At 40.8% G+C, this 121,896-nt stretch overlaps 1 protein-coding gene and 1 long non-coding RNA gene across 7 annotated transcripts; both read left to right on the top strand.

Annotated features, from left to right (window-relative positions):
* The first annotated feature begins 2,796 nt into the window (after positions 1 to 2,796).
* Positions 2,797 to 67,689, top strand: si:dkey-97m3.1 (fatty acyl-CoA reductase 1). Of its 6 annotated transcripts, none has more exons than XM_017683149.2 (13): positions 27,393 to 27,574; positions 28,145 to 28,237; positions 28,334 to 28,563; positions 42,510 to 42,685; positions 49,463 to 49,642; positions 51,744 to 51,921; positions 52,453 to 52,497; positions 53,132 to 53,250; positions 53,911 to 53,978; positions 56,260 to 56,431; positions 57,796 to 57,925; positions 61,732 to 61,859; positions 62,815 to 67,689. In XM_017683149.2, exons 3-13 carry the CDS (start codon positions 28,375 to 28,377, stop codon positions 62,975 to 62,977), a joined length of 1,548 nt encoding a protein of 515 aa, XP_017538638.1. In that variant the 5' UTR covers positions 27,393 to 27,574; positions 28,145 to 28,237; positions 28,334 to 28,374; the 3' UTR covers positions 62,978 to 67,689. The 6 variants fall into 6 exon arrangements, with proteins under 6 accessions (XP_017538635.1, XP_017538638.1, XP_017538637.1 ...); XM_017683148.2 differs by having other exon boundaries at positions 27,393 to 27,578; XM_017683146.2 differs by lacking the exons at positions 27,393 to 27,574; positions 28,145 to 28,237 and adding an exon at positions 2,797 to 2,931.
* Positions 67,690 to 91,075: 23,386 nt separating this feature from the next.
* On the top strand, positions 91,076 to 91,948 carry LOC119264347. Its single transcript, XR_005130985.1, has 2 exons — positions 91,076 to 91,107; positions 91,272 to 91,948. It is a non-coding gene; the product is annotated as an uncharacterized LOC119264347 (long non-coding RNA).
* The last annotated feature ends 29,948 nt before the right edge of the window (positions 91,949 to 121,896 follow it).

Below are 121,896 nucleotides of genomic sequence, written 5' to 3'. Positions count from 1 at the left end.
ATACCAATAAGAGTCCTTGGGCAAGACTCCTAACACTGCCTTCGCCTTGCTGTGTAAAAATGATCAAATTGTAAGTCGCTCTGGATAAGAGCGTCAGCCAAATGCTGTAAATGTAAATGACATTAGGTTCACTAGTGGCTGGACCTCTTAGTTGTAGGAACATGTTGAAAGTAGGGGTGGTGGTGGTAAGGTGTTAGGTCCTGCTTCATTAGTTAGGGCTGCACTATGGACCAAACATCAAAAATGGATTATATTGCCCCATACTGTGCGGCATATTAAAACACATTATAGAAAACTGATGGCTGACTTACATTATTTTGAGTATTCGGGGGGTTAAGTTATACAGTTCAGTTCATTTCTTTCATTTCTGAACTTCAGTATCTAAACATTTTGAAACGCAGTTGTCTTGTTGTTGAGTCCTTCTGTTCACTGTTTAAAGTTCATATTTAGAATAAAACTGCTTTCAATACAGAGGAACTGAAGCTGGGTGTGGCCGCTGTGGTCTTCCTCATAGTTTTAAGCGCGCTCACGAGTCTGGTCCAGTGCGCGTGCACGGTGCCGCTATGACTGTAGTGATGGGAAGATCCGAGTCGTTTAGCGAACCGATTCTTTCGAAGTGTCCGTTTCAATGAATCGAACTTCTGATTCAACCGAGTATTAGTTGAGCTATAAGACGGCTCCAGCCGTCGTGACCTCAATCGTTAAAGGCTCTGTGAACATGTTCAGTCACCCTGGTTACTGATTTGTCTAATGAGTCGTTTAATAAAAGAATTTTCTGTTGAAAGTGTTTTTTTCTCTTATCAGAGGGGCTTCATAAATAAAAAGCAAGTTAATGACTATAATAATAATAACAATAATAATAATAATAATCATTGTATTTGTAATAATCACAATAATACTAATAATAATAATAATGCTATCCATCCAACCATTTTCAAGCTGCTTCTCCTTCATGGTCTTCAGGGTGCTGGAGCCTATCTCAGCGGTCTTCGGGCGGAAGGCAGGATACACCCTGGACAGGTAGCCAGTCCATCGCAGAGCAGTAATAATAATACTAATAATACTACTACTAATATGTTTTAATTAATTATTAATTATTATTATTTCATCTACACACATCAGTTCTTAGTTACATTTATTTTTGTCTCCTTCAAGTTCGATTTGCTGAGTGAGTCTTTTGCCCACTACTTCTATTCGCTAAAACAATCTGACTCCAAACACCAGGCAGAAAAAGAAAGTAGTGATAATCTATCAATCTACTAGTGTTAGTGGTGTGTTTGATCATTCTATGTAGTTAAATTGTGAAAAAGAAGCCTAATCCATTAGTTCTTATGAAATAAAACCACAAAATATGAAAATCTATAACATCTTTTATATACAAATTATAAATACAGACACACACACACACACACACACACACACACACACATATATATATATATATTATGTGAAGTTTTCAGCAGGTCACATTGACGATGATATAGAAAGATGACAAGCTGCCTCACTGTCTAGTGTAGGAACTACACGGTCTCAGACTGCAGAACCTCATGACGCATTGTGAGGACAGCTGAGAAGTTCCTTGAGCTGGCCTTTTCAACACCCGCTTTTAAATGTCCGTGTCCACTTGGCCTTGTCATTTCTCTTCGGGGGAATCACCAGTGCCATCTTAGGGGCTGTTCTATTACATTATTAGCTCAAGTGAAGGATGTCAGATGAGCCCTCAGAGGGCAGAGGGATCGAGTGAACACAGGTGTCAGCTTTAGCAGCAGAACTTGCCCAGAAGCTGTTTACAAGCTACAGCAGAGCGGTACTTTAACATTTTAGAACCATAATTACATTTGCTGGGCTTTAGTTTGCTAACTGCTTCATCTTTTATACATGACTGCTGAAACAACATCACTTTCATCTGCTAGCTGGCTAGTTAGCATACTGAAGTCTACACAGCTAACAAAGAAACACACACTACACCACGGTTCTTCCCCAAGTTATAAGACCAAGCAATTATTCATAAAGGTTCTGCGTGTTATGCTCACACTTCTCCAGCAATTATTCATAAATGCAGTGTACACTATGCTCAAACTATTTTGCATAACAAAGTTTTGCCTGTCTAGCCAATTAGCTCACTGAAGCTAACCTGGCGAGGGCGAGCGTGTTCTCCTCACTGTCTCCTCTTCCCTTTTTACTATGAGTAGCCACTTATGTAACAACAGTGGGAGGCTCATCAGAGTGATTTCAAATGAGTGAGGGCAAGTTTAAAAAAGAAATTGGCCTGGGGTCTCTCTAAACCCCCCCCCCCCCGTCACCCTCCTGCCATCTGGCAAAAGGTACCAGATTGTCTTTTCTGACATCTACAGATTCTGCAAAACCTTCTTCCCAGTGGTGGTCAGAAAACTCGTCATACTGATGCCCACCCACATCCTCCTGGACCAATCTAGACCCTTTCCAACATCACACACCCCTCAATTATCACTGCACACATGCACTTTAAATTCTTTTAATTATTTAAATAGTGCTTGTATCCCAATTGTTCTATCCAGGTTTTCAGAAGTACCCCTATTACAGTAGTCACTAACCCTCCACCTGGAGCTCCACCTTCCTGTAGCATGAGGACTGGAGAACATTGTCTTCCAGTGCATATAAGTTAATAGGTATAATATATAAGGTAACGTGAAAGTGGACATATGACATGCTCAGCCTTTCTCGTTTCAATTCAAGTGAAAAATAAAATTAAGTTCCATTCACATGGATTTATGAGCCGGTACCATGGAAACAACCGATTCAGACGAGCCGATTCATTCAGGAATCGGACACCGCTGTTTGAACTGTTACTGAAGCAGTGAGCGGCTGGAGGGAGAGAGCGAGCGAGAGAGGTGGAGGAAAGGACCGGCGAGACAGAAACGTCGGAACGACGGGGACAGATTCATGATTAAGGTGCGAGAAATAACGATTTGTGGCTGTTTTAGGGAGGGTTTTTTGTCCTTTTCGCTGGGATTATTGATTCTTGAGGCGTGGTTTGGTGCAGCATCCTGTCGGCGTGGTAGCGGGAGAGAACCGCGTTAGCTGAGGCTGGTTAATGGGAACGGCGTGAGTCTTTAGCTCAGTATCAGGGGTAAGAAGGGCCTTTATGAAGGGATATACCCCGGGCCAGCTAACCTAAATCATTGTGGATATAAAATAATTCAGTTTGCTTCCACTCACCGAAGCTGAAAAATGGTGGTTTGGAGCCGCTATGTTGGAGACCGTGGCCGCGGCTGTCTGCTGTGCTGCTAACCGAGGAGCCGCATTACCGTGTTGTATTTTAAATTTGGAGCTCAGTAATCTTTCCTCGCTGTTGTGGCCCTTATGTGACCGTATCAGCCCACCCGGGAGAGTGAGTGTCGGGCTGTTGTGGTTAATGTGTCTAGCAGGGTGAATGAAGAGAAACCCGGAACACCAGTCCCCATCTCTCTCAGCGGGCTGCTGCTGCTCAGCATGCGGAGAAGGGGCGCTGTGGCCGGGCCACTGCAGGCCCGCGGGCCGCCCGGGGCTCCCTGGATCAGCAGCAGCGTGCTTACACACCGCGTTAGTCAACGAGAACTCAGGGAGCTGATAGGGTGGGCTTTAAGCCCGGGGCTCAGGGTGGTCTTTTTTGGTTTGAGGAACTTTTTTTTTTAAATCCAGAGTCAACGGAATAAGTTGTGAGCCAGTGAAGATGTTTTTAACTGATTATAAGTTGTTTTTGTTTACACCAGGGCTTTTATCACAGGGGCTGTGGGAGGTGGGCACGTTTTGCATTTTATCATCATTTTTAATCTTGTAGCCTTTATAATCACACACGAGCCCAGTCACAACATCATCTGCTCGTCTCAAAAATCCTTTTTGTTTTTGTTCATATTAGAATTAGGATCTGTTGGTTACTTTTTGTTTGCATCCCACAGGTCAGCTGACCTGGATTGGAAATGCTCTTTCTCGTGCCTCAGAAGTCGGACAGCGAGAGTTTCCCCCTTTCCTGCTTGTTGTTGGGAGCCTTGAGGGTCAGAGTTGGGCACAGTTTAGTAGTTTCCTTCTGTAACACACCTGACTGACCTCGCCTGCTTGTTCACAGAATTACTGCGCGTGTGTGTTCGTGTGTAGCTGCTGTCTGTGTTTGCTGATTGAAACCCTCCCATTTCAACACAGCTTTACAGGAATGGAATTATCTGTCCAAATCTGAACCGGATGGAGATGATGTACCTGAGGCGGCCAGCCAGTGAGCATCACTTGGCCGTGTGTACGCGCGGTGCCTGTTTGTTTAAAGTAATAGGGCTGCGCAAGTCTAAAAGAAAAGAAAGTCCTGTTGTATGTGAGTTTCTGGTTACTATTTTAAGCCAAAAGGTGCCAATTATAGCTTATGGTTGCTGATGAAAGCTGATCTTCACTGCTGTAAACTTTTGGTTGCTACCGTAAACTGATGATTCCTGATGTAAGCTTAAGTGTGCCAGTGCAAGGTAACAGTTGCTGGTGTACGCTTGTGGTTGCTAGTGTTAGTTTATGGTTGTTAATGTTCGCTCACGGTGGCAGATGTAAATCTGAAGTATGTGAGGGAGAGAAAGCAGGAGTGAAGGTCTTGAACAGCTTCAGTGAAGAGTTACCATGTGCTGATGTCATTCATATACTGGACATGCTACTGTGAGTGAGTGAGTGAGTGAGCGAGAGTGTGTGTGTGTGTGAGAGAGAGATCCAGTAGTCTGAAGGACCATGGAGCCAGCTGTGTGTGTGTGTGTGTGTGTGTGTGTGTGTGTAAGCACTAAGCATGTGTGTGGTGTTTTATTAGAGCCTTTTTCTTCTTATTTTGGCCCCTGACAGTCATTTCTGTGATTAAAGTCTCCTTTTCCTTTATTTTATGAGCAACATATATCTTTTAGGTTAAAAACCAGCCATTCTGTTAGAGGTCAGATTTAATGGAGAGTTGCTGAAAGGAGTGGGCTCAGTCTTGCACTGTCTTTTCCTCAGACAGAGACATTACTCGGCACACCCTTAGTTCTCATAGAGAGCCACTCTTCTCACGCAGCCTTAGGGAAGAGCTTTGGGCTTCAGAGTAAGCTCAGGAAAATGTAATACTACTTTCTACACAATAAATACGCAATGAATATCATAAATATGTAGTTTTTAAATTTTTGTCATCATGTTTCATCGCAGCGTTTAAGGAAAAAACATCCGCTTTAGTGATGGTGCTTTTACACTGCATAAGCAAGACCTGACCCAGTTGACAACCAAAAAAGCTCCAGTTCACGTTCCACCTTCCTGGGGTTCAACCAGAACCATTCACTTGTTGTTCTGGTCGTTTTATGCCCCCCCCAGAGCATCTCGTTTGATGAGATGGATGTGTGCTAGTTAGCTGAACTTGTTGGCTGCTGTGAAATGATATTGCACTATTTTGCATACACCAACACTAGAAATCAACACGTCAAACATGGCTTTCTGGTGCTTTTATTGGCGACGTAGCAGTGCTTGGTGACTGTGTTCTCCTGGAAGAGTAAAGGATGGTCTGTAAATTGTTTGCTAGGAGCCCTCAGTGGGATTAATAATACTTATAGCAGCTCCACCTGCTTTTTGGGAAATGAATAAAATGTGCTTGGGTACATTTTGACATTACAGCCTCAAACGGCACAAGGTTTTACCACGTTCCCAGTGTTTTGGTTCAGTCTGGTCTGTTTATATTTAGTGCGCTTGCACTGATTGGGTGCGAGTTATCCACTCGAAGTCTAGCCAGCCTTCATGTTTGCGATTTGGTCTGTATTCTGGTCGTCGCTCTGTGATTGGTCTAAATCCACGCGTTTGATTGTTGCTCTAGAAGTCGATTTGAGATTGCTTAACAGCTTGGCATGGTTTGAGACAGCTGTGTGATGATTGAGGCGTGCAGCTGGCACCATGCTAATTGGTGGCGTGTAAGCTTCCTTTACTTGTTGGCTACATTAGCTCTGAGCTGGAGCCACGAGGCTAAAGAAGCGAGCTGTTGAGCTACGTTTTGTTTAAGGGCAAGTGTGTTTATTTAATTGGCCCGTGTTTGCAGTTTGATTTGAATCTTCCCTCAGCTACGTTGCTTTGTTCCTTTTGCGATAATGAACGCTTCAGCCGTTTTATCAGTATTTCCCTCTGGACTGCTGTGTCTGATTAATGTGACTTACTTCAGTGACTATTTTTACTCTAGCTCTAATTAGACCAAACCAGCTTTACTGTCCTGTTCTCTCTCCATTACCACCCTCTGTGTCAGAAATATTCAGGGCAAAGGGCAGAAACGCACCATAACATCATCTCTTAGGAAAGCAGCAAACTTGCATGAATGAAATTACGAGCAAAGCGGCCTGCGCTCAATCTCATGAACGCGCTCATATGCAGATAAATACGGGCTACTTTGCCAATATGACGCTAGGTTTTACCATAAATTACAGTAAAATGGAAAGGAACTTAAATCTATGCACCAATGGGCCTGCTCATGTCCAATAGCTGAACTTGGTGTGATGAAGAAAAGTGCTTTGGTTTGGTCTAAAGTCATGAAATTTTGTATAGGCGTAGTTCACGTGAACATCTAATCTAGTTACATGTAATTTTCATACTTTTAATTTCAATTAATGTTATTAAAGAATGGCTATGGTGTTTATCTTTAGGCTTGTACTGTACTTTTAATAGGTGGAATAACATGAAGTGTATTACATTGTTATTCGATTTAATTTTTAAAAGGATTGCACTGCAAATCTTCGGGTCAAATCGGGAAAATGGTGAAAAATTTGGCCTTAAAAAGCCTCACAGAAGATTGAATAGACTTGGCAACAATTTTAATGTTAATGAAAATAGAAATAGTGATAAAAATGCTGTGTATTTCACTCACTTTCCTACCCTGTGTCTAGTATCCTGAGAGGGTATGGCACCCAAGCACTTCTCGACTACAGTTTTACGTCCGTGTATCCAGCTTATGACAGAAAATACAGTAAACAGGAAAGTCCCTGCAGGCATGATGACACCATCTCTAGCCATCCTTTTGCTATAATTTGGAAATGAAGGTGCCAAAGTGCAGCAAATCACTGGAAAATAATAGAATTCATCGCATTGGAGGACCAGCTGTTTTCTGTTGAGGATGGTGAATTTTATGGGTGCGTACTGTAAACACTGTAATAAGATCATGTTAGAAAACATGTTTCATGTTAAGTGTTTTTATTTATTGTTGCCTCAGTTTTGTCCTATTGAAAGGGCTGGTTATATTGATAAAACAGTTTTCTTTGTTAACTTGTAGCTTTTCTACGTATTTTTTTAAATTTTCTATGGCAATTAAGTGTCATCTAGTATTTCATGTGCATGACAGGCCTGTGGTCGTAAGTATGGGTGGAAAAACGACAGACATGAAGTGTTAGATAATGTGAAGTGTGACAGCAATAAACATGGAAAATGTGAAAGTCCAACACACACTTTCCACTCACAACACTGTATGCACCTGACAGCCATCCCTCATGTGAGGAGACAGACCACTGACTCAGCAGAGAGACATTAGGGGGGTTGGGGGGTCCCATATGTCACTTTCATCCATGAATAGTCAGCAGTGCTAATGCAGTGAATGTACATGACGCTGAACTCTACACTCAGTCTGTGTTTTGCTGTATGTATAAAATGCACTGTGCACAGTTGATTATGGAACCCAACCAGTGTGTCAGCTGGTGATTAATGTCGATACTGGCAGCTGGTGTTTTATTGTTTTTTGTAAAATCAGCGTGGATAATTAGACTTTTTGGTTGTGATATTATTAGGGGTTTGATCTTTTGATCTCCTGAATGACAACACAAACATTTAGACAGTTGTTCCACTGGAGAACCCAGTATGAGTCTTTGTCCATGTAAATATATGGCAGTAATTGTGATTGACCTGGACAGTCTAATCACACAACTGCATCATGTTTAAAGTCCCTGGGAACCTAATACTGATCAACACGGGTGACCAGTATCGGCCAGCCAGTAAATCTGTTGGGCTCTAGACTTTTCCACATTTTAGAACACTTTGAAGATGTCAAAACTGTGAAATGACACACACAATTACAAAGACCAAAGGAAGTGTTTATTTTAGGTTGTTTCAGAAAGCAGCCCACGTATTTACAAAGGCATCAGCTTCATTATTAATATTCATTTTTGGAGTACATTTCAAGCATTTACACACAAGCCTTGAGCCAAAATGTCTATGAATACCAGTGTCGTGCATTTCTTGTGTTTTATTTGTTCACTTATATTGTTTGTGTCGGTTTATGTATCAAAAAGAGTCATCATTCATTTTTACAATCTTCAGCCCTTAGAATTGAATTGATTTTGTTAGTTTCTTTGAGACTGGTTAATGTAAATAAGCTCTATTCTGATTGGCTGCCCTGTGTTGTGCCTCTTTCATGCACACCCAGCAGTAAAGTGAATGAAACCTTGCCTTCTTTAAGGGAGGATCTGTAAACCTGTAGGCCTGTGTTCTCCCCTCTTGTACTGCTCTGTTTAGTTCTGCTTCATTGGTGTAGCAGAGTAGAAGTGTTGGACTGATGGCTGTCAATCATGTGTTCATCAGAATATTAGGCCCACGCCTACACGGTTCTCAAATAAGTCCGATCAGCGGTTTTAAAGCTGTGTTTCATTATATATTCGTTTCATTCAGGTGTTGTTAGATGTTTCCATGACTGTGTTCCCTGTAGCTTTAAAATAATATGGATGTAACTCATCACTTTCCTGCTGTAGACGCTTTTCCTCAAAGCTGTTTTTCTTTCTTTCTTTCTTTCTTTCTTTCTTTCTTTCTTTCTTTCTTTCTTTCTTTTTCCCTTTCTCTCTCTCTCTCTCTCTCTCTCTCTCTCTCTCTCTCTCTCTCTCTCTCTCTCTTTCTTTTTCTCTTTCGCTCTTTCTTTCTTTTTCCCCTTTCTCTATCTCGTTCTCTTTCTCTCGTTCTCTTTCTCTCTCTCTCTCTCTCTCATTCTCGTGTTCTCTCTCTCTCGTTCTCTTTCTCATTCTCTCTCGTTCTCTTTCTTTCTCTCTCTTTCTCTCTCTCTCTCTCGTTCTCTTTCTCTCTCTCTCTCGTTCTCTCTTGTTCTCATTCTCTCTCTCTCTCTCTCTCTCTCTCTCTCTCTCTCGTTCTCTTTCTCTCGTTCTCTTTCTCTCTCTCTCTCGTTCTCTTTCTCTCTCTCTCGTTCTCGTGTTCTCTCTCTCTCTCTCGTTCTCTCTCTCTCGTTCTCGTGTTCTCTCTCTCTCTCTCTCGTTCTCGTGTTCTCTCTCTCTCGTTCTCTTTCTCTCTCTCTCGTTCTCTCTTGTTCTCATTCTCTCTCTCGTTCTCTTTCTTTCTCTCTCTCTCTCTCTCTCTCTTTCTTTCTTTTTCCCTTTCTCTTTCTCGTTCGCTCTTTCTTTCTTTTTCCCCTTTCTCTATCTTGTTCTCTTTCTCGTTCTCTCTCTCTCTCTCTCTCTCTCTCTCTCTCGTTCTCTCTCTCTCTCTCGTTCTCTCTCTCTCTCTCTCTCTCTCTTTCTTTCTTTTCCCCTTTCTCTTTCTCGTTCGCTCTTTCTTTCTTTTTCCCCTTTCTCTATCTTGTTCTCTTTCTCGTTCTCTCTCTCTCTCGTTCTCTCTCTCTCATTCTCTCTCTCTCTCTCGTTCTCTCTCTCTCGTTCTCTTTCTCTCTCTCTTTCTCTCTCTCTCTTTCTCTCTCTCTCTCTCTCTCTCTCTCTCTCTCTCTCTCTCTCTCTCTCTCTCTCTCTCTCTCTCTCTCTCGATCTCGATCTCGTTCTCTCTCTCGTTCTCTCTCTCGTTTTCTCTCTTGTTCTCGTTCTCTCTCTCTTGTTCTCGTTCTCTCTCTCTCGTTCTCGTTCTCTCTCTCTCGTTCTCTTTCGCTCTCTCGTTCTCTCTTGTTCTCGTTCTCTCTCTCGTTCTCTTTCTTTCTCTCTTGTTCTCGTTCTCTCTCTCGTTCTCTCTCTCTCTCTCTCGTTCTCTTTGTTCCTGCGTATCGGTGAAACATGGTGAGTTGTATACTGACGAGTAAGTTGTGCAATGGAACTGCTTTCGCTTTGAAATTGGTATTTTTACATGTTACAACTGCATCAAAGGGCCAAGGGCAGTAAATAATCTCTAACTGTCTGGTATTGAGATGGTTGCTGTCATCTGAGCAGAGCTAATGCTAATTATCTAGAGAGATATTCATCACAGATCCTAGTCTACCAGCAAAAGTATATAGAGGAAGATGTTTTCAGAGTCCACAGAGTAGAGCTGGCATGATAGTTTTGTCACACTGTAGTTTTTCATATGGTTCAATATTGAAAACCAGAAATCTGAGATTAACAGAACAATGACGCTTCCATAAAACCAAGTATTGTTAGCAGCAAGCTAGCCAGCTGACATCCATGACGTTCACTGTCTTTGAGTAGCCTGCGTTATGGTTAATGTTCTAGTCTAAATGACCGTGTCTGTGTATTGACTGATCTAAAGCAAATATCACTTAAAATCAGAGGTTTTTTTTAGCACTGTTGACTCATTCATTGAGCATCGTACACAGAGGTGAGAACACATTCCCGACCTTCCAAGTAGGAAATCTTAGTTTTGGCGGTGTTTATCTTGATTTTTCCTTGTCGCAGGTGGGAAATTTCAAGATACAAGCTTCAGTCCATGCAGCAATAGCTCACCCTAGCTAACAGTGCTAACTGGAAAAAGCTGGCACTAATTAATTCTGCTGACTGAAAACAGCTAACTGTGATCTGAGGATATCTAATGCTAGCTGGCTCTGATAACTTGGTTAACTGTTGTCTGTTCAATTACAACAGCATTCTTCTACCTCCATCTAGAGAGTAGCCTAAATGACACACAGCACCATCTAGCATCAAAGCTTCTGCTGCTTAACGCCAGACTGAGGAAAGGCCAAAATAATTTTATCATAAAACGCTTAAATGTGAATTATTCATGTTGGGGGTTGGGGAGGAAGTTTGGCTTTGATAACTGTTGGGTTATTGCCCAGGCCTGCCACAAAGCCTGTCTCTGATCTCTTGTTTTTAGGGAAAGTGAACAGACTACCTGCAGTGAGAGGTGTGTATGTGTATGTGTGTGTGTGTGTGTGTGTGTGTGTGTGTGTGTGTGTGTGTGTGTGTGTGACACCACAGTTTCCTGTTTGATACACATGTGGCCTGCCTCAGATTTGCTTCTTGTTCCCTAATGCAAACGGAAGTGCTGTACTGATTTTCCCTGTTTCTTAGTTTATTATTGCAGAATAAAAAATAACTCCACGCACATGCAGGGGAAGGTGTGTGGTTTATTTTGGAGATTTTGATGTAGGTTGTTTGCTTGAACGCTGACAGAAGCTGCTGTTGTCCCTAAACAGGACAGATTTAATAAACCTCACCAACTTGTTTTTGCCTTTAATAGCCTCAAGAAAGGCAAGCTTCAAAGTCCATGAATGATTATCACGTTTAACTGATGTCTTAAATGAAAGTCCAGGGACTTGGCACGTGAAATCGTCTCGTAGCTGTAGCCAATCGACGATACGGTTATGGCTGGGAAGAGGAGTGTAGCGGTAATAGGTTTGTGAGACACTTCTTCCCATGCCACTACCACACCATCATGTTTTTTCAGGATGATCCTCGTAACTGACATCCACAGCCCAATTCTGAAGGAACTTGTTTTAACAGGACAGGTGTTGCTGTAAAAGAACAGAGAAGAAATCAAACACACACATTTCTGTCCATCTCTGTTAACCATGATCTTGGTACGTTTTGTAGTTCTTGCTGTAGTTTTACAAAACTGTGTTTTTATAGCTTCTCAGTTGCTTTTTTATCAAAGGTGTAGTGTGAAAGATTTGGGGATCTGGACAGCTCCCTGGTGGAATTATATGCAGTGTGCAGGAGAACACTTTGACCTTCTAGCTGGATGAGAAGTCGGTGTGATGAGTGCGGCTGTACTGTAGGCATATGATCACTGTAAACTCGCTGTAATGTCATGTAATTTCACTCTTGGGCAGCGTCAGTGGAGATGATTCAATGCAGACTGAGTGGAGTGTGTTAGATGTGTTAGTCCCCAACGGTTAAGCAGGGTTTGTAAAGACCTCTGACAGTTGTGTGCTACATATGCGCTGATTTTAAAATAGTTAGTAAACAAGCACTAAAATGTTTCTTCATTTTTCAAACCGTCTAAAATTATTTTCATGTCAACGCAGAAGACACTTTTTGGCATTGTTGGTCTTGATAACAAATAGAGTAGGTGTTTTATGTTTGAAAGAGCGTCATGCAAATGGAGGAATGACCCCTGTCGTCTTCAATTGTTGAAAAACATTGTGTATGATGTAAAATTATTATTGACAAAATACATTTTCCCAATTAATCAAAGCCACAATCGACGGATTAATCAATTATGCAAATCATCATTAGTTCTAGCACTAATTGTGATGTAATTTATCATGATGACAATAAAATCTTGTCGCATTGCCCACCCATGGTAGAACAGCTAAAGCTGCAGGAACAATATTATTGATGTGTGATTAATCATAGATTTTATTATGGGATGTAGTCATATGGGAACTAAAGGCCGATATGGATTAAAATGCAGATATGCGGTAACCCAGGTGAATCTAAATGTTCTGCAATGTTTACATGTTCCACTCATCAAATCAAAACTGTAAATGGTCTGGTAATGGTCTGGTACTGTAAATGGTTTTTTTTAAGCAGTTATCTGCTGATACTTTCATATCATCTTAATATCATTGTTAACCGTTTAACAGGCTATATAAACAAATGTATCTGAATAGAATTGTAAATGATCAGTCATTAGCAATTTAGTCAGCTGTGTTATAAAATCTGACAGCTATGATTATTGCAAAGAGAAAATGTGTTTTGTATTATCATGTAATCGGCTTGCTTTCTTGGCGTTTAACTGTGACTACTCAATAAATGTTTAGCATCAGCAAGTCGTCAGCTTTATTGTCAATACTACGATATGTACAGGACATACAGTGTACTGAAACTGAGCTACTCTCAGACCTCATGGTGTAACAATAACATTAGACGGTAAACAGGAAAAGTGTGAATTAAAATAGACACTAAGAAACCCTAAACACTAATCGTAAAAATGAACATTAATTGTAGAAAAATAGAAGAAAAAAGTAAAATAAATATAAGAGGTCCTGAAATGAACACTAAAGTGACATAAGGCACATACAGATTAAGGTCTGTGGTTATAAATAGTGTAAATCTAAACAGTAGTTCAGTTAGGGTGAGTGTGATCACCTGCCATGCAGAGGGCTTTCTCTTGGAGAGAGGGGAGGGAGGTGAAACAATTGTTGGAGGTGGCAATAATTGATGAAAAATCCTTACATTTTACTAACTTACACTTAAAAAAATTAAAATCTTGTGTGTATGTGTATGTATATATATTATATTATGTATGTATGTATGTATGTATGCAAAACATTCAGAATTAAAATGGTTTTAAATCATTAGGACCGGGCTGTCTGAACCACTGTGGCCGTAGAGATGGGGCATGGTACAGCAGTGGGTGTGGGTCTAGCACAGTGTTGCCTTAAGTTATTTGCCTCTATATCTGTTCTGTCTATTCTGCCGATGTTTTTAAGTTCGCCGGAGGCAGTGGTTATGAATGAATGCCAGCTATTGTGGAATGTGGGTCGATGAGCTCAAAAGTGGCTTATCCCTCAAGGTGCTAGTGTTCTCTTAGAAACAGATCCTTCTAGATGGTTCTACATCTACATTATGTGAAAGCTTCTTTATGCTGCCGAAAGGTTCTTCACACTCCTACACCTCATTTACGATAATTTAAATTCACTGAAAGGTTATTTAGGAAACCAAAAGAGGTTCTATTATGGCATCGCTCCAAAGAACCCTTTCAGCAGCTTTATTTTGAGACTAGTGTACAGTATTAGTGCTGGCTCAGGCTTTGTGACTCTAGTATCAGAGATGGAACCAGCAGCAGTAAAATAAACAGCCGCCTTTAAGATACAGCAGTCTAGGCATTCTTAGATCCACCTGTAATCCGCCTCTCAACTGTCCCTTAAAACCATGGTTTTCAATTCCAGTCCTGGGGATCCACTACCCTGCATTTTCAACTCTTCCCTGCCTCCAACACACCTCATGCATCTCGTAAAGGACTTGATAACTAGCTGAAGAGCTGGATCGGGTGTATAGGGCAGGAAATAGTTAAAATTGTACAGAGTAGTGGTTCCCTGGAACTGGAATTCAGTACCACTGCTTTGGAATTAAACAGGCTGTTTTTATTACTGTGCCTTGGAGCACTCAGGTTTGATTGGCTGTCCTGTACTGTTCCTCATTTAAAATGCATTCTGGACTGGAACACTTAGCTTGAATGGGTGTGATGTAACTGCTGTAGGCTAAATAGGTGGGCCAAGAATGCTGTGAGGCTGAATGTATGATGTATGTATATATGTTGGATTTTGGGTCATCCGAAAGCATCAAATTCCACTGAATTCAGGCTTTTACAGCTTAGTTTTTGTATATGGACTAAAGTGTACATTTTGAAACATTGTTAAGTGTTTACGTACATCAAACTCTTAATTCAAATATTTTATATAAAAAAAAAAAAGTCGGAAGATGTGATTTTCCATGATATGGCCCCTTTAATGGTGTTACATAGTACGCAACCCTGTACTAGAAAGTAGAGACGTCACAGTCTGCAGCACCTTCTCTCCACACACACGCGCACGCACGAGATACTGGGCCAAACCATGCTTCCTGTGTGATCCGCTATCCAGTGCAGATCATTTCCTGTGAGCTGGTCATTACTCACTCCTGGGTGGAGGATGTTTGCTCACTGCTGGCAAACACAGAGATCAGAGTTCAGCTGCTAATATGACCATAGCTAAGGTTATAAAGCTAAAACACCTGAGCCTGAATCAGCCATTTAACATCTCAGCTCAAACCGTGGATCACTGTGTGAATGGATTTATCACATCAGAGTTCCTGGGCAACCTAAAGTCTTACAGGGCTGCTTTTCCAGAATGGGATTAAGCCTAGTGCTAGACTTATCTGCATTCTGAATGGAAGTTCTCTGTTGAAATGAAAATCTATTCTGAGACTCTCTCTCTTGGAAACCGACCCATAGGACCTTAAAACAGTTTTTAAGGGTCTTCATGCACGTCAGTTTCTGAATTTTGGAGGAAGGTAGCATCTATATCATCTCATATGTGGGTTGGTGCCTTCAACCATATCAGTCCTAGATCTAATTATCTCGTTCTTCCTTCTGGAATTTAGTACTTTTCATGCATGCGTTTATTTGTTCATCTATTAGGGAGGTAAACGATTAAGCAGTTCAGTGTCAAGTGAACGACTGTTTGACCAATGCTGTTGGTTTAAAGGAAGAAAAAAAACACAATTTCATTGCATTTCCAATAAACAGATTTATTTGGACGGGCAGGCTTATCATTCAGGTTGAACATTTTTGAGTTGTGTGCCTAAAAGCGCAGTTGGCAGTTGATTCCACTAGATAAGCCAACTACAGAATGAAGCTAGTATTGTTTGGAATGGCACAGTGATACAGTGATAAGCCATGCTGAAGGCTGTCATGAGGAAATTACACAGGTGTGAAAATTATAGCGAAGGATGTGGTAGAAGGCGATGGCTTTCGAGAGGTGTTGAACTAAAGCTAGAACCGGTCATGGCTTTTATATTCACTTCAGTTTGAGCTCTTAGTGAGTGCTATATATAAATATGACTTTAGAATCTAGAACTTTCAGCAGCTCATTACTGTATATTAACACAGATTCTGTCAGCTTTTAGTATTTGGTCATAAAATTGTGAGTGTATTATTGTAGTTAGGCCCTCATGTTTCATACAGTTTCAGGCAGTTTTACTTCATACACACACACACACACATATATACACACCTGGCCCCACCTGTCAGTGCTACATTCCACTGTTCACGCAACACTTACAGAGCAAGACGTCTACAGCCATTCTAAATGGAATACTTGCATCGCTCCTAATGGCAGAATCATGATCTCTAGGATAAGAATTCCAATGGGGGGAATGTCCTTATCAGTAGATTATAGGGAAGTCAGAAAAGTCAAAGGTACGTAAAATAAGATGCCTTGCGATAAGCCTTTTTGAGGGAAATTATACTAAACTATATATGTAAAACATTTTAATTGTTAAACGTCATTGAAATGCAAGTTTTATGCACTTTTTATTTTATTGCTTGAAGTTTGCCTGTAAAATTGATACATAGCTTTGTCCTTAACCCTTATAACAGTATTTTTCACGACAGTCATCTGGGCTTTGTAAATCAGGAAAAGTTTAACTTACAGACATGGCACACATCATAATGATCAGCAGGACTTCAGCTCATTTCCCACCAGATGCATGACCAACCACACTATTAATCAGTGTAGCCTTTCATGAGCTGCGTGACTCATGTGGCGCGGCAAGTGGTGACATGCGCAAAGTGCAAAATAGTATTTTTGACAGTGTCTTGTGCCTCTTGTGCAGGTTAATGTTGTGAAACCCTCCTCCTGTGTGTCCTCCTCCTGCTCAACAACAGATAAAGACCCACAACTCTCCGCTGCTCTGTCGTGGAAATAGTAAAATGATCATGTACGTCACATGGTGAGAAAGCTTGCAGCGGTCACGGTAGCAAGTCAGGTTTTTATAATTTATCTCTTTCAAACAGTTGGCCGCTAATTGAACATACATTTTCTAAGCCGCTTCTCCCTCAGGGTCCAGTCGGCCTGACTGCATGTCTTTGGACAGTGGGAGGAAACCCACACAGACACGGGGAGAACATGCAAACCCCATACAGAGAGGACCCTGTTCACCCGGCCGGTGAATCGAACCCAGGCCCTCCTCGCTGTGAGGCGACAGCGCTACCCACTGATTACTGATCCAGGATCTGTTCCGCTCAAGAAAGCAATGTAAATACAAAAAACGATTTTGGTCCTAATCGCGCTCCTCCTCTATAAAGCTTTGTAAGTATGGGCCAATAACTGGACAGCTGCTGAGTAACATGTCATTCATGCCAGTAGACGGATCTTTACGACACGTTTGCAGTGAGAGTCGACAAGGCAGCAGCGTAGTAATGTTTCCGAAGCAAATTCCTGGTATGTTTATCATATTTAGTGATAACACTAACTTTGCTAATGCTAATGTAACTCATTATATTTATAAAAGCATGATCATTAACCTTAATGCTTATTAACATATTAATTTATTAGTGCTAACCTATTAGCTCAATTAGTACCAGCTTATTAATTTTATTAATACTAACATTAGCCCGGTTCATGCCAGCTTAGAACTTTATTATTGCTAATTTATTGACCTTATAGAAGTCACCGTGTACAGCGCCACTATGAAGGCTACTAGACTCTGCTGACACTTGCTCTCCCGACCTGTCATAGCTGGCAGCTCCTTATGAATCTGAAAGTTTGCCTGACACTGGTGGAACTTTGGGGGAACTTTACGTTCTCCTGCTGAGAACAGATCATCTCTGTTTTCAGTTTACCATGTTAAGCTGCTTAGCACCCTGCTCATTGTCATAGCACTGAGCTGAACCGCCAGCGTGTAGTTTTCTGGGTCCGAGTGTTGGTGGCAGATGGCACTCAGGTGGGTATAATCTAGCAGAGCTGGACACACCTGGGAACTATTTGCTACTCTAACATTTGCATCTTTAAACGAATGCTGTTTAAATATCCGAATGAGAAGAATAATTTTTTTTTTTTTTTTTTTTTTTTTTTTTTTTTTTACAGTGGCACCTACAGCTATCATGGTATCATGCTATTCATCTTCTTATGGTGTTTTAGACACCTACATGATTAAACGTATTTAATGACCTGCTGAACAATGCCTCACAATTTTTGTTACTTTTGTTTGTTCTGTTAAAATTTGAATTTTGTTTGAATTATTAATTTACAGCCCTTCTAAGGTGTTGGCATTTTATTTAAAGATTAACTCCAGTGTTAAGCTTCATTTGTTTCTACTGTAATAATATTATGTTAGATGAATTGATTTAAAAACTACTTAAGGATCTAAATACATGCAGTTAATAGAAAATTTGAGTCCTTTTGTTGCACTCAGAGTTTGGTGGATGCTGTCACAGTATATTCCTCCACTTCCACACCAGCTCAATGCATGATAAAGCCTGTTATTACTACAATCCTCATCTATAAAATGCAACAGAATGAAAAACCTGCTCTAGACCAGGCCAGCAGGTAGCTGACGGGCTCTTTCCATGACGTTAAGGCACTACTGTGGCTGTTGCGTTGTTCATCTGTAAAGGTTGTGAGGTTTCTTCAGGTTTTAGGATGCTGTTCACTTCATGAGTTCTAGTGAGATTTCATGCCATAAAATGCATGATAACGGGTATTATTTCTAAAATGTTTTAAATTCTGAAAAGTGATGATCACAGACATAATTAAGAAGAAAACTTTCCACTCTGCAGCTCTTAGGACTGGAAAAAACAGCCTAGCTGGGATGGTTGATTAACCGATCTGGCCAAAATTTCTCAGTCGAGTACCATAGTGGGCAAAGAGTGGTAGATCAAATGGTGACAGACTGACAGCGCTGCTCACCCCGAGGATCAAATACTGCTAATACTTCAGATATGCTTACTCATTTGGGAAGACATCATCCAAATGTGTCAGTTACTGGAACGCTGTTCTGCCTTAGATGAAGCAGATACATTTTACTGCTGCTCCACTTAAGGTGGAGCAGGACATTTTAGAAAGAAGCTGGCAAATAGGAAGCCACGAGTCTCAGCAGCTACTTTTCCCCGCAGGATTCAAGCAGCTGCTGAGTGCAGATTTTCAACAGCTACAATAAATAACTTGCTCCATAGGGATGTTTATAGACACCGATTTATAGTTCAGTTGCAGAACCCACCTTTATTTGGTTGTGCGTTTTCCTTAGTATACTTTTCCAAGCCTGTCCTGGCTGTTGTCTGTACTTGAAGATAAGTACTGGAAATAGTTTAATTAAAACTTTTAATTACACGTAATTCGTCCTGATTAATTGTGTTTAGTGCAATGAAGTGTGCGAAACATTGAACAAAAATCACTGTGTTCATAGTTTTTGTTTGTTTATTTATTTATTTATTTATTTATTGTCACAACCCATCAACTCTGAGACAAAACAGATATGTACCATTATTGTGATATATACCGTACATCATGGAAATATTTTCAATGTCATGATGTTATTTTTGCCACATCGTCCACCCCTAATTCCAGTTTGACGGGATTGAGCCACGTTAGAAAATGAACTCGCACTCATTTTAGCCAGAAGGCAAGAGCTACACCTAAAATACAAACACAATATTAGACAGTAAATTAACCTCTAATGCTCAGTTCATTGAGTATTGTGATGTGGAATTTACAATATTCTTTGTATTATCTATCTGTAAAAGTTCTTTTGTTTAAATTCTTTTTTTTTATTATTTATTTTATGTCTTCTAAGAAAATCACTTGACAGTTATCCCTTCAGCAGGCAAAGTTGTCTTTTAGAGACAAGAATGGAAACTACAAAAATGCTTTTTGGAAGTAGTTACAAAAATAAATAAATAAATACAGCGGTAAATAGTTTTTTTTTTTTTTTTTTTAAAGTAAAAAGTTTTTTTTATCTAATTTTGTTTCAAAAGCGTATCTTGTCATTTTGAAATTTGTGTTATTGTTACGCCGTTATTGACTGTTGTGAAAAAGTTTTTTGCCATATCTCCAAACCCCTACTCCTTATCCAATAAAGAAACCATTCAGATAACTATACCCATCGATAGGCAGATCCACACTGTGTTTACCAACACCGTGTGAATTCCACTGAGCCGAACGGCTTCCGTTGCACATTTCTCAGAACAGATGCTGTTATGCGCTGTGCTGCTTGATGGATAGAGTTTCCGATCACTGTTTAATGTCATTTACCAGCAGTGCACCTGATGTGTGTGTTTAGGCCTATACACTCCCAGATGAGCATCTGTTAGCTTGCTTGTCATCACTTCTTGTACTCAAGGTGATACATGTGATCCTGACTGTTTAGGTTTGCTGTAATCATCATGTAACTGAAGTAGTGATGTGTTGATTTCATCTTTTCTTAATCAGTACAATGCGTGTTCTATTGGCTTTACAATCTTAATCCATTAGGTGTTTTTTTTTTTTTTTTCCTTCCCAAAATGTCTTTATAATTGTCATTAAGATGTAAACTAGGCCTGCAGCAAACGACTAATTTGATAGTCAAATAATCTGTTGATTTACTAAAATGAATAATCAGTTATTCGGATTATAAATCAATACAGTACAAAATGACTTATGTAGCTATTAGCTATTAAATTTCGCTTGAGGTTGTTTTATGCATTTGCTACTTGACAATGAAGACAATAAAAATGAATTCCTTATTCAAAAATTCACTGTTGTTATTATTGCTAATGCAAAAGATGAAAGAATAAAAGCCCAGTATCTTTTTCCTGTCAAAATTTAAAACCGAGGTTGTGCAAAGTAGCAGCAATAAAATAAAACAAAACTAATTCAGGTTTCCTTTAATAAAGTAAATAAAGAAATCAATCTAAATTTAAAACTAATTTTAAACAGTGCCGTCTGTGATCTGTGCATTCTGCTGTCTGTCTACGCTTTAGTGCAACTAAATTCTACAATAACAGATCTTTATTGAAACGGAGTGAAGTCAGTGAAGTTGTAATCGCTCTCCTGTGTTCGCAAAAATTTGAATGACGGTCTCGACGTGAAGGCAACGCTGAAATGTTTAAAAGTGTAAGCATTATCTGGAAAGTGAACAGGGTCGCAGTGAATTATAGTTACTTGCTTCTCTGTTTCAGCTCCATTAACGATACCAGAGAACATGCACTTCGAAATAGACGTTCCAGCTCAGAACACGAACTGGGGCGAAATTTAACACTAACATAGCTCACTAGCTCACTAGCACGACTATAGCTGCGTCCCAAACCACACACTTCTGCACTTCCCATATTACACTAATAAGTGCACTTCTAATGGTATATGTGCTGTTTTACACACTATTTAGTGAGCTAGTATGCGGTTTGGGACGAGGCGTATCTTTTTCTTTCAGTGGACCGACCAGTGTCTTCTTCAGAAGCTCCAGCATGGAGGATGTGCTCCGTGCCAGCTAAGGTCGGCTTATGAATAGCACAACTGACAACCTTTTTTCTGAGTTTAGCTCCAGTTATGAGGATTTTTAGGCAGCCATCATGCTGTTGTTAACTGTCGAGTAAGTGGTTAATGTCCAAACGTTCCTAGTGAGCGAGTGAAATATGCGTTATGACGTCTCCAACTAGTCGACTACTAAATTAGTTGCCAACTAATTTGGTCGGCAATTTTATTCGACTAAGTCAAATAATCCTTCCACCCCTAATGTAAACAGAGTAATACAGAATGATTTGATGTTTTGCTCAGTCGTAGTGCTTCGCTGTGGTGGTGATAGGAACCAGATGTCTGAAGGGATTAATGCCTCTAAAAGCTCCTTGACAGAAAGTTATCACATTAAATGGTCACAAATACATTGCATTATGCCTTTAGTAGTCCACATAGAAAATTTATTTTGTTCACATTTGCCATTATTTTAGCATTAGTAAACAATAGTAAATAATGATGAATTAATAGTAAAATAAAATGGTAAATAAATTATCTATAGTATTGTTCTCGCAATACTATAGACAGTATAGTATGTTCCATTCACCACCACTGTAAAGGACTCTGCCTTTTCTCTACAATGAACCATTTCGCATCAAATCACATCTCAGTCATTGAAATATGCAGAAATTCTGTTGAATTTGAAAGTTGAGGATAAGATGAGCTTTAAATGTAATGAGTGGAAAACCTCCCAGAAGTGGATTTTTGTGTGATTCTGGTGAAATATTGCTTGAGAGAAGTGGGAAAAAAGTAGTTTGCTTATACCACTGGTGTTCACTCTTGCCCACAAAGCGGCCAGTGTGACTGCAGCTTTTCATTTCAAACAAGCTGGAGAGCACCTGATTCTACTCCTTAAATCACTTGGTTTCAGTCCTCAAAAATCCCTTTGCGGATAAGACTGGACACAGATCTTTTTGATCTAATGAGAAAATGATGGACTGCGTTTTGTACATAAGTGAGAAATTAAGGAGCTGTTGGCTGTTCTTGCTTAGGGATGTTGCTTACTATTGAACTGGACTTTCATAGGCAAATACAAAAACTTGCAGAACTGCAAGTAAGAATGATACAAACCTTGAATGTTGTCTGTAAAGGTGATCCAGTAATGTACTTGGTTCTGAAAGGGAAAAGAACTTAACAGACCCACTACAATTCAGGAAGGGCTTGATGAGCTCATCAGTTGGATAATGTGTGTGGAAGCAGGGAAAACACCGAAATATATGTGACTGCAGTACTCCCAGCCTCAAGAGGCCAGGCATGATCTTTTATTAAGAACATCTGGGGACAACCATGATAAATATAGGTGGGAATAAAAATGTATTTAGGTAGGAACTGCGTGTGAAATTTCTAAACTGGTTGAGTACCTTGTGAAGATGGCGCTTAAAGTAGGGGTGATGTTGCACTGGTCAGCTAGACCAGTCTGAAACTTAAAAAAAAAAAAAAAAAAACAACAAGAAAACTAAAGACACATTACATGTGAAAAAAACCAAACCTCTTGAAAGAGAAACATGATTCCATAGCTGGTAACTAGCCTCTTGTGTTATTGATTGTACACTGGATTCGAGGAATTTTTGTAGGCCCTCTAGTTGTCTCCCAACATGTATTTCTTTTTTGTGAACAATTGTTTTATTGTTTCTTTTCCTTTTTTTTTTCCCCAACCCTCCTGGTTCCCACCTCCCCTACTGACAGACCCCCCCCCAAACAAATCAATATACAGTCACATATAAGAGAACATTGCTGCCATCAATCTCCAGAGTCTTGAGAGTTCACTTGTGCAAAAGAAGCAGTTTCACCTTCTCAAAGGCGTCATGCCATCTTCCCAGAGTCCTGGCCTTAGCCCCGTGTATACGAGCTGTAGAAAGTTCCATAGATATTATGTCCAATAAGGTTTGAATCCAAGCAGTTCTGTGTAGCTTACATGTAGGGTTCCAGCGTTTGGTCAGTAGAAGTTTTGCCGCGGTAAGAGCTGCAAGCAGTAGATTTCTCTGCCATAGTGACAAGTTGAGGCTTGAGATGTTGTTTAGAAAGAATAAGTCCGGAGTTAAAAGGAAGTCTTTCTCAATCAACTCTGATGTGTCAGATGTAAACTGATTCCAGAATGCTGATAGTGATGGACAGTACCAAAAATAGTGCATAAAAGTCCCTAGTTCCCCTAGGGAACATGAATCACACAGGGGAGAGCTGGTCAGGTGCATATGATATCGCTTTAAAGGAGTTAAGTATGCTCTATGTATAAATTTCCAATGAATTACTTGATGATTCGGGTTTTTAGAGGATATAAATGTTAGACCCCAGATATGTTCAGTCGGGGTGTCTTGTAAATCTGTGTCTAGGTCTTTTTCCCATATTGGGATAATACCCAGAGCAGTATAAGTAGATTTTAGTAGAAAGGAATAAATGTTGGATACTGAATTCGGGGTAAGGTCACTCTGCAAAATTAGTTTACGCAAAGGGTGTATGGGTAGATTGGCGTTAGCTAGAATCCCATTTGCGTGGAGTACTGATCTAATGCGTAAATACATAAAAAAAGAAGTAGCTGGTATGTTAAATTGAGATTGAAGGTCGTGAAAAGATTTTAGGCCTTCATCATTGTATAAATCACAAATTTTTTTAATGTGCTTCTGAGACCACTGCGGGCAGCATAAGGGAGCATTAGCGGAGAGAAGATTATAATTGCGGAAAAGCGGGGAATGCCGATGCCATTTAACAACTGATCCAGTCATTTTCTCGACGGCTCTCCATGTGGATATCAAATATGATATTATGGGGCCAAAGCGTAGCTTACATTGTCTAATAGATATGCCACTAAATAACAAGTCCTCAAGGGTGTGTGGTGCAACAAGCGTTTCTTCGATGGGTCGCCATGAGGTACAGAGATTTGAGTTAAACCACACTGCCAGTGGACGTAGAACAAAGGCTTGGGCGTATAGTTTAAAATTTGGTAGAGAGAGGCCTCCCTCCAGTTTACTACGCTGAAGAGTTGACTGTTTGATGCGTGGCCGTTTCCCATTCCAGATATAATGAGACAATTTAGATTTAAGTTTATCCCAGAACCCAACTGGCGGAGAAAGAGGGATACTGGCGGAGAAAGAGGGATCCAACATGTATTTCTGTTACGAGATCATGTCTGGGTATGCTAGGACCAGGGGTAGAAACCAGTGAAGGGTAACTCTTAGTGCGCAACTCACTACCCAAAGCCAGGCGTCCTGACAGTTGCTGCCAGAGCTCCTGGATCACCTACTCCTGGAGTAAGTGCCTCTCTGCCAAAAATATGGGGAATAAAATCTGCATACAGAAGTGGTGAGTCAGGTTTGGGTGTGTTTGCCACAGATTTCTGAGCGCTCTGGTTTTACTTTGTTTCCATAATTGGGGCTGATTCCACTGAACAAAAAAGCAAGTTCTGTCTTTTTTTTATCATTTATATTGGTGTCTGAACTGGCTGAAGAAGCAGTGGTTAGTGAAGATTTGGTTGCTGTCCAATGGTTTGCGACCCATTCCTTTGTGCAGGGACGTCGTACAGTTTCCATCCTCACTTGGATCTGGAACTTTGGCTTTGGCCTGTGCAAGGCTGACATACATAGAACATCGCTGCATTCAGAAGAGCCTGGTCTACTGTCATTTGCTGATGAATGGTGATGAATAGGAGTAGTTTGAGAAGTCGTGTCTATAAATGCCCCTTCATACTGGCTGCAGTGTGCATCTCATTCGATAAAAGGCCTCCATCAGTCAGACCAGCATCAGAAGTTGCAGTTACCAAAGTACCTCCAGAAGAAGTCTCCAGAGAGGAGACCATGTTTCATTCTGTGTTTTGGGCTTTGCTTTGACACATCACCATACAAGTGGCATGACTTCTGTGCTGTATCCCAAGCCACTCGCACTCCCATAGGGCACATCATCGGACCTCAACTCTCATTCGTATTTTCCTGTTGATCTCTTTTGTTAGGGTGCTCTCATTCAAGATGGTTCTTTTCTGAGCACTGCCTGTGGCTAAACTGGCTGGTGATGTTCCAGTACTGAAATCGTACTGTCTGTGGTGTCTGTGGTGTCTGTGGTTTTGTTTTTGACTGATCTGCATTGATGGCGCGCATCTTTAACATTAACCAAACACGGGCATTTTCATGTATGCATTTCATTCAATGCATGCTGCAGTTGTTTGTTTTCTCCACAATTACACAGAGGTGGAAAGCAACGAAATACATTTACTCTAGTTAGTATACTCAAATACACTTTTCAGTACTTTTCGGAGTAAAATTAAAATCGTACTACTTGTAGTCTTACTTGAATTACTTTTAAAAGAAATACTTTTGCTTCGCTACTTTAATCTTTTTATAACATTACAGAATAAAAATAAATCATAAATGTATCAGCTAATTAACCAATTAGGAGAAAGCGCTGTTAAATGTACTGCCTGTGTATAAATCTCTCATTTTTCTAATCTGTGTGTGATTGAACATGGAGGTTGTAGGGTGAGTCAGTGGGATGTTATCAGGTATCAGAATGTTGGTATACGGCTCTTGGCAGTGAGCACTGAAATAATAGAGGGTGTGTGTTTACTTTCTGAACTGTTGTCAAACGTTGGCCTTTATTTTAAGTCTAACTCTAATTCTAACTACACTACTACACTAACAAGCTGCTGCCATGGTGACATCAACTCACCATCTTTTTCACCACCACTGCTGTGCTGAGAATGATCCACCTCCCAAATAGGACCTGCTCTGTGAGGGTCCGGTCCATGGGGGTCCTGTCCACTGAAGAACAGGGTAACAGAGTATCAGAGAAACAGATGGACTACAGTCTGTAACTGTAGAACTACAGAGTGCAGCTATACAGTAAGTGGAGCTGATCAAATGGACAGTGAGCTTGGAAATAAGGAGGTGGATACTCTGTCTTCTCTCGTTTGTGACATTACAATATGGAATGTGCAAAGCCTGTGACCTGAGAGGAATTCAAGGGTGGGTGGGTGTAGTGCTGTTCCACTTTCAGCTGTGTGTTCGCTCTGAGGCTGTAATCCTCTCTTCTGTCCTTTTGTCCTCTCTCTTCCTTCTCTGTCTCCACTCCTATTTTTTCTCTCTCTCGCTCTCTCTCTCGCTCTCTCTCTCGCTCTCTCTCTCGCTCTCTCTCTCTCTCTCTCTCTCTCTCTCTCTCTCTCTCTCTCTCTCTCTCTCTCTCTCTCTCTCTCTCTCTCTCTCTCTCTCTCTCTCTCTCTCTCTCTCTCTTGCTGTCTCTCTCGCTGTGTCTCTCTCTCTCGCCCTCTAGCCGTCTCTCTCTCACTGTGTCTCTCATCCCTGTGGAGTGTTTAAGAGGGGTGGAGGGGTTTGAGGTGTTTTAACATTGTTTCTGAAAGTGACTTAACCAGTCACTCGGCAGCTAATCACATCATCCAGTTACACTGCAGAACACAGTGGATAATGGACAATAGTTTGTAACCAGAACCGCTTTCATTCTTTTCAGAGTACTTTTCAGTTTTTTTAAGAAATCCACAGGGACGTGTCTCCACACCTCCAAAGTTCAGTGTTAGAATTTGGTTGTATTTTCTGCTTCTGACAATCCAAGTAATCCCAAACACAGGTTGAGGTCTGTTGGGGCACTGAGACGATCGTTCTGAGAACATCAGCAGCTTCTGTGATTGAGTCTTGATGTGTCTGGATCTTCTCAGTCAGGTTCTGCTCAGGGTCGTCATCTTGCTGAAGAATAAATGTCTTCCCAATCAGACGTTTTCCAGATGGAATTAAAGGTGCAGTGCATTAAAATAGGTTTGCACTGTGCAAATTTATGATGATGGTTACCTTATATCAAAATACGTCCTTCAGCCGCTGTAAATGCACATAACCAAGACTTTTGAAAGCAGCGGAGGTGTGTTCGGCTAGTGAAAACTGTCATTGAGAGCTTTGTAAGCAGCTTTTGTTGGGAGGACACGGCTGTAACCGGATGGGTTTGAGACTGTAAGGCTGGGTGGACGTAGGGTGCGCAGAAGTAAAGAGAGGACAGATTGTATTTAGTTGTGAAGTGTTAATGTAATATTCTGTTAAATGTTCCTGCTGTTTTCCTGACTCTGACACATGGATAACTTGAGCCTAGTGGCCTTTTTGTCTGGGCGTTTAAAAACAGAAGGGTGGTCTCTGATTTATGCAGTGCTGTGTAGGTGAGGAGTGAGTGTCTCTCGAGCGTTTGTTCAGTATTGTTTTAGGTATCATCCAGTGCCTAGTTTGGCTGATCAGTCCTTCGTTAAGTGAAATCAGGTTCACTGCTGATAGAGGATATATTGTGACCTAGTAGCCCCTGATTGAGCCTGAGCTGAAGCTGAGGTTATCTGAGGGCCTGTGGTCCTGCAGGGTAGTGGAGGTGACCTGCGGTCAGTCAGCGTGTTCTCATTATCCTGCAGTGGCTCTGGGTTTAATACAGAGCTGATAATACCGTGTTTCCTCAGCGTGGATCTCTCTGACCCTCAGCGCTGTGTGCTTTCAGCCTCACGTCAGCCGTGTGGGTGTGTGGGTGTGTGTGGGGGGGGGGTCTAACTCTGCTAACTGGAACTAGCTAATGCTAGCTAACGCTGCTAATTGGAAATAGATCATTTTAGCTATCTCTGCCAGCTGGAAAAGCTAATGCGAGGTATCTCTGCTAACTGGAAATAGTTAATGCTAGCTAATTATTCTTAGGCGACCATAGCCGTTTTTTTTCTGTATGTTTTGTCTTTTACTTAGTGTTTATGTATTTATTTATTGTTTAATTGTGTAACTGTCTGCTTCTGTGTACAAATGACAAACTTTTGAATCTTAAATATGACTGGAAAATAGTTAATACCTCTGCTGACTAGCTAAATAGCTAATGCTAGCTAGTTCTGCTTACTAAAACAAGCTAATTCTGCTAGCTGAGAAAGCTACTGCTAGCTCACAGTGCTAACTAGAAAAGTTAATGCTAGCTAACACTGCTAGCCTGAAGGGCTAATGCTAGCGAATAACGCAAGGAAACGCTGTTACCTCAGAAAGCTAATGCTAGTTAACTGAAAATAACTGACTAGCTGGCTGTGCTAACTGTGCCCGGTGTGTGCAGCTGTGAGTGAACAGCTGGGCTACTTCTCCCTCCGCGACTCCGCTGCGTACTGAAACGCCAGCCGGTCAGAGTTCAGAGCTTTGCTGACCCCAGGTTTGGGAACAGAAAGGAATGATGCAGACGCGTTTATCAGCCAGGTCTACGTCGGCCACACACAACTCATCTCTTTACTTGCTCTGTCCGTTTCAGGTTGGGATCAGGTGGATCAGCGTGTGTGTCGCACTCTCGTCATGGCGTGTATTTCGGAATGGTACGCAGGGAAGAATGTGCTGATCACCGGGGCGACGGGTTTCATGGGGAAGGTTCTGGTGGAGAAGCTGCTGCGTTCCTGCCCAGAGGTTAAAGCCCTCTACCTGCTCGTCCGGCCGAAAGCAGGCCAGTCCATGCAGGAGCGCGTCCAGGACATGCTGAAGTGTAAAGTAAGTGGGATGTGTGTGTGTGTGTGTGTGTGTGTGTGTGTGTGTGTGTGTGTGTGTGTGTGTACGTGCACTGTTTTTACTCTCATTGCGAGGACTGCTTGTGTATTTGTGCTGTGGACATTTTATGTTGTGCTGTTTCTCCTTTCTGTGTGAGCAGTGTGTCTGTGTCTGTGTGTGTGTGTGTGTGTTTTTGTGTGTGTGTGTGTGTGTGTGTGTGTGTGTGTGTTTTTGTGTCATATCCAGGGCTGTGTTAAAAAAATATCGACATGGCAGTATATGATGGATGAGTTTATGGTGATGTGCGTATTGATACAGTGAGGCTTGTATCAGTATTTGTACATTTACTTTAGACAGCATGTATGCCAAGCGGAGCAGATTGCCTAGAAGAGTGTGACATCTTACACCGTTTAGCATGTAGATATGTTTCCTAATATTTATGTTTTTCTCTTTATTATTATTATTATTATTATTTGTCTAAAAAGCAAAAGTGGTTTCACTCTGGTCCCTTGTGCGTGTCTCGTGTTCAGGAGGAGCGAAGTTGATTAAAGACTGTCGTGTGCTGCTGTGTGCGTGAGTGAAGCGAGGATAGGTGAGTTTGTGGTTGTGGAGAGTTACGGGTTTCTAGCTGGTGTGGTTAGCTGTTGGCGCTGAGGTTACAGCCATGTTAAAAAGTAACCAGATGGTGCTGTGTGTGATCTGTGATTCTCACACACACATACAGTATGCGTCAAGTTCTGTGTGCTGTGCTGCTGTCTTTGTGATTAAAAGTGCAGAAATTTCACTCCCCTGCCTTTCTATGGTCTGACCAGCCGCTCAGAGTGAAGCGCGACTATAGTATGGTTTGTAGATGCTCCCCCAGATCGAAGGGGGAGATTAGTTTTTATCTCCAAAAGTACATACCAGCACCAAGAACGCTGAGGACATATAAACAGTGATAACCTCCGCCTGCTGTTCCTCATCCACTAGTTTTGCCTTGTGTAATTGACCTATGTGTATTCATGTTTGCATTATTCTTGTAGTTACCTTAAAAATGTAATAATAACAGCAGTATATAAGATTTAATACTAGAAATGTCATTATCATTCTCTCCAAACCTTTTTTTTTATTTATTCTTTATTATTGTAGCTTTTTTACATGAACATTGATCTAAAATGTCTGTTGTACATCTGGTGTGGAATATCATTGTATTATACCGTGAATTTGCTGACAGTTGTTTTTTTCTGTGATATACATCGTTCAGAGTGGGCTTTACACACGTTAAAACAAAACATTGATTAAAACTGATTTTGTCTGAAACATAGTGTGTTGTATGTCAGCTGCTATACTTTCCACCCCGCATTACAAATGGATAAACAGTTCTACTGTACACAAGTCAAAAAACAACGTTTTGCCAGTTTCTCAAGTGCACGTTTTTCAGGAATAATCGAGAAACACACATTTCACAGAATATTACACACAAATGTCTGAACTTGCTAAGTAATGCTTCAGTGCTGAAACTCACTGTTAGTGCACAACCGTCTTTTAATTTGAGTTTTACTTTTACATCTCTAATAGCTGCTTTTGTAGAAACTGGTTTTACTGTACAGCCTTTATAGGGAAAGTGTGGTTTTATTTTTTTACGCTGACTTTATGTTGTGTGTGTCTGTGTGAGATTATCTTTAGGACCTGATTTGACTAAAGGGGAGTGTTTGAGAATGAGACCTGATATTTTCTTATGACAATATTGCAAAATGTCTTTACAGGGGTTGCTATAGCGACATGCCTCAATTTGAATGTGTGTTGGCGCACTGTATTTTCATATGTGCTGCCCACACACACACACACACCTGAGTTTGGGTGCTGACAGTAATGTCTTCCCATGTAGTGAAAATTCAGACTGCAGGAGTGAATTGGGGATACTAAGGCTACGTTTACACAGCAGGTAAAAGTAGCCGGAATCTGATTTTCTCCCCAAGTCCGATTTAAAAATTTTTTTTTATTTTTCTTTGTTTGGCTGTTCACATTATCTTTTAACTGTGATCTGTGTGCAACATCAGTCTGAACAGATCAGCTCTTAAACCGACCGCATGTGCAAAATAACAATATTTCACGTGGCGTGCTCGTCCAGAGGTAAACAGTCATGATGACGCTTTCAGTTTCGTCTTCGTCAGCATCACGGGAGCGATTATAAAGCTCCAGTGGTTGACAGCTGGACCACTCACCCAGAATGTGTTCGAGTTCACAAACACGGCACGTTATTTGGGAACTTTGGTTTGTGGCCTCATCTTCTTTTAAACGCTTCAGCCATGGTCTCCTCCGGACCGCGTTCAGTCATTTCGTTAGAAATCTCTTCAAACCCAGAGCGGCTGTGATGAGTTTCCTCTAATTTTTTGGTACAGACTGCGTCGCATTGCTGCAGATCGGATTTCAGTACCACATATGAAAGCATCTTTAATCGTAGTTGGAAATGTCATTCAGTGCGTGTTCTTTCTTTCTTTCTTTCTTTCTTTCGTTCTTTCTTTCTTGCTTTCTTTCGTTCTTTCTTTCTTGCTTTCTTTCTTTCTTTCTTTCTTTCTTTCTTTCTTGTGTCACATATGAGGAAAAATATCAGATTTGGACCTTTTACCTGCTGTGTAAACGTAGCCTAACATTGGGGACATAACTGCCCTCTCCAGGCTCCGCTCACAAATACAAATCTTTTGTTGCTGCTTTAGTGTGATGGGATACGTTTTACAGAATGCTGGTAAAAATCCAAGTCAACCGAATGAGAAACCTTTGTTTACAGTCACTACATAACTATTGGGCTACACTTCTAGTTGTTATTGAAGCCACTCCAACATGCTAATGTTAGCTTGGTTACACAATACAAAAAGTACAAAGCTAGGAGTTTTACAGGTGCTCACTGTGGCTGTAAGGTGGATTGACGTTGCACTGTGAACGTAGGCGTTGTGACATACTGCGCTGTAAAAAGTGGAGCAGGGCAGAAGTTTTTTTTTGGAGATTGAACTGAAATAAAATATTGCTGCTGTTCATCTAACCTATTCATTTTGCTTTGCATTGTTTTATTCAAAGTACTTGAGTTTAGGCTGATATTATTGATTAAATTGGTAGATAAAATGAAGAACCTGGTGATTATTTTGACGATTACATTTTTTTTGAGGGCAGGGTTCTTTAACCTTTTAGATCTTGAATAATGTGCGTCTCAATTCTAAATTTATAAAATGAGAGACTTAACTATAGAATTAGAGGCTTATTGATCACTGTTTTAAACACAACATCGTAATATATAACCAGGGAAACAATGACAGTTACAAGCTGATTGTGTGAGAGGGGAGTGCCACCTTGTTAATATGAAAGCAGAACCAAACTTTGTATTGAGAGAAATCAACGCAGAGCTGTGAGCCGATTACTGAAGGGATATTGTAATAGGCATTGTATTCACTAAAAGCACGTCTGAACACTCTTGAGTGCTGTAAAAAAGCGACTTGAGTGCCAATAAAGCACCCTTGTGGCAAATGTTCACACTGCTAAGCATGACTTTCTAGTGACCTCAGGATACTCTGCTTATCAATTGTGAATTGATCACTAAGTGATTCAATGGGAATCTACATTTTACAGTTTTATTAAATCAAGTATAATTGATTCATATAATTCAGTCCTATTTGAATACAGACAATTAAATTGCTTGTACCACACAAGTGATTTTTCTAGGTTGTGTTTACGAACTATTTGTTACAGATGTCAGTCACAAGCAGTTTCTCATTAGGCTGAAAGAGTATCTCACTCTAAATGTAGGTGTTGTGATATAAACAGAATTGTAAGCTACAGTTTCTCATTACATTGAAATAAAATTTTTACCAGCACTCTGTAAAGATTGTTTAACCTCCGAACAGGAGCTACAAAACACAGTTATCTCTCCAGTGTTAGTGTTCCCAGTTCACACCTGCATAACATCAGTGTTGGGACAAAGGCCTGACTATATCTCTCTCTCTCTCTCTCTCTCTCTCTCTCTCTCTCTCTCTCTCTCTCTCTCTCTCTCTCTCTCTCTCTCTCTCTCTCTCTCTCTCTCTCTCGCTCTCTCGCGCTCTCTCTCTCTCTCTCTCTCTCTCTCTCGCTCTCTCGCGCTCTCTCTCTCTCTCTCTCTCTCTCTCTCTCTCTCGCTCTCTCGCGCTCTCTCGCTCTCTCTCTCTCTCGCTCTCGCTCTCTCTCTCGCTCGCTCTCTCGCTCTCTCGCTCTCTCTCTCGCTCTCTCGCTCTCTCTCTCTCGCTCTCTCGCGCTCTCTCTCTCGCTCTCTCGCTCTCTCTCTCTCGCTCTCTCTCTCGCGCTCTCTCTCGCTCTCGCTCTCTCTCTCTCTCTCTCTCTCTCTCTCTCTCTCTCTCTCTCTCTCTCTCTCTCTCTCTCTCTCTCTGATATATGGAAGTAAATTTTTGCATAGGTGTTTGAGGAATGTTATCTGGTATGCAGGTATAAAGATATTATCTGTGTGTGTTTTTTACAGGATGTTATGTGGTAGATATATCTGGTGTTTGTGTGTGTTTTTAAGGGAGGTCAAGGTTTTTTGTCTTTTGGGTTTTTTTTTCCCCTTCCTTTCTTTCTTTTGTTTAAACAAAGTTGGCTGGTTTTCTCCATCAGCTCTTTTTCACAATGCAGTATTGTTCTCTTTCTTTTACAGCCTGTTCTCTTGTTCCTCTGCTCTCCTCCATCTTTTTTTCTTCTTTCATCGCCTCAAGGACACAACAAGCTCTCTAAGCTTCTGGATGGACGTTAGTGTTTATTCATGAAATGAATTTAACTAGAACTGGATGTGTGTTTTATTAGAATTTCTTTCTGGGTGTCAATTTTATAGTTTATTTATTACATGCTTTTTGTTCATTCTTGATGTTCTATAGTTTTCTCAGTTATTGTTATTTTAGTCATCTACAGCTCTGTTCACCATTCTGGACACATCTATCATTGTTGAAAATCAACAAAACCTTGAAATAGAATAAAACAATCCTTTCTGTATGTCTTCAGTTCCCAACCTGGTTCTCAGGGCCCCCCAAACTTTCCCCAAAAATCTCTTTTTGTTGCAAGCTGGGTTGAATCAAAAATGTGGATCATCTGGGGCCCCTGAGAACTGGGTTGGGAACCACTGCTCTATATGTATATCTGGACTAAAATGCTAGTTTGTGGTACGTCTTTAATGAACAGAGAGATATGCCTGATAATGAGAGCTAAATAATTGAGAGAGAGGGGGGGGGGGGGGAGAAAGGGATATTGATCCTCTGTGATAAAGCTGTTCTCTTGTTTCTCGGAGTGTAGGATGAGTCTCATCTGTCCAGGATCATTAGATCAGGTTCATCGTGATTACAGACTCACTCTTCCTAACACACACCGCAACATTCTCTTGTAGACGCCAGCCTCTTTTCAGCTTCTGTTTCTTTACTAACTTCGTCACATTTGTTTCCAGATTCTGCTGATATTTTAGTGGAATCCATTTTTTTGTTTACCTGTGCAGTTACCAGTGGCACTGTCTGCAACACAACCCCAAAACATAATAGATCCACATCCATGCTTAACCGTTGACAAGGTGTTTTTTTTTTTTTTTTTTTTTTTTTTTTTTTTCTCATCGTTCTATGCTGCTTTTATTATCCAAACATCTCTTCGGTGATGTTTGGTTTTACTTCATCAGTCCACAGCACTTGTTTCCAAAACGTCTCTGGCTTCTCTCGGTATTTGTTTTGCATACTTCAGACATTGACTTTTGTAACAAGGTTTCGGGTGAAGTTTTATTCTTACGGCTTTTCTGTGCAGATTATGTTTGTGCAGGCAACTCTGTATAACAGAACGGTGCACCACCACTCTTGTGTGAGGTAAACCTTCCTGCAGGTCCTCTGCTGTCATATAGAGGTTTTGCTTTACCTTTCCAACCAACATATAAGCAGTTCTATCTGAGCGTTTTCTTGGTCCTCCAGATATGGAACCTTGACCTTGACCTCAGGTTTTTCTTATCTTCCATTTCTTAGTCATTTTGGCCTGAGGAAATTGCAAGCTGGATCTTATGGTCTTCACTGCTTTGTAGGCAATAATTAGCTTCATTTTCAGATCCTCAAACAGCTGCTTAGAGCAGCCCAGACGTGTTGGCACAAAGTTTGAAGAGTCAGAGAATTGATGTGCTCTAGTTATCAGCCAGCAATTCCTAATGACAGTCTGCAGCCTCTCCAACTAGTCCTCATGAATAAATTAAGGCTTAAAGAGTGATTAAGTTCTGAGTCTTTAGAACTGAAAGGTTGTCAAAGCTCTTGCACATGTCTCAATAACTATTTTGTTTTCTTTCAATTTTTTCAGTTTATCACGTCTGAAGTACTACATTCATAATTCATTAAGATTTTTTTAAAGAATTATTTGAAGTTAGTAAGTAAATGTACTGTAATTATATGTTTATAATGACAAGGTTTCTGAGTTGAGATCGAAAATATTATGAATTCTGTTACATATGCACATATGAGAGCTTGATTGGTGTTGGGCCAGAATCTTTATTTGATATGTGTGGCACAAATAACCATGTGTATGTGCGCTCACACGAGGGAGAGGGAGGGAGAAAAAAGACATCAGACTAAGCAGTCAAAGCCTTTCTTCCTGAAGAGAAAGCATTGTCTTCAGGAACACACATTCTCTGAGCTGGAGTGTTTGTGCCGTAGGATTGGCTGGCACGGTGACTACTGTCCCACAATGCTCTCTGCCTCATTCTGCACACAGACAAAGCTCAAATTTACAATATCTGACCTCACTGACCCTCTGGCCTCACTGCAGTGTAGTTGTTTTATAACTACTGAATGTTTTATCCACAGGTTTCTAACATACTTTAAACTGCCATAACAAAACCCATCAATCAATAGCTTTATAACAGAAGGAGATGTTCTTAATTTTAATGTAGGTTAATGAATAAATTATATTCTGGGTAACTTTTGATTATTTCTATTGGTGCATTCATCATGAAATGTTGACGCAGAATAAAGGACAGCTGGAGTTTTCAAATATAGTTTACGCACAAACACACAGTTGTATGCAAAAGTTGAATTCAGAGGCAGAATTGCCTATTTTTTATTTGTAAAACCATAGGTAATGATTATTTACGCTTACAATATAGAAAGGGGTATTAAAGGTAATAGAGAAATGGATCGGACAGCCTCTTCCAGACTCTCCCCAGCTGTGCCTCTATGGAGAGAAGGATTTGGTGCTAGGAAAATTCATAAAAGCAGAGTTTGGACCAGCTCTGGCAGGTTTTATTGCTGGAGTCAGACTAATTTTGCATAAATGGAAGAGCTTATATAAACCAGAGGTTTTAGAGTTGCTCACATTTATGACTGAAACAGCTTCAATTTCCTAACTTCAAACTATTGTATAAGGTCTATCAAGGTAAATGCTGAGAACAATGCTGGATGTCATTAAATGCAAGGAAATCTTAGACAGTGATCCAAAACATGCCTCAGAATCCACCCTGAACCACTTCAGGAAAATGCAAACTGAAGCTTCACAGTTCCTGACTTTTAACCTCGTTGAAAATCTGTGGGTGGATCCTACGCGTACTGTGCGTGCAGTACGGCTCAAGAATATCACAAAGTCTTCTGCAAGGTGGTGTTTCTAAATACTCATTTGGTACTTGGTAACACAACCATCTGAAATCAGTTCCTAATGTGTCCCCAGGTCATATTTTGTAAGTCTGGTAATTTGTTTCTTTTTTCAGTTGAAAGCTTCCACACTTGTGATCTGATGCACAGTCACTTCCCACCTATGTCTTTGCAATTAAAATGAAACTGTTTAATCTTGTTTTGGAAAGATTGTAGTCTGTTTGGTTTCTGTGAACTCTGTAGATATGTGCACTTGTATGGATTTCGTTTTAGTTGTTTGATGAATTTCATTACTAATACAGTCATTGTACTTGCAGAAGTTCATTTGTCATTCTCCTGCTTCATTTCTTCATTTTCTCCTGGACATGTTATTTGTCTGCATTTCCCATGTTTCCAGCCTTAGCTCCACTTTTCAGTCATCAGCAGCATGCCCTGATTGCAAGTCAGTTGTCAATTTTAACCGCAGCTTCATTATAAGATTTTTCAGTGTCTTCTTCAGTCGCATCTGAAGTCGCTTAAATCTGGATGACACCAAGGTTACATGGTTATGCATGAAATCGGGTCAACATCAGTCATTCATTCATAGTGTTATCCACTAACAACCTCATTGGCAGGGAAAGCCATGCCATTTCGTGTTGTTCATGTCCTGAGTAGTACATGTTTTCCTCACTGAAAGTGTCCTAATTCAGTCTATTTGAGTTCACTGATTTCTAGAAGGTCGGTGAGAAAACCAGTGGTTCTCACACCGATCCTCAGGGGGTCTCCAGACGGTCCACGTTTTTTGCTCTTATTCCTGTGTGTTGCAGGTTAGGTTGGAGCAAAAGTCTGGACCACCTTGTGTAGCCACTGGTGTAAATGATCCATTTCCATTGTCACTATTTCCAGCTTACTATGGTTCATAATCTTTATATTCCTGGTTCCCACTGTGATTATCTTTTTGCAGTTTTTCCTTCTTATCTCTCTTGCCACCATCAGTGACTGAACTCCCAGAATGTTTCAATGTAGCCACATCATAAGCACACACTGTCCTCTGAGGAATCCCTAGTTCTTCTGTCATAAGAGGAGTGGCTTCTGACCTGAGGATCCCATCTTCTGGCGATCATTAGGTTGTGCCATTTTATTTATTTATTTGTAAGGTGCAGACATTGATTTGATTGATTTTATTTTATGTATTTATTTATTCCCTGCGCAGTTGAATTGATAATTGTCTTTGCTATTGTCTCATCTGTGATCATCCGCTGCAGACGCTGACCTATATTGCTGCTGCCTAGTATAGATAGTAAGTTTAGTCTGACACCTCTGCTAAGATCTTTCTGTCATTGGAGACTCTGGCAGGAGTTAAAACTACATACAGTATAGCATTTCCCCAGTGCATTCAACCCACAGTATTAAACCCAAACCCCCTGTCATCTGACTTGGCTGATATAAAACACAGTTGTAGAAAAGAGCCTGGAAACTCTACCCACTCCCACAGCTAGAACTAGAGAAGATTATCTCTTCTGCAAATTGCACAACCTGCATACTCGATGCAATTCCCTCAAAATTACTCAAAGAAGTACTGCCAGTTATTATAAACCCTATTTTAACTGTAGTAAACACGTCCCTTAGTCTAGGCCATGTACCCAAAACTTTTAAACTAGCAGTTATCAAACCCATCCATCCATCCATTATCTTCCGCTTCTCCGGGGTTCAGGTCGCGGAGGCAGCTTCCTAAGCAATGAGCTCTCCAAGGGGGATTCCGAGGCGCTCACAGGCCAGCTGGGCGATATAGTCACGTCAGCGTGTCCTGGGTCTTCCCCGGGGTCTCCTCCCAGGTGGACTTGCCTGTGACACCTCCCGAGGGAGGCGTCCAGGAGGCATCCTAACCAGATGCCCGAACCACCTCAGCTGGCTCCTCTCGACGTGAAGAAGCAGCGGCTCTACTCAGAGTCCCTCCCGGATGACTGAACTTCTCACCCTATCTCTAAGGGAGAGTCCAGACACCCTGCGGAGGAAACTCATTTCGGCCGCTTGTATTCGTGATCTTATTCTTTCGGTCATTACCCAAAGCTCATGACCATAGCTAAGGGTGGGAACTTGGATCGACTGGTAAATCGAGAGCCTTGCCTTATGGCTCAGCTCTTTCTTTACCACAACAGACCGGTAAAGAGCCCGCATCACTGCTGACCCAGCACCAATCCGCCTGTCAATCTCCCGCTCCCTTGTACCATCACTCGTGAACAAGACCCCAAGATACTTGAACTCCTCCACTTGAGGCAAGAGCTCATCCCCGACCCAGAGAGGGCTCTCCGCCCTTTTCCGCCTGAGAACCATGGTCTCGGATTTAATAGGACCACATCATCTGCAAACAGCAGCGATGTGACCCTGAGGTCACCAAACCGGACACCCTCCATCCCCTGACTGCGCCTAGAAATTCTATCCATAAAAATTATGGATATGGTTATTAAACCCCTGATCAAGAAACCAAATCTTGATGTTGGCGTACTGTCAAATTACAGGCCTATTTCTAATTTACCATTTATATCAAAGATCTTTGAAAAAGCTGTGGCCCAACAAGTTCATATCTACATAAGAACCATATATATGAAAAATTTCAATCTGGATTCAGGCCACATCACAGCACTGAGATGGCTCTAGTTAAGATAACTAATGATCTTCTTCTTGCCTCTGATCAAGGCTACGTATCCCTGTTAGTGCTACTTCCTACCTCAGCGCAGCTTTTGATACAATAGACCACAATATTCTCCTAGAAAGGTTAGAAAACATAGTTGCAGTCACAGGGACAGCTCTATCATGGTTCAAATCTTACCTAACAGAATGTTATCAGTTCGTTAGGGTAAACAATTTATCTTCCAGTTATTCAAAAGTAAGATTTGGAGTTCTGCAGGGCTCTATTTTAGGACCTATATTATTTACTCTATACATGTTACCGTTAGGCACAGTTATAAGTAACCATGGTATTAACTTTCATTGTTACACAACTGTACATATAAGCCAAGCCTGATTACAAATACAGATTTAAGAAAATGGAGGACTGTGTAAAAGATGTGAAATGCTGGATGTTACAGAACTTCCTCCTACTAAACAGTAACAAAACAGAGGTTCTCCTTCTGGGTCCAAAATTAGCAAGAAATAAACTACCAGATTTAATTTTAAATCTCACCGACTTTCCAGTTACATCTAGCTCAGCAGCAAAAAATCTTGGCGTCATAATAGATTCAGATTTATCATTCGATCAACACATAGGCAGCATCACTAGGACAGCTTTTCTGCATCTTCGTAACATAGACAAGATAAGAAATGCCCTGTCCCTGTGTGATGCGGAAACACTAGTACATGCCTTTATTACTTCCAGGCTAGACTACTAATTTAAGCAAACTTCAGCTAGTTCAAAACGTGGCAGCCAGGGTCCTCACTAAAACTAGAAAATTTTATCATATCAGTCCAGCGCTATCATCATTTCATTGGCTTCCTGTTAAATTCCGTATTGATTATAAAATTCTTTTATTGACATATAAAGCCCTACATGGGCTCGCTCCTGAGTACTTACAAGACCTTATTTCCCATTATGAGCCATCACGACTACTCAGATCACAGAGTGCTGGCTTATTAATAGTTCCTAGAATTCAGAAGGTTTCAGCTGGGGGAAGAGCTTTTTCTTATAAAGCCCCTAAACTCTGGAATGATCTTCCAGAGAATGTTCGGGACTCAGACACAGTCTCAATCTTTAAAACTAGGCTGAAAACTCACTTGTTCAGTTTAGCTTTTGGTAGGTAATGTTCCCCCTTAGATAAATGCAGCAGATCCAGGGGTCCATGGACACAGGGAATTATAGTAAACTGAGACGCTGGTGCTGTCGTCCCGCTGCTCGCACACGATCACTCAAGTTTGAGTGGAGCAGAGGGATGCCAAACTGTTTGAGTGCTATCGTGTCTGTGTCTCCTTCTGGTTCTCTCCTTTTAGTTAAGCTGTCATAGTCAGATCTGCTGGAGTCATTAGCCACACTCTGTAAATGTTTACATTCTGTTTTACGTACAAACAGACAGAATAAAACTCATTCCCTCTCCCTGCTTTTTTTCCGAGAATACAATCGCCCACATGTCCGGCCGGACACTGAAGGACGACTGATTGTCGAGCCCTCCTGCTACCCACTTCAGACCAGCTGCCCACGCCCCAGCTACCACCACCTACCTTGGACTAGCTGCTCACCCTACCCTGATGTTCTCATAGTTATTCCTACTACCAATATTACTGCTATTAATATTAGTAGTATAATCACTTGTAGGTAGTTTGACCAGAGGAGGATGGGTCCCCCCTGGTGAGCCTGTTTCCTCCCAAGGTTTCTTCCTCAGTTCTGACGGAGTTTTTCCTTGCCACTGTTGCCCCTGGCTTGCCCACCAGGGGTTTTTTACATTTTATTAGATTCTTGTTAAAACTCTGTCTTTTCTGAAATTCTGTGAAGCTGCTTTGTGACAACATCTGTTGTAAAAAGTGCTATAGAATAAATTTGAATTGATGATTTGATGGAACATCCCCTGCCCCAGCAAGACCATATCATGAGAAGGAAGCATACATACTTAAGGTTTATTTTGAAAAATAAATATTTTTATGATGTTTATAGGGGTGATATTGAGAGTTTAAGTGCTAGTTTGTACCTGTCTTTAGAGACTTGCTGTCTGTGTGTGTGCTGCTATGTCTCACACATTTCTTATTTGCTCTCTCGCTCTCAGGAGTGTTCCTGAATTAAAGCAGGGATGAAGTTTCACAGTACATCATTTGCAGCCACAGGATCTTTGTCCATGCTTGTTAAAGCAGCACATTGTAAAATATGGGGTTTTGATTGTGTAGTGAAGAGCAACATTTTGTAAAAAAGTGTAATGTGCTTCAGACGCCAGCGAGCAGATGAATCTGATGATTGCGAGTGCGTTGAAAGCATGCTCAAAAAAAAAAACTGTCAAAACTTGTTGAAGGACACGTTTTCTGAGGATGTCAATGAACGATCTACTGTCATCATCTCATCATACAATCATCAGTGTACCATTGATTTTGGATTTGAGACGTAAATATCAAGCCAGGCCTGTTTTTTTTTTTGAGCGTGTGATGTTAAAGATGTCTGACATGGTCTGAAAAGCCTCCACAAAATCTGACCCAACCCCTCTGACTATTATATTATTCTAATTTTAGGCTTTACAGGGTGACTCGCAGCAGCACATTCACACCATATTTAACATGTTTTTTTCTTTTGACTCAGTAATGCTACTTCAATTTTAACAAAACTTTAGTAGTTTTGAAGAATATTATGCATTTCTATAGCAGCAGCAGTAGCATGAGGAATTTTAGCTCACAGTTGATCTGAGGAGGGTTGGATCTTCTCTAACACCAAAACGATGATGAATTTTAGTGCTTTACTGAGGTGTACCAATGCCAGTTTATCCCAGCATGACACTGCCTGTCAATCAACTCATGTGCTTAGTAACAAAGCAAAGCTCTGTAAAACCATGTCTGTTATAATCCATCTCTGTCAGTGTGTGCCAGTAGGTTCAGGTTGGGTTCGGGTTTCAGATTTGGCAGTAGCAGTTGGGGTGGGTCAGGTTGGGTTCGGGTTTCAGCTTCATATCCCTTCAGACGTGTGTGAGAGTGTGTTAGTATGTGCATGAGAGATAGAGATAGAGATAGAGATAGAGAGAGAGAGAGAGAGAGAGAGAGAGAGAGAGAGAGAGAGAGAGAGAGAGAGAGAGAGAGAGAGAGAGAGAGGTGTGATCCATTCATTTCTCATGCCTGCAGGCAAGCAGCTTTTATCCTGTGCCAGTGTGAGGGCTGTGTGTGTATGTGTAACCATTCAGTGATGCAGCAGTGAGTGGGAGGAGAGATCAGATCTCTGCACTCCTAGTGTTTAAGTGTGTCAGATTCAGTGCTGCAACAGTTAGTCATCAGCCAACTATGTAAATTATGGAAAAACTCGTGGAAAAGCTCTGTAATGCTCTATAATGTCACATGTTCTACAGTCGTTCTGACAGATTGTAATACTCTACAGGAAGTGTAGGGGGCGATATGGCTTCTGTTTCATTTAAAAAGCGCTCTGTAATGTTCACATGACCCATATAGTCATCCTGACAGAATACACTACACAAGTTAGGGTAGAAGACAGTTTGAGAGAGAGTTGTAGAGAGTTGTAGAGATTTTCTGAGTTTGAGTGTAAGTCATGCAGCCCTACTGGATAGAAATATAGAGTTATTGGCTGGGGTGATGAGGTCATAATCTCTTGCTTTGTTTAAATTCAGAATAATACTTGAAAAATTTTGCCTGAAACGCACATCCCCTCATCTCAATATTTTTGTGTGTATGTGTGTCCCGCAGCTGTTTGACCGTGTGCGGGAGGATAACCCTGAGTTCCATCAGAAGATCGTTCCGATTAGCAGTGAGCTAACGCAGCCTGGCCTGGCTCTCAGTTCTGACGACGTTAAAAAACTCACCGACTGCATCAACATCGTCTTCCACTGTGCTGCCACTATCCGCTTCGACGAACCGCTGAAGTAAGAGACAATACTGCCCAGCACCACACTAGGCCTTGATAATAGAGCTCTAAATATACTTGGCAAAATTCTGACCTTCGTGCCTACGATATCAGTCATGTGCATTTGAGGTTATTTTATGTTATGCTCATGGGTTCTGCTCTATGCTGATTTATGCTGGCCTGGTGTTGATCTAGTTGATCACTCTGCATGGTCAGTCTGGGTGACCAGCATACTGGCATTCAAAAAACAAATGCTGGTTTTGCTGGTAACCAGCTATGCTGGTCTCTGCTGTTTTCTTTGTAGTATGGAGATCACAGAAGTTTAGAGATAGCTATCATAAGGTATTTCAGTTAGAAGAGTTTGATAGCATTGTTTGATTATAATTAGGTACTGAAAACTGTTTTCAGTTATCAAAGAATTTCTGATGAGAAGATTTGCCAATTACCAGGGCACTTCTGAGCAAGTCCAACATGAATGGATTCATATGCAAATTTATAGTTTGTTAACGCTTAAAGCTTTTTTTAAATACAGAACAAAACACAACACAGAACAGCAGAACTTATTTTAATGCTGTTGTACTTTTGAATGCTTTAAACTCCAGGTGTAGGGCTATAGAACAGTGCCTTATGTATGAACCACTTCACTCAGCCAACGAGCTGATCAACTCGACAACCAGCGCACAGTAGCAGTAATGCTGGCTAACCAGTCTGCACTCAGTAGCAGCAAAGCTAGCCAGCCAGTCAGCATTCAGTAGAAGTAGTGTTAGGCAGCCAGTCAGTGTTCAGTAGCAGCAAAGCTAGGCAGCCAGTCAGTGTTCAGTAGCAGCAAAGCTAGGCAGCCAGTCAGTGTTCAGTAGCAGTAGTGCTAAGCAGCCAGTCAGCGTTCAGTAGCTGTAGTGCTAGCCAGCCAGCCAGCCAGCCAGCCAGCATTCAGTAGCAGTAGTTCTAGGCAGCCAGTCAGCGTTCAGTAGCAGTAGTTCTAGGCAGCCAGTCAGCGTTCAGTAGCAGTAGTTCTAGGCGGCCAGTCAGCGTTCAGTAGCAGTAGTTCTAGGCGGCCAGTCAGCGTTCAGTAGCAGTAGTGCTAGGCGGCCAGCCAGCCTTCAGTAGCAGTAGTGCTAGGCGGCCAGCCAGCCTTCAGTAGCAGTAGTGCTAGGCGGCCAGCCAGCCTTCAGTAGCAGTAGTGCTAGGCGGCCAGCCAGCCTTCAGTAGCAGTAGTGCTAGGCGGCCAGCCAGCCTTCAGTAGCAGTAGTGCTAGGCGGCCAGCCAGCCTTCAGTAGCAGTAGTGCTAGGCGGCCAGCCAGCCTTCAGTAGCAGTAGTGCTAGGCGGCCAGCCAGCCTTCAGTAGCAGTAGTGCTAGGCGGCCAGCCAGCCTTCAGTAGCAGTAGTGCTAGGCGGCCAGCCAGCCTTCAGTAGCAGTAGTGCTAGGCGGCCAGCCAGCCTTCAGTAGCAGTAGTGCTAGGCGGCCAGCCAGCCTTCAGTAGCAGTAGTGCTAGGCGGCCAGCCAGCCTTCAGTAGCAGTAGTGCTAGGCGGCCAGCCAGCCTTCAGTAGCAGTAGTGCTAGGCGGCCAGCCAGCCTTCAGTAGCAGTAGTGCTAGGCGGCCAGCCAGCCTTCAGTAGCAGTAGTGCTAGGCGGCCAGCCAGCCTTCAGTAGCAGTAGTGCTAGGCGGCCAGCCAGCCTTCAGTAGCAGTAGTGCTAGGCGGCCAGCCAGCCTTCAGTAGCAGTGGTGCCAGGCAGCCAGCCTTCAGTAGCAGTAGTGCTAGCCAGCCAGTCAGTGTTGTAATGCTAGCCAAACAAACAGCGTTCGTTAGCAGTAATGATGCTGGTAGGTTCTTTGTGTGTTTTTATTTATTTATTTATTTAATGGAATATATCCATTGGAAGTGTCAAGATTCACCAAGACCTGGCTTTAGCATTAGCTATGTTCATTAAGCAGAGTTAATTGCCTTTAGCTATGTACAGTCACCTGAGTTGGCCAGTGTTTATTGCAGTTTATTAATAAATAAAATGTAATAATTATATAATTTTCTTGCAACCACAATTCCAATGAAGTTGGGACATTGTGTAAAACATAAATAAAAACAGAATACGATGATTTGCAAATCCTTTTCAACCTATGTTCAATTGAATACACTACAAAGACAAGATATTTAATGTTCAAACAGATAAACTTTTGTTTTTTGCAAATATTCACTCATTTTGAATTTGATGCCTGCAACACATTTCAAAGAAGTTGGGACAGGGCCAACAATAGACTGGGAAAGTTGAGGAATGCTCAAAAGACACCTGTTTGGAACATTCCACAGGTGAACAGTTGGTGAAACAGGTGAGTGTCATGATTGGGTATAAAGGGAGCATCCCTGAAAGGCTCAGTCGTTCACAAGCAAGGATGGGGTGAGGTTCACCACTCTGCGATAGCAAATAGTCCAACAGTTTAAGAACAATGTTTCTCAACGTGCAATTGGAAGGAATTTATGGATTTCATCATCTACAGTCCATAATATCATCAAAAGATTCAGAGAATCTGTAGAAATCTCTGCAAGTAAGCGGCAAGGCAGAAAACCAACATTGAATGCCTGTGACCTTCGATCCCTCAGGCGGTGCTGCATTAAGAACCGATATCATTCTGTAACGGATATTACCACATGGGCTCAGGAACACTTCAGAAAACCACTGTCAGTGAACACAGTTAGTTGCTCCATCTACAAGTGCAAGATAAAACTCTGCCATGCAAAGCGAAAGTGATATATCAACAACACCCAGAAACACCGCTGGCTTCTCTGGCCCGAGCTCATCTGAGATGGACTGACGCAAAGTGGAAAAGTGTCCTGTGGTCTGACGAGTCCACATTTCAAATTGTTTTTGGAAATCATGGATGTCGTGTCCTCCGGGCCAAAGAGGAAATGGACTGTCCGGATTGTTAAAGTTCAAAAGCCAGCATCTCTGATGGTGTGGGGGTGTGTTAGTGCCCATGGCATGGGTAACTTGCACATCTGTGAAGGCACCATTAATGCTGAAAGGTACATACAGGTTTTGGAGCAACACATGCTGCCATCCAAGCAACGTCTTTTTCAGGGACGTCCTGCTTATTTCAGCAAGACAATGCCAAGCCACATTCTGCACGTGTTACAACAGTATGGCTTCATAGTAAAAGAGTGCGGGTACTAGACTGGCCTGCCTGCAGTTCAGACCTGTCTCCCATTGAAAATGTGTGGCACATTAAGAAGTGCAAAATACAACAGAGACCCCGGACTGTTGAGCAACTGAAGTTGTACATCAAGCAAGAATGGGAAAGAATTCCACCTACAAAGCTTCAACAATTAGTGCCCTTAGTTCCCAAACGCTTATTGAGTGTTGTTAAAAGGAAAGGTGATGTAACACAGTGGTAAACATGCCCCTGTCCCAACTTCTTTGGAACGTGTTGCAGGCATCAAATTCAAAATGAGTGAATATTTGCAAAAAACAATAAAGTTTATACATTTGAACTTTAAATATCTTGTCTTTGTAGTGTATTCAATTGAATATAGGTTGAAAAGGATTTGCAAATCATCGTATTCTGTTTTTATTTATGTTTTACACAATGTCCCAACTTCATGGAATTGGGGTTGTAATTATCTCAAACAACATGGGAAAAATATTTGTGTTAGTTTAAGAAAACATCTCAAGAAAGAAAAGAAGAAAAAAAAATGTTGATTTTTATTTCTGTTTCTTATTTCTAAACAAAATAGCACAGTTATATAATAATTTGTGGTAATTATCTATACGGAAAACTAAGATTTTTGGCATGCACTTTTTGCTGTAAGCCACTCAAAAGAGATGTGACTGTCCCAGCGCTCTCTCTCTCTCTCTCTCTCTCTCTCTCTCTCTCTCTCTCTCTCTCTCTCTCTCTCTCTCTCTCTCTCTCTCTCTCTCTCTCTCTCTCTCTCTCTCTCTCTCTCTCTCTCTCTCTCTCTCCCCTCCCCCTACGCACACTTAAAGTTCTGGTTAGAGGGCCAATCTGTCAACACCTCTGAGTCCTCATTGGGGCAGTCGATACCAACTTGTGCTTTTAGCAAGAGGAGATACAAGGACATAACTGTTAAAATGATAGTTCAGCAAAAATCATAGATGAGCAGTTGCATATGAAGCTCAGGTGTTTGAGGAGCACGCTAAAATTCTGTTAATTGTTAGCTTCATTTGGGTGAAGGAGAAAAGGTGTTTTGAGATTTTTTTTTTTTTTTCTTTCTTTCTTTCAAACTGTTTCCTCAATTTATTATTAAAGGGGACAGAAATGGAACAGTGCTAATGACAGTGGCATTAGTCACCTAGCGCGTGTGTGTGTGTGAGAGAAAGTCTGATGGTTTCTCTGTAATGTTGGCTTCAAGTGTGCGTGTTAGCAAAGAGAATTTCTAGGGGAAGCCAGAAAGAGAGCAAACTCAAATAAACTAAGTGCTCACCACTGCCCTCTGAAGGTGCTACCAGCAGATAAACTGTGCACATTGCTGCCCTCTGGAGGTGCTGTTAACGGACATCACATAAACAGTGTTTTTGCAGCTGTTAGAACTTTTACACGTTAGCCATGATGTATCTTAATGAATGTGCTGTCTTGTATTTCTTATTCTTCAGGGAAATGAAATCGCGTCATTTATTAGATTGTGCCTCTAGAGGGGCAGGAGTACAGTAGCTGTGTTTTGAGTGTTTTTGCTGTGCAAAAAAGTGTTGTGCTGTTATTCTGCCTGTGGACCAGGTGTGCAAACAGCTGCACGTAGAACAGTACAAATAAGTTAAAATGTAAGTCATTCTTCTATTTTTTTCCATACCTGCTGTTCTGTTTTTGGAGTGCTCCTCTGTCACAGTCTCCAGAGACACATTAACCCCTGAAAATGACACATGATCCATCACAGAGGCTGTAAAAGTAATGTTACAACAAATTTTTTTCTGTGAAGTGTATAAAAGCTACAGCAGTGAAACAACACTGTTACTTATACTGATACATAAATGAAGTTATTGAAGGGAAAAAAATCTGGATTTTCTTTTTCCTAGAAATGTTTAACACTGCTACAGGGTGGATGGATGGATCACATCAGATTCTAATGTGGGAATTAAGTGTGTGTGTGTGTGTGTGTGTGTGTGTGTGTGTGTGTGTGTGTGTGTGTGTGTGTGTGTGTACGTACATACGCAAGCACCAACTGGCCACATCATTGATTATACCTCCTTGTACTGGTCTTATATGGGCTCCACTCATCTGTCGCTGCAGTTTGTGTTCATCCTCTAGTCCTACATCAGTGGTCACAGGACACCGTTGGCTGGATATGTTTGGTTGGTGGACTATTCTCAGTCCAGCATCGACACTGATGTGTTTATAAACTCCAGCAGCACTGCTGTGTCTGATCCACTCAGGCCAGCGCAACACACACTAAAATGCCAACGCCCCATCAGTGCCACTGCAGTGCTGAGAACAACCCCCCACCCAAATAATACCTGCTATGTGGTGCTCCTTTGGGGGTCCTAACTATTGAAGAACAGGGAAAATTTGGGCTACTAAATCTAAATCATACAGAGAAACAGATGGACTGCAGTTTATAACTGAAGAGCTACAGAGTGCATCTTTATGATAAATGGGGCTGATGATAAAATGAACAAAGAGTGTAGATTCAAAGAGGTGCACTTCATGAAGTGGTCAGTCAGTCTATGAGTATATAAGTTCAACACTTTTGGTTTTGGCTCCATTTTGAGGTTTAATTGAAGAAGAAGAAAAAAATGCCGGACACACTGCTACAGGCGAATGGTGGTCACACACCAGGTTCTAATGTGGGAATTTTGTTTTATGACTTCTTGACACACAGTTCTGCTTACACCACATGTAGTCCATCCCAACAACACATGCTTGATGGCCAAATTTAGCTTCTTTATTTGAGCACTCATGTGACGAGGCTAACGTTTCTAACAAATGTAATCTAACAAGCTGATAGTCACCCAGATCTTCTACGGAAATCCCCAGTACGTTTTCAGTGCACATTCCCAAAACGTCCCTCAACCCACTCAAACTGCCTCTGAGTCTTCATCAGGACCACGTTTGTCAAAGTAGTGTAGAGGAAGGTATGAGTCATTGTAAATTATGAAATGGAGAACTGTAGGTGAATGCTATGTGCATTCATTTTTCACCATAAATGTTACAGGTACACAGGAATATGGACACGACACTAACGCTTAAAATTTATGTTTCTGTTTGAACATATTCAAGATAAACATTTAAGTAATTTGTAGAGCAAAACAACTGAAATAAAATTTGTTCATTTTCATAGTTGGAATGAGTGGATTGAGAGAAGTTTTGGGGAGGTATATATGAAAAGAATTTAGATCATTAGTCTAGTGTTTGGTGGCAACATTAACCTCATAGCTCCAGGTTTGGATACCATGTCTTGGCTGACGACTTCATCTGGTGTAAGTGGAATATTGTGTGAATTAGATTTATTATTATTATTATTTTTTTGATCCAGGCTTTTCTTTTGATGAAGGATTGTTTAGAATAAACTACGTATTGGGTGGTTAAGCTAGTATTTGGAAATGGTTAAGCTTGCACGATCCCATACAGAGCAGTCACAATGGATTGTTTCTTTGTTTATTCATATTTTTTGTAATGTTAATGTTTTGTACTTTACCTACTTTTTTGTTTACTGCACAGATAAGTAGCTGTACAGATGCATTTCTCAGGTGCTAAAGATTTATGCTCTGGTCTGTATGTAGGTGTGTGTGTTTTTGTTGAATGATGTATATTAATTAGAGAAATGTCTTTCATTTTGTGTGCATATGTGTTAGGCATGCCCTGCAGCTGAACGTGATTGCGACGCAGCAGCTCCTGACATTGGCGCTGCAGATGCAGCACCTGCACGCCTTCATCCACATCTCCACGGCCTACGCTAACTGCAACCGCCGCCACATTGATGAGGTCATCTACCCCCCTCCCGTCGAGCCAAAGAAACTCATCGACTCGCTCGAGTGAGTGTGCAAGGTGTTTAAAGCAGGGTATGAAGTACAGGGTGGTCCATTAGTCGACTTACACCAGATGTACATTCAACAAGTTATAAAGACCTAACAGAGATGCAAAAAAGCATCTCACATGTGAGAATTTCCGCAGAGCGGCACGGTGCGTAGCCAGGGCCTGGGTTCAATTCCCCGGCTAGGTGACTAGGGTCCTCTATGTGTGGAATTTGCATGTTCTCCTCGTGTCTGCGTGGGTTTCTGAGGAAACCGGAGAACCCGGAGAAATGCAGTCAGGCCAGTTGGAAGAGCTAAATTGCCCCTGGGTGTGAATGTGTGAGTGACTGTGTCTGTCTGCCCTGCGGACTGGCGACCTGTCCAGGGTGTATCCTTCCTTCCGTCCGATGACTGCTGGGATAGGCTCCAGCACCCCGCCCCCCCCCCCACGACCCTGAAGGAGAAGCGGCTGAGAAAATGGATGGATGGATGGAAGCTTTGTGCAATTGTATGGGGATGTGACATTGTGATGTACTGCAATTTGTTCCTCTCAAAGAAAACCTTTTTCAGTCTATTGATTGACTAAAGTGGCAGGTTAAAATAATGTCAGGTGTCTCCGAATTAATCTTATTGGTCTTAACAGAAAGTAACAGCCCCATCCTGTGGATTAAGACAGAACTTCACTGTAATAATCTGCAAATCTAATCTTGGGTACGAGTTTAAAAATGTTAAAATTAAATATTGCTGTGTTGTCGGGTCCACTGTTGTACCTATACTATTTAAAAACCCAAAATAACTTGTGATATGCTGTAACCTTTTTTTTTTTCTCCCAGGTGACTGTTAACCAAGTTACTGTAATGATGTCCCCCACTGATAGTAAAAACTCTTTTTCTGCCACTTTAGGAAAAAACATATTCTATAAATCTGTGCTGGTTTAACATGCTCTGTTCTGCAGGCAGATATCGTGCCTGTACAAAAAGATAATGTATAGAGCTAAGAAAGCTCATCTATAGATCAGTGTCAGGCTTCAGACTCCAACCAACTGGTTTTGGTCTCTGAAAAAATCACGAGTAATGTGAAAAGTGTGCCAGCTGTCAAAAACAGGCTGTTTCAAATGTCCTCAGGCGAAACAGCTTTAGAGAAGATGATAAAGGGCTAAGCTGCACAGCGTCAGATGCTGAAGTGTGACATTGTAATGTGACATTTGCAGTTCTGCATTACTACATTACAGGTTTGTGGTCAAACTAGTGGTAATATACTGTGACTACGATTTTTTAATCATCACTGTTTTACCCCAAATCTGCTTCAGTGTTTGGTGTCTTTTAATGTTATCTACTTAAGTCTATGTATTTTTCTGTTGAATTCTTCATTTTAGGTTGTTATTATTGTTGCTATGTATACAAGATAATCTCTAGGACACACAAGAAAGCAGAAAAAAATTGCCCACAAATCTTTGTCAAATCAACCCCACCAGACCCAGTTTAACCATTTCCAAGCGTACAAGAACAAGATGACTCTTGGCGGCACAGGTTTTTTTTATTTTATTTTTTTTTATACACAATCTACATTCAATTCCGAACCTGCTCCGAACGTGGAAATTCACTTCAGTTAAGCAGTTAGCTTAATGTTGCAATGGGACAGTTGGTAAATTTAATGTTTCACTCTTCCGGTTCCTCATCTACTCATTCTGACCCTCTTCAAGCTCTCCCCCAGGCTTGTTTGTATATTACTGTGACTCGTCTCTGAGTCATCCTGCATGATGTCTACAGGGTTTGCTTGTTTTGTGCTTGGCTCTAGCTGCAATCAGGAAAAGACACAATGTTCATCATAGGCACAATTTAGTTACAATGCTCATATCACTGATTGTGCAAAAGAGATAATTGCACTCATATATGGTTAGGTTTCAGTTACAGTGCCCATATAATGGGAAGCAACTGTTTTGGGCACATGAAACCACACAAATATTATAAGTGAACAAGAAAAATCTAAGATACAGGACTTTCAATAAATACTGCTGCACCATAATAGGAGTTTGTGCAAAATACCATACAAAACCAGACAATGGTACCATGCAGAATACGCAGAAAAGATTAGGCTATATTGTGTTTTGCTGCGCTTACAGGTGGATGGATGACGGCATCGTCCGGGACATCACACCGCGGCTGATTGGGGATCGGCCGAATACCTACACCTACACCAAAGCGCTGGCGGAGTGTGTGGTGCAGCAAGAGAGCGGGAAACTCAATGTTGGCATCATCCGTCCCTCCATTGTCGGTGCCAGCTGGCAGGAACCGTTCCCTGTGAGTCCAAATTTGAACCGCCATATGTACATTATAGAGCAGAGGTCCTCAAATCTGAACCTTGATTCCAGTGTACTTGTAGTCACTGGTAGGTAAAACACTACGTGACCAATCATTTATATCGACAGTTTAGTTGACTATCAGTGAAAATCCAGGAAACTGAATTCAGTGTCCTCGGTTATAGCATATTAGTATTTCATTTACCAACACTATTACTTTTAGTTATCATGCCTTCTGCCCAGTGACAGCTGGGATGGGCTTGGCACATGGTTTAGATGGGGTGAGTGTGAGTGTGTGTGAGTGTGTGTGAGTGTGTGTGAGTGTGTGTGAGTGTGTGTGAGTGTGTGTGAGTGTGTGGGAGTGTGTGTGCGAGTGTGTGGGAGTGTGTGCGAGTGTGTGTGGGGGTGTACTTCTTTTAGTACAAAAAAAGCAAGCTAAACAAGAGTGTACACTGTATATTTCATGCTCAAAGTGCTCTATCTTTGCCTCTCTCTCTCTCTCTCTGTCTCTCTGTCTCTCTGTCTCTCACAGGGCTGGATCGACAACTTTAACGGACCAAGTGGCGTCTTCATTGCGGTAATTTTAACTGTGCTCCTACTGAATGCATGAAAGTAGTGATTGATCAGGCTGCTAATTTATACGCTAAAGAAAGCAACTCTCAACAAATAAGTCAATAAATAGACACGGTGGAGCTCCAGAGTTAATTCTTACTCAGTGAGATCAGGACAGGTGTGTCTGTGTGTGGTTCAAGTGTATATTCAGTTGTTCACACATAAAGCAGTTGGAAGTACAATGCAGTGTATGAATGTGTGTTTTACCATGGCTGGGTCTACCATATGGGCAGCTGGGACAACCAGGGTGACTGCCCAAGTACACCTAGTAGCTGGGGGCACAATACAGCTGCTGTAACAAAGATATTTATTTTATACACATCATCTTAATATGTGTACTTTACATGTGGTAGGTATTGGTGCTTGCATAGTAAAGACAGACAAAATAAGTGATCATTTTGGCATCTTATTTGCCATGACAGATTTTCCTGGACAAGGTCTGTATGCTAATGTTAGTTCATTTTAGATAGTTTGTGAAGTACAAACAGGACTAAAACCTTTGAAATTTGTCCTTAAAAAAAAAAAAAAAGAGGACTCGAGGTAGCAATTCCATACCCAGACCTAGATAAGTGTGTGTGTGTGCGTGTGTGTGGTTTTAGGCAGGTAAGGGTATCCTGAGGACCATGAGGGCCAGCAACGACGCAGTGGCCGACCTGATCCCTGTGGATGTTGTCATCAACCTCACGCTGGCAGCAGGATGGTACACAGCAGTACACAGGTCAGAAACACAACCATCCACACATGCACATGCATACACACAGTAAACTTAAAGACACTTTAATTTAAAGATTTATGCTTAAATGTTTGAAATGTACACTGACTGACCGCTTCATTCAGCATGCTTCATTCAGCATGTACATGCTTGTTTTCACACTCATTGTTCAATTCATCAGCTCCACTTACCATATAGATGGGCTTTGTATGTCTTGTATATCTGTAGTTACAGATCTGTTTCTCTGCATACTTTGTTAGCCCCCTTTTACCCTGCTCAATGGATTACAGTCTGGAATTGTAGAACTACAGAGCACGTGTATATATATATATATATATATATATATATATATATATATATATATGTGTGTGTGTGTGTGTGTGTGTGTGTGTGTGTGTGTGTGTGTGTGTGTGTGTGTGTATATACATATATGGTAAATGGAGCTGATAAAATGGATAATAAGATGTACTTAACATTTGGCCGGGCTAGTATAAATATTAAAGTTTACATGTGGATATTCTGTACTGTGGAAAATAGTAAAATTAGATGTGTCCAAACATTTGTCTGTTGCTGTATATTCAGTTACGCATGCTTTGTGTCGTTATTTTGCCCTCCTGCAGTGTTTGTTGTTTATATATAGGTGCACTTTTTTTTTCTCTGTTTCAGCCCGAAATCAGCACTGGTCTACAACTGCACAACTGGAGGCATCAACCCTTTCCACTGGGGTGAGATTGGTACGTACAAATGTTTAACAAGAATCACACATATGTATGCACACATGGTTGTGAGAGTGCTTCAGGGGGTGTGTGTGTGTGTGTGTGTGTGTGTGTGTGTGTGTGTATATATATATATATATATATATATATATAAACAATTTAAATGACAACAGTAAAACAGATAAAATGAATGAAGTCTTTCTAAAGAGTTGATAAGCAGCCGATCACGAGAACAACGTGCACGTTGTTCCTCCCAGTCTAAACCAGCCCAGAACATCAAGGGCAAGACAGATATTAACGTTGCCCAGTTAGCAAAGAGTTAACAGTGATTGTGATAACAACAGTAACAAAGCCAATGTCAAGAGCCATCAGTACAGTATAGTTGAGAGCTAATGGATCAAACAAAGTAGTTGGTGTTTGTGGAGAAGGGGGCGTGGCCGAGCGTCGAATGCAGGAAGGAGAGGCCGGTCCGGTTGAAGCAGCGGGTTAAGTAGCTGACGATGCTCACCTGTGCCTTGTTTCTTATACTTATAGTCATCTCTCCCTTCAGTAGGCGGCAGAGATTTGAGAGAGGAGATCCCGGCAAGGCAAGGGGGAGCCAAACGGAATGAGTGCTCGAGACGTTAATGTGACGGGCTGAAAAGCCATTTAAGTTGTGTTTAAAAGAATAAATCTGCTCTCTGCCTTCACCCCTGCCCCCGGCGTTTTTCCTCCCCACCCGTTCAAAACGTGACACTTCCCGAAATTACCGCTTCTCATATCATTATTGTGATATCCAACAGCTACATTTGAACATCACACTTTGTCATGCACCCTCACTATGTATGACATTTGTGTGTGTATGCATGAATTGTGTGTTGGGGTGTGTGTGTGGGGGTGTTTGTTTGACTCTTGGTCTGGGCCAATCAGTGGGTGGAGGAGTCAAAGCCTGGCATCACCATGGCAACAGAGGGGTGAGAGGGTCATTCTTATCAGCATCACCGTGGCAACCAGCACTGGTCCATGAGTTACATAACCTGAGGTCCCACGTGCAGCCAGCTGATCACACACGTGTGATGATTGAATAAAGTTAACAATTATCAGAGTTCTTTTTATATCAGTAACACACATTTGAGGTACTTTTGATGAAGATGCCATGTTCTGTTCCTTAAACCAGAATGAACAGCAAAGGCTCAAAGTTTGAACAGTTGCTATTCAGTACGCTAGATGGAGTGTCTTGTACTCTCTAGATGGGGAGGGAAAAGTCTTAACTATTCACTCACAACAGCACAGACTAGCAGGACTGTTAGCAGAGTTGGCTGTATGTAGTTATTTTCAGATAGTAGAGTTAGTTACCATCAGTTATTTCCAGTTACCGGAGTTAGCTGGTGTTAACTATTTTCAGTTAGCGACCTCAGCTATCATTAGCTATTTTCGCTTTGCAGAGTTAGCTGGTGTTAGGAATTTTCAGTGCTGAAATCATAGAGTAAAGAAGGCATGGGTTTGAGGAACACACCTCAAAAGAAGAGAAGACTGGAGAAAAAGTTTACACAGCTTAAGCAGGGTTCAGTTTCTTTAAATCGGATGTAAAGCAAAGCAAATCAAGGTTATAAGTATTAAAATTGTAGCATTTGAAAATTGCTCTTATTGGACAAGATCTATTAAACATATATTAAAATTTGACTATTGAGGAATCAAACCTGTGGAACTAATGCCCTGTGAAAATGCGTACAATAAGTTAAGTGATACTTTTTTAAATCCCACAAACGGGGAATTTCCACCTCCGCATTTAACCCATCCGTGAAGTGAAACACCACATACACACACACTAGGGGGCAGTGAGCACACTTGCCCAGAGCGTCGGGCAGCCCTATCCACGGCGCCTGGGGAGCAGTTGGGGGTTAGGTGTCTTGCTCAAGGACACCTCAGTCATGGACTGTCTGTGCTGGGGATCGAACAAGCAACCTTCCGGTCACAGGGCCAGTTCCCTAACCTCCAGCCCATGACTGCCCCCAATAAATCATTGTAATGCAATAATTCATTCTAATTACTATGAGATATATATGTGTGTGTGTGTGTGTGTGTGTGTGTGTGTGTGTGTGTGTGTGTGTATATATATATATATATATATATATATATATATATATATATATATATATATATATATATATATATATATATTTTTTTTTTTTTTTTTTTTTTAGGTATTTTCACTATATTTATTTGCCGTTTGTTGGGTGCTATATGATATGACTTTTGACTGTATTTATATTTATTTAAAATGTCCATTCATAATAAAGATTGTTTCTTTCTTCTTCAGAGCACCATGTGATGTCCACGTTTAAGCGGAACCCTCTGGAGCAGGCGTTCCGTCGGCCAAATGCTAACATCACCTCCAACTACTTGATCAACCAATACTGGATCCTGGTCAGCCACAAGTTCCCTGCACTCCTCTACGACCTCTTTCTGCGACTGTCTGGCCAGAAACCTCAGTGAGAATGCTAGCATGCCATCTGTGGTCATTTTCACCAATGCTTAAAGAGAGAGTTGATCAGCCAAGACATTTTTCCTGTCTGTATTCTACTTCTTTAGTTTTACACTAGAGCCAGTGTAGGAATAATAGATGTTTAAACTCTACCATTCAGCGCCAGACAAAAGTACTGTACATTCTTTTGTACATACTTAAGTCCTTGTTTACAGATGACATTATTATAAGTTTACTAAACAACTTGAAGCACAGGGATGCAGGAAGTGGGGGAGCTGAGGGGGCTGAAGCACCCCCTTATTTCAGAACTGCAACTGCTAAAAACAATAATACAGAAATCTGAATTTTTAATTCATTTGAGTGTGGCTAAAAATGTGTATGTGCTTGTTCTGGAGAGGAGTTTGTCATTTTCAGAGGCCAGTTCTGAACCCCAATACAGCCTGTTTTTACACTTTTAAAAAAAATTACATTGTAATATTTCATCAAATGTTTTATCTCTCGCTTGTTGTGTGTCCACATTAATGTAGATGTGACAAAATCAGTTACCATGCCACATATCAACAATCTTATTGGTCACCACTTAAATAATTTGCCTGAAGTTCATCCAAAATGAGAAAGCACAGATAGGATGAGCATCAGTGGTCTGGTGTCAACTGTATGTATATCTTGTGATCTCTTGCCACACTTTAGTCCAATATGATATGTTTTATTTCATGTAAATTTTCCAAATAATTCTGGGTGAAAGGCAAATCATTTACAATGACATCATTGCTCATGTCACATATATGCTGCTTAAAATTTCAACACTCCCAGCTTTGGGGGCAGTCGTGGGCTGGAGGTTAGGGGACCAGCCCTGTGACTGGAAGGTTGCCGGTTCGATCCCCTCAGCTGACAGTCCATGACTGAGGTGCCCTTGAGCAAGACACCTAACCCCCATTTGCTCCCCGGGTGCCGTGGATAGGGCTGCCCACCGCTCCGAGCAAGTGTGCTCACTGCCCCCTAGTGTGTGTGTTCACTAGCGTGCATGTATATGGGTGTTTCACTGCACGGATGGGTTAAATGCAGAGGTGTAATTTCACAGCGTGCAAACACAGAGACAAATAGTTGTACATTCAATTCAGTTTCAACACCTTTCCCACGTTCTTGGGCAAGTGTGTGATTTTAGGCTTGATGCTAATTAGAATGCTAATAAGCTTCCATTACTTTGCCTCATAGCTCTAGTTCTAAACTAAAGAAAGCACATTTCAGCCACCAAACATGTTTTGGCTGATTTTCTACATTTGGGGAAAGGGGGGAGAACTAGGGAAATTTGACCCTCTGACTAAACTGTTCTTTCTCTCTCTCTCACTCTCCCTGTGTCTGTGTGTGTAGGATGATGCGGATCTTTAATCGGCTGCACAAAGCCATCGGCCTGCTGGAGTACTTCAGCAGTCAGGACTGGGACTGGAATTCAGACAACATGAACATGCTGCTGAACCAGCTCAGCCCGGAGGATCGGAAGGTACACAAACACACAGGGAGTATGTCAGCCTGTTTTGAATGAAATATTCCAACCTGTCACATTCCTCTCCATCACAAGATGGCTATGATGGGGTTGGACTTCATAATGTTATTTGATATAAAAAATTCAATAATATCTGAGCTGGGAAAATCTCATTTTGGTAAAGGCAATATGTAATTGAAGCCGCAGAGTATGATCGTGGCAGTATCCATTTGTTTCAGATATCACAGTGGTATATAGTGTAATAGCGTAAGTGACAATCATTTGTTGCTTTTGTGCAATCTCATCCTTGGTTATTTAAAAATAAAAGGTTTATTTAGTTTGCATGATCATCAAATAAGTGAAAATAATACACAAGTTTCAAACTATTATTCAAAAATGTCAAACCATCTATCTGAATGTTGCTAAATCTGAAACAGTAGTGCTAATTGGTAGAAAGGACAGGAGCTGGTCAGCATAAACAAAAGCACTGACACCAGTTTTATTATTATTAATATTAATAGACCCTTATTAGTCCCACAACGGGGAAATTTCACCTCCGCATTTAACCCATCCGTGAAGTGAAACACCACATACACACACTAGGGGGCAGTGAGCATACTTGCCCGGGGCGGTGGGCAGCCCAATCCGCAGCGCCTGGGGAGCTGTTAAGGGTTAGGTGTCTTGCTCAAGGGTTAGGTGTCTTGCTGTCGGCTCTGGGGATTGAACCGGCAACCTTCCGGTCACGAGGCTGGTTCCCTAACCACCAGCCCATGACTGCCCCCAGTTTATTTGATGGTGAGTAAAGGTGAGCAAATGGGGTTGAATTGATAGACTAATTAACGTTAGTTTAGCGAGCAGGCTAGTGTCACACACCACAGTATAGGTTTGATTCTTACTAAATGATGTACTGCTGACACAAGTGACCCAAGTGGCAGACACTGGTTATAGAAAGTCAAAATCAAACCTTTTGTGGTGTTTGGGAGGCTAAGCTGGTTTAGTTAGCAGGCCAGACATGCAATACACAGCACAGGCTTGGTTCTGCTAAATTGACACCTGTTTAGAGGGTACCTAAGAGAGCAAATTGAGTGACTGGTGTTTATTTGGCTGTATATATGTGGAATAAAAATTTGACAGTCATTGTTTTGAAATACAGGCCTGATAGTTTTCAGGCGCCACGCCGGAATTCCGGCGTACCGACGTGTCTGCGAGAAAGAAAAAAAAAAAGGTTTGCCTAGTGCAGGGGTCGGCAACCTTTTTGACTCAGAGAGCCATAAAAGCAAAATAATTGGAAATTTATTTCAGTGAGAGCCACATAATATATTAAAACGTTGGTACCTATCTGCTGAATCGGGAGTCCTTCGGGCCAACCAGTCCCTAAAGGCCTCTTTCTTCAGCTTGACGGCCTCCCCCACCACCGGTGTCCACCAGGAGGTTCTTGGGTTACCGCCCCGACAGGCACCCACAAGCTTTTGGCCACAGCTACGCCTGGCAGCTTCCACAATGGAGGTTTTGAACAGGGTCCATTCAGACTCCATGTCCCCTACCTCCTCCGGGACGTGAGAAAAGCTCTCCCGGAGGTGGGAGTTGAAATCATTCCGAACAGGGGCCTCTGAAAGTCGTTCCCAGCACACCCTCACTATTCGCTTGGGCCTACCGGGTCTGACCATCAGTCTTCCCTGCCATCTGATCCAACTCACCACCAGATGGTGATCAGTTGACAGCTCAGCACCTCTCTCTTCACCCTAGTGTCTAGAACATATGGTCCCAAGTCAGATGAAACGACAACAAAGTCGATCATTGACCTTTGACCCAAGGAGCTCTGGTACCATGTACACTTATGAACATCCTTGTGTTCGAACTTGGTGTTCGTTATGGACAATCCATGCCTGGCACAGAAGTCCAATAACAATTCACCATTCGGGTTTAGATCGGGCAGGCCGTTCTTCCCAATCACGCCTCTTCAGGTCTCCCAGTCATTGCCAACGTGAGCATTGAAGTCTCCCAGTAGGACTATGGAGTCTAGGCGGAACCCTTTCCAGAACCCCGCCCACTCGCTCCAGGAAGGCCGAATACTCTGACCTGTTGTTTGGTGCATACGCACAGACAACAGTCAAAGTTTTCCTCTCTGCAATTTTAATTCGCATTGAGGCGACCCTCTCGTCCACCGGGACAAACTCCAACTGCCTGGTCACCAGCCGGGGACTTGTGAGTATCCCCACACCCGCCCGGCGCCTCTCACCCTGTGCAACCCCTGAGTAGGAGAGAGACCAACCCCTATCCAGGAGTTTGGTTCCAGAGCCGACACTGTGGGTGGAGGTGAGCCCAACTATATCTAGTTGGTACCTCTCAACCTCCTGCACAAGTTCCGGCTCCTTCCCCCCCAGTGAGGTTACGTTCCATGTACCAAGAGCTAGTTTCTGCTGCAGGGGCCTAGGCCAACTAGGGCCTCCCCGCCATCTCCCACTGCCAATATGGCACTGCACCGCTCCCCCATGCTGGACCTTGCGGGTGGTGGGCCCACATGGCCTTGTAACTGTGTTTCAAAATATTTAAAATAAAGGTGCATAGTTTGCTATTATATTTTTAAAAGAAATTAATGTGTCCTTGTTCATGTCATTTAGTCAATGGTTAGGCTACTAATCAATTCCTAGTTTACTTTGGAGTATTGTTATTGCCACCTGCTGACCGTTCTTGGTATGGCTGTAGTATCTGTAGTCTCCTGTGCTATAGAAGCAATAAGGTATGTGACTAGTTAAAAACAGGTATGGATTCCTGAGCAGGCCTGCTAGTCCCAAGAGTTCTGGTAATCTGCACAAGCTTCTGAAATATAGGCTTATGTTGGGTTTGTTTCTCATGTCTGAATGTTGTTCATGTATTTCAACAAAATTCAACACGATCTATCATTGAAGGGACTAATTCAAAAGAAAAAATTCATTGACAGTAATGAAGATCAGGGTTATACATAGACACATATCTGCGCCCAGGGGCCAACAAGTTATGTGTTAAGTGTGTCGCATACATAGCACCCCCACCCTGCTCACCTCCCGAGCAGAGAAAAAAAGTTCAGGCTCAGGAATTTTTCCCACTATCACCCCTGGAAATATTGGCCTCATTTTTAAATACTGCATTAAACCAGAGGCATTATAAAGGAGGAAACGGGTCACTGGTTGGAATATGAATGGAACAGTTTGTAACGCTCAGTGTGGCATCTGTTTATGAGGAAAGTCTTGCCCTTTAATAAAATTAGCTTTCTGTTTAAGCCACAAGTGAGAAAAGCCTATCTCTTTGTGGAGTTTTGTGCATGTGCAGTAGTCTGGACAAGCTGAAAAATCGTTTTTCTGTATTATTTAAGCCAAATGCAACAAACTAAATATGCTATTTTTGTCAAATGCTTTTAAAATATTAATGTGGCTTTTAGTTTTTTTAGTTTTTTTTATATCTCTCCTCATTGAATAAGATAAAGTATGTTTTTGTATGACTGAGAATAACAGCTTGGGGCTGTTGCCATCATGGCCATCAAGTGGACAGATTTTTCTTAGAGTACTCTTACATTACATTATTTTTATTATATTATTACATTATACCAGCCTTCCCCTACCAAATGGAACAAAAAGTGTGTTTAGTATAACTGTTTTGTGCTGATCTTGTGAAACTGAAGAGAGAACTTTAGTTTTCGTATTTGTCAAAGCCTGTAAAACCATAAATACACTAGAGATGGTGCTGTCTTGAAGCTTGAAACCTAGCTGAGCATAGATTAAGCATTATGTAAAGCTGCTTAATTCATCAGTAGGAAACTACGCTCTCTCTCTCTTGCTCTCTCACAGACGTTTAACTTTGATGTCCGTCAGCTAAACTGGCCTGAGTACATAGAGAACTACTGCATCGGAACTAAGAAGTATGTTCTGAATGAGGACATGTCTGACATCCCTGCAGCCCGACAGCACCTACGCAAGTAAGATACATACACACACTTTCAGGTATATCCTGACTGACCATGTTGGGTGTCCTTTTCACGAAATAATATTAGCTCTTATTTTCATTAGTTTCTAAGATGTGATGCGTAGTTGTTTTTTTTTTTTTTTTTTTAACCTAAAAACAGAAAAAAGTCTGAATCTTTAAACTATTGATACTAGTGGATGACGTTTTCAGGAGTTATTCTGAGGTTTAAGGTGTGCTTAACTATCAAGCCATCAAAAGGCAAATATGCATCACTTCTCTTGTCATGAAAACATCTTAAACAAAACAAAAAAAAAAGGAAAAAATAATTTCATAGATCTAGTACCAGTTAAGGGGACGGGAGTCTCTAGGTGCCTCACGATTTCAGTTTCAGTTCAGGCTGTCAGTGTGCGATTATTGTTCTTCATACATCTTTATTTTTGATTTATGTACACTGTTATGATTTTTAGATTATTCAGCATTTGAATATACCTTACACTCTGCACACTTCTATGTTTGCAGCCCTACATCCATGTTTCAGATCATTTTCACATTTAAACTTAAAATGAACTACATTTTTATGTGTTCTTTTAGTTTTTACAGCACATTACTTGGTTTTTACAGCACATTGTATGCAGAGTAGCTTATTTACACAAAAGTGTAAATATTAAAGCCATGGCCACATTTTAAAGCCTCTATATGGTAGAACCCAAACAAGATACTAATGTCTAAAATTTCACACATTATCTATTCAGTACAAGTACCTGATTTCCAATCAGGTCAATTGAATTCTATTATATTTTAGTATATTATAGTATACTTCAATTATAAGCATAACTTAGGTATATTGTGGAAAAATTAGTTGCAGTCATTGTGCCTATTAGTTTGTTTCTTCTTCATTTTCTGATTTTTTTTTTTTCTTTGTTTTTGTTTCTCTTTCTCTCTTTGACCCCTCAATCTGTCTTTCTCAGGCTAAGGAATATCCGTTACACCTTTAACACCCTCTTGCTGGTCTTTATCTGGCGTGTCTTCATCGCTCGCTCTCAGATGGCCCGGAATATTTGGTATTTCGTAGTGAGCTTGTGCTTCAAGTTCCTGTCGTATTTCAGAGCCTCCAGCACACTGACCAACTGACCGCAGATCTGCCATTAAACTCGCGGCCCTTCGACACGCACACAGCTCTCTTTAGCTAATCTCACCGTCCATTCATCAGTGCTCATCCTAAAAGCCCAGCAGTGAGGCGCTGTTTTTAGAGCTTTTCCCCCTTTTATAATGAGTGTCCTTTCAAATAAAAAACAGTTATATATGCAACACCCTGTTTTATAGCCTTTCATGTGCGTTTGTTTTCTGTCCTGAGACTTCTGTCTGACAGAAGTGTTCTGTCTAATATTCGTGAAATTTGTCCTGAAACAAGGCCTTGACTTTTTTTTTTTTTTTTTTTTGGGATGACAACGATGTCTATTAGTCTACTTGAATTATGACAGTGTTCACGTTTAAGATTTGAAGCTTATTGACCCGAATCTCTAAGCCTTTGAATTTAAAGGTGTCGTCCACAGCTACTGTTCAACATTTTGATCATTTTCATTTTCATCAATGTCCATGTGTGAGTGTTTCTTACATCATGTAGGTCATACAGTTCTGATGTTAATGTGTATGTAATGTCTCTAATCCTCCGGCTTAATTTTTGGGGGTTCACCGTGTTGTTTTGCTGTCGAGGGTTCCGCTCTGTATCTCCAGAGAAGGAAGAACGTTCTAAACTTTAGCAAAAGTTGATTTTTAATATAACTGATGGTTTAACCATTCCAGTCAGATTTTGGTAGAAATTGAAATCTTCCAAAACTACAATCATTTTATGTGAACATGCTTTTTTTCTCCTTTTCTTTTTCTAAGCTTTAAAGAAGTCTAGTTTTTGACAAAATTATTCTGTAACCTGCAGATGTCGCTGTTGGACGAATACTCTGCTAGGTTTGTGGGGCCACACGTGATCTCATAATGGAAATACATGCCTGGGGACTATTTGTTAACCTTTGGTGCTGGCTTGCTGGATTTGCCTCTAAATACCTCCATGCTCTTTTAATATCTGGTGTTTAATATCATGGACTGATAACAGGCTCAACAGATAATGTTAATGTACCATCACCCCCTCCTTTGAGCTCCACCTGAGACACTATGTAGAAGGGAACAGTTAATTGCCTAGAAAATGAATGGCACAGCTTATAACGCTTAACATGGTCTCCCCATTCAAAGAGATGAAGAGAGGAGCCTGGTCTTGTGTGACTGGAAATAACTGCCCGGATGTTTTGCCAAGATGGGCGCTGTGTGGACTTTAGCCCTGCCTACACTTAGTTTAGACGTTTCACAATCACTTTGTTCCCACCCTAATAAGTCTATGCTCCCACCCACATTTAGCCCAAAATTTCTCATGGTGGTCCACATGTGTCTCATGACAAGATCACGTCTGTCCCCACATGACCACTGTTTAATGCAAACTGCTTGGTGTGATTTCAGAAACAACCAAACCTTTCTCCATTAGAAGCATTTTCACAGTTTAATAGAGCTAATAAAATAATGAATTTGGCTAAAGATGAAAAAATAATGTACATTTTTAAAATGATTTATAGGACTGGTTTGCATTTTAATCTTAAGGGTTTTCGGTGGTAAATCAGCATTTAACGTCAGTTTACCACAATTTAAAGATGTTCTTACTCTGGGTCTTATCTTTATCCAGGAAGCCAGCTCTATCAAAAAGGGAGACATTTCTATTTGATTCAGTCATGATTTTAAAATGAATGGAGATCTATGTGAGCTTCTGTATGTATCTCGAGCTTGACTGCTTGTTTTGCCTGCACTTACTTTTTTATCTGAAATAAGGAGTGGACTCTAAGCTGCAGGACGTACTTCTGTATCCTTCTGTACGTTTTCATCTCCACCTTGTTTTTGCCTGTTTGTAAAGTCGTTTATACAGAGTTCACCAACTTTTACATATTTCTAAAGACTGGGGCTAGGCTAAGCGCCACATCCTAGCACTAGATTAATGTGGTCTGTATCAAAATTAGCATAAAATACTAGTTTGAGTGACATGTAAATATCCAGAGTATATATATTATTGTTCAGATTACACATATACCAAAAAATGTACAAATGTAAATGTATGTATTTGTTCAGGGGTCATTAGCATAGATGGTGGATGGACAATAGCTAGTGTAGCTGAAGGGCTTCCCAGATTTTTTTTTTTTTTTTTTTTTTTTTAGGGGAAAAAGGGAAAAGTGTTGTCACTTGGTTTTTCTTTTTACATTGCTTTTCATTTGGATGCACCAGTGGAGCTCACTTCTGCTTCTGGTTAACACACCTTAAATGTGCAAGCACTTTTTAACTGCCTGTCAAAAGTGTGGGGACACGTTTGCCGTAATTAAACATGTTGAAGACTGAGCAGATTTACTTGGAGGGAAAAGAAATCAAACTACTAATTTTTTCAGTTATCAGAAATATTAACTATGTTCGTCAAAATGGTCAGGAATACCAGACTATAGTTACTGTCCATCATTTAATTTTTGTTGCTAAAAAGGTGTGTGTTCCCTCATTTTTGAAGGCAGTGTCTATGGTGGAATGGAGGTTACCAGGACTGTTAGTGAGGCCCACTGGAATGGACACATCAGGGTCAGGAACTCTCCCCATGTTAGAACTACCAAAACCTTGCAATTTTTACCTGTTTAGCATGTTACTGCCCACATTTGACCTGCCATTATAACCACTAAAGCTTCTGAGAGACTTTTCAGCTATTAATGCTGAAAACTCTGCAGACAAAATGACCCTAGTGGGAGTCAGCAATCTACTGAAATCATGGCGGCTTATAGTGTAACTTGTTTGCTCATTCTGCTTTCAGAGCAACTTCTAATTCTTCCTCCTTTCTTTAGAGTTTATTGCGGTTTCCTTACAAGTTTATAGTGAGTTGTGACAAAAATGTTGCAAAGTCTGACCATCCGCAATGAAACATGATGGCCTGGAACTTTAATGCAGCTTGTTGTTATTTTGTACCAACACAACTTGCATGACTTCAGGCTCGATTTGTGCTTCATCAGCTGTAGAGTCATATTTCACAGGTCACTTTTATCCCGACCACTAGTCCTTAAGAGTGTGATGTCCCTTTATAATATACAGTAAACAGCAGCAGAGTGTTGTTACCCCAGTGATGGGCTGTGTACTATCGCTGCCAGACTGCCCTCTGGTGGTCAATTGCCAAAAAGTATATTTTTAGATTTTTGATAAGAGGAGTTGAACTAAACGAGTGTTTACTGTCATCACGTATTCAGTGTTTCTCTACTAATAGGAGACATGAAATATATACACGCAGATGCCATAAGCAGTACAGAGTGGCTGTCTGTTGCCTTCCTTAATAATGTAAATGTTTTAATTATGATCTGATGCCTTGATGGTGTCATATTAAAATACAGATGTAATTCAGATTATGATTTGGAGAAAGGGACATTGGTGACATTGCTTAAATTAGTTTATACATAAAATGTATTCTCCTTTCTAAATCAAAATCATTCCATAAGAGACGCAGTCATTTTATATCACTTTAATGCCTTTATGTCTTAAAGAACAACAAAAATCACTACAATCTTATGAGATTATTGATGAGTCTCTTGTACTGCCACACAGGCCTGCATGACCAATATAATCATTGCCATGACCAGTGTTACTGGAGTCATACAGTTATTGATCATTGGTCATTGATTGACAGCACTAAGACACCTACACACAGAGCACAATGCGATTCTTCAAAACTGAGCTTTGACGGCTGTTTACATTTAAGGTCAGAATCGAAGCAGTTTTTATTGTAATCGTTCATGATCAACCGATTCACTCATGAGTCTTTAAAAGTGTTTGTGAAATCCTGCTGCCATGAAGCGTTAAAGCGATAGTTTGGACAAATTGAGTCCTTCAAGGCTAATGCAGCTAACAAGTAATAAAAGCTTACCCCACCAACTAGCATCGCACTCACTTTGCCGAACTGTCTCTTTAATGGAGTGAACAGGAGTGATCTGGAGTAGACGGAGTCTTGCAGTGTTGTAATGTTCTACATCAAACAGCATCACTGATTTGAAGCAATGGAGCGTCTGCAGTGTGAAAAACGGTTCGTCAGTTCAGCCTTAAAAGATTCCTTTGACAATAAGCATCGCAAGTTTCATTCATCTCAAAAATGACTGAATTTAAATTCAAAGTACTTTAGTTGGAATAAAACTGGTTCATTTACTTCTTAACACATGGCGTCATTGTGTTTTCAGGTTGAACTGAAACCATTTTTTACAGGGTGTGCAAAAATATTAACATTAGAAAAACAGTGTAGACGGTACTGATGGCTATTTCTGTGTATTTGGGCATTTATTCCTCTCCCCGTTGAAATCATGGCTGAACTGGATTTTTTTTTTAAGTGACTTCACCCCACATTTTTTTTTTTCCATCTTTCCCCAAAACTATAGAATCACCCCCCACCCCCTTTTTTTTTTTTTTAAAGTATGGATTGTTCCCCCCACTCTTTTTTTCAGTTATAGGTCCCCCTGTTGTTCCCTTTCAGTCCATGTGTTCTGTGTTCTGTGTGGAGGATTTTGCTCATCCACCCTCTGTCTGTCTGTCTGTCTGTCTGTCTGTCTGTCTGTCTGTCTGTCTGTCTGTCTTTGTCTGTCTGTCTGTCTGTCTTTGTCTGTCCTCTCCTCTCTGTGCCGTCACTTTGCTGTCGGGTCCATGTCCAGGAACGAAAACTGTAATTGTTGATATCAACTGTGTGCTTGAGCATCTGTTGAGAGGAGTTAAAGAGAAAATAAAGGAAAACGACTTTACCAACATCCTGCTCAGCTGTGTTTCTCTCCTCTCTGCTGAAGACTCGCTTGTGCTGCCTCACTGCTGTCAAACCTCAAAAAAGAGACAGGAAATTTGGAGCAGGGATGTGATTTGGAAATGAAAACATCATTAACTAAAGTTTTCACATTGTGTTGATAAACATTAATCTAAGTGCTAACATTAGAAACCTGAGACATGATGATGCTGCATTTATAATAGATCATATTTTAGGGCTTAATTTCATTCTGTTGTGTTGGTTCAGCTCATGGACTACTTTACTGATGCTCACATCTCTCCTCTGCTGACACCTCTGGACTAAAAAGTTCCACAGTTACTCGGTACTTAATATACCTGATGTAAAGTGAAAACTGATGAAAAGGCATGTTAGTAATGAATTAATGTGTTATTTGTTTACCTGATATCAGCCAACGGTTGTTCACATTGTATCTTGTTTTTAATGTTAACAACTCAGTCAACACAATATGAAAACTCCCTTAACTGAGTTGTTACCTGTTTACCTTAAATTAGCTCAGTCGTTAATGTGGTATCGCATGTGCAGTTCATGTTAACTTAGCTCGTGAAAACTTATTGTAAAGTGCATCCATTATATATAAAAGCACTCAAACTGCTGCAGCCCCTCACCAAAAGCAGCTGACCTGTTACTACACTCAGGAACAGTAGAGGCAGCTGCAGTACTTGTCTTGAGTTCTGCAGAGCATACAGTGGAACAAAGTCATGCTCCAGCACAAGATAACATGTGAGGCATTTACCATAATACACACAGTGTGAAAACATTATGACCACTGACTGATGAAGCGAATAGCGTTGATCTCCAGCGCATGTACAGGTCAGTGGCCCTGGTCATCAGCTGTGTCCAAGTTCAAACATATCCTATTTGTAACATACGTGTTTACTAAGTTCAGGTTCATGCATTACTAAATCAGGCTGATCCACACAAACATGTGTTAACGTATCTGGTTTTCTCATGAACATATTAAAGAAAGAAATACACAGTGACTATAGATAATTACTTTTATTCAGTTTAACTTGTATTGATCCTTTTTATTTTTTGTCCCATTTAAAAAGTCAGAACAGGTGGCTGCTGCATTTCCATGGGAGCAGGTTTGGTTGGATCTGAACGTGTTATCATGTTGAAGCAACATACACATTAGTTGTTTAAGCAATAGATCACAGAGCGGGTTGGTGTTATTGGCCATAACACACGACCTCGAGTGTTCTATTCCTTCTATACAGCAGTTAAATAAGAAATAGATTAACTGGGCCGTGAACATGGCATTTAATATATTTGGATTTGAGGTGCAACCGAACCGGAAGGCGGGTTAGAAGGCAGCAAGAGAGAAGGAATAGCAGGAGTGTGGAGGTTAGAGTAGGGACTCTGAACATAGGGACAATGACTGGTAAAGGCAGAGAGCTTGCAGACATGATGGAGAGAAGGAAGGTAGATATTCTGTGTGTTCAGGAGACCAGATGGAAAGGAAGCAAGGCCAGGAACATTGGAGCTGGATTCAAACTGTTCTATCATGGTGTAGAGAGGAAGAGAAATGGAGTAGGGATAATCCAAAAGGAACAGCTTGGGAAAAGTTTTCTGGATGTAAAGAGAGTGTCAGACAGGATCATGAGCCTGACGTTGGAGGTTGAGGGTGTAATTTTGAATGTGGTCAGTTCATATGCACCAGAGGTTAGTTGTCAGTTAGAGGAGAAAGAGGAATTGTGGAGTAAGATGGATGAAGTAGTAGATGGTGTCCCTAGAGAGGAGAGGTTGGTGATTGGTGCAGACTTCAATGGACATGTTGGTGAAGGGAACAGAGGGGATGAAGAGGTGCTGGGTATGTATGGTGTGAAAGACAGAAATGCGGAAGGTCAGATGGTTGTAGATTTTGCAAAGAGAATGGAAATGGCTGTGGTGAACACATTTTCAGAAGAGGGAAGAACACAGGGTGACATACAAGAGTGGAGGGAGGTGCACACAGGTGGATTATATCCTTAGCAGGAGATGCCACCTAAAGGAGATTGGAGATTGTAAAGTGGTGCCAGGGGAAAGTGTAGCAAGGCAGCATAGGGTGGTTGTCTGTAGAATGAGATTAGAAACAAAGAAGAGGAAGAGAGTGAAGACAGAGCCAAAGATCAGATGGTGGAAGCTGAAGGAGGAGGATGTTGCAGGCAGTTCAGGAAAAAATGCACCAGGCCCTTGGGGGCAGTGAGGAGCTACCTGAGAACTGGGAAAATACAGCTAAGGTGGTGAGAGAAACTGGCAAGAATGTGTTGGGTGTTTCCTCTGGTCAGAGGAAAGAAGACAAGGAAAGTTGGTGGTGGAATGAGGAAGTCCAGGAGAGTATTTAGAAGAAGAAGGCAGCTAAGAAAAAGTGGGATAACCAGAGAGATGAAGGAAGTAGGCAGGAGTACTGTGAGGCTAGTCGCATAGTGAAAAGAATGGTGGCAAAGGCAAAGGCTTTGATGAGGCCTATGATGAGCTGTATGAGAGGCTGGACAGTAAAGAAGGAGTAAAAGACTTGTATCGTTTGGCTAAACAGAGAGATAGAGCTGGAAAGGATGTACAGCAGGTTAGGCTGATAAAGGATAGAGAGGGAAATGTACTAGTGAGTGAACAGAGAGTGTTGAGTAGATGGAAGGAGTACTTTGAAGAACTAATGAATGAGGAAAATGAGAGAGAGAGAGAGAGAGAGAGAGAGAGGACAACGGGGGAGAGATAGTGGATCAGGAAGTGCAGAGAATTAGTAAGGTGGAAGTGAGGGCAGCTTTAAAAAGGATGAATGGAAAGGCAGTTGGTCCAGATGACATACCTGTGGAGGTATGGAGATGTTTAGGAGAGAAGGCAGTGGACTTTTTAACCTGGTTGTTTAACAAAATCCTGGAGAGTGACAGGATGCCTGATGAGTGGAGAAGCAGTGTACTGGTCCCCATTTTTAAGAACAAGGGTGATGTGCAGAGCTGCAGTAACTACAGAGGTATAAAGTTGATGAGCCACACCATGAAGGTATGGGAAAGAGTTGTTGAAGCAAGGCTAAGGCGAGAGGTTCAGATCAGTGAGCAGCAGTTTGGTTTCATGCCCAGAAAGAGTACCACAGATGCAATTTTTGCATTGAGAGTGTTGGTAGAGAAGTACAGAGAAGGAAGGAGCTACATTGTGTCTTTGTGGATCTAGAGAAGGCATATGATAGGGTGCCAAGAGAGGAACTGTGGTACTGTATGAGGAAGTCAGGTGTAGCTGAAAAGTATGTTATGGTGGTAGAGGACATGTATGAGGATAGTGAGACAGTGGTGAGGTGTGCAGTTGGAGTGACAGATGGTTTCAAGGTGAAGGTGGGGTTACATCAGGGATCAGCTTTGAGCCCCTTCTTGTTTGCAATGGTGATGGAAAGGTTGACAGATGAGGTCAGGCAGGAGGCTCCATGGACCATGATGTTTGCAGATGACATTGTAATATGTGGTGAGAGTAGAGAGCAGGTGGAAGAGAATCTGGAGAGGTGGAAGTTTGCACTGGAGAGGAGAGGAATGAAGGTCAGTAGAGATAAGACGAAATACATGTGTGTGAATGAGAGGGAGGCAGGTGGAAAGGTGAAGATGCAAGGAGTAGAGGTCGTAAAGGTGGATGACTTCAAATATCTTGGGTCAACCATCCAGAGCAATGGGCAGTGTAGAAAAGAGTTGAAGAAGTGGAGACAGGTGTCAGGGCTGATGTGTGACAGAAGGATAGCAGCAAGAGTGAAAGGGAAGGTTTACAAGACAGTAGTGCGTCCTGCTATGATGTATGGTTTGGAGACTGTGGCTCTGTCTAAAAGACAGGAGGCTGAGCTGGAGGTGGCAGAGATGAAGATGCTGAGATTTTCGTTGGGAGTGACAAGGATGGACAAGATTAGAAATGAGCAGATCAGAGGGACAGTGAAGGTGGAGCAGTTTGGAGATGAAGCCAGAGAGGCCAGGTTGAGATGGTTTGGACATGTGTTGAGGAGGAATAGTGGATATATTGGGCAAAGAATGTTGGAGATGGAGCTGCCGGTTAGAAGGAGAAGAGGTAGACCTCAGAGAAGGTTTATTTACAGGTTTTGTACAGATTGCCTGGTGGAGTTAGAAATGGCCCTGAGGGAGAAACCCAGTGGTAATTATTCCATCCTTAACACCAGAAGTATTATATAGGTGTCAAACTATTATATAGTGTTCCTGTAAAGTAGAGATGACCATCTTTTTCACATTTGTAAACGTTTTATTTTTGTATATGGTTCGAGGTGTATGAGATCATATTCAGCTGCCTCTCCCATTCCAGCAGAGATCTTCAGTGTTCTTGAGGACATTTGTAATAACATTCTGTAACATTAAAACCGTGTAAATCTCTTGTGTTGAATATAGAGCTACGTGTACGCAGTTGAGAGCAGTTCGACTGTGAAAAGGGAGTCTCGAACGTACCTGAGATGTGTTTCCGTTTGTTCTCATTCCGTTTCATTTATTAGTGGCTCTACTTTTGTGATTTTGTTCTTCTCACTATTTTTGTACTTCTTTGTTTTACAGTCGTAAAGCACTGCCGTATTTATTTGGTCTTATTTATATTGCACTCTAGTTCAAGATAAAGTGCGCCCCCATGAGGTTGAAATCTATATGAAGCTTTACAAAAACTGAATACAAATTTTGGAAAGAAAATAAGCAAAACAAGAACAGTACTTTCCCAAACACAGTAACAGGCAAATAAACGAGCCCCCAAAAATAATTTATTGTGTCCTGTGTGGTACCTTTCCCCCCCGGGCTACATACAGTAAAAATACAGTAAACGGGCTACATACAGTAAAAATACATTTACTTACTGTCCAGCATTGAAGTTTGATTGTAAAATTTCCTATAGGCAGAAAACAAGCTAGCTTTTGGTGAGGAAACAGAAAAACTGCGAGCAGGACTGGGTCGTAACTCTTAAAGAATTAAGAAGATGCCCAGCTCGGAGTTGAGAAAGCCATTATGGAAAGTTGTAAAAATGGTCCTTGTCAGACGGAGCATAAAGGTGAAGTAAATTTTACATAGCAAATATAACGATAGCCAATGGGAACACTAGGATGGTCAGAGAGGAGGAGGAGTGAAGAGAGTGCCCCGGGGAGGAGCACTGACCATATTCGTAAAGCATTATAAAAACTGACGTAATGTGTTGAATCTTTGCATTTTGGCCATCCGGGAGCCGACTTGTCACCCGAAACTTAATAAATGAAGAGGGCCTTCTCCTTCCTCAACAGAACCATCAGCTGAAGTTTGGTTTTTAATTTTTCTTTAACCTTCTGCAAGAATGCTTTTTAATCTTTTTGACTATTATCTTTTTTGCATTTTGCAAGAATCCTTTGATTTTAATGATCCTTTTTTGCATTAGAGGACAGTCTCTCCTACTCGGGGTAGGAGGGTGAGTCCTGACCGTTTCCTCCTGCAGTCCAAAGACATGCAGTCAGGCCAACTGCACATTCTAAATTGCCCCAGTGTGTGTGTGTGAACGTGTATGTCTGCCCTGCGATGTCCTGGTGACCTGTCCAGGGTGTTTCCTGCCTTCCACCCAATGACCTATGGGATAGCCACATGTAACCGCACAGTAAACAAACAGTGCACAACAAGGCAGAAATGTGCTGGTGTGTAAAGTGTCTTTCACTTGCAGCAGCATATTAAAATAGTGTCTAAGCAGCATAGCGGACTCCTAGAGTGTAAAGAGGGTGAATAAAACAAGTGTCCATAATTAACATGAAATATTATAATCACACAAATATTCAAAACTCTTTAATACCACAATTTCAGCTCATCCATTACTTATATTTTTCTATCCATTATCATTATTTTTGTGTTTAAATGGATAACTAAATGTGTAGGGAAATGTGTAAACAATAGCTATTGTTTATGTACTTGGACTTACACATAATGAAATACTTATATAATAATGATAAAAATCCAGAATCATTAAAATCTATTTTGTTTTGGAGTGAGACTTGTGTAGTAAGCTACTCTTTTTACTCATTTTTGCATCATGCTTTGTTCTGGCAGTGGTGTTGGGTCATGTTTTGGCATCCTGTCAATCATAGTAATACTTTATTTGATCCCATTTTGTTTTTGTCTGGTGATTTAAGGCTATACTGTATGACAGCTGACTGTGCATTTTATCCACTTTAGCCCACCCACACTCACCAATCAAAATAATCAACCGTGGTTTTGAAGAGATAAAGGAGAGAAGAGAACTCCGGCTCAGGTGTTATTTCTGTTTTCTATGAGATACATGAAAAACAACCAGTCTTCGTTTTTCTCATTTTTAATTCATTAAAATCTAGATTTAGGACATGTCCGAGATAAGTGAAGCACTTAAAGTGCAAAACTAAAGAGCCCTGCTGAAAGAAATCACAGAAACCATTAAAACTTTCTCTTGGTTCCTGGTGGTGTCCAATAGTCTCTAATGGTATTGAGGGGAGTATGAGGGAAGACTGATTGAAAGAGAGGGGGAGAACTCTGAGAGCTTCAGCTGGAGTTCTGGGCAGCTTCAGCCTGAAACGGAAAGGCCAGACCCCCTCATAGCTGTAGTAGGACTGATATAGGACTGAGGAACAGGGAGGAGATGGGGTGGCGGTGGGGATTATGAACTCTTTATCACAGGAACGTAAGGTGTGGATGTGAATTTATAGAGTGATAGATTAGAAGAAAGAGGGGTAATATAACTACATTTAGTGTTTTCCTGAGGGGTTTTTATCACAAGGGTTTAACAGGTGTTTAGGGACTGACTCCAGATGGATGTAAAGGTGTCTTACAGAAAACTTGTGGTCTCTAATGGTAATCAATAAGTTAATTCCTATTAGAAAGCAAAATCTTCAGGTTTTAATCCTAATGTTTTTAACATTTCTTTCATCAGCGAAGAGACAGATGCAGAAAAGATAACATCTGGTATCTTAAATTTCAAAAGCATAACTTTGTTTAGAATCTATTAAAATATTCTTAAAAAGAGAGAAACTCCCCTTATCTGCTAGAGGTCATCTCAGAAGACGGTGAGTGTGTCAGTCTTTATATATATATATATATATATAATGTGAAAAGTCTTGAGGCATTTTGGCACTATTGGCTTTTCATAGCCAATGCTTAGACGGTTGCGCCACTCGGGAGCCCCTGTCACCCTACTTTACTGACCCTCAAATCTCCACATAATATATTGAGTCGTTAAATGCCCCCTACTTTACTGACCCTCAAATCTCCACATAATATATTGAGTCGTTAAATGCCCCCTACTTTACTGACCCTCAAATCTCCACATAATACACTGCTCAAAAAAATAAAGGGAACACTCAAATAACACATCCTAGATCTGAATGAATGAAATATTCTCATTGAATACTTTGTTATGTACAAAGTTGAATGTGCTGACAACAAAATTACACAAAAATCATCAATGGAAATCAAATTTATTAACCAATGGAGGCCTGGATTTGGAGTCACACACAAAATTAAAGTGGAAAACACACTACAGGCTGATCCAACTTTGATGTAATGTCCTTAAAACAAGTCAAAATGAGGCTCAGTATTGTGTGTGGCCTCCATGTGCCTGTATGACCTCCCTACAACGCCTGGGCATGCTCCTGATGAGGTGGCGGTTGGTCTCCTATGGGATCTCCTCCCAGACCTGGACTAAAGCATCCGCCAACTCCTGGACAGTCTGTGGTGCAACGGATTGTTGGTGGATGGAGCGAGACATGATGTCCCAGATGTGCTCAATCGGATTCAGGTCTGGGGGACGGGCGGGCCAGTCCATAGCTTCAATGCCTTTATCTTGCAAGAACTGCTGACACACTCCAGCCACATGAGGTTTAGCATTGTCCTGCATTAGGAGGAACCCAGGGCCAGTGGCGAATTTGCCAATCCTGGTGTTCTCTGGCAAATGCCAAGCGTCCTGCACGGTGTTGGGCTGTGAGCACAACTCCCATCTGTGGACGTCGGGCCCTCATACCATCCTCATGGAGTCCGTTTCTAACCGTTTGTGCAGACACATGCACATTTGTGGCCTGCTGGAGGTCATTTTGCAGGGCTCTGGCAGTGCTCCTCCTGTTCCTCCTTGCACAAAGGCAGGAGTAGCAGTCCTGCTGCTGGGTTGTTGCCCTCCTACGGCCTCCTCCACATCTCCTGGTGTACTGGCCTGTCTCCTGGTAGCACCTCCAGCCTCTGGACACTACGCTGACAGACACAGCAAACCTTCTTGCCACAGCTCGCATTGATGTGCCATACTGGACGAGCTGCACTACCTGAGCCACTTGTGTGGGTTGTAGAGTCCGTCTCCTGCTACCACGAGTGTGAAAGCACCACCAACATTCAAAAGTGACCAAAACATCAGCCAGAAAGCAGAAAGGTACTGAGAAGTGGTCTGTGGTCCCCGCCTGCAGAACCACTCCTTTATTGAGTGTGTCTTGCTAATTGCCAGTAATTTCCACCTGTTGTCTGTTCCATTTGCACAACAGCTGTGAAATTGATTGTCAATCAGTGTTGATTCCTAAGTGGACAGTTTGATTTCACAGAAGTTTGATTTACTTGGAGTTATATTGTGTTGTTTAAGTGTTCCCTTTATTTTTTTGAGCAGTGTATATTGACTTGTTAAATCCCCCCTACTTTACTGACCCTCAAATCTCCACATAATATATTGACTTGTTAAATCCCCCCTACTTTACTGACCCTCAAATCTCCACATAATGTATTGACTTGTTAAATCCCCCCTACTTTACTGACCCTCAAATCTCCACATAATATATTGACTCGTTAAACCCCCCCTACTTTACTGACCCTCAAATCTCCACATAATATATTGACTTGTTAAATCCCCCCTACTTTACTGACCCCTTCCTTTTCTCTCTATCCCTACATTTCTAAATCTTCACTGAAAACAAAAAACAAGACACAAATAAGGGTTTAACGAAGCCGATGAAGGGGCAATATATTAAAATTTCCTTAACTCTTGTTTTAGAATGATTAACTCATTAATAACAAGCTGTTCATTTGCACCACTTAAACACTGGAAGGCAGGAGTAACAATGATAAAATTAAACATCAAAAACCCCACAGCCTACAGCTGCACAAAACAGCTTTCCTCTCCCTCAATGCAGCATCAACTTTCTCCCCACTTCAGCCTCTGTAATGTGTTCCTTTGTCCTTGTTTAAGGAACAAAACGAAAGAAAAAAGGTGCTTCTACCAACTACAAGTGAGGTGCTGCTAAAATTAAAATAAAGCTTGTCAGGAAAAAAGTACAATACTCACTCTATACACAGCTACAAAGTAACTTTATAACACAAATAAAATAACACAAACTTAAAAAAATATCAAACTAACTACACTATGAAAAAGTATGGTTCTTCAAGAGTTCTTTAGTAACAGTTCTATGTAGAACCATGAATATTCAAAGAACCCTTTGCAGGAGTATATCACAAAAGGGCTCTTCAGACTGCTCCAGAATGTGCTGTAGATGGTTTTATATAGAACCTGTTAGAAAATGTAAATATAAAAAGGGTTCTTCTATTATCATGATGCCAAACCTGTGACAATAGAGGATCCCTTCTTGGTGTTATATAGACCCCTTTTCAAAAAAGGTTCTATATAAAATTATATACAACACATTCTCCATCAATCTGAAAAACCATTTCACCTGGCAAAGAACCCATTAATTATCCAACGGTTTTCAAGTGTTCATGGTTATAGAACCATTTTCTTTACTAAAGAACCTTTGAAGTACCATCAGTTTGAAGTGTGTACATAATGTTCTGTGGTAGTTTCTGGGCAACTATCTTTAGCTTATAATGCCTCTGAAGGGACGCACACCTCCACACTTTTATTCCCTGTGGGTTCACATATAAATGTGTAGGGGGTGTACAGTGTGCAGTCATTGAAAATTTAAATGTTCTTCACAGAAAATGAGGCAAGGAATCTTTGGACTAAATAATAATAAATCGCATAATTTTCTCTTTTGGTAAACATTGAAAATGGGTCCCGCAGACCACTACACCACACAAGGGTTATATTAATGCTTGTTTTACACAACTATTTATTCTCCATCGCCCTTTACCTCTTACCTCAACTGTATTTTATGTCAAGTTCATTAATGGTAGGGGGATGACGCCGGCCCATTGTTGTTTGGCATCTAATAAGTGTCTCCACCTTTCAACGTGTCTTTATGTGGAACTTTGATGAGAAAACATTGATGGAGTTTGACTGGATTTTCATGTCACCAACAGTGATCATTTTGGTGTTCCATTCAGTCCCCAGGGATTCCCTTCAGTTCAGCATGTACACCTCACCAACACCCCCACACCACACCAATGTAACAATTGGTAATCAAAATAGTTTTTTATTGGGGGGGGGTATATAATTACCTGGGGGAACCTCCAGCGGGGACTAAGGTCAAAGGCGGCATTAGGTGTGTGACCTCAGGTGACCTCTGAGGGGGGAAAGGTCAAAGGTCACCTGTCAAAATTTTTGATTGATAAAAGTGCCTTATATATTCTTCTCTGAGAGTTTATGAGAGAGGGTGATGGTCACCTTTTCTGATTGGCCAAGAGAGTTTCTGATTTGCTTATAGTCAAATATTCCTGTCCCCCATGTGTGATCCATTTCCTATGAAGTAGTACAACCTTAAAAACAATGATTCTTCAAAGGCTCTTTAGTAAATACAATGGTTCTATATAGAAGTAGGAACTCTCAAAGAATCATTTGCATTATTAAAGAACTCTTTGCATGGTGAACGTGTTCTTGAGATTGATTGATAATGTTATGAAGATGGTTCTGCATAGAACCCTTTTGAAAAGGGTTCTGTGTAGCACCAAAAAGACTTCTGCTGTTGTTTTGATGTCAAGCTTTTAATAATTGAAGAACCCTTTTTGGTGTTCATGGCTCTATGACTATGAGTATGACTTTGTGAGAGTATGATAGTGTGTGTGAGAGTAAGATAGTGTGTGTGCAAGAGTATGACTGTGTATGTGTGAGAGTATGACTGTATGTGAGTTATTATGATAGTGTATGTGAGAGTAAGATGGTGTGTGTGTGTGTGAGAGTAAAATGGTGTGTGTGTGTGTGTGAGAGTATGATAGTGTGTGAGAGAGTATGAATGAATGTGAGAGATTATTGTATGTGAGAGATTATAATGTGAGAGAGTAAAACTGTATGTGAGAGAATGGTAGTGTGTGTGAGTGACAGTGTGTGAGAGTATGGTAGTGTGTGTGAGATCATGATTGTGTGTGTGTGTGAGAGTATGAGAGTGTATGTGAGAGTATGACTGTGTGAGAGACTATGACTGTACGTGACAGTATTATTGTATGTGAGAGATTATGATAGTGTATGTGAGAGTATGACTGTATGTGAAAGAGTGTGATAGTGTGTGTGAGAGTATGACTATGTGAAAGAGTATGATAGTGTCTGTGAGAGTAAGATAGTGTGTGTGTGTGTGTGAGAGTATGAAAGTGTGTGTGTGAGAGTATGACTGTATGTGAGTTATTATGATAGTGTATGTGAGAGTATGACTGTATGTGAAAGAGTATGATAGTGTCTGTGAGAGTAAGATAGTGTTTGTGTGTGTGTGTGTGAGAGAGTATGTGTGTGTGTGTGTGTGTGTGTGTGTGTGTGTGTGAGTATGACTGTATGTGTAAGAGTATGATAGTGTCTGTGAGAGTATGATAGTGTATGTGCGAGTATGACTGTGTGTGTCAGAGAGTATGATAGTGTGTATGAGAGTATGATGGTGTGTGAGAATGATAATGTGTGTAAGAGAGTATGACCTTGTATGTGAGAGCACGACAGTTTGTGTGAGATTGAAGTTTGCATGTTGGCCTAAATGGCCTCTCATAGTCCAAAGTGGAACATACACACACTGACTCCAATTGGAGCTGAAAAAGAAAAATCAAAATAGGAAACATACATACACACAGGGAGTTAAGTAGGTGTGGTCAGGTCACTGTGTCAGTAGTGGGTACAGAAGCTTAAACTTCTACTCATAAAAATATATGTATAATATCCATTAATAAATTGTTAGAAATTTGACAGAAAAGGTTCAGAGAAATGAACTAGATTGAAGTTTTGATCTATACATTTGTCCCATTGTCGAATGATGATGTGGGTCGATTGTTGTTTGGGTCTCTAGTTAGTGTCTCCACCTTTCTAAAAACTAGTTGTCAGTGTCTTTATTTGGAACTTTGATGAGAAAATATAGATGGAGTTCAGTTGGATTCCCTTGTCACCAAAGAAGATGATTTCGGTGTTGCATTCAGTCCCCTATACATGATATATGCTTCAAAAATGAAGTTTTCTAAATATTCTTTTACTTGTTGGAGATGTCATGTTTATGGTCTTTACTATGGTTACAAATCAATTGTGAGATAATGAGATTTGTAAGACACAAAGGTGAACCAAAACAGGTTCTTCAAGTGAACTGTGTAAAACATCGCAACATCCTATCATATTACCTCATCAGAATGCTTGTCTGAATACTAGAAATGTTTAAGTGTAAACTGAGGTGGGTGAAAAAGATTTCCACTGAACTTGCAGGTGCGTCTTAGATCTTGAGCAATGAACAACACTGTTGAAAAATTGCACTTTAAGAGCCATGATAAGACAATACAAAACTTCTAAAAGCACACTGTGCCATTTTAATGCTAAATGTGTAAATGTATAAACTTGCTTGATTTTAACAAAGTTGATTTTGGATAATGCTATAAATAAATGCTATTGTAAATATATGCTATTTATGCTATGGCATAAATGCTATAAATTTGTCACAGTTTTTTTTTTTTTTAAAGTTTTTTTTTAAAAACAAAAGGAGATTTTGTAGAGAACACAATGTCTGCTTCCGCCCGAAGACTGCTGGGATAGGCTCCAGCTCCCCCCCGCGACCCTGACGGAGAAGCGGCTTAGAAAATGGATGGATGGATGGGACAATGTCTCCATAGCTATGAGTCCTCTCTGATTTCAACAAATCAACAGAAGACAGATTATGGATGGTCATGGTGTGATGTACTGTAAATGTTTCAACCTGGAAATTCAACCTGGAATACCTGTGGAGTCTATTCAGGAGGCTTTCTGCATGAGCTACAAAGAAAAGAAAATAGTACGATAGACAGTGAAACATATAAACCTTGTGTGTTTCCTCACTTTCAGCTGTGTTTGTTAATCACATCACATATACAGTAATGATTTATGTTGAACTGTCCTCTCTGTATCTAATGTGACAGATGCCACATTAAACTTGGGTGCTTCCATCACGTATAAACATATGCAGCTTAGTTTCTGTCAGATTTGTCATTTGGCATTTTCCTTGAAAATAGCCATAAATAGATCAACTGTAGACTATAAGCAGACTCTGTTTCAAATGCTAAAAATTGATGAAGAAGAAGAACTACATGATATACTTTTTGAGCATTTCTGTTTGTCTGTTCATTATTAAACATTTGCACAATGTCAAAAACAGCTGCTATTTAAAAAAAATGTTAAATCACAAAATTGGAGATATGTTTTTTCTTTGAAAAGCAGTGAAACTGTACTTTGATGGTGGTGCACTAACTTTCCTGACAGGTATAGCTACATATTTTTTCCATACTGTTAAAAATATATTCCTTGTTAAACTTGCCAAAAACATATCATACACAGATACGGCTGACAGACAGAGAACACTCAGCAAATAACAGGAAATGTTGGCAATACTAGTTTAGTGGTAAACTAAAGCCATGGCTCATATACTAACTGATTACAAGTAAAAACAGCTGTATAGGTCGATGGCAATGATGGAGGACTCATATGATCTCTCAATGAATCATGGGAAAGTTTTCCAGAAGGTCCTTAACTACAGTGAGACAGCAGGAGAAATGGAACAAGTAGAGGATGTGTCCTTGGCAGGAGATGTGAAATATTTTACACATTTATATTAGTTACTTTCCCCAGTGCTATTGCCACAGAGAGGCACATTAGATCTAAAAGAAACTGTCCAGTTCAATCACTCCAGGCTTAGCCCATCGAGCCCTATAGTATAGCCCTTTTCTGTATTTTCAGTTTGTTATTTTATTATTATAATGTAACTTTGTAATAACTGCTTTTTGGTGTAATGAATTACAGTTATGTTTACTTTATATCGTGTATTAATAGGTTTGAGTTGGCTCTTATGATGTTTTCCTGGATGTGTTGATGTCAAGAAATTGTAAAAAAGCATGCTTTAATTGTCTTCAAAGTACAACAACCTTTCCCCAAATTCAAATTATAGTAAAATATCTCCTTATTTACTTCACTGTTTAAATATTAACTCACAGAACACTGAAGGTGCAAATTTAAAATGATCACAGGCTGAAAAAGTTCAGTCTTAGAAGATTGTTACATTTTCTGCTTTTCACAATCTCGAATCCCAAACACCTTCAGTGATGTTGAGGTCTGGGCTCTGAGGCAGACAGAGACCATTAAGAGAAGTAATAAAAATAATGAGAAGGAGTGTACTAAATTTGTATCAGATATGAATTTCCACATCCTTAGTGACAACAGAATAATATTTCTGTTATGCCAATGATAGCTGCTACTTCTTAGGGATTAAAGAAAAATACAGCACAAAAGGAATGGACTTATAAGCACCCAACAGCTTCATTATGTTTGGCATAGTGAGGTTGTTGTGAGGAGATGACAGAGGATTATGTGACTAAACAGCAGGGCCTAAATCCTGCTTACTGTAAAGTGAATGCCGGGAGGAGAGACAAGATGATGTGGGGCAGAATTTCCTCAAGCATTCATCCCACAGTAATATCTAACCTCACTAATGTTTATGATGCTGAACACCACCAAATTCTCACAGCAATGTTCCAAGAACTAGTGTAAAGTCTCCACAGAAGACCGGATTATTTGAGAAGAAATGCTGGATGGACTTTTGGAGTTTTGAGGGCTGGTGGCTGGTGTGGTGATTCTGCATGGTGGAGTCATGGTTTCTTCGTCTTGTTCACTGGGTGTGTCGACAATGGAGTGAGTGTGTGGGGTGGAAAACGCACTCACTGCCTCAAGTAAAGATAAATGTAATTCAGTATAAAAATCTGGTCCTCCTGAGTGAGTGTTTTGTGGTCAATGGAACGTTTCAGAACATCCAACATTGTGTATTTGACCTCATTGCTTGTTTATATCGACTCTGCCTTTTGGATCTGCCCTTTTGTACTTTTGCCTGATTTTTTGTATTCTTGTTTGTGACTTATCGCTTGTTTTGTTGACTTTGTTTTGGATTTGCCTTTGTCTGTTATGTTTCCTACTGTTACTCTGCTGTGCTTATTGGCTCTGACCCACGCCTGATCTCTTACTCTGCTGTATCGCTAGAATCACTAGCCCACCAGCAAGTAAAACAGCCATCTCAGTTGGCCCAGCTGGTCGCCAGTGTTAAGAGGATGAGTAGTCTGATTTCTCATGACATGTTACAATAAGACAAAAAAAGGATAAATGAAAATATATTTAATGAAATAAATACAAAAATAAGAGATGGAAAACAATAGCTTGTAAATATAATGAAATAAACAAAAAATAGAACAATAAAAATGAAACAATAATTAAAATATACCAAAAATCATACAAAGGAAAAAGGAACTAAAATCAAATAAAATGGATGCAAGCTGAGTGAAGCTGGTTAGAGACTAAAACTAAAATGTTCATGTGACATCAGCGAGCGCTTTAGAGATTCCTGTGATACATTCCAGCTTACTGGTGCACTGTACTTAAAAGCAGCACCTGTTGGCACCTGAAGGCTGATCCAGTCACTGGAACGAGTCTGATAAAATGCTTCAGGTGAACTGTGTGTAACATTGCAACATCCTATCATGTTACCTCACCTGATGCTCTCTAAAAATGTTTAAGTGGAAACTGACGTGGGTGAAAAACAGTTACACTGAACTGAGACGTGGGATGCCTCACACTGTAATGCAACCAAACTGGTCTTGAAATGTGTTATGAAAATCAAACTTTGAGGCTTTAATTGTAATAAGGCTGTCAAAATTTGAACTAAATAGACAGGGCCAATGTCAAAACCAAAAACAAACGCTGACAAGAAAGGATTTAAAAAGAGTATTCAGCAAGGTCAAAGAACCAGGAAGCACAAAAACAGTAGACAAATCCAAAAGGGTAAAGTCCAGTACATGTTATAAGAGACATTACAAAAACACTCTGTATGCTCAGGAATACTGTGGCAATACTCGCAAAGACAGCATGATAACAAATAATTTAAATAGCTTATTGAACAGGTGAAACACATACTGTAAGTAGTCGGGTGATGTGGATCGGAAAAGAGGTCAGTGCATTGTTTATGGTGGTGATGTAGGGAGCGTGATCTCCTGAGGAATTCTGGGAGTTAAAGTTAGGGAATTGGCAAAGGGAAGTATCTAGGACTACGCAGTTGAAGGGAGGCATGACAGTAGACCCCCACCCCACCCCCAAGGAGTCCAGGATTGCTGAGGCATGAGGACAACCATGATGGCCACCATCCATTCTACTCTAGGCATCAGCTGGCAGGACCCTGGAGGTACCATGGCACTCGTTTCCCAAATGAGTGGTCTCCCAAAAAGAGCACTGGAATGATCAACTGTGTCAATCAACCTTTATTCAAACTTGCAGTACATTGAAGGAGACCCTCATTTGCAATGTAGCTAAGCCAATACAGAAATCAGGATTTGAGAGGTCAAAGAGTAAAACCATATCAAATGCTAAAAAAGAAACAATAATCACCATATTAAATTAAGAAAATTAAATCAACAAACCAATATAGTACAATAATATAGTCGATTAATAAAAATATATTTAATTAAATAAATAAAAAAAGATTGAACACAATAGCTTGTTAATATTATAAAATAAAAAAAAATAGAACAATAAAAAAGAAACAAACGAAACAAAAACATACCAAAATCATACTAAAAGTGAACTAAAATCAAATAAAACAGGTGCAGGCTGAGTGAAGCTGGTTAGAGACTAAAACTTTAAAATGTTCATGTGACATCAACGAGCACTTTAGAGATTCCTGTGATAAATTCCAGCTCACACTGGTGCACTGTACCTAAAAGCAGATTTTCCCAGTTCAGTAAAAGCTGTTGATACCTGAAGGCTGATCCAGTCATTGGAACGAGTCTGGTAAAATGCATTATTTACGTAAGTATTTCTGCAATATGCAATGGCATATAGCCAGTAGGCACTTTATAGCCAATGTGTCCCTCAGCACACAGACAGACATGACCAGCCAGCCTTTTCATACAGTACACAGAGATGGGTCAGCAGTAATGAATCATGAATTCGAGTTGTTTATAGAGTCTAAAGATTTTAGAGTAGCTGCAGAAGTATTTCTGTATAGCGCCATGATCCAGGGTAGACAATAGTGTTGCTTTACCAATATTTTGGTAATAACATCCTGAAGGAATGTTGCAGGTAGTTACAGTCCACTGGGCCAGAGATAACCTAATATACACTGGAAAGGGGTCATCCCAGTGGGTGAACGCACAAGACAGTTTTTGCAATTTCTGTCCATACAAGACACTCTGACCTGTTACAAGGGTTATTAGGACAAAATATTCTCAAGAACTTTCTTAGCTCTTAGCCTAGAAGCCTTTTTGTAGTTCCTTGACTGGGTGTTGGCCAGTTTACCACTGCTTCTATCTTATGATCATCCGTAAAAATACCATATACCCTGGCAATGTAACCTGAACACTTCGTGTTCTGGAGATGAAATTCACAAATTTCCCCCTTCACATATAATTGATTCTCTATATGAGACATTGGGGAACTTGTGTACATATTGAACGTGTGTAGTGTGGTCAGGGAAATAAACTGTCACCAATATAGGCATATATCTATAAAAACTTCTCAAAAAAATAAAGGGAACACTTAAACAACACAATATAACTCCAAGTAAATCAAACTTCTGTGAAATCAAACTGTCCACTTAGGAAGCAACACTGATTGACAATCAATTTCACTTGCTGTTATGCAAATGGAATAGACAACAGGTGGAAATTACTGGCAATTAGCAAGACACACTCAATAAAGGAGTGGTTCTGCAGGTGGGACCACAGACCACTTCTCAGTACCTTTCTGCTTTCTGGCTGATGTTTTGGTCACTTTTGAATGTTGGTGGTGCTTTCACACTCGTGGTAGCATGAGACGGACTCTACAACCCACACAAGTGGCTCAGGTAGTGCAGCTCCTCCAGGATGGCACATCAATGCGAGCTGTGGCAAGAAGGTTTGCTGTGTCTGTCAGTGTAGTGTCCAGAGGCTGGAGGTGCTACCAGGAGACAGGCCAGTATACCAGGAGACGTGGAGGAGGCCGTAGGAGGGCAACAACCCAGCAGCAGGACCGCTACCTCTGCCTTTGTGCAAGGAGGAACAGGAGGAGCACTGCCAGAGCCCTGCAAAATGACCTCCAGCAGGCCCCAAATGTGCATGTGTCTGCACAAACGGTTAGAAACCGACTCCATGAGGATGGTATGACGGCCCGACGTCCACAGATGGGAGTTGTGCTCACAGCCCAACACCGTGCATGACGCTTGGCATTTGCCAGAGAACACCACGATCGGCAAATTCGCCACTGGCGACCTGTGCTCTTCACAGATGAAAGCAGGTTCACACTGAGCACATGTGACAGACGTGACAGAGTCTGGACCCCTTGTGAGACCATATGCTGGTGCGGTTGGCCCTGGGTTCCTCCTAATGCAGGACAATGCTAGACCTAATGTGGCTGGAGTGTGTCAGCAGTTCCTGCAAGATAAAGGCATTGAAGCTATGGACTGGCCCGCCCGTCCCCCAGACCTGAATTCGATTGAGCACATCTGGGACATCATGTCTCGCTCCATCCACCAACACCACGTTGCACCACAGACTGTCCAGGAGTTGCCGGATGCTTTTGTCCAGGTCTGGGAGGAGATCCCTCAGGAGACCATCCGCCACCTCATCAGGAGCTGCCCAGGCATTGTAGGGAGGTCATACAGGCACATGGAGGCCACACACAATACTGAGCCTCATTTTGACTTGTTTTAAGGACATCACATCAAAGTTGGATCAGCCTGTCGTGTGTTTTTCCACTTTAATTTTGTGTGTGACTCCAAATCCAGGCCTCCATTGGTTAATAAATTTGATTTCCATTGATGATTTTTGTGTGATTTTGTTGTCAGCACATTCAACTTTGTACAGAACAAAGTATTCAATGAGAATATTTCATTCATTCAGATCTAGGAGTAGATCTTGAGTGTTCCCTTTATTTTTTTGAGCAGTGTATGATGAACTGACCAATCATATCTCTGAGGACACCATTGCTGAACGCTTGAAAGACAAAAAGGGTGTTAGAGAGCCTGAATGGATTTATCAGTTATTTGTAGTGCCCTCTATCTGTGACCATAAGGCCATTTTCCACTCATTGCTTTCTCTAAAATGAACCAAGCTGTAAGCACTCCTGAAGTCTAATTTTGGGAAAATTCTTGCTCTCCTAATGCTACAAGGTATATGCTGTAAATATAAAGTTAAAGTTTGTAACTTTAAAATATAAGCATCTTTTGTTTTATAACACAATTGTAAGAGTGTTGCTGAGTTACAATGTTAAGAGTGTTAATTGAGTAGTTATCAGTGTAAAAACAAAGACCATTTTTAATACATTTTTCCTGCTCTGTGTGTGTTCATTACAAATACACTATATTGTTTTTTTAATGCACTATAAAACCTAGTCCTGTAAAGTTACTTCCAATATTCTGTAGTAGTAAATCTAACTGCCTATAATGAGTGTTCACAGTGTGATGTGGTGCGATTTTGGTTCAGTGAACAATGTTACACTTTCCCGTAAGCTGACAGTGCGTTCCTGTTTCTACAGTAATTCAATGAGGTTTCTACTTTTCTGCAGGACTATTAACTAATTATCTATGACTTGGCTGAAGACACACAAATGTGCAAAATTACACAGAAGGAGATTATGTGGTGCTTGAACATAATGTCTGCAGGCTTTTTTAAACCTCATTCTTTTCATTGACAGCCATGATACTGAGAACAGAGATGGCTATAAGTAGGCTGGCAGAAATGAGGTACATGTTTCAGCTACACAGCCCACTGGTTTGAAAGGACTGGTTCGCTGTCCTGCATATGACGCTTAGCCATGCCCCCTCTTCCACAAGCCCCCACTGCCCGACAAAAGTTGGGCCAACAGCCCACTCACGCCCCTTGTTTCTAGCACAGATGAACTGCGTTCGGGTTGGCTGTGAGCCCGGCCAGTCTCAGTGACTTTAGGACAGTCCTCAAATGTTGCATATGCCGCTGCCAATCATTGTTATAAATAAACGGTGTGGAGAAGGCTGGTTTTTCCTGGGATTCCTGGGAGGAGTGAAGGGGATCTGCAAATAACTCTTGGTTATATCCAGTATTGAGTAAAAACAAACAGCACCTAACCAGTCAAGTGGTTCATACGCAGTATTGGGTAGGCATCGAATTTACACATTGATACGCATTGATTTTTCTGTAGTCCACATAGAACCAAACAATCCCACCAGGCTTGATGACAAGCACCACGGGGGTGCTCAATTACCCCCATATTGAGCATGACCTTGAGTTTATCCTAAACCACATTCTTTCTGTGTTCAGGTACGTGATAAGGGTGGCTATACACAACCAGACCGGGAGGAGTTTCAATGTGGTGCTCTATGAGGTCATGCATTTGCTATGACTTTTCAGTCATTTCTACTCAGGTTACTGTTTGCTAGCTCAGCTCTGCTCTGCTCTCACATCTCCATTGGTCTCCTTCTGTCTGGGCTCTGCCACCTACTGAGAAAAGAGATGGCTATAAGTAGGCTGGCAGAAACGAGGCACAGGTGCACATTATCAGCTACTTATCTTGCTGGTTCGACATCACTGGGGCTCCGTCCTGCATGTGACGCTCGACCATGCCCCCTGCTCTGCAGTTATACTTCATCTTAAGCTGAGAGTGTGTTTACCTCTTTCTACAAGAATTTAGTGAGGTATCGACTTTTCTGAACGACTGCGAGGGTGGACTGTCTCACCCTCAATCTGCAATATGAACATTCATAAAAACTTTTTACATTTTATCACTTTCAGCTGTATTTGGTAATCATATCACACATACATTGATGCTTTATTTTGCTGTGTGCTCTGACTCTAATGTGAAGTGAAAATGTCTTTAAAAATAGATCTGCTATTTCTCGATCACATTAAACTTGATGCTTTCCATCACTTATAATCACATGCAGCTCAGTTTCTCTGTCAGCTTTAGATTCATGAAAATTGCTGTTTACGGATCAAGTCTGTGCTATAAGCAGACTCTGCTTAAATATAAAGAAGAAGAACCCTATGGTATACACTGCTGCTTTTGATGTGTTAATGATATTGTTTGAAATAAAGAATTATAACACTTTGTGGATTCCCATTGTAAAATTAAGGTAGTAGATTTTCTTTCATATGACATCAGTTGAATGCGCAGAAATGTTATCTTGCTGTTCACTATAGCATATTCTTATTTAGGCCTCATAAATTAGAGGACAAGGCAGTACTCAGAAGATGAATGTCTAAAATATTTGTTTCTTATTGGACTGATTTAAATCAGTGTACAGAAACATAATGCCATGTCATTTTTTATTTTATTTATGTTTTGAGTGATTGTTAAATAATTAGACTTACAAAAACAACAACAATAACAAAGTAATTAAAGTAAGTAAAGTAAGTTTCTAGATCAGATAGATAGATAGATAGATAGATAGATAGATAGATAGATAGATAGATAGATAGATAGATACCTCATTGATCCCAAAGGACATTTAGCAAGGTCAGTGATAAAGAAAACGGTTATATAATGCTGTAGTAATATTAAGAACATGTTATGATTCACAAAGTTGAGATCACCTCAAGCAAAAAGTGGATATGGCAATGGGAAGCACAAAACCAAAATGCACATATTAGGCACATAAATGAAAGCATAGACATCAAAGAAATAAACCATTTCTTCAATATTACCAATGCTGACAACCACATTTCGAGAAATGCATAGTGTCTCTCATGAATATCCAGGGTGATGTATGCATCATCCACTGAGACCAGTGACCTGGAATTTTTTTCACACAGGTTCGCTTCCAACCTCAATCTTTGTCCGTCTTAGCTGAGCTGATTATGATGATGACTGAGACGCACGTAAGCGGTCTCCCTGAAATTTTAAGATAAGATATATTCTCACAGTTTAATGGCATTAATATAATTATGAATTTGGCTAAATATGAACCAAAACAGGAAAGTGATATAAAATGTATCTGAAGCTTTTTTTTTTTTTAAATTGAAAAAGTTTTGACTCTCACTTTAATTGTGACGCAGCCATGGTTCTGGTTAAAGATCTTGCTGGTTTAAAGGGGCCTTGTCATGCTGTCAAATAGCCTTGTTAAATTTTTCAGACCTCTAAATAAAAGCATGACATTTTGCTTTATACGTCTACAGATATTGAGCCTTTTATTCAAGCACCTATCAACTTTGATTCCTACATTTCCCTGAGTTCACTTGGACTTTTGGACAGATGGTGGGGGTGTGGCTGCATTTTTACTGAGAAACACTTTTGTGTGTTCAAAACATGTCAAGCCAGAAAGATTTCAGCAATTATTTAAAGTTTGAATTAAAGTGGATCTTCAACAGTAAGGAAAGGTCGACTGTAACTGAGCTAACACACTTTAGCTGCTGGAGATTAGCTCACTTGAAAACACTATAAAATGTTTGGCTCAGCTCAGCAGAACTAAAATATTTTGAGGTAAGTTGTTTTTTATTTAGGTTTATTTAATTTCAGACTCCAGTGTGTGAGCTAGTGAATACTTGACAGAATGAAAGCTCTTAACAAAGAATGAAATGGTGTCCTGCACCCAACAAGTGTCAGTCTTCATGGACCATCACAGTAGAGAGTGAATGGACCTTACGTCTTGCTTTCCTCTAGTCCTATCCGAGGGGAACAGACAAGAAAAGCAGAAAAACACCAGGGTGAACGAGAAAATAGATAGTTGAACCACGTGAGAGATCCTAGTTGTTGCATTATGTGTCCTCACCAAATGTTTTCTTGGATTGTTTAAAAAAAACATTGTTGAAATTTTTCAGAAAAAGTTCAGAGAAATAATGAGACTGAGGTTTTGTTAGATACATTTGTCCCAAGCTAGGAGGAAGACATTGGCTGATTGTTTTTTTTTGCCTGCTGCAGATGGTCTTGTTCATGGTCTTTACTGCAGTTTAAAGTCAATTGTGAAATCATGAGATTGTGTTACCTCACCTGAACTCTCTCAAGAAATGTTTACATGGAAACTGAGATGGGGTGAAAAAATTTCCACTGAACTTGGAGGTGGAACGTCTCATACCTATATAAAGCTTGTTCTGCAAGAACCTGTCAGGAACAACAACTTGCTGGATGATCCTTGGTAAGAAAATGCCAAACTTCTAAATCATGATCTGCAACTTTTCAGCGTAAATACTACAATTTTATGGCAATGTGTTGTGATTTTGAAGGGAATTCAGTGATTGAGTGCACAGACAGTGCTACATTTTAATCTTAAACTGAGAGTGTGTTTATGTATTTTTACAGGAATTTAGTGAGGTGTCCACTTTTCTAAAGGACTGTGAAGGAGCACTGTCTCACCTGCAAAATGGCTACTTTCACAGAACAAGATGCAAAGTTTGATGACAAGTTAACAAACAAAGAAGAAGAAGAGGTGGAAAAACTCATTGATGAATGTACCTTTGCTTTGGAAGACAAACCAAAAACACTGATATCAAAAGGGAAATTCCGAATAGACCAGCAACAAAGCAGCAAAACACACCACAACTTGCAGATTCAGCGCAATGGAAAAAGAGGCACCAGTACTGTGGCTGCAGTTCTGGTTAAATTTGACCCTAACCCTAACCGTGAACAACATGAGATTATAATGAAGGCAATAAGGGATGGTTTACGCAAAAGCTGCAAAAACAGGAAACTAGTGACCGTGGAAATCCGAAAACAATAATTTTCAGCCTCTTTTTAGTAAACATATCACATATGCATTGATGATTTTATTTTTGCTCTATCCCCTCTTTCTCTGATGTCAAATGAAAATGTCTGCTGTTTCTGTGCTGCATTAAACTTGTTGCTAGCTCAGTTTCTCTGTCAACTCTGTACAAGCAGACCCTGCTCAAATATGCTAATAGGATGTAGAAAAAGAACAGAATGTAATATTTTGATATTCTGATGATATTCTGTATGAAATAAAGAATTATTAAACTTTCTTTACCAAGTGTGAAATTAAGGTAGAAGACAGAGGCATTTCCTTGTTTATTAATACCATTACACTGTAACTTATTCTTATTTAGGCCTCATAATTCATAATTCAGGATCCTGCAGCAAAATATCAGGCACAAAAAATAAAGCATAGACATCACACACATGAATCATATCTTCTCCAGTATTTCCAATACCTATGATCAAATCTCCAGCAATTTATGGCATCTATTATGACCATCAAAGGTGAGTTTTCCAGTGGAAGAAGTGGATCTTCCTCAGCCACATATTAAGGGATGAGACTTCAGATGATAACATTTCAGTAGAATGTTTCTTTACAGATCGGTAATAAGAGGGTGTTATGGGAGTATCTTGGTAATTAATTTTATTTTGCATAAATTATACTTATCAAAATATTATATACACATTTTCCAGTTCATAATGAATAATAAGCTGGTGTTTATAGTGATAACAAATTTGTTATAAGATGGTAAAATAAAGGTAACACGTTGTATTTACTTAAAAATCACATGCTTATTTTCTGGTTAAGGAATAATAGATGAGTAATTGTAGCAGTAACAAAGTAATAGTAGAAGGAGTAAGTAAGTTGTATTTACCTAAAAAATCCATCCACATTGGTTAGTGATTAATAAATTAGGTGGTCAGTGATAAAATAGTAAAATAAAGGTAACAAGCTGTACTTACATTCACTAGAACATTCATGCACATTTTGTAGTTCTCAGTAAATAAGAAGTCAGTAATTGTAATGGAGACTAGTTGATAATAAAGTGGAAAAATAATGGTAACAAACTTTAATTGTCCATTAATCAAAAAGGCAATAATAGTATAATTGTAATAATAATAATAATAATAATAATAACAATAATATAAGCATGTATTTTTTAAGTAAATACAACGTGTTACCTTTATTTTACCATCTTATTACAAATTTGTTATCACTACAAACACCAGCTTATTGTTCATTATGAACTGGAAAGTATGCATATAATATTTTGGTAAGTACAACTTGTTATCATGATTTTAGTTGTGTGGGCAGTTGTGTGGACGAAAATGCCTTGTTGATGTGAGAGGTCAGAGGAGAATGGGCAGACTGGTTCCAGATGATAGAAAGGCAACAGGAACTCAAATAACCAACCAAAATCTCTGAGGAACGTTTCCAACACCTTGTTGAAAGTGTGCCATGAAGAATTAAGGCAGTTCTGAAGGCAAAAGGGGGTCCAACCTTTCACTAGCACTATTAGTGTACCTAATAAAGTGGCCAGTGAGTGTATTTGCTGATACTAATATGATTCTGATATCACTGTGCATCCCTAACTCAAATATAACAGACATATTCTAAATTCAACTCCACATCCCAGAATCCCTTTGAGTCTCACCTGATATCCTACTCCCCACCTCACTCCTGGCAGATATCTCAGTCCCCTTATTATTAAGGACTCACACCTGCCTTAGTAATCAATGGACTCTTAGGTTGGGCTACTTAATCCCGGACTTTCACCAGCCTCGATGCGAAGTATTGTTCCGCCGAACCTTACAGAGCGTTTCTCATTGTGCTTTCATGTGCTTAGACTTCCGTATTGGCTTGCTGACTTTCATTTTTTGCCTTGCCCCTATTTTGGATACCTCTGCCTCTGTCTTTTGGATTTGTACCTTTTTGACTATAGCCCGGACTGTGACTACGATTCTGTTTTGCCCTTTTATCAATTGCTGAATTTTACCGTGTCATTAAAAACTGTCTGCGACTCCCTCATCCTCACAATTTCAATTTATTTAATTTATTTCCAAGGCCTTAGAACAGTTTAAAATGGCGTTTTTACTGGGACTTTTTTGATCGTCTTTTCAACATTTACATTTATAGCATTTGGCTGACGCTCTTATCCAGAGCGACTTACAATTTGATCATTTTACACAGGTAGGCCAAGGCAGTGTTTGGAGTCTTGCCCAAGGACTCTTATTGGTATAGTGTAGAGTGTTTGCCCAGGTGGGGATTGAACCCCACTCTATAGTGTAGAAGGCAGAGGTGTTAACCACTACACTATCCCACACCACAACAGCTTGAACATCTTTTTTATATACTTTTATTTTCAACATAACAAAACATCAACAGCAATTATGTATGTGATTTCAGCATTGAATCAATGGCTTTAAAACACGCTAAAATAACGCCTTTAATGTGACTATTTTGGTCGTTTTTTCAGTGGCTAAGTTTCGACGTCTTTTCAACTTTCATTTTGATTAATAATAAACCTTAATAAAGCATAGTTTAAAGGGCAGTCAGATACGTGAATTCAGCAATGTTTCAACAGCCAAATGTTTACTGGAAAAAGCTTCCAGAATGGTCTCAATTCTTGAACTGTTAAACTATCTTTAATTCAACATTCTACATTCTTCATTTATGGCATCTTGAATAAATAAGATTAGTTACTATTTCCAAATTTGGTTCTAGAGTTAGTGTTAGATAGATGGGTCACTTTATTAATCCCATAGGGAAATTTGTCTCTATTACAGCAGCATAAAGAGCTTAAGCTAAAGAGCAAAACAGGCAAAACAAATGTATAGAAGTAAAGACGATGAATGGAAAAATATAGCGAAATATCATGAAACTATAATGTGCAGTACAAAGATTAGTAATATGTTTTGCAGTTGACAATATAGTGGTAAATGTCCCATCCTGCGAATGAAGCATGATTATGCACTGTAATATGTTAAAAGTTAACCTATGTTATGTCACGATTGGCCCCTCCCACTCCTCAATGTGCTTTTCTGTGTTGGTCTAGTCCACCTGCTTTCTTTGTTTTGATTCCCAGACCAGCCCCCTTGTTTTCTGACTCTGCCCCTGATTGTTGCCATCTGTGTTTTCCACCTGTATACTGTTCTCCGTCATTATCCCTTTTTGTATTTTAGCCCTGTGTTTGCCCCTTGTGTTTGCTGGTCTTTGTTGGATGTATGTATTGTATGGTTCAAAGTGTTTTCTTAAGTGTTTGGATTTTTGTTTTCCTTGTTATGTCTGTTCCCCGATCTCTCCGTGTTGGCTCCTTGACCCTGGACTGAATCGACCCTGATGATGGATTTGCCCTGAATAAATTTCACTTTTCTCATGTGCCTCATTGCTACTTGTTACATGTTGGGTATGTACTTGGAATTATGTACAGTAAATGAAGCTTTTGTTTTGTTTGCATTTTTTTCAACATAAAAAACCCACCAAAGCAAAATAAAAAAGAGTAAATGGTTAGTTTGAGATTGTCATGTGTTGCATTGGCAAGTGAATGAAGTAGACATGCTGTAGAGAGAAGGTGATTGTGCCCGTTTTAACTGGAATGAGGTTTAAGTTTGTTTTGAATAGTTCTTGTTGACAGATAAGATAAGAACACAATGATGGTGGGCACAGAAAAATCTAAGAGGATGAGTCTTTGTGCTTTTCTTGCTGCTGCAGAGCATCCGGTGCATTGACGGACACCAAACCTCTCTCGTCTACGGAAGGCTAAACTAAGCACAAGCAGGGAGGTTTTATTAAATTAATTAATTTATTTATTTTTGCTGCAGGCAGATGCCAAAAGTGTCAATATTGATGAAGTCTGTTCACTACAAAGATTCTGAAAAACGCCACAGATCATCTCTGGTGGTAGTAGGTTCATGTGACTACTTTCTGACAGAGGGAAATAGCCGCCTGGCTCTTTATTAGCGTGGTCATGTGAGGCACTTATTTTTTATTGTTTGATATGCATATTTTTGTTTGCAATACAATTTGTTTTTTGTTTTTCCTGCCTGTTCATTCAACTGAAAAAAGAACAAGGAACAATTACATCTCTTGTTTAATAGTACAGTTTAAACACTGAGTAAAGGTTCATTGGAGGTACTTGCCAGCTAATGAAGTTACACTGTCATTAGATAATAAAACGATGTGCAGCTTAAGAGTTGCAAATCCTGCCTTCTAAGGGTTTGTCCAAAGCCACAACAGACTGTTTGTTTTCAAAGCCACCGCAGATGGATGCAGGACTGTCTTTTCTAGACTGTGAAAATGTGCACTTTCTCTTCTTGTTAAAGAAGTTTATCAATTTAAGATCAGTTCAATTATGCTGAGATTTGATGAGTTGCCAACTTTAACTTCTCATCCAAACAGCCTTTCAGGTTTACTTCACATTATCATTTTCTTTGATCTTTTGCAGTGTTTCTGGCAGCATCTTCCCAACTTCTGTCTCACACCTCTGGACTATTGAAACCATCCACCTCTCAGACTGATTATGCATCTGTGAATCACTGAGCATCTTCCAGACATTTCAGCTGAGGCCTTCTTTATATATTTCCAATAATAATAGGTAATCTACATATGTAGGTTGTCATTTTCTGTCTAAAAATATTTACATTAGCATTGTGTGGGGTGTTTCTGAGCTTTAGAGTAGTTGAGTATGTTAGGTGTCACATGACAGGACAGTTATATCACTAGTGGTCCATGTGTACACTAAAGCTAGTTCAAAACAACCTATAAACGTAGCTCACTCTAGCTCAGAGGATTTCTTACTGACATTTTCCATTATACCTTAATTGGCTTTATTTATGTTTCGCTTGCAGACACCAATTAATCAGTTTGTCTTTGTGTACACTATAAAACTGCACTGACCTGGTATCTATGGTACTTTCACTAAAAATATTAATAAACTGTTTTGATTTTACTATTAACAAACATTTACTTTTTTTACACTGCCCTGTTTTAAAACCATTTTAATTAGTTATTGCTCATCATTAGTATTACATTAATAGGCGGCACGGTGGCGCGGTGGGTAGCGCTGTCGCCTCACAGCAAGGAGGGCCTGGGTTCGATTCCCCGGCCAGGTGATCAGGGTCCTCTCTGTGTGGGGTTTGCATGTTCTCCCCATGTCTGCGTGGGTTTCCTCCGGGTTCTCCGCTTTCCTCCCACAGTCCAAAGACGTGCAGTCAGGCCAATTGGGCATGCTAAATTGCCCCTGGGTGTGAGTGTGTGTGAGTGACTGTCTGTCTGTCTGTCTGTCTGCCCTGCGATGGACTGGCGACCTGTCCAGGGTGTATCCTGCCTTCCGCCCGATGACTGCTGGGATAGGCTCCAGTACACCCCCCGTGACCCTGATGGAGAAGTGGCTTAGAAAATGGATGGATGTATTACATTAGATTTTATTTAAAGATTTATAGGCATTTTTTGTTTATGTATCATGAGAAATATAGTTAAATATTTTAATATATTAATGATGAAGACAATATCAATGATTAAATTACAAACCTCAATTACCAAACAGTTTGGACAGTGTGTGCATAAAAACCTTTTGCGTAAGAAGGTTTGGTGCTGCATTAATGTGTGCTTATGCTAAGAAAAGTGGATTTTTGTCTTTAATACTAGAATGCTGTTCATTGACATGGCATTCAACATTATTATCCCATCCAAGTGGATCCTTGGGTGAACACCCTCCTTGTGCAACAAGGTGTTAGATTTGCAAAATAAGTTCTGTTTAGAAAACGTTTAGCTGGTGCAGATCTTTTAAAAATGTAAAAGCTGTTGATGAGGAGAAAAATACAACATGCATATTAAAAATGTTGTTTATGCTGGGCCAGAATAATTACACATGACAGATAGAGATCCAGCCTTCCACTGTAAGGACAACCTAGATTGATTCTATTAAACTAAAAGTTACATATTTTCTGATTTTCTATACCAGGAATACAAAAAAATATTCTCATTAAAAGCATCATGCCTTCATGTAAAGTTTAAGTTTTCATTGATCTAATTACACTATTGCTAGAGGGAGTGTGTTATCATGAAATAACATCACAAGCCAAAGGTGAGTGGCCATCTCAGCCATGATGTTATTCAAGATAATCCACAACCTTGAGTGTTCTATTGCTTTTGTTCAACAGTACAAACAGTTACATAAAGCATTAGATAAATAAACTGGGCAGAGAACACTTGAATGTTAGCAATTCCTTCCACCAAATTATAGTTCCTTAACAAGCAGCTTGTTGCTATGTCAGAGAAACAAGCTCAGCTCACTTGCTGCACAGCCAGCAGTTCATTCTCCAGCTCCTTACACTAAATTCCCAAACTGTCACCAATGAGCAGCTTTTCAGTCGGCAGCTGTGTCAGAACACCTGAACAACCTGAAATTAGCCAGAAATAAACCAAATACCAAACAGGTAGGTTCATCATCAGAGTCTGACCAAATTGGACTGGGCCATAAAACTGCCACAATATCAAGTTCAGCTCAGTTTTATGAATTTTTGCTAGACCAGTATTAATGTTTTGTTCCAGCCAGTCTGTAAAGCATTTTACAGCCCGTTATGTTTGGCGATTGAAATTCAGTTCATTTTGAGCTAATTCTAGGTTGTTTAGATGTTCTTCTTTCACAGCTGTTGACTTAAAAGCGGAGAGATTGGGAATTTAGTGAAGTCTCATCTTCAGAGTCAGACCAAATCGGCTGTTGGTCAAATGTGACCTTAAAAGTATCCGTTTTCTGTTTGTGACATCACATTGGACCAGACTAAATGTATACTGCCCTGAGAGTGGGATTCATACTCTGTTTTGAAGATTTTGCATTTTTCAAGTCTGCATAGATTCCAGCTTCCCATTTATTTTTTCTTTAGTCTCGTACTTTAAACTGCTTGGAATGAAAGTGTGCGGTTGAAATGAACATAATCATTCTTCACATTCTTAATTCCTTCATTGTTCTGTCTCCATTATCAGTCTCTTTGTGTCTGTCAAGATAAAGTGCAGCAGTCATCGATTATGAACCCTCCTTTGTGTTACTGTCGTTAGCTGAATGAGATGCTGCGAATAAGGAGCCAAATGGATTGGAAGCTGCAAAAAAGTAACTAATTTCAGTCTCTTTTGTTTGTAATTTTATTGACAATCTACAATTTTTATTTGTACACTCCATCCATCCATCCATCCATCCATCCATCCATCCATCCATCCATCATCTTCCGCTTCTCCAGGGTTCGGGTCGCGGGTGCAGCAACCTAAGCAATGAGGCCCAGACCTCCCTTTCCCCAGCCACTTCCACTAGCTCTCCAGGGGGGATTCCGAGGCGCTCCCAGGCCAGCTGGGCAATATAGTTACACCAGCGGGTCCTGGGTCTTCCCTGGGGTCTCCTCCCTGATGGACTTGCCTGTGACACCTCATGAGGGAGGCGTCCAGGAGGCATCCTAACCAGATGCCCGAACCACCTTAACTGGCTCCTCTCGACGAAAAGAAGCAGCGGCTCTACTCCGAGTCTCTCCCGGATGACCGAACTTCTCACCCTATCTCTAAGTAAGGGCTTTTTCATTACTTTATTAGCTCAAGTGAAGCCCTCGTAAGAGTGATGGACTAGGTAAATGCTACGGTTCAAAGATGAATTGTTACTGTGTCAAAGTTGCAGTTTGAAAGGGTGAAATTTTCAAATTGCCAAAGCTTTTAATTATCCAGCCTATTATCCAGGGTTTCTGAAGATCCTTAAAAGCTATTATAAAGCCTTAAAATAGATACTGAACATTTCAGGTCTGAATGTCTTGTTTTGCTGCTAGAGATGTGAAATTGAGGGACATCCAGGCATACTTTAAGGAATCGGGTATCAGCAAAAATAAACTGAATCCCTTTTCATCCACTTAGGATTTGTTTCGTTTTTGTGCTGTTTATTTTAGTATTGCTGAAAACATTGAACATTAAATTCTAAACCTTGTGCCTCAGTGGTTGCGTTCACCGTTTCTGGTTTAAAACTTATGCTTGCAGAATGTTAGCTTGTTCAAAGGTGAAAGAGAGCAGCTACTGCATACGCGTTACAACAGTATGAAACTGAAACATTCACCACTCTGTAAGATGTTTTTGTTTGCATAAGACATCCAAAGAAACTAAAGCTGTTATGACTGCATTTTTAAAAAAATATTATATGCATAATTTGAAGTCATTTAACTGCATAAATACTGTGAGTGGCTACTTGATGTAAAGCAGTTCCAAGTGGTAAGTCCAATTGGGTGAGGGCATGTTTTAAGCATGATACTGAAATTGAACCCTGAGCTTAGTCACTACATTAGAACACATTTTAAAGGGGCAACTAAGTTTTGGCAAGTGGTGGTATTGGGGGAGCTTTCAAAGAAGAGAAAATCCTTCAGAACTTGCTTCATTTGGTATAAAATTAACTTGTTCCTTTTGGTTTTCTGTAGGAGAGTTTTGTGCCAAATCGCAACTCTAAGCTTACCTACCTTCTTCAGGGATGTCTTATTGGAAATAGCAAGACGTGAGTTGACGTGAAACCTTGGTCAAGCACAACTTATTGTGTTGTTCAGAATAAAGATGAAAATGAGCAGTTAGTCCTTTGGAGCAGAGCTTTTATTTACCACACAAACCCAGTAATTGTTAATGTTTTCTTTATACCATTGCAGGTGAAGGCCTTATTGGGACAGCCACCTTCCCAATTAGCCCCATCTTCAGTTCCCCTTAATGATCTTTTGCAAGCTTTTTTTACTTTTATTACTTCCGATGTTCATTTATAGATTGTCTTGGAATTTCAAATAATTCATATTAAGAACATCCAATATTTGAATCCATTTATTTATTTTTTTGTAAAGCATAAAGTTTTGTGTAGTTGAATTATTGTGTCCTGTGTTTGTTTTGTGGAGGTACTGTGTCATCTAAAACTATAGATTGTTGTTGTTGTGGTGGTGGTGGTGGTGGTTGTTGGTCACAGGCGGTGCACTGCCTCATTGTACTGGCATGCATTTTAGTATACCACTGTACTGTAACAGCACATCGTTTCAGGCTGTTTTTAAGATGGCTCAGTGAACACCCAAATGCATGGCTAATAAGTTTTGTTAAAGTCTGTTTGGAGTCTATTTCCATATTGATCAGCAGTGCCAAGAGGACTATTCGTGTTTAAAAACGGCGGAACCCATAACGGGTTAGTCCTGTTAGGGCCAGCGGAAGGTCAAATGAAGTGCGCTGCACGATTGACTAGTTGGCCACAACTTCAATAACTGACCCGCGCCTGTCTGAACGAGCAGACTCGCCTCTCAAACCTCCCATTACTTCTGACGCCTATTCATTCTTTGATAAGGCGAGTTTGTCACGATTCTTGTGTTTATTGTAATGTTAGTATATGTATTCATATAAACAAATACAGTCTAAACGAGATGTTATGGTAAGCTTATAGTATGCCTCTGTTGCATTGGATGCATGAGAACTGCATAAAGAATGAAACTTACTGAAAAGTTAGAATTTCATTAGTGTTTCCTTTATAGTCTGACAAAGTGACCACTAACACGGTTAAATATGGTTTACTCGCATTTCAATGTGTGTTTAATATTTCGGATTGTGTTGAATTTTGACCGCAATAACTTTGTGTATTTCAAGACGCGAGTCTCGAGCAGAATTCATAAGTGTCACCTGCATTACTGTTGCCATGACAACACCGTCTGACAGGCAATTTCCTCGCACCACATTTTCAGTCGGCCAAGTCTGGCTGTCTGGGATTTCCAGTGGTGGACAGTAACATCATCTTCTTTCGGCTGCTCCCTTTAGGGGTCGCCACAGCGGATCATCCGCCTCCATCTTGCCCTATCCACTGCCTCTTCTACTTTTACACCAACCATCTCCATGTACACCTTCAATACATCCATAAACCTCTGAGGTCTACCTCTTCTCCTTCTACCTGGCAGCTCCATCTCCAACATTCTTTGCCCAATATATCCACTATTCCTCCTCAACACATGTCCAAACCATCTCAACCTGGCCTCTCTGGCTTCATCTCCAAACTGCTCCACCTTCACTGTCCCTCTGATCTGCTCATTTCTAATCTTGCCCATCCTTGTCACTCCCAACAAAAATCTCAGCATCTTCATCTCCGCCACCTCCAGCTCAGCCTCCTGTCTTTTAGACAGAGCCACAGTCTCCAAACCGTACATCATAGCAGGACGCACTACTGTCTTGTAAACCTTCCCTTTCACTCTTGCTGCTATCCTTCTGTCACACATCAGCCCTGACACCCATCTCCACCCACTCCATCCTGCCTGCACCCTCTTCTTCACCTCTTTTCTATACTGTCCATTGCTCTGGATGGTTGACCCAATATATTTGAAGTCATCCACCTTTACGACCTCTACTCCTTGCATCTTCACCTTTCCACCTGCCTCCCTCTCATTCACACATGTATTCCGTCTTATCTTTACTGACCTTCATTCCTCTCCTCTCCAGTGCAAACCTCCACCTCTCCAGATTCTCTTCCACCTGCTCTCTACTCTCACCACAGATTACATACTCCAACTGCACACCTCACCACTGTCTCACTATCCTCATACATGTCCTGCACCACCCTAACATACTTTTCAGCTACACCTGACTTCCTCATACAGTACCACAGTTCCTTTCTTGGCACCCTATCATCTGCCTTCTCTAGATCCACAAAGACACAATGTAGCTCCTTCTGACCTTCTCTGTACTTCTCTACCAACACTCTCAACGCAAAAATTGCATCTGTGGTATCTTTCTGGGCATGAAACCAAACTGCTGCTCACTGATCTGAACCTCTCGCCTTAGCCTTGCTTCAACAACTCTTTCCCATACCTTCATGGTGTGGCTCATCAACTTTATACCTCTGTAGTTACTGCAGCTCTGCACATCACCCTTGTTCTTAAAAATGGGGACCAGTACACTGCTTCTCCACTCATCAGACATCCTCTCTCCAGGATTTTGTTTTTCTTGTTTTTTGTATTTTTCTTGCACATGTGTTCAAACTGAGCACTGTCCTGGAGCAGCAAGGAGCGTGTGTTATTTCTTAACAAAGAAATAACAAATAAAAGACTTATAGAACAACGCTGAAACCAACTGCATTCTTGATGAAATCAAGAATTTGAATATTCATTTATTTATATTTTTCTATAACCCCATTTACAAAAAGGTTGGAATGCTGTGCAAAATGTACATAAGAACAAACTGTGAAATTAAATTCACTTTGATTTTGATGAAAAGTTGTGTTTAGTACAGACTCGTATTTGCCAGTGTGACAGTAAATCATATGCAAATGTAATTAATGTAATCCCCCGTTTCTAAAAAACACCATACAACATGCAAATAAAAACAGAATTCAATGATGTGCAAGTCAGTTAAAACATATATTTAGTTAAAAAAAAGACAATATATGATAAAGACAACAAAGATAACATGAAACTGACAAATGTTTTTATTTTATTGTTGTTTTGAAAAATATACGCCCATTTTGAATTTGATGCCAGCAATACCTTCCAAAAAACTTGGGACAGTAGCATATTTGTCACTATATTTCATCACCTTTTTTAGTTTTGAAAGTGAAATGTTTTCCTGTTCTTGTTTCATGCAGGATTTCAGCTGTTCAGAAGTTTAGGGTCTCCTTCATCACATTTTGTGTTTCATTAAGGAACCCAATGTTTTCAGTGGTGACATATCTGGACTGCAGGCAGACTAGTTTAGTACCTGTACTATTTCACTACAGAGTCATGCTGTTGTAATACATGCAGAATGTGGTTTAACATTGTCTTGTTGAAATAAGCAAGGGCTTCTCTGAAAATGATGGAATGTGCATGGCAGCATATGTTGCCAAAACCTGTATAAATCATTCCCCATTAATAGTGCCTTCACAGATTTGCAAGTCACCCATGCTATGTGTACTAATGCACACCCATACCATCAAAGATGCTGGCATTTGAACAGTCCACTCTCCTCATTAGCCTGAAGGACACAATGTCTGTGATTTCCAAGAAGAATATCAAGAGAAGAGTTTTGATTTGTCAGACCACAGGACACTTTTCCACTTCACCTCAGTCCTGTTTGTATGTGGTTACTTCTTTGCGTGGTAGAGTTTTATGTTGCATTTGTGGATGCAGCGATGAAATGTGTTCACAGACAATGGTTTTTTTGAACCCAGGCAGTGCCACCTCAGGGCACAAAGATCACAGTCAGCCAATATTAGTTTTTGGCTTTGTCCCTTGCTTACAGAGAGTTCACTGTATTCTCTGAATCTTTAATGATATTTGGTCTTGTAGATGATGAAATTCCAATTGAAAAATCACAGTTGAAAGTTTTTTGCAATGTTATAATATTCTTGAATTGTTGTGCTATTTGTCTCCTTCCCTGCCCTTCTAAAAGATTCATCTTTTGTTGCTCTCAATATTTTTGAAGGGTGCTGCTGGCATTAAGTTCAAAATAGGCATATGTTTTTTCTAAAAACAATAAAATGTCTCAGTTTGATATGTTGTAGTGTTTAAAGATTTGCATATCATTGCATCTTGCACAGCATCCCAACATTTTGGGAAACGGTGGTAGAAAAATGCATATTCATGAGTTCCAGGTACACCAACAACCTCCAGCCTAAAAGTCTGCCTAAAAGCCGCCCACAGCTCGATGGAAACTTACACAAAATTTAAAGTGTCCATGCCATCAACTTCTACTTTGCTGCCTCATTTGCTCTATGGCCTCTACCACCAAGTAAAACACACACTATGCCACTCCCTAATTATGAAGAGTGGTAGAACCCAATTTAACAATACTTTCCCCAGCACAGGTTCGCTTAGTCACACATGGATCACACAACTGATGACTTCATAACATAAATTTATTAAAGTATGGTCACATAAAGAAATCACTGGCACATTTATATATCCCTCTTTTTTCAAAAAAAAAACAAAAAACTTTAGGATTTCTGCCTCCTACTATGGCTAAAATACCAGTGGTGTCCTATGGATAGTTGCAATAGCATACTGCCATTTATAAAGAAAATCACAGCACTTAACACAACCCTAAACTGAATCTACACACCTGAAATGTATATATCACCACTTTCTAGCTTCAGAAATAAGTTATGGTCCACACCCAAATCACAAAAAAACAAAAAAATCTAGACAGAGTTCGCTAAGCTGCCTATCCACTGCCACCACCGTTAAAATTAATGTACTAATAAGCCCTAATAAGGGGATACTTGGTACTTGCTGATATGCAAATTAAAATTACATTTAATTCCACATAAAAATAGATTTCCAAATGTCACTAAAGAGATTGACATTCAAGAAGATACTGCAAGGTGTCCACTTAGTTCAAATGTAAACCCTAATGACCTGCTTGTATTAAGCAAAGACCAAAAGAAAGAGAAAACAAATAAAAAAGGCAGACTCTGAAAACTAGCCTTCATGCTGGGTCTTAATGCCCCTCCTGGTTCCTTCCCAGCTGGGAACTAAAGACCCCCAGGCTACACCTGCTTGCTAGCTATAGTTCACTTCACCTTGAAATAAATGCAGAAGCTGTGTTCTAAAATCTAAGCTGTGGTCCAGGTGTGCTGCAGTTCTCGACAGCCACATCAGCAAAGAACGTTCTACACATTGTTATAGATGTGTTATGTGTCTGTTAGAGAAGGTTTCAAATGAAGGGTGTACAATGCTTCTGCATTAAGTGATCTGAACAGTGTTTAGCATGTGGGATAACCTTTGATTTCAAGCTATACTGCAATACTACAAGCAATACTGGGCTTGGTTTGAAAATAAAATGGTTAAACAAACACACTAACATGCATAAAATCACTATTTTATATATATATATATATATATATATATATATATATATATATATATATATATATATGGAGAGAGAGCAAATAAACACAAACTACACAAATAAATAGATTTTGAAAATGTGTATTGGGTGCCTAAGACTTTCACACAGTACTGTCATTTCTTGGGCAAAGAAAATAATACCTGAAATAAAAAAGTATTTACTCAAGTTTCTTTTTAATGATTTGAATTATTCTTCTAGGGAAATTTAACTTTAATTACACATGTACTATGGCAGCTCTCCTTTAGCGCTGTCAGTTTGCTCAGCTATATTCATTCTTTTGATCATAGAAGTGTGAGGCTATAACAACAGAGAGAACCCCCATCCTTTGATTTTTTTTTATTTTATTCTTTTATTTTTAGCTTATGCAGTCATGAGTTGTTCATTTATTGATAACAGTTCCATTAAATGCACACTAGGGGGCGATTGGCGCTAAAGAGTAACTCTCCCTTTTCTCAAAGCTCACACAGCTTTTTCAGTGCAGTGTTGAGAACATGCTGGAAAGCTGCATAGCTAACTGTTTCTCTTGGGTTGCAGGTGAGCACAACATAAAATATTCTACAAATTGTAGACCTAGAAGTGCCTGTCGGGTTTTAAAACCTCTCTGAGCTGTTTGACACCTTAATCTGTTTAATAACACAAAGAGAACATGTTTTTTTTGGTAAAGCTCTCTTGTGCTAATGAGTAGCTTCGGTTACTGAGATCTGATTCTATTATTTTGTTGTTATACTTCTCTCTCACCGTGTTAGATGCATTTGATTTCTGTTAAAATGGTCTTGCGTAATTATTAGTTTAATGAGTAGACTGTTGTAACTATGAAGCTTTTAGTATGTACCAAGCAAATTACTGGTGAAAGCCAAGTTTAGCTAATCTACTGAATGTGCTAAAGGGTAACTCCATTTTGCCACTTCCTTTTCTAAAAACGAGCTGGGAGCCTCGTTTCTTCATGTGTGCAACAGAAAGTTTAATCATTCCTGAGTGTATGACTTACTGTTTTAATTTGTGAAGAAGAAATCCAATAATAGCAACACACAGTAGAAGAAGAGCTGAGAAGATCAGATACGGCACTGAAGTCTGTTTACATTCTGTGAACAAAGTATTATTACAGTTATAATCAGTAAAACCAGTGAGAGGGACTAATTTGACAGATGTTAAATATAGTCCACCAGTTAGCGTCAGAAAAGCAGTGTTTCTAACCTGCAGATGAGCAGTGATGAGTAGCCACGGGATAGAACAACTGAGAGGTGCTGCCCTGCTTGTTGGTGCTGATACACTGCAAAGTGTCTGAAAGTGACTGATGTATGTAGATGAAGCTCCTCAGGCCCGTGTTGCCCACAGACTCCTCCCTGATGGATGAGTCCTCAGAGGATGGGACAGGTTCTTCAGACAGACGCCAGTCCAGTTTAGGAACAGGATGTCCGTGAACCTCACAGACACACACGACCCCACCTTCACTGCTGCTGTTACTATGACAGGAAAAATCAATCTGAGGAGCATCTGAGAGAATCACAAAGACAGACAGACAGAGAGAGAGAGAGAGATAAAGTTTCCCAGACTTGATCCCACATTGTGAATTTTCTTTAATAATAAATGCACAGGGCCAGATGGAAATAGGAATTGCAATGTTATATATGTCTTGATGCATCTGCAATATTGGCTAACATTGTGCCTGAATTTAAACACCCTGACACTCCAAGCCTTTAACATGTGATCATCTGGTCCTGAGAGTTTAAACGGCTGAAGAGAACCCAGCCGAGCCGCTGGCCACTGTCTCCACAGTTAGCAATAGCTGGCTTTCATCAGTGCTGTTTGGAGCAAAGCAGCAAATGACAAGTAGCAACATGTATGCATTGTCAATGGTCATTTTAATAATATTTGCTATTCAGATGTCCAAATTTTTAAAGAGCAGTAATTGAATGGTGAATTCCCAATTACAGTGTCTTTTAATATTGTTGTTAATGAAGATGAACTGACGAGAGCTCATACTTAGTCATTTCGTGTTTTTCTTCCTCTTTGGGTTGGTGTGCCTGGGCACTAACATTCAAATGATGAAAAAAAAAGCTTATCACACAAACTGTGCACAGCCTCCTCCACTAGCTGCTCGCTCTTGAGGTACAAGGTTTAAAAAGAACAGTGCAAAATTGACAAACTCGAGACAGTAAATTAAAGTGCAGGGACGAAGAGATAGCAATCTAATGAAGGGAAATTTTACCACCAAAACCTACAAATAGAGTTTGAAAATACAGACTATCCATGGATATTGTGGCCACATCATGGCATTTTTTCTTCTCACATACATACATCTTGTCCTGAGAGTTTAAACAGTATCACTTTGAAAATGTCCCTGACCATGTTTCAAGCAGCCCCCAACGATATCCACGGCACTCCATCAACTGAATGTAGCTGTATATCAAAGACAATGATGCTTTCAAAGAAAAGCTGCATTTCCTGATGTCAATGTGCCATTTTGTAAGATGCTTTAAATGAGGCCATGAATAGGATCTTTCATTTCTGAGAAATGGAAGGACTCAGTTGGTGTATCCTTTGAGACTTTCAGTCACTCACAGTCCTTCTCAAAATTCTTTAAAAAGTGATGGAAACAGCAGCAAATGGCAGGATGCTTTGTAATGAATGGCACACCATGTAATGAAATGTAAAATTGGAATAAAAGTTTTTAAACATTAGATTTAAAGTGTTATGTTGGTTACATTGGTAAACTGCGATGGTTCAATCAAGCCTGCTCAGAAAGTTGTGAATGTGCCTGAGTGAGTAGTGAAAAGGAGCCTTTGTATATCAGTGCTAGCAAGTTCTCTTCTATTTCATCTGCAGCCCTCAGAAGAATGTTTTGCATTCAGTTTTGCATTATGCTTATAAGCCAGTATTATACTCATGACACAGGCAGGAGAAGTCCAATTTGTGTCTCAAACTGCTGCTAAAGGCTCAGTGCTTCCCTTTCATCAGTTCTGAGCAGGTTTCTTTCATGTCCTTGTCACTAAATCTTGTTCAATGAATAGAATATTTCTGCTTTACTGTCTCCTGAGGAATTTCTCCATCTTGCCCAAGATCAGAAACTTCAGGCTATCTATTGTGCTCTGTGCACTGCTCATGACTAAACGTTATTCTAAACACTGTCACAACATGCTAATCGCTATTTCATGATGAACTTCCTGTGACTTATCTGATCAGACGTTGAGACTAAAAGAAGCATTGATATAAAGAACTAGAGGCTTGGTGCCTAGGCAGCTCACACTCCACTCATTATTGCACTGCGAATAACTTTATCTTTGATAACAATATCAAACTTTTGTGATTTGTGTTTCTGATGCACAAAAAAAAAAACATTTTAAAAAGTGCACTTTTATTTCGATGTTTTGCTTGGTAACATAAACATGGTGAGATGGGGCTGAGCCTATTAAACATAAGATGTTTCGCCATCAGACTACCACTATAAGACATGGCTTTTATTTTCTTGACTACACCACCTGACTCCACTCCAGGTTCTCCCACTAATTCCAGCCTGGCTTCACTTCCTAACTCTACCCTGTTTCTCCTCCTCACTGTGGTCCAGCTTCTTCTATCTCTAGTTCAGCTTCTTTTCCTAACTCCATATGAGGTTTTCCTCCTAACTCCACCCAGGCATATTTTTCTACCTCCATCTGGCTTCTCCTTTCTTTGGCCAAGCTTTTCCTTCTATCCCCAACTCAATTTCTTCTCCCTTCTTCATCCTCCAGGCTACGCTGTGCCTTTTAGGTCCCAAGTCTCATCAATGGAGGTGCTGCAGCACTGGCCTCCTGTACTGTTTCACCATCAGACCATCACTATAAAGCAATATGAGTCTAACATTTACTCCATCACAGCGTTTCTCCTTCTGACTCCACACCATGTTCTCCTCCTAACTCCTGACTAGCTTCTCCTCTTGATTTCACCTCCTGTCTCTACTTCAGGTTCTCCTAGTAATTCCAGCCTGGCTTCTCCTCTTAAGTCCAGCCTGGCTTCTCTTCCTAACTCCATCCTGCTTCTTCTCTTTGCTGTTGTCCAGCTTCTTCTATCTCAAGCTCAGCTTCTTCTCCTAACTGCCTTCTCTTTATGCCTCCACCTGGCTTCTCTTCATTTCTCTCTCCTTTAACCTTCTGACCCCAGCCCAACTTATCTTCCTAACTTCAGCCCTGCTTATTCTCCAATCTCTGGCCCAAGTTCTCCTGATTCCACTCAACTTCTCCTCCAAATTTCAGCCTTGCTTCTTCTCCCTGGCCTGTCTTCATCCTCCAACTCCAACCTGGCATTTCCTTGTACGTCTGGTCATAATCATAAATATTTTAAACTTATCTAAAAATGAGTATCTATGCACCAGCAAAAATTCAAAAGGAGAGAGTAAGTAGGATGAGGCTTTAGTATAGTGAAAAGAAATTTCATAAATATAGCAATTAGAGCATTTCACTGCTGTACTCACACTGAAGATCTAGCTGTACCAATGAGTTTTGAGCACCGTGTTTGTTCTGAGCTCTACAGCAGTATAAACCACTGTGTGTATCATCAGTGGCAGTGATGGTGAGAGAGGGTCCAGTCTCTATCTGCTCTCCATTCTCTCTGTACCAGGTGTAGTCCACTACTGGGTTTCCATCACTGCTGCAGTTCAGAGACACTGACCTGCCCAACAAAAAAAACACACTACAGGCTGGTCCAACTTTGATGTAATGTCCTTAAAACAAGTCAAAATGAGGCTCAGTATTGTGTGTGGACTCCACGTGCCTGTATGACCTCCCTACAACGCCTGGGCATGCTCCTGATGAGGTGGCGGATGGTCTCCTGAGGGATCTCCTCCCAGACCTGGACTAAAGCATCCACCAACTCCTGGACAGTCTGTGGTGCAACGTGGCGTTGGTGGATGGAGCGAGACATGATTTCCCAAACGTGCTCAATCGGATTCAGGTCTGGGGAACGGGCGGGCCAGTCCATAACTTCAATGCCTTAATCATGCAGGAACTGCTGACACACTCCAGCCACATGAGGACATGAGCACATGGATGGCTGTGCGACCCTCCAAAGAAATGCCACCCCACACCATTACTGACCCACTGCCAAACCAGTCATGCTGAAGGATGTTGCAGGCAGCAGATCGCTCTCCACGGCGTCTCCAGACTCTGTCATGTCTGTCACACGTGCTCAGTGTGAACCTGCTTTCATCTGTGAAGAGCACAGGGCGCCAGTGGCGAATTTGCCAATCCTGGTGTTCTCTGGCAAATGCAATGCATCCTGCACGGTGTTGGGCTGTGAGCACAACCCCAATCTGTGGACGTCGGGCCCTCATACCATCCTCATGGAGCCGGTTTCTAACCGTTTGTGCAGACACATGCACATTTGTGGCCTGCTGGAGGTCATTTTGCAGGGCTCTGGCAGTGCTCCTCCTGTTCCTTCTTGTACAAAGGCGGAGGTAGCAGTCCTACTGCGGGGTTGTTGCCCTCCTACGGCCTCCTCCACGTCTCCTGGTGTACTGGCCTGTCTCCTGGTAGCGCCTCCAGGCCCTGGACAGTACACTGACAGACACAGCAAACCTTCTTGCCACAGCTTGCTTTGATGTGCCATACTGGATGAGCTGCACTACCTGAGCCACTTGTGTGGGTTGTAGAGTCCATCTCATGCTACCACGAGTGTGAAAGCACCACCAACATTCAAAAGTGACCAAAACATCAGCCAGAAAGCAGAAAGGTACTGAGAAGTGGTCTGAGGTCCCCACCTGCAGAACCACTCCTTTGTTGAGTGTATCTTGCTAATTGCCAATAATTTCCACCTGTTGTCTGATCCATTTACACAACAGCAGTGAAATTGATTGTCAATCAGTGTTGATTCCTAAGTGGACAGTTTGATTTTGCTCCAGCAGGTGTCACTACAGCCCACCATCTCCTATTTTTTGAAGTTATATATAACTGACAGGAATAAAAAAAATGTTTAACTGTAAAGGACAAACAGAGGTTGGAAAATAATCACATAAAAATAAATCATAAAAATATCAGTGAGAAGAGATCCTTAAGTCAAATTTCATTTGACCATCAATTCACTGGCATTAAAGTTCTACATTAACTCACAGTTAACCAGCATTAGAGCAAACTACTTCAAATGTTAGTTTCAGTATGGTTCATGTTTCTGACAGCAGTATGTAACAAATTTCAATCAGTAACTTAAAAAAATTACTATGCAATGACTAATTAGTTCAAGAAAGTAAATCATTATTTTGGAAAAATAAGTCGTTATTTTGAAATAGGAAGTCTTTAAGAAAATAAGAATAGCATTTAATAAAATAACTTAACAAATTAATTAAATTAGTAAATATTGGAAGATTGTATAATTAAAAAACAGGACTTGTGTACCCTGCCCAGAACAGGGTTACCGGGGCCCCACCCTGGAGCAAAGCCTGGGGGAGGGGCTCGCCAGCGAGCGTCTGGTGGCCGGGCATTTACTCATGGTGCCCGGCCGGGCCCAGCCCAAAGGGGTTACATGAGTCCCTCCTCCCATCGACCCACCACCAATGGGAGGGGCAGTAGTAGGGGTTCGGTGCTTTGTGGATCGGCAGTGTCCGAAGGTGTGGGCCTTGGCGTTCTGATCGTCGGTTGCTGAAACTGGCTTTTGGAACTTGGAATGTTACCTCACTGGCAGGGAAGGAGCCTGAGTTGGTGCACGAGGTTGAGAGATATCAGCCAGATATAGTCGGGCTCACCTCAACACACAGCTTGGGCTCTGGGTCCAATCTCCTTGAGAGGGGCTGGACTTTATTCTTTTCTGGGGTTGCCCATGGTGAGAGGCAGCAGGCAGGTGTGGGCTTTCTCATAGCCCCTCGACTCGGCGCCTGTATGTTGGGGTTTTCTCCGGTGGACGAGAGGGTAGCTTCCCTACGCCTTTGTGTTGGGGAACGGGTAATGACTGCTGTCTGTGCTTATGCACCGAATAGCAGTTCAGAGGACCCAGCCTTCTTAGAGTCCTTGGGAAGGACGCTTGAAAGTGCTCCTCCTGGAGACTCTATTGTCCTACCGGGGGACTTCAACGCTCACATGGGCAATGACAGTGTGACCTGGAGGGGTGTGATTGGGAGGAATGGCCTCTCTGATCTGAACCCGAGTGGTGTTCAGTTTTTGGACTTCTGTGCAAACCACAGTTTGTCCATCACAAACACCATGTTTGAACACAAGGATGTCCATAAGTGCCGCAGTTCAATGATTGACTTTGTAGTCATGTCATCGGACTTCCGGCCATGTGTTTTGGACACTCGGGTAAAGAGAGGAGCTGAGCTGTCAACTGATCTCCACCTGGTGGTGAGTTGGATCAGGTGGTGAGGGAAGATGCCGGTCAAACCGGGCAAACCCAAACGTATAGTGAGGATTTGCTGGGAATGTCTGGCAGAAGAACCTGTCAGATTGATCTTCAACTCTCACCTCCGTCAGAACTTTGACCAGATATTGGGGGAGGTGGGGGACATTGACTCAGAATGGGCCATGTTCCACTCCTCCATTGTTGAAGCGGCTGACTGTAGCTGTAGCCGCAAGGTAGTGGAAACCCCAGTTGAGAGACGCCATCAAGCTGAAGAAGGAGTCCTGGTTGGCCTGTGGGACACCAGAGGCAGCTGACAGGTATTGACAGGCCAAGCAATCTGCGGCTTCAGTCATCGCCAAGGCAAAAACCCGGGTGTGGGAGGAGTTTGGTGAGGCCTTGGAAAGTGACCTTAAGTCGGCTCCAAAAAGATTCTGGCAAACCATCAGGGGACTCAAAAGGGGAAAGCAGTGTGCCACTAGCACTGTATATAGTGGAGATGGTGTGCTGCTGACTTCGACTGAAGACGTCATTGGGCGGTGGAAGGAATACTTTGAGGACCCTCTCAATCCCACCAACACGTTCTCCAGTGAGGAGGCAGAGTCTGGAGACACGGGAATAGGCTCTTCCATTACTGAGGCCGAAGTCATTAAGGTAGTTAAAAAGCTCCTTGGTGGCAAGGCTCCAGGGGTGGATGAGATCCATCCCGAGTTCCTCAAGGTTCTGGATGTTGTGGGGCTGTCCTGGCTGACACGCCTTTTCAACATTGCGTGGACATCGGGGGTGGTGCCGCTGGATTGGCAGACTGGGGGGGTGGTGCCTCTTTTTAAAAAAGGGGACCGGAGGGTGTGTTCCAACTACAGGGGAATCACACTCCTCAGCCTCCCTGGTAAGGTCTATGCAGGGGTACTGGAGAAGAGAGTCCGACTTATAGTCGAACCTCGGATTCAGGAGGAACAGTTAGGGTTCCGTCCTGATCGTGGAACACTGGGTCAACACTTCACCCTCTCCAGGATCCTAGAGGGATCATGGGAGTTTGCCCAACCAGTCCACATGTACTACCACATGTGGATCTGGAGAAGGCATTCGACTGTGTTGCCGGGGTATTCTGTGGGAGGTGCTTCGGGAGTACGGGGTACATGGCTCTTTGCTACAAGCCATTCAGGCCCTGTACAAACAAAGCAGGAGCTTGGTTCGCATTGCCGGCAGTAAGTCAGACTCGTTCCCAGTGAGAGTTGGACTCCATCAGGGCTGCCCTTTGTCACCGATTCTATTTATAATTTTTATGGACAGAATTTCTAGGTGCAGTCAGGGGACGGAGGGTGTTCGGTTTGGTGACCTCAAGGTCACATCACTGCTGTTTGCAGAAGATGTGGTCCTATTGGGTACATCAGGCCGGGAACTTCAGCTTTCGCTGGATCAGTTTGCAGCTGAGTCTGAAGCAGCCAGGATGAGAATCAGTACCTCTAAATCCGAGACCATGGTTCTCAGGCGGAAAAGGGTGGAGAGTATCTCGGGGTCTTGTTCACGAGTGATGGTACAAGGGAGTGGGAGATTGACAGGCAGATTGGTGCTGGGTCAGCAGTGATGTGGGCTCTTTACCGGTCTGTTGTGGTAAAGAAAGAGCTGAGCCACAAGGCAAAGCTCTCGATTTACCGGTCGATCTACGTTCCCACCCTCACCTATGGTCATGAGCTTTGGGTAATGACCGAAAGAATAAGATCACGAATACAAGCGGCCGAAATGAGTTTCCTCCGCAGGGTGTCTGGACTCTCCCTTAGAGATAGGGTGAGAAGTTCGGTCATCCGGGAGGGACTCGGAGTAGAGCCACTGCTTCTTTACATCGAGAGGAGCCAGTTGAGGTGGTTCGGGCATCTGGTTAGGATGCCTCCTGGATGCCTCCCTTGTGAGGTGTCCACCAGGGAGGAGACCCCGGTGAAGACCCAGGACACGCTGGCGTAACTATATTGTCCAGCTGGCCTGGGAGCGCCTCGGAATTCCCCCCGGAGAGCTAGTGGAAGTGGCTGGGGAAAGGGAGGTCTGGGCCTCATTGCTTAGGATGCTGCCCCTGTGACCCGAACTCCAGAGAAGCGGAAGATGAAGAGTCGCGTTCGAACAGGTTTCGAATGAAGGAGGATGAGGAGCCCGAGGCTGAAGCATTCAAAGAATCTGAGGACACGAACCAAAGAAGTAGTCGTGACCGTATAACACGCTCCTTTTTACAGCGAACTCAACACATTGTGGGTGATGAGCCCAGCTGTCCAACATTGGAACTTCATAATCGCTCCTGTGATGCTGGCGAAGGTAACACTGAAAGCGTTCACTGGCCGTATTGACGGTTTACCTCTGAACGAGCCGTCTCGTGAAGCATTGTTTTTTTGCGCATCCGGGTCAGTTTAGAAGCTGATCTGTTCAGACTAATGTCGCATATAGATCACATTTAAAACATAATGTGAACAGCCAAACAAAAAAATCGGATTTGGTGAGAAAATCAGATTCGGGCCACTTTTACCTGCTGTGTAAACGTAGCCCTAGAGTCACATAAAAAACAGCAGCATTACTCCTCAGACTAATAGGTGTGCTCAAACATGTATATAAAGGACAATGGTGACACCCCCTGGCTATTCGGGGGTACTGCAGAATGGCGTTTACATACAGCGGCCTATCACTATGATAAAATTGGTCTTACATTAACTGAGATATATAAAGGATTATAGTATGGTGTTACATTAATATCAAAACTTGTGAGCGCAAAAACACAACTTGCATGCGTAAATATCCCTCTCGCGCATGTCAATGTGATACTCGTGAACGCAAAAACACAATTCACGCATGTAAATGTCCCTCTCAAGTGCCTTGTGCTCGCATGACATGTAGATTTCTATCCATCCATCCATTTTCTAAGCCACTTCTCCATCAGGGTCGCAGGGAGGTGCTGGAGCCTATCCCAGCGGTCATCGGGCGGAAGGCAGGATACATTGTAAATTTCCTTCGACTGTTTTCTGCGCTCAAGTTAAGTTTTGTGCTGGTATATTGGATTGGGGGGTGGTTTTGACAGTTTGGGGGCGGGCATGTGGGTGGTATTGACAGTTTGGGGGCGGGCATGTGGGTGGTTTTGACAGTTTGGTTGCGGGTATGTGGGTGGTTTTGACAGTTTGGGCAGGCATGTGGGCATGTGGGTGGTTTTGACAGTTTAGGGGAGGGTATGTGGGTGGTTTTGACAGTTTGGGGGAGGGTATGTGTGTGGTTTTGACAGTTTAGGGGAGGGTATATGGGTGGTTTTGACAGTTTAGGGGAGGGTATGTGGGTGGTTTTGACAGTTTAGGGGAGGGTATATGGGTGATTTTGACAGTTTGGGGGCAGGCATGTGGGCATGTGGGTGGTATTGACAGTTTAGGGGAGGGTATGTGGGTGGTTTTGACAGTTTGGGGGTGGGTATGTGGGTGGTTTTGACAGTTTGGGGGCAGGCATGTGGGCATGTGTGTGGATTTGACAGTTTAGTGGAGGGTATATCGATGGTTTTGACAGTTTGGGGACGGACATGTGGGTGGTTTGACAGTTTGGGGGCAGACCCATGGCCATTTCTGTCAGCGAATGCTATTGGCTGATGGCTCCTGGGGTGTGGCAGAACACACAGTTTGAAAAGCACAAACATGGAGGAGGAAGATGAACGTTGGCAGGTGAGTAAGGTTAAAACCACTAAACCCTGGTTTATCTAAATTATAAGAATAATTTACTAGTCAAGCTTAACATTGTTAATTTTTTAGTATCATGCTGGTAGTGCTTATCCATTTCGTTTACACTTATTCTGTACTTAATCTTTACGAAGTGTAATGTTAGTCTACCGTTAAGTGGAATTAGCAACGAAATATCGGCAACTTAAATTGTGTAAAAGGACATTTTTACCAAAGTAAGAAATGAACGTGGCATCGACAGTAAAAATCTGTATCTTTAATACTCTTGTTATTGGCTTCAGTGTACAGTTCAGGGGTGTCCAGTCTTGTCCACAAAGGGCCAGTGTGGGTGCAGGTTTTCATTTCACTCCAGCAGAGCACACCTTACTCCACTCTTAATCAGTCAGCCTCAGTCTTCAGACAACTGAGCATGTGTGCTCCTGCTTTTTTACAATGAAAACCTGCAGCCACCAGATAAGACTGGACACCCCTGGTACAGTTGATTTGTCTCCTAAAGTATCAAGCTACACTACAGCCGTTTGGCTTGAGCCAGCTAGCCAAGGGTAGTATCTGGCTAAGTTAACTGTAACATCAGTTAACAGTAGCCAGGACAGTTCAGAGATGAAACAACCGTTATTTTGATATGGGATTATGTGTCTGAATGTCTGACCATTTGATAGTCGTCAACACAATAAGCAGTTTTTTTGACGTTTATTAATTGTTGCCAACAATAAAGCCACATTTTCCATTAACTTTGTATTGATGACAGTGGTCTTTTGGAAATTCTTTGGGCACCTCTTGTTTATGACTTCATATTCACTCCCTCAATTCATACCATAACTGCATTTAATCTGCCTTAAAAGGTAACTCTAAAAATTCTACATAAATAAATGTTTGAGATGTGAACAAAATAATTCATACTGGTTTGATGTGAAATGCACCATTCGAGAGAAACTTGCCACGTCATATTTCTCTTCAGTGGTGGTGATAGGAACCAAGAGTCATGATGGCTACAATACAAACGCCTTTTTATTTACTTATTTACCCTTCAAAACCACCAGTGAACCTACCCATGTCTTTAGAATTCTACATATGAGCAATGTTGATGATGGTAAAGTAGTAATAAATCTGAAAAATTTTCTTTGGGGACTGTTTTGCCCCATAACACCCTGCATGTATCTCTTCACCATGAATGGATTAAAACAAAAGTATTAAAATATGTTTTAGGCCAAAACTTTATCACACAACTATCAGAAAACATCTCAGGCATTAAGCAGTGTATTTATAACCATGTCATGTAAAAACTTTGTGAGGGAGCTTTAAGAGGCATTAAACTCTTCAGGCATTAAACCTCTTTCAGACTCTTCCGTTTTTCTCCGTCTTTACAGGACACTCTGAGAAGACGGATGCTCTTAAGGCCACTCTCTAAATTGGAACTGGGGCTCATGAGTACTTTTGGATTTGGATTACATGGAATTTACATGTTGGTAGGAACTGTATCTCTGTAATGCACTTTCCCATCATGTTGATCTGGCACAAATGTATTCAACTACCTTGATAGTCATCACCATTTCCATTTCCTATAAAACCATTTTTTTCACTTGTACCATTTTGAACAGTTATACTCTTTGAAATATTGTAATCTGGAGAAAAAACTGCTCAGGGCAATACATGCAAGTATTTTAAAATAGAGAAAACAATGACTTTCAAGGGGGTTGTATATGTTTGTGAGTGGCTGGAAATATGCAAGCATTCCACAAGCAGTATTATGAAAATTGAATATGTATTGAGTAATAGAAAGACCTATATTGTTTTATCAAGTAAAATTACATAATAAGTAGATTTTTGTACTAGAATTTTTGTTATAGTGTTACATTTTAAAATTACTTTAACAAGATTTAAGAGTAAAAGATTTATTTAAAAAGAATAGATGCATATGTATTATGCATCTTACATCTTGAGACATCTTCAGATGTTATTATAGCCACACCATCTTAAGATCCATGTCTATATGTCTTCATATAATGTCTTCATTTCTTAAGACATGCCTCAAAATGTTCTAAGATGTCTTTATAATGTTTCTTTAGACATGCCTTAAATCATCCCTAGACATGGTAATGGCTGGGTATGATATAAAACATGATATTAAATTATGGAACTCTCTCTCTATTTACTTATTTGGCAGGGTGAATATAATAAGAATGAATATCCTCCCTTGCTTATTTTATTTATATCAATCAGTCAGTCCCATGTCATTTACCCACAATGTTCTTCAAGGATTTAGAGACATTTTTTTCAAAATTTGTATGGAATAATAAAAGGCCAAGACTTAAATTTTCCAGATTAATGAGAGCGAAGGAGGAAGGGGGTGCCTGTGTGCCTAATATGCAATTCTATTATTGGTCATCTCAAATTAAGTATATGATCAGCTGGTGTACAGGTTGGACTCTTGCTGGGTCTCATGTAGCCCTATTTCTCTTGATTGCTACCCGTTCATCAATGATGCTGCAAAGGTGAGGTGTGTCTCTGAGAATTTTGTTTTATGCAATACTCTTATGACCTGGACAGATGTTAAGAAATATCTTAATATTCCTCATTGTCTTTGACTATCGTCTCCCCTGGCCCAAACCCAGATTTACCTTCTCAGCTGAATAACTCTGGACTCAGAGTCAGATTTTTTCAAATATCTTCAGGTTTGTCACCTGCTCACCTCAACCATTAAGGATGGGACATTCAGAAAGGAATTAACCGACCTTGAAGGGTTGCTAGTTAAGAAAGACCAGGCTAGAGGGTTGATTTCACGAATCCATGGCATTTTGCTAAAGCATGTTAAACCATCATCAGACAGTCTGAGAGGAATTTGGGAGAGGGACTTAGGCCAACCAATCACAGAAGAGTGCTTGTGCAATATTGGTTCTGTTTCCGAAATGATAGGCTCCAACACCACAATCTCACAAATGGATAAATTCTGGAAACTTTGGACCCCACTGTGGATTTACATAGAGAATCTTTCTTAAAATCTTATGTATGTTGGCCTTATGTGTAAGATTTAAATGTATGATTGTCAATACTGAAAAGTGCAATTTAAAAAAAAGACCCTAATCCTCAGTAATTATCAAAAACATGTTTTGTAAGCAAATATGGATGCCATATGCTGTATTTTTACTTATGGCCAGATAACCGAATTTCCTATCATGCAATCATTACTGTCTGAAAACTGCAATTTTTAAACGAGTCAAAACGAGTTTTGATTCTAACTTTTCAAAATCTGTATTGAGATACAGTTGCCTCTGTATGTATATAATCTTCAAAAAGCTGACTTTTTGTACTGAGCTTGGTTTCCTTCTATTAGTCATTACAGCCAAATTGACCTTTAGCAGGTGCAATACCAAAAAAAGGGATTATATTAAACAGTTTAGAGATGAATGTGAGTTTCATTTATTTCATTTATTTCTTTGCACATTACATGTTACTTTGGAAATTAGGCTCCTTCTGTGGTATTCTGATTTATTTCTTCAAAGGCTGCAGCTTATTATACAAATGTCAAAAGGTCAATCTGAGCAAAATAAGAAAGATCTTTGATCAATGATCATGACATATGGAGGCCATATTCTGACTTTCACTCGTCTCCTTTCTGCCAAAAGGCCCCTTATGGATGCATTAGGCCTTACTATGCCATGCATATCAAGTGGTTAATCTAAGAACTAAACAAGTTTGCAAAAAATATCAGCAGTATCACTTTGTGTCATATATATTGACTTCTTTGGTATAAATCTTTTGTATATTATATAAAGCTCAAAAGATCAGTATACATGATATCATTTAAAGACCACTGCTCAACATTCATAGCAAATGAAGGTCTTTCGATAAACCCTTACTCCCTTTGATTGTTTTTTTTTTTAATCTTTTGTCTGTGAATATGGCCGAAGCTGCATTAGGCTTTTTGAGCAGTCAGTGCTGGGACCCGCTTGCAGCTATATTTGTTCTTGCTCTCCTCTTCTTCTTCTTCTTCTTCTTCTCCTTTTTCTTACTGTTGTTATTACCAGGGCTGTAACTATGAAGAGAAAGTGGCCACAATGCAGGTTTATAACATCAATATATTTCTAAAATATACATTTCTGTAGCAGTAACCTGTTTTTCCTTGATTAACAATTTAAAACATGTGAGTATATTATTTAGGTTATATAAGTACTCAGAGGTGAACGGAGTACACAAATCATGTACTTGAGTTAAAGTAGAGATACCCAAGGTAAAATATTACTCCAGTAAAAGTAGAAGTCCTTACTCTAGACCTCAACTTGAGTAAAAGTACAAAAGTATTTGGCTTCAAATGTACTTAAGTATCGAAAGTAAAAATACTAAAAGAGTAATTATGGCTCTTATGTCCTGTTATCACTTTTGCAACAAGACTCGCTTCATGAACTCATTTCAGGTGAAAATCCTCCAGCGTCTCTCTTGGTAAACCAGTCTTTTAATAGAACGTCATTAATTAGTGACGCTGACGTCTATTAAAATGATCATAAGCACAAAACATTGAAGGCAAACAGTTTCCATCAGGGAGAACCGAGTGGCTCTGAAATCACTTTTACAAACAAGCAAAGTTTCAGTTTAAGATTACTTTGTAAATTAGTTACAAGCTGAATAAAAATCTGCTTTAAACTCAGGATCACAAATGAGCTTCCTTTACTGTATTGATCTGTAGGTCTCTGTTCATAAACATAAACTAACCCAAACTAATTTACTATAAAATGAAAGTGTTTGTATGAATTCAGAAAAAAAGAAACATGCCAGTCAAACTGCTTATGTGTACATATTTCTATATTGTGGTCTATTGACACAAAGTTAGGTTAGTTCCATCATTGGTGTTCTTGCTTTGCGCTTCTTTCCTTTTGAAATGTTACGTTTTTATACACACAAAAACCAAAAGAAACGACAGATTTCTCAAAATGTAGTGGAGTAAAAAGTCAGATATTTGACTTTGAAATGTAGTGGAGTGAAAGTAGAAAGTCGCCCAAAATGGAAATACTTAAGTAAAGTGAGGTGTATTTACACTCATCTTGCATTTGTCATATTGTCATAGTCATGTTTTTCTCTATATTTTTTATCTGTTATTTTTAAACTCTTTTTTCTTCTGTGTGTGTGTTCTGTTGAGGGCCTCTTTCGCCCCTTCCTTCAAGAGGAAGGAACTAATGTATAGAATAACATGTCAAGGTTAACAGAACAGTGTTTGCCGGGGGTATCTGTTTGTGTTGAAATAAGCTTTTCCAGATGTTTCCTTATGGGATGTATGGATGTGTGTTTTTGCGGCCATTCACCATATATAAACCAGAACCAACCCGGACGCAGGAAGGAGATCCCACATTGGCCTTCGGGACTCTCACAGGGCTTTAAT

The sequence above is a fragment of the Pygocentrus nattereri genome, chromosome 1, assembly GCF_015220715.1.
Source record: "Pygocentrus nattereri isolate fPygNat1 chromosome 1, fPygNat1.pri, whole genome shotgun sequence".
Classification (NCBI taxonomy): domain Eukaryota; kingdom Metazoa; phylum Chordata; class Actinopteri; order Characiformes; family Serrasalmidae; genus Pygocentrus; species Pygocentrus nattereri.
This window is presented reverse-complemented; position numbering and strand designations above follow the sequence as displayed.

Coding starts and splice junctions, on each gene's coding strand:
- si:dkey-97m3.1 (XM_017683146.2), top strand. CDS start 28,375: ATGGCGTGTATTTCGGAATGGTACGCAGGGAAGAATGTGCTGATCACC. Junction 51,922..52,452: donor GCTGGCAGGAACCGTTCCCT/GTGAGTCCAAAT, acceptor TGTCTCTCACAG/GGCTGGATCGACAACTTTAA. Junction 61,860..62,814: donor GCCCGACAGCACCTACGCAA/GTAAGATACATA, acceptor TGTCTTTCTCAG/GCTAAGGAATATCCGTTACA.